The 143030-nt window shown below is 44.8% G+C and overlaps 3 protein-coding genes across 4 annotated transcripts; 2 read left to right on the top strand and 1 right to left on the bottom strand.

The window, feature by feature from the left end:
* The first annotated feature begins 30290 nt into the window (after positions 1–30290).
* IRF2BP2 (interferon regulatory factor 2 binding protein 2) lies at positions 30291–32446 on the top strand. Its single transcript, XM_065631784.1, has 2 exons — positions 30291–31390; positions 31632–32446. The coding sequence occupies exons 1-2, from the start codon at positions 30376–30378 to the stop codon at positions 32345–32347; spliced, it is 1731 nt and encodes a 576-aa protein (XP_065487856.1). The 5' UTR covers positions 30291–30375; the 3' UTR covers positions 32348–32446.
* Positions 32447–97907: 65461 nt separating this feature from the next.
* Positions 97908–137367, top strand: TARBP1 (TAR (HIV-1) RNA binding protein 1). 2 transcript variants are annotated; one of them, XM_065632256.1, is made up of 30 exons: positions 97908–98757; positions 98838–98935; positions 99819–99888; positions 100805–100953; positions 102062–102114; positions 103953–104050; positions 105275–105410; positions 106436–106532; positions 107388–107477; positions 109248–109386; positions 111097–111193; positions 111489–111664; positions 114905–115002; positions 115813–115974; positions 117518–117711; positions 118421–118676; positions 118763–118951; positions 122267–122466; positions 122602–122673; positions 123756–123876; positions 125277–125387; positions 127332–127481; positions 129087–129173; positions 130055–130251; positions 131481–131562; positions 132906–133077; positions 133326–133517; positions 134335–134459; positions 135601–135737; positions 137010–137367. In XM_065632256.1, the coding sequence occupies exons 1-30, from the start codon at positions 97908–97910 to the stop codon at positions 137173–137175; spliced, it is 4764 nt and encodes a 1587-aa protein (XP_065488328.1). In that variant the 3' UTR covers positions 137176–137367. The 2 variants fall into 2 exon arrangements, with proteins under 2 accessions (XP_065488328.1, XP_065488329.1); XM_065632257.1 differs by lacking the exons at positions 134335–134459; positions 137010–137367 and having other exon boundaries at positions 135601–135710.
* A 682-nt stretch (positions 137368–138049) lies between these two features.
* Positions 138050–140067, bottom strand: LOC135987258 (cytochrome c oxidase assembly factor 6 homolog). The gene is made up of 3 exons (XM_065632039.1): positions 139997–140067; positions 139662–139820; positions 138050–138472 (listed from the first exon to the last, which is right to left on the bottom strand). The coding sequence occupies exons 2-3, from the start codon at positions 139803–139805 to the stop codon at positions 138377–138379; spliced, it is 240 nt and encodes a 79-aa protein (XP_065488111.1). The 5' UTR covers positions 139806–139820; positions 139997–140067; the 3' UTR covers positions 138050–138376.
* Between the last annotated feature and the right edge of the window lie 2963 nt (positions 140068–143030).

The raw sequence follows: 143030 nt of genomic DNA, 5'->3' as shown, positions 1-143030 counted from the left end.
CTATCTCCCCAGTATCCTCTAAACTCATCTCTTATCTACTGGCTTCTGCCTCAGGCATTTGCACAACGTCACTGGCTCTGCTGGCATCTTGGTGCCCCAGCAGCAAGCAGAAAAGAGGGAAAAGCTTAGTGGTCCCTTCTCCTTAAGTTTCATGGCAGAGAGAGGTAAGGTACATTTTCCTTTTCTCCCCAGAGGCAGAGGTAAAAAAGCCCACTGGGGCCTCCTGCCTCTCTGAACTGGAGTAGATGCCTGCAGGAATTGCTCCAAACTTGCATTGCAGGCTGGTAAGCAAAATGTCAAGATTTCCTCCATCCCAGGAGTGTGGACTAAGGAGCTGGGAGGAGCAGCATCACCGAAACATTTGTTTTTATCCCCATCTGCTCCTCTGTTAGCAGACAGAAAGGAATACAAAAGCCTGCCCTGGAAACATTTTGGTGGAGCAGTCAGTGAGTTGAAGGACTGGCTGGTCTTGCTCTTCAATGGGAGACAGAGATGCCCAAGCCAGGCTGCAACGCAACAAGTGACCCATATGGGGGGCATTACATTTCTCACAGCCCAAGACCTCCTCCACCGAATCTGGGCCAGTTGTGCACCCTGCAAGGTCAGTGTGGGGAGCAGGCATCCATGCAGCTTTGTGGTGGCCCTGCTTTGCTCGGCAGGGTTAGCTACCTTGAATGCCAAGTTAGTGGGCACAGAGCCAGCATTCAGCCTTAGAAGTTCTTCCAGTGCTGGGCCAGCATCCATGGATTTTGCCTTAATCAACACATGTCTTTGAGGGTTGCCCTTGGTAAAGAATACTTCAGCAAAATGATTATTTTCCTTACAGTTTTCCAAACACTCGATACTGTTCGGGTTTATGCTTCAGACCACAACACTTACAAGTCAAATGTTGTGCTCCTCAGTATAACTTCCTTTAGCTATGATTTTATTTCTTTGGAGGCTTCTGCTAATCCTCTCTAACATTTTCCACTGCAGCATTGCAATGCCTGTGCTGGCACTGAGGGCTTTTGTATTTGCTGGCTGGAATTAGGGCTGACATGCACACACAGACAGGGTCGGAGCTTTTGGGGTGGTTTTTCTGAGGGTTTTCAGGCAGGTTATGCAGCTTTTATCATTTAGGACATTGGTTGCGTGTAGACGCCTTCAGATTTTGGAGACCAGAGATCTGCGAGACTACTCCTGATTAAAAGGCAAGCTAATGGGTCCAAGCATATAGCCGTGGCCTTGACAGGTCACATTTCTGTTTGCCTTGTCACTTCCTATCATGCTTGCAACAGAGGTAACTGTTTGCAATGTCATAACATTTCTTCTGCTGGAGCTTCCTGGCTGGGGACGCTGCAGCAGTCACTGCAGGACACATCACCCTGCTCCAAGGCGCTTGCTAGAGCCTGACCCATGGACGGTCCCCTGCTGCTCACCAGGCCCCAGCAGGACATCCAGAACGGAGGCTGCCAACCTGCTGTGCTCTCAGAGGTGGCTCCCTGCTGCCTGCCCTGGCTTTCCTGCCCAAGCTCTCCCGCACGCACGGCGTGGTGCCCAAGGGTCTGCCAGCTATGGAGGTGGCCATCACCACAGGCCCTCCTGCCGTCGCCTGGAATGGGCAGATGAACGGGTCACACAGAATCACAGAATGGCTGGGTTTGGAAGGGACCTCTGGACATCATCTAGTCCAACTCAAGTGGACCTAGAAATAAGATTATTCCCTTACTGGTTTATATATTAGATGGCCACTAACATGCCTTTCTCACCCCCACACTTTGGTACAGATGATCTTATCAATATGTTTTTTTCAGTTTTAGATTATTCAACCGTTCCCACTCGACCCCTTTTCTGGACCATTGCATTGCTCTCCTTTGCACTTTCTGCAACCAGCTCAGTCTCCCTGAAGTGCAGTGGCCAAAACTGCACAGATGACACTTCAAATGAAGTCCTGACAGCATAGACAACCGAGTAAGAACAGTTTCCTGTCTGTCACAGGCTGCATTTCTGTTTGTACACCTCATTAGAGCACTTTCATTTTTTACTGCAGCACAACCATGCTCATTCACATTGAGCTGTCATCCCTAGATCTTCTGCAGAACTGCTGCTGTGCTGGTTGTTCCCTAGTTGGTCTTGTAGTCCTTGATGACACCAACACAAACGCAGAGCTCCGCTTTGTCCTTACTGAATGGCGCTTCTGTTCCCATCCCTCTCCCCCATTTGTCAAGATTGTTTTGCATTCTCCTCCTGTTCTCCAAAGTGCTTGTTCTTCATGGTGTCCTGTGCTAATTTAATAAGTGTTCCCTACTCTTCTTTTTTTCTTTTTTTCAAAGATATTAATGAAAATACTGTACGCTGCCAGACATAAAACAGATGGCTTCAGACTTCATTTGATGCGTACTGCCAGTTTGACAGTGAAGCATTTATAACTGCTCTTAGTCTGGTTTTCCAACCAGCTGTACACTCCTCTAATAGCAGTTTCTTCTAAGCTGTGTTTCTTTACTTGGTTTATGAAAGTGTCAGATGAGACAATGGCAAAAGCCCTATTAAAATCAAGATCTAAGACCTACTGTAGAAGGAAATTAGATTGATTTGATGTGATTTGTTCTTGTCAAATCAGTGCTTGCTGTTCCTCATCTGCTTGTTGTCTTCTAGGAGCTGGAAAATAGTTTAACAAATTACCACTTAGTGTATTTTTCCAGGAGTCAAAAAGAATCTGCCTGGTCTCTGATTCCTGGCTCCTCCTGTCCATCCCTCCTTCATGGTAGATGGGAGGTTCGCCTTTCCCAGTGTGCGGAAACACATCCCCCCACCGTGACTTATGTGCTGGTGCTGCCAAGCAGGCTTAAGCTGCTTTCCCCAGTATGGTTTTTAGGTCTTGTCGCTTGGAATATATCTGACTTATTTAGACACTGTCTGACCTCTTCGTTATTTTTCGCAGCCAGTATTCTTACCCTTGGATGGTTTATGGTGGTTGTGTTAAATGGGGCACCTTTGAGCAAAGACCGAAGGAAAAAAGTATCACTTTTCCGTGTTTGGCATCATCACTCAGTATCTCCTCCTCCTGGTGAAACCCAGCTCTTTCGTTGGCCCTCCTGTTGCTACTAGTGCATCCACTTCACGCCCACTGCTTGTTGCATCACTTACATCTTCTCCTGTTGTTCCCCCATGCTTATGCTGTTCTTTTATACTTAGTAACATGACCTAGTTCCACTTTCTGTGTGCTTCCTATGCACTTCTGAAACTAATGAAGAGCTCGTGATTTAGCCATTTGATATCTTACCAGCTTCCCTTAGTACTTGTGCTAAGTTGCCCAGTATGAGGAGCTCACAGTTAGTTCTGTCGTACCGTATCTTTTCTGACTGCACTTTTCATACAACTTCCCGAGAGCAATGCCAACTCTACAAATGTCCCTTCTGCCTTGGATTTGTTCCTCTGGCCTTGTGTGTACTAACACCGTGAGTTAGCTAAAGTCTGTCTCCTCGAAGTCCACTGTTTTGTCTTTGTGGGTTGCTTTTTTTTTAGTTTGTTTGTTTATTGGTTTTCTGTGGTTTTTGTTTGTTTGTTTCCTGCCTCCTTTTCTAAAAATCATGACTGCTACCACTTCAGGGTCACTCTCACCCCAGCTGCTTTTCACCTTCACCTGCAAAACCAGTTCCTCCGTGTTAGTTCAAATAAAATTTTGCAGTGTAACTACCCAGGAAGAAGCTAGAGAGATGGCAGCTGCAGTCAGTTCAGGGAAGGGCACAGACAGAGTACCGGAATAGAGCTAGACAGAGAAGCCCCTGCATATTTAGCACCTAGTTGTGTCAGGAAAGATTAGTATTACCTTTCACAATTAATCTGCCCCTGCCTATGAACTTGTCATTAGTTTCTAGGGGATGTGGGTAATAGTGGTGGAAACACTTGTGTTATTTGTGTAAAACATGAACAGTACAAGGATATTACTATAATACTTGTCAGCTCTGTCCATGTGTCTTAGGACTTTTTTATGGTCTTCTTACAATGAGAGGGCTTAGACCTTACAAATATTTCAAAATTCCATGTGTATTAAGCATGTAGTTAGTGTCTTCTTTATTCAGTTACGCATTGACATTAAAGTGTGTTTTTAAAGATGGAGACTCGGGGTGAGTAGAGCTGTTTTGTCATCATTGCACCACCAAGGAGTCTTTGTGATGAGCCAGAGCCTCCAAATTCTCAACAACCAACAAAGACACATCTGGCCTTCAAGACCAGATTAATCTTTTCCAGACAGCTTTTTCCAGTGCACAGTGTTGCACTGTTTCCTGGTAACATCTCACTCCAGCTGCATTAGCACTGGAAGAGCTTTCTTCTGCAAAACTCCAAGCCAGAAACTTCCTTTGGGAGCTGCTTGTCCACTCTTTGCTGCTGTCCCACCTGACCTGGCCTTCATGTAGCTTGGGGCTGTCCCTGGGCACCTGCCCCTGTGCTGTTCTGGAAAAGGCACACCTGAGTGGGGTGAAGGCAAGTTGGCTTTTGGCTGTCATCTGTGGCTCTGGCATGTTCCTGCAGACGTCCCTGTAGGTACTGAGATATTTTCTTACGTGTGCTGTTGGCAGGGTGGCTGGTAAATCCACTGTGAGTTATTCTAATAACATCACTGGTTTCATTACTTCACTGTAGTCTTGCCTCACTACATGAAGTCTTGGTGTTAGGGTGAAGTGGCAGCTAATTAATTCATTATAAACGATATTTCTTTATGGGGCACCCAGAACCAAAGAGAGCTCCTGAGGCTCCACAGATGTCTGGGGTGGTTTCTAAAGGAGCTTTATTTCAACACTCCAAACGACCATATGAGTACAACTTTATAACTGACTCCTCTCTTGATATTATTGTATAAATAGAAAACATTTCTGCTGTTATAGAAGAGCTACGATGATGCATTGATAGCTGGTATCCTTGCAGGCAGTTTGATTTCTGTTCTTTATCTAGCAATTGTTGACCTGATGCATCCTCTGACAGTTGCTCTTTGAGTCATAGGAAGTTCCTCAGGAAAGTGCAGAGACCTTCAGACCTCAAGGAGGATAAACTCATCACAGTTGGTTGACTGGGTGAACCATGGTGCTAGGCACTGTATATTCTCCTACTCAGATGGGTCTCAGAAAGCCAACTTCTCATTAAAAAGAAAAAAAACAAATTTACAAATTGCTGTCACGGTGCATCCTTCTTTTATAGTCTAATTCAGAAGCGATTTTCATCAGTTGGAGAACACTCCTGGTCATGATCTCGGACTTTGGATCAGACTTTACAATGCTTAAAAAAAGCTGTGAAAAACAGGTGGGAAGATTTGAAAGGCTTCCCCATAGAGACATGGATGGGTAATGTATTTATTTTCTAAACGCACACCTGGAGGCTTAGGCAACTGGCATATTTACATTAACCAAATGGTATTCTGGTCAAAAGGAATCACACTGCTGGCAAGCAGAAAACCCCTGAACCTATAGCTCATCTTCCCTGAAGTAACATCAAAAGTAGCAGTGCCAGCTCATCGTTTTGAGCTTCCTCAAACAAAACATCTATTAAAAGTAACTCACCTCAGGCAAAAACATGTTGTAACAGATCAGCTTTCCACTGCTCCTCTGAGAACACCTTGTTGCCCCAAACCCTACACCTAGCCCCCACTGCCCAGACCTCCCACTGACTTTGCTGGGAGAGAACTGAAAGTCGCACCTCAGTCCCAGGACTCAGCATGCTATTAGCACTTTTGCAGAAGTAGCTGGAAGGACAAATTACCCTAACTCTTCCCTACTGATTTCTTTACTCCAATAATTCAATTCTTGTCCATGCTGAAGAATCAGTTCACCAAAGAGCTGACCTTGTAAGAAACTGAAGCATGCTGGAGAGAAAATAATTCCTACTTAATAAATATATATAAAAAACCCCCAAATGATTACTGCTCCTCAGTAATGTGTGAAACGAGTTCCAAATTTACATTTAAAAGCTTTCAAAACTAAATCATGAAAGGAAGGCCTGACTTTGCTAACACTGTTTAGAGTAAAAAGCCAGCATGGAAAAACCTAACTGAAGATGCATTTGAAACTACTTTCTCAAAAATAAGAACCATAAAAAGCAAACTGGAATATAAACCCGATTTTGCAATAGTACTTTGCAAATTGTCTCAATTTTGGAAGGACGCAGAGCGCATGCTAAGATCGGCTGCCAGCATAGACTATTTTATAATAAATGGCATCACATTTTTCATCCCCAGCACAATCTCCATCCATACAGTACTTTATATTTATTACCAGAATGATCAGCAGCAATGAAAGCTGAAGGAGGAAGGAAACAGTTTCAAGAACATGGCAAGAATCCCATAAAGTTAAGGGGGTGGAGTGGGGAAAGGTACTTTAAAAGTACAGGTGCTTGGTGTAAATTATTGAAATGTTTTCCCTTGGTAATTTTAATCACATCGTGAAATCAGCCACTCACGCTTTTGTGAAGCACTTGATTTATCGGAAGCTCTACGCCCTTAGCTGCAGCCCAGGAGCCAGCCCTGCACTCAGCGCTGCGGGCAGGCGCGCCGGGCACGGCAGCACGCTCAGGCTGGCTCAGAGCCACCGCTGCCGAACACCCGCCGCTGTAAAATTAGCAGCGATCGTCCAAACTGGGGCGCTGATGCCAAGAAGCACTGAAGTTGACCCACGAATCCTGTGTGGACACCCCGGAGCACCCTCCAAGCCACCTCTGCCTCTGAGGGGGGTGCGCTCACCTGCGGAGTCGTGCTGGGCTGAAGGCTGTGGGGCTGGCGGTTGGGTTTCATTTGCTTCGTGCAGGAAATGAGCAGAACATGTCTCAGTGGGAAGCATCTCTGACTCTTTTCAGAGATGCCTGCTGGGGGCTGGCCACCTCCTGGGTGCGCTGCTGCAGGGCCAGGGCCATGGAGGTGCTGCCTCAGCCTCCAAGGGCATGTGGACAGCAGGGAAATGGCCCTGGGAATGAAGCTGATTTTGAAGTATCCCAGGGAAACTGTGCTCATGGAGAGCTCATGGAGGGCATCTTGGGGTGCTTTATGCATGAGAGGTGCTGTCAAACACATAATAGTGCTTCACAGATTTGGGCACATTTCCCTCCACACTGATTCCACCTCTTGCTGTTCCTCAAGCACTGACTTATTTTTCCAGTGTATTTGAGATTTCTGTTGCCTTCATTATCTAAGAATAATTCATTTATTTTGCCTGATGTCTTTTTTTACCAAAAGAAGAGTTGTTGGCTCAACTCTTATATGGTTAGCAAATGCCACCAAATCTCACCCATAGGCTATCACAGTGAATGCGAAGGTGATTTAGACAAACAAGGGTTAGGATAAGCAGGTGACATTTCAGTGTGTTTAATGCATGAACAAATCTAATGCCCATCTGGACCTCATTTTGGATAAGCAAGCTTTAAGTTTTGGCTGCAAAGATGTTGTGTAAAGGTCTTTGTAAGGACTTCGGGCAGACCGATATCGTCTCTATGGCTGTACAGCGCTTTCCACAACAGAGTGTTGGATGTGATCGCAAAGGATGACAAGGTTTCATGTCTGCCTAAAAGCAAGAGTGTGCTGGATCTCTCTTCTACCTGGGCGACTTTGCTGCTGCCAGCTGCCCTGGCTGATGGCAAAATTTTCCTCATCCACTTCTTTACTTTTTTTTTTTTTTTTCCTTCTTAATTGACTTAGTTGGACTTCCAGAAACTAAGGGCCAGAACTTTTGCTGGCAGCTTTGTCTTTGGCATTAATGAAGTAGTATCTGGCCTTCAGCGTTCAGTATTTGAACAACTCATGCTGCCTGAATCCTAATTCAGATATTAACATGGGTTTGCAGCAGGCATAAGCACCGGGGGCTTGTTGGGGCAGCTTTTTGCCTTTTTCCTGGAACAGATTGGGCAGATCCATAGGCCGAAGGATTTCCCCTTTTTCCTGTCATCATCCTCTCTACAGGGAAATCCTTCCCTTCCCTTGGACTGCCCAGCAAGGTCCCAGCTCTCCTTTCAAGTCCCCAGGGGACGGGGATGACAGCAAGGTGATGAAAAAGGCAGCATGACTGGACACACCTCTCGCCCAGTCCGCCTCCTCCCCACACACCAAACTCCCCTTGTTGTCTGTTAGTGCAATTTACCATTACACAAAGACTGTCCTGAATGCCATCAAAAATGCAAACGCTGCCCAGCGCTGTGCAGCCCACCTCCTCCTGCCCCAGCACGAGTTGCACAGCACAGCACACGAGTTGCACAGCACAAATGTGCTGCAGCACATTTGTGAGCTCTCAAAGTTGCATCTATTTTTTCTTTTAATCTTAGCAATGTAGCTGCAGACTTAAAACATAACAGACTTTTAGAAACCATATGACTTTCCCTAACTGTCTGTAACAGTTTCAAGATAAGTCATTTTAAAAACAATTACTTTAAAGGGAGACTGCTTTAAAACAGACCTTTGTACTTCTTGTTTTTGCTTCTATCTTGGCACAGATGCTCACCGTCTCTCTAGTTCCTTTGTAGAGTTCATTATGCAAAGGCAAAGAAGCTACAGTAACGTTGTAATTTCGTCTGGCAAGGTGAGCCGCAAAACATATGCTGTGTCATGCCTTTTTATTACTGTGCAAGAATTGCCAAAGCAGCCTAAAGGAGGAATCAAGGACATGATCGTTGTGAGGAAAAGAGGAAACGGTCCAGTTTTACAACACTCAGGCTTGTAACCACTTGCGGTAGGTAGTTTCAGTACTGGTTTAATTTTAAATTATTTTCTTACCAACCGACAGTGGCTTCGAACTGACTTGTGTTTAATACCAGTGCTTCCTGATCCACATTGAGCCACTTCCCAGTGCCATGGCTATCAAAGCCCTGCCTGTGCAGTGAGCACAGAGCGGGCATGGGCTGTCCCATCCTCTCCCTGTGTGGGGTGATGGCAGAGGTAACGCCAGTCCCAGCCAAAAGAGAAAGCCTCCCTGGGCAGGCACTGACGGCCCTTTTCCACCACGCGGAGGGCGGTGTGTCACACCTGATTCCGCTCATGCTCCAAGAACAAAACCTGTACTCCTCAGTCTAGACAACCTGTAATCAGGCGAGCGAAGAGTAGGCGAAGGGAACAATTACGGGGTGTGATCTCGGCTTCCCGCAGCCTGCTCTAAAAACCTCCGAGGACCGGCTTTGTGCGTGGGCGTCCGTGGGCGCAGAGACGAGCCCTGTCGGACCCACGCCTCCCCTGGGGCCGCCCGTGCCGTGGCTGCCCCACTCACGCTCCCTCCCCACGCTGCACTTTCAGCTGAAGGGGACCAAGGAAATTATTCGGCTTAAAAATAACCCAAAAGACACATTATTTTTAACTCAGTCCCAGATGTGAGCTGCCACACAGCCCCACAACATGGGGCGGGTGCAAGCGAGAGGCTCGAGAGGGACGGAAGAAAGGCGGTTTTTGCTATATAACAAAACGCCCCGTTGCAACACCTCCCGGGTGCTTCGGCTGCAATGCCTCCAAGCCTGCCTGAAACTTCAGAAACCTCTCGAGAGAAGCGGCTGTGTGGAGGGAGGCCCGGTGTCCCCAGGGGAAGCAAAGCCGGTGGCTGCCCGCCCCACAGCTGTGGCCTGCAGCTGGCCGAGGGCCGGCAGGGGCGGCGGGGGCCGCGTGGCAGTGGTGGCGGCGAAGGGCACAACTGCCTTCGCCACTTGTTCCCAGGTTCGGCGATCTTTTGGAAGGGGGAAGGGAGGAGAAGAGGAAGGGATGTTCATCTGAAAGGGTGAAAAAGAGGTAACGAAAGCGTGGCGATGCCTGTTGCTCACTGTGTGCCATGGAAACACAGGAGGAGCGTCACTCTCCAGATTAAAGCCGGAGTGTTGGCTGTGTTATTCGGAGCCGTGACCACCCCAGCACACCCACACACCCCCCACCACCTCCAGTGACCACTGGTGGCAGGGACGGGGGGGATTGCCAGAGGGAGATGCGATGGGGGACGTCTCTGGGGGTCATTATCTGTCATCACAGGCTGTCTCAGGCACAAAGAGACACTTCTGAGAGCTGGGAAAACACCCAAAAAGGAGAACTGGAAATGTTTCCCTCTCCAGTTTGCCTGCCATTAGCATTTTCATACCTTCCTTCTTCTAAATAAACACCCGTTCTGTACGTCAGACTTCAAAGAAGCAATAACCAGCTTGGGGTGAATGCCTGGAGGAAAGGGACAAGGCAAGAACACCTTGAGAAATGCCCCAGCCCCAGGCTTGCTCCCGCACAGGCACAGCCTGGGAAGGCAGAGGCTGGTCGAAGATCACGATCGTTGTAAAGTGCAGAGATGCGGGGAGCGATGGAGAGATTTGCAACTCAGGGCTCCGAGAAGGAGAGCATGGCACCATCAGTGCGCGGGGAATGAAAGGCAGGTTTCCTCAAGGACACAAACTAAACTTTGCTGTCACACTCAGCGCTGCTTTCAGCCCCACGTATGACAGGTATCCGAAGCAAGACAGTGACACTGAACATGTCCTTTCAAAGGATGAAACACAGAAAAAACTTTCCTACTACCATCTTTTCATAACACAGGCCAGAGAGGCCGCTTCAGATGGCTGCCCTTCTCCTTCCAGGGCGAGGGTGCAGAGTGGACCCCAGCCCAGCGGGCAGCACTGCAGGCAGGGGATGGGGCGCAAAGAGCACCCGCTCTCAGCCCCTTCCCTCCGGCAGCCACCATCGTCTCGGTGGATTTCGGAAAAAAAGCGACAGCTGCGGAAATCTGTCACTTAAATTTAATATCCTGTTGTCTCTGACGATGTAGTCCTTTTGGGAAACTCAGTCCCGGTGGTTAAAAATAAAGCACCAGGCTGGAAACGGTGAGGCAAAGAGCTCTGCCCTCAGGCACCCAAGCTGCACACCCAGAGACCTTGACGCCCAGTCACACTCAGCCCAGATCAACTTAGTTCCTCACGGGAAAGCTGTGCTGAAACCACTTGTTACTGTGTCCCAGCAGCACCTGTGGTTATGTGGAGTTACAGTGACATGAGACTTTCCTACGGCCTCACCAGGCCATTTTAAATTTGAGGCAGGCGTGAGACATGAGACAGTACATGTTGTTCGTGTAGGGAAACTCCTTTATTAATATTAAAGCCTTGGGATTGGCCTAAGGTAAAGAGATTTTTGGAGCAGTGTGCTGCGCACAACGCATTTAAAATGCAGACTTGCCTTTAATGCATGAAATGTTCAGGTACCTAAAATCATTGGTGCACCTAAAATCCAGCCTTCACAGGAACCCCATTTCCTCTGAGTGCCTTGTAACCATCAAACTTGCTGTGTATAGGTGGAAATATTCTTGATCTCCAGTGATCAAAGGCTGATGTCTCTCAGAGAGAAAGAAAAAGCAAAACCTCAAGAAGCTGCAGGATGTGCAGAGCTTAATTTTTACTGTCTAAATACTTACTTGAACCAACCTCGTGGCATAAACCAGCAGGTTTCCATCCACCTTTTGCCCTTGAAACACAGTTCAGAGAATATAGAGGATACATGGGTCTCTAGGCCACACTGTAACTCATACAGCGTTGGATGCTGAAGCGACACATTGCCCCCGCCAGCCTGCATTGCTCCTGGAGCCCCTGTCCGAGGCTGGAGGGCTGCGGTGCCCCGGGCCGCTGCAGCTTGCTCTTATGTGAACGCAGCTGTCTGCTGGTTCTTCTTGCAGGGCTGGTGCTGGAGCAGCATGATGCAGGAGCATTGCACCGGCTGTACAGCTTGTGTCCAGGCAGGGCAGGCAGCTGGGGCAGGAGCCGCATCCCCCTCACGCCAAGTCGTCTCTGCCTGTGAGTCACAGCCCTGACTCATGAGCTGGTGTGGATTAAGCTGTAATTTGAAGATGTTGCCGCCTACATCTGTCTGGGCTGCTCCTCTCCTGGAGGTGGCAGAAGCGAACGCATACTCTTGCCATCTGAAATATTTGGCCAGCCGTGCCAGTTCAAACCCCAGGTGGGGGTAGGTTAGGGTGAGTGCGCAGGCAAGCACGCACCTTGCAGTAATAAACCTGGGGAAGGAGGTTTCCACGCCGACTCAGCGGCTGGAAGGTGCCTGTGCCTCCCATCTGCCAGCCCCTGCGATGGCTCTCACCTGCCCCAGCCCAAACCCCTTGCCTGGCCCAGCACCCCAGGGAAGGTCTCTGCTCACCCCACACACCACGCAGGCCCTCCAGCACCTAAAATCAGGGCAGGTGTTTGCCAAATGAATGTGTCATCGCCCTAAGGCTCACGAGCACCATTTCTCTTGGCATTTGCATTGCCCTGGAAAATTAGTTATATTGGGGCTGAAGAGCTAGAAACATTTGTACTGACATATATTTAACTGAAATAGCCAATTAAACTAAAATAGCTTTGATTTAAGTGAAAATTAGACAAGTGGCAGTACCCAGGATAAGATTGATCAGGACTATTTGTGAACTCCCAGTCACATTTCTGTTGGAAGAGCCAAAATTATGTACCATGTGCTTATTCTGGCTCTTGATTTTTTTTTTTTTTTTTTTTTGCTGGCATTAAACCACCTGCTGGAAGACAGACTGTGTCTTATCCAGCATAAATGCAGCCAGTACAGCGTTAACTCATCAACAATTTCTGAACAAACAGAAGCATGCATTTCTACAGGATCAGCACTTTGCACCAGGAAGGTATTGTGTTTATAATACTTCATTGGAAGTCATAAAGCCAGGTTGTTTTTTTTTCTTCTATCAGCAGCCCATGTGTGCAATACTTTAACTAAAATGGTTTAACCTCGGCCCTTTGATTACAGCAGCACAACCCCTTCCATCAGCCAGTTCTTAGCTTTAGTTTAGTCATTGCTTTTAGTTTACACTTAGGAATTTTATTTGATGCGGGAGCAGATAAGAGAGGCATCTGCTCCGTCATATTTCCCCAGCGCCTCTCCCTTTGTTCTTTTTGCCTTTTATCTGCTGGCTCCTCTCTGCAGAGATTCCTGCCCTCATCCTGCCACTCTCCCCTTCTTTTCTAAACCTGCCTCTGCCCACCGCTGCTTCTGCAGGGGAGGCAGACCACTTGCTAGTATTTAACAATGCCTTTACTATTTACTGATGTTAATTCCCTCATTCAGAATTAATTTCCCCTTTGTTTGCCTGCGCTAGGAAGGTCTGCGAAATTTGCAACGGTTTCACCTGAAATGAGAAAAGGGAAGGAAGAAACCCTGCAGCCATGCATGTGTCACCCTGCTCCCCTCCCCGCATCCAAGGTAGGGGTGTGCTCGCTGAGTCACTGCCTGGGGTTGACACGCTCCAGCCTTGCAACAGCAAACACCCATTAGTGGAACAAAAGCCATGTTGACAGTCAGCAGTGCATAGCTAACTCTGATTAAAGGCCAGCTCGTGTCTTTAGGGAAGAGCGATGGATTTGGGGAGCAGGGGCTGTGCCCAGGGGAGCCTCAGCGCATTCTGGCTGACTCAGACAGAATTGTGCCTGCAGGTGCCCTGCCCCACAAGGGCTGGAACCAGTCCCTCCTGTGGGTGCAGGGCAGCTCCCCAGCCTCCGCAGCAGCCCTACGGCACGTAGGTCTGGTGCCTCCAGGAGCAGCCCCGGGATGGGTCTGAGCTGCGCAGGACAGGCTGGGTAAGAGATGCTCCTGCCCATACGCACACAAGACTCACAGCTGGGACAGGAGCTCTTGCAAAAGAAGCAGCTATAGGCACGAGTATTTACATTTCCTTCCAATGGATATCAAACCAAATTCCATGTCCTGGTTCCAGGGAGAATCAGAACAGTCAAATACATTGGTTCAGAGAACAGAAATATAGAGGTAAGGCCAAACACCACCACCTTCCTCCAGAGGGGATGGAGTGCCTGGCTGCTGTGCAGCTGTGCTGCCTTTCTAGCAATTAATTCAGCTGAAAGGGAGGGAGGAATTGCAGGCCTGCGGGCTACTGGGGTTTTTTTTCAGTCTTTGCTTGGAGGGCTCACCTGGCAAAACTGTTCCCTGAGGTCAGCAAGTATAGAGAACAGTGTCTGGTAAACAGGTACTCTGTGACACTTTGCAAAGCTTCTCTGCTGAGGGAGCATGACTTGTCTCTGTGAAATACTGCTGTTCCCCTGGGAATATGTACTCTGAGCATGGAGCAGGAAGGGAAGAACCAGCCAGACCTTCCCCCCTTATGGCATCTGTTTAAAAAAGGGCAGGGAGATGTGTTTAAATTCCCTTTTATTTTTCTCTTGGTTGGCTAGACTTGTCCTGGGTCCTAGCTGGATGGCACCAGCTAGACTGTATGTCTGAGTAGCGCATGCTGGGATAAGGGACACTATATCCCGCTGTGGTCCTCCAGCATTGCCCAGCAACTCCATCCCGACTACTGGACTGCTGCAGCTGGCCTCTTAAAGCACATTAGCACCAGTGCTGGCTTTCCAGAGCAACCTGTCCCACACTGCAGTTTGCTCTGGTTTTGTCTGAGCTGGGCAACCTCTGGAGCAGGCAGCAGAAACACAAAGTACGGCCAGGCCACAACAAGCCATCCCTAACACTGGATCTGATGCTTGGAGAAGTGTCCTAAGCCTGCCAAGTTTGCTCCTTACTGGCACCTGTGTGAGCTAATCCTTCCCGGTGCATACCCAACCCACCCTTTTCCTTCCCTGGGAAAGCCATGAACCTTCTTACCCAGCAGCGTTGTCACTGGGTGGCTGAGCTGGTGCCCATGGGGACACTAGGATGGCCACCACCACCATGAACTGGGCTTTCGGACTGCACAGGCAGGGCCAGCATCGGGGGCTGCCCCGGCTCGCACCTCGGCGGCTTCCTCTGCAAACCTAGTAGATGCCTGCAGCAAAGAAACAGAAACCAAACCAGAAAAATGAGGCGGCTGCAGGAAAGCTCGTCGGTGGCCTGCTGCTGGGTACTGCCAACTCTGCTGGGGCTCCCATTTGTGTTTACTGCTGTTCGTAGCCTCCTCAGGCTGCCTCTCCAGCAAGGAAAAAAAGGTAGTGATTGCTGTGGATATTGCGGCATGATAGGAAAAGTAGCTAAAATAGCGGCTGGGCGTGAAGCTGAAGAAGTTGTCTTCCTACAGTGTCCTTAACACAAATACTCTTACAGAAAATGAATCAGCCCTCCTTGGGCTTTTTTCCAGAGGCCCCTCTGACTAATTCTGCCCAAAACAGCCAGGCTGACCCTGCACAACGGCGTGACGGTGGCAGACAGGACTTGCTCACGTTTGGGTGGAGGCAGGGAAAAACTGTTTTGCAGGCCTGCCCAAAAAAATCCTCAGGCTGACTCTGCCAAAAACCACACCAAACATATGGTAAATGAAATTGCTGGCAGGGAGCTGGCTTGGACGGCAGGAGTGTTTCAGCACTGTGGACTGCTCGTTAGCTGGCCTGAATTGTATTTATGCTTCTTTAAGCATCTCCATATTTAAGGAAGAGAAGGCAAAGAAGAGGGCAATGCCACTCTTTTTGGGGCGTGCTTCTGATGCTTCTCCATGCACGTTATTTTTATGATGGTGTTAGCACAGTCTCAACGCCTGTCCCATCCCATGGTTAAGAGCAGCAACAGCGTCGCAGAAGGTTGCACTTCCTCGTTTGGCAACAGACTCCCGTGGAAAAGCAGACAGAAGGGTTTTCTCTCTCGGAACAGGAGCTCTGCCTATTTCACCATATGAATGTCCTGTACATTTTGTGGAGCTGATGAAATCATGTACAGATGGAACTCATCTTAACAAAGGCTTTTATTTGCAGGGCAGGTTTCTCTGCCATCTATCTTGGGCCACATTCCAGTTTGCATACCCGTATCAACCAAATGCATCCACAGAGCCAAATTTCCAAGGAGATACCAGACATGGAGATGTTCTGCCCCTGCTGCTGTGAGCAGCATGACTTCCTCGTGCAGCACTGTGCCCCCCCTGGAAATCTGAGACTTCGAGTCATGGCAATAAACACATCTTTCCTCATATGGCACCCTTCACAAGGATTCAAGTACCTGATACCATTTCCAGGGCGCTGACGGGTGCTGTGGAGAAAGCATGGCAGAGCACCAAGATCCTAAGAAAGAACATCCAGAGGTACCTGGTGTCTTCAGTGATTTGGGAAGCAGCTGTAGGAATAGCTCTGGTGGCTACAGCTACAGAAGGGGCATGAAAATAGAGCAGCCAAACAGCAGAGCCTTTTCTTGAATTTGAGGTGTCATTTTTCCTCCTGGAGCAATAGTGGTGCAGTGCCAGGGGGAGAGCTCACCTTCACATCCACAGGCAGCCTTCCACCACCCTTTGTGTGCTGCAGCTCGGAGCTCGACCCTTCTCCAGCCCCACACCATCTCCTAGCTTCATCCGTTCGTCTGTAGGCTGTGGCATCCTCACCCTGTATTGCACTGGCAAGAGGTTTTTGCAGGAGAAGGCTTGGGGGCCCATACCTCAGAGCTGTTGTCCTGGTCTTGCCACAGCCTCTGACTCCATGTGCACACCTTCCCAGGGCTGAGCGATCACCTAAACCGACAGGATGACCAAACCCCAGATAATCTGTTTGTTCAACAGCCTGATCTGGAGAAGGAAAATGGAAGACTGATCAAAGTTGCAGAGCAAACTTTTGGGCACAATCCAGCAACACGCATCAATAAACTCTTCCCCCTGCTTTTCTTTTTCGCTGTACGTTCAGTGCTCTGTCAGTAGTGCCTTAGAAACACCTCGCTGCCCACACTCAAAATGAGAGCAGCAACAACAACAAAAGGAAATACATAGAGGGATGACTTAAGTGAGTTTGGAAATCGCTTCTCATATGAAACACTCCTTTAGTCACAGGCACAAAAAAGCATAAAATTCCCTGCCTGTGATGTAAACAGCAGAAAGAAAAAGTCATCTGGAAGGACAGGATGATTCATGCTGAGGACCTGACTCGAAATATTCATCAGTGTTGAAATTGCCTCTGCAAGATGACTACATGTGAAAACAGCACCAGCAAGATCCTGGCTTCTGCCATGAGAAGTATCATTAACAGGAAAGCAGTGCGGTGAGAATCCAGTGCCACAACCCTTGCTCATGTGAGTAATCATTAAGTCATCTGACCAGTCCCAGCTCAAACAGCAGCGTCACTCAGGTAAGGCTGCTTTACCTAAGGGCAGCAGCAGCAGACTGGAGCACGCTCAGGCTTTGCAGCCCTCTTCAATAGCAAAATAGAAGGGTTTTTTCTGAGTCTTGCAAAAACCCCTTCCAAGAGGTTCCTTACAAAGATGCGGCTAGTGTTGAGCACTTGAAGAAGACTGGAAAATTTGGCCAGTCTTTTCTTTTATGTTAATCGCCCTGCCCCAAGTGGTAACAAGGCACAAAAGGCCATGCTGACTTTATGCATTGTTAAGAGATACTTTCCCCTGCGTATTTGAATCTGTTTACTTAATCTTCCAGGCCTTTACCCATGAATATTAAATTCCTTGATCACTATGCATTAGGAGTCATCTTTGCACCATCTGTTTGTATTTGTCATCTAACCCTTGTAAATAATAAAATGTACTTTGTTCTCAAGTTCATGGATCCTAGCGGGAGAGCAATTACCATGGAGGAAAAGTATTGTGTGAAACTATTGGCAGCAGCAGGACGCTGCTTCAATTTCCCGTCTTGCCACTATACAGTAATTAAACGAAAGCCAGGACCTGCCCCAAAGAGCAATGCTTATCTTCCATGGCTTCCTTGAAGGCCCAGAAGAGATGATGGAGGGGTTTACATCCCTGGAAGCGATGCAGGCGGCCTTGCCTACGTTTCTAAAAGAAGGCAAGAGCAGAAAAGAAGGCAGGCCGCCCATCAGGGGAGCAGCCTTTCTGAACGTCAGCATGCCAGTGGGAGCCAGCTGACCTGCTCAGGCAAAAGTACAATATAACCTGGCTTGGCTGGAACAGCCGCGGCTGTTTAATAGGGTGGTCTGGGCAGCTGGCCTGGGCAAACTCTCCCGGAGGTACCAGCTGGGGAGAAAAAAATGAAGAAAAAATGGGTAACTGAGCAGATACACGAAGTTGCTTTCACACCTGAGAGTACCATTAAAGAAGTGAAATAGTCACCCATCAGCTGAGAGGTAAAGTTCAGGGAAGGCTAGGCAACTATCAAGGGAAACACTGATAAAGTGTTGTTATGATATAAAATTAATCCTTAGAGGGAGCTCTGCCTGAAAATGTTATTAGATGATGCAACGAGGACAGCCCTGCCACATATTGCTGAGGTCCAATTTCAACTTTATCAACACAGATAAATGCGTGTTTTCCTGAGGAGAGCAGTCCCGTGAGCAAGAAGAAACACGCTCCATAGCTGCAGACCTCTGTGGACGGCAAAAGCCAGTCAGCAAGCACACCTCACACGCACGGTACCTTGCTGGAGCCGGTCAGAGACATACCTTGCGGCAGACTCACAATTATTTACATCGCCTGAGGATTTGCCTCTCTGTGCTCTTATAAATTAACCTATATGCCAGGCAACCATCAATAAGTGCTCAAATTGTTGCCATCTAGTTAAAACCTAACGTAGTTGGTTAAAGAAGCGATCGCTTAGGAGATTAAACGGAATCATATTATTTTTATCCAGCATGTTGGTAGCAACAAATTTAGGCAAGAAAACAGTTGCCAAATATTTGTTTAACTGGAAGTGTTATCTGGACTTGGACAAGATACCACTTGCCACTCTGCTTGGCCTTGCAAACATCCCACATGAGGAGGTTACCTATTAAGTGATAGACAATATATCTTGTTAATTGTTAGAGCATGATGACCTTAGACTTTGCCCAGGCATTTAATAACACCATCTGCTGTCTAGGTCTGCAATACTATTATTTTTACATGAGGATTACTCCTCTTGCTTCACAAAGAAGGCTATAATAACAGTGCTAAAGGAGAGCAGAGCACCGTGGTATTTAAACTCGACAGTCCAAGTAAAACATACAGGCAGTGCAGCTCACCCAAAAAATCCCAGACGCATTGTCTTGAATCTAGAAATCCTGATGTGCTGAAGGCAGAGCGGCTGTGATCCAGCCTTGCAGACCACACTCAGGAAAAACTCCTGTGTCTCGCCTCAGAAAGGGCTGGGAGTGAAATCCACCCTCGTGAGTGCTGCCAGCCCTTTGCTCTTTCTGTCGCCGTTGCTGTTTCCTTCTCAAAAGCAAGAGCAATGGTCCAAAGGACACCGTTTAGGAAATCACCGTGCCTTCAGATCTTTTTCCCATTGATAATATGTTTTTAAATCACATACATTTAGCACCAAATAATCACATTTATCTGGCTTTAGGTCTGTACCTATAAACAGTCCAAGCCTGTTCTTGCTGACAGTGATGTGATTTTTGGCTTTGGCTTCCTAGAGGATTTAGGAGACGGAAGAAAACAGTGAATTTTTCTGTGCAGCTGGTGTCTTATGATCAGTGTTTCCACCACCCTGTGCAGCCCTGGGTTTCGTGTAAAGCCATTCCCAGTGCGCTGGGAACCTGAGCCTACTGGGTTCAGTGACAAAAGTACTAACAACTGAGATGAGTCAGTTTCTCACTCTGGAATGATGTAATTTTTGTGCAAATAGTGTTTTCTTCCCAATAAAGAGAAGTTGAAACCTAGTAGCTGGTGCGCTGCCAGATTACGGAGGAAGCATTAGAGGTGTGAACACCAAAGAGCTCCAAAAACAAGGCAAAGAGAAATAGTCCAGACTGTGCTTTAAATTAAAAAGTACACGTTTGCACTGTGGATTTTTAAAATGTTTTTATTTTGTTATACTGCTTATTGGTGCATGTCACTCTAGTGTGTGTATAAGGGATACAACGATTATGAATCCCCCACTCTCTGCAGCCTAACTCCTGTATCGGGCCTAAGAGGAGGACTGCTTTACTTGGCACTCTGTTGCAACAGAGAGGTCAAATATGAAACCACACATATGAATGTAATTAGGAGGGTATGTAAAATATGGGGGCTGGATGTCTTAACAATGTCCGAAGCAGGCATGTCTTGACATGCCATTGGTTAAAGATGATTTTAAATATTCCAGTCTGTCGGAGGGTGTATCCAGTTACATCTGAAAAAAGCTTCTTAGTCTTTTGCTCATATGATTTTTCTCATATTTCAGGTGTAGAAGTTTGATCCTGAAAGCCCAGCATACAGAAACATTCACCTCTTTTTGAAGTACATGAAACAATACCTTTTTGTTACCAATACTAGTTTTGGAAAAAGATGTGAAAAAGTCCAGATTCTTCCCATACTTGCCCTGTACTCATTCTGAGGCAAAGACAGTTTTATGGATATTTATATATGCTATCTGGAGGTGCATGTAGCAAGTTGCTTTTTTTTTTTTACCATTTGTAAACAAAGAAATTGGTATTTTCATATCATACACAGTTGAGTGGGGGCTCTTTCTGTTGTTTCACAAATGACAAGGGAATGGCTAAAATCTGTGCCAAAAGTATTTACAAAAACCTATCTCTGCCCTTTGCCTACAATTTGCATTTTCTTTTAAACCTTTCCAAGTGAAGCAGTAGGCAAAACCCACGGCAACTAGAAGCATGTGCAAGGATGCAGAAAGCTTTAGAATACATTTCCACACCCTGCTGACCTATTCATCAAAAAGTCTGCCAAAACACATAACTCGCAGTATAAAACAAAATTCAGAAGAAAGAACCTCAGTTGCATTAACCTACTTCTTTCCAGGTTGCGTGCCACCGCAGCCTCTCCCAGCGGAAGAGAAGCTGAGCCCATTATGTGACTTTTCTGTCATCCCTAGGAGTTTTCCCTGCTTTTCGGTGAAGGGGGACACTGGCAGGAGCAACCCTTCTTCGGCGCTGGCAGTGGGTCAGGCTGGGACTCTGAGCTGAGCAGACACTGTGGCCCTCTGGATGAGGCGGTGCTGACCTGTCAGTCTCCTGACCTCACATTAACCAGTGCTGCACATGATCACCTTGGGCCAAATGCCATCTTGGTGCAAATCCAGTGAGTTAGCAGAGCTGCCCCCAGTGGGAATGGTGCCCACTGTGTTCATCGGTTTCCTGAGGCTGTGGGTGGTGAGCAATATGACGTTTAGATGTGCCCAGCTCCTTCTTTTCCCAGACCTCTCTCCATTTGAAACACCACCCTGGTTCAGGAGCATCATGCAAACTCAGACTGAGGTTCCCACGATCCCAGAGAGCATTTATGGAGCCACAAATTTGACAGCAATGGCTTCAAATGAAATGTAGTCCCCCAAAACTGAAGTAGACATGGGAATATCTTCCTCACCTCGTACCTTCATCCCATGTGCCAGTTTTCCAGATTTTAATACAAACCCCCATTTATATTCTGTGGGCACACACATAAATGTGCACACACACACACAGAGCATGTTTTGTACCAGTTAGAAGTTAGGTCCAACAAGAACAACAAAGAAAAGACTATGCTGGTAGTTAAATACTTTTATAGCACTAGTGAGCCATAGGGACATCCCTCTGCAGTGAAGAGGAGGAGCCCTGCACAGAGGTTTCCCCACATAATTGTTATTGGTGATGGAGGCAGGATTCCCATCCCCCTCTGCAGCAGATGGAGCCCAGCTCTCAAGCTCCTCAGTCCCTAGTAGGAAATCAGGCCCATTTTCAGAGCAGCCCCATGTCCTAGGAAGCCCTGATGGTCCATGTGTCGCTTCTTCCTTACCGGCATGCCCTCCAGCAGCTTGAGGAGGAGCGGTGGGCAATGGGATGGGTACGGGTGCAGCATGAGGGACTGCTGCAGCAGCTGCAAACCGATGCTGCTGCTGAGTTCCCTCCCTGGCCGCCCATTCCGACCTGCTCCCTTTTGCAGGATAGGGGCACTGGGGCAGGTTTAGCTGCACTGTGGCTGTCGGCGCTGACAGGTTTGCTCCAGCAGCCATGCCAGCATGACACAGAGGGCAGCGCTGGGCAGAGACGAGCAACCGCAGTGTGAGAGAGCAGGACCACTTCTGGTGGCAGCACCAGTTCCATGCGTCTACCAAGGCAGAGACGCAGGTTTACTACACGCTCTCCTCTGGTAGCTCACCCACGTCCAAGGCCATCTGGACCAAAGACAGGATGAGATGGTGCCCAGAAGACCAAGGCCAAGCTCATCTCTTCAGTGTGGTGCTCTGGGATGATGATTTGGCCTGATATTATGTAAGATTTAACAAAAGCCGTATAACAAAACTTTTTGAAGTAAGAATGTTAATTGAAAGTTGAGTCAGGCTGCACAAAGATGCTTTTGAGAGTCTTGTACCCTTTTTCATTTGGTCTGTATTTCTTCCACTTAATTACAATGTGTGTGAACAGCAGTTAGCAATAATAGTAACTGGCAGAGGGAAAATGCATAATGAAGGTGATTGTCCTCTTGCCTCTGGATCATTAATTCAAACCCATCCCAGATGTGCGATATCCAGAAGTTATTCACCTCTGGAGGCTGCACAGGGGTATATGGGAAGTGAAGCAGAGGACATTCATCCTGACACCATGACCAGAGGGACAACTGGAGGGGCCCTGGTCACCACTAGTTAACTAGTCCTTGCTGAAGTCTATGCTGGTGTGGTTTTCCCTTGTTGTTGCTCTCCCCAGGGGTTAAAGAAGGTGTGGACATGTGCACTCATGCCCCAGCAAGCTGCCATAGGGTGCCATGTGGTCTGACACAAAACAACAGTGGTGTCTTCTGTGCCATTGGCATTGCGTCTGAAGGACTCTCCAAGCAGACCAGCAAGCAAAGAGGCAACTGCTTGGTGCTCCTGATCATGATGGACTGCACACTGAACCAGAGTGATGAGACGTGTCAGGCAGAGGGTTGTTGAGGGACATCCATCTGGCACCTTCCAAGCACACCAGCAAGACCCCTGAATCAGCATCAAGTGGCGGCTGTGCAAGCAGCCTCTGCAGCCGCCCCAGCAAGCTCACCAGCACAGCCATTCCTTGGGCATGATGCAAGGACCTAAGCAGGTCCCATTACAAAGATGACTGGTCCTCAGTACCTCATTCACTTCCACCCGGGAAACAAAGTGATACACAAGTCTCAGCCTTTGGCAAGTTCCTTTAATGATTGAAACCCAGAGGAAGAGACTGACTTAATTGCCAGTTTCAGCACAAGTCTACCAGTTATTAATGTTGCTGGTATTCTTTTTATCAAATATGTACTCAGCTGTGCTTCCTAGCAAGCACCTCTTTCTGGAGCTCAGCGTGAGGAGAGATGTAGGTGCCTGGAAAAGGGATATGTGTGATTTTTTTGCCTGAAAGCACAAGTGGACAGGATGAGGTAATGCAATACAGCTCTGCTATTTAAGTTTACAAATGCATCACTGATGCCTAAACTTGTTAAGTATTGCCCCTCAGCATTGCTACACAGTAGTATACTACACATGACAGAATGTACAAGAAGATAAAAATACCCTCTTCTACTTCTTTTTACTTAGTGCATTACACAGCAGTGAGCAAAAAGTTAAGGCTACAGGCTGAAGCACAGCGAATCAGAGCATTTGCCCCTGCTCTGACTGCTCAGAGCGTTCCCTGACGGAGACCTTGCAGAGGAAGGGTGCTGCCTGGGCACCAAGAGGAGAGAAAGGGAGAGGAATGAGAGGCAGTGGTATGGGAGACGGGGCAGAAAGAAGTTTCTTTTGTATTTTGTGTTTTCTCAGATTTGGGAACACTTCCATTAACTCTTGTTACATTGCAAAATTGAAATACTACAACTGCAACGACTAGCAGAAGTGTGGGCTCCCCAGCCATATCTCAATGTGCCTGGAACAAACGGTGGCTGCAGCCTAACACAGCCTTCGCATGCCAATGCCCAAAATTCCTCCTGAGGGAAGAGAGGTCTGTTCAAGAGACTCTCCTGTAGCAACCGCACGTTGCTTCATATGTTGTGGTGCTTCCTCTACAGAGCAGCCCCCGTGAGGCTGGGGGATAAGGGGACAAGGGCAGGAAGGCCACCAGCATGGTGCGTCTTGCTACCCTGCAAGGTAACTGCACTCGGTTACTATAAAACCCTGGCAATTGCTAGGCAATTGAGGAGGAAATCCATCTCCCCTTTCTTCTCTCCCTTCAAGTCTCCTTGAACTAGCTGATCTGCACGGACGCCAAACTCATCAGCTCCCCAGAGCCCCCAGCCCCTCCAGGCACCCGAGCCCTGCGGGGAGCACAAGGCAACCACCAAGCGAGCAGAAAAGTGGGATTGCAAAACCCCCAGCACTGGCAGGAAACCTTGAGGTCAGCAGCAGCAAAGGCCACCTTCAGCTGGGCTGCTTCCCTCACAGCGTGGTCCTGTCCTGCCCCAAATTGTGGGGCTGGTGGCTGCCAAGGCAGGGACGCCTTTAGGGATGGCGGCTCTTCTGGAGGGCCCAGGAGGTGAGTTGCCAGCTGGAGCTGTCAGCGAGCGCCAGTTTAGTGCTTTGGGGGGACATTTTGGTAATGCAGGAACTCCCACGCTGGAAACAGCTTTTACAGCTCTGGCAAATGCTTCAAGAAGGTCTGGGCCTTGGTTTTGACTTTTATTTTGCGTGAGGATCTCGCCGCCAACTTCCCCAGACAGGGAAAAAGCGCTACCCAGCCCAAACTCTCCACCCCAACTGAGAAACCCCTTGGCGCACCCTCCCCGGGGCTCCTCTTCTTGCTTTGCTCAGGTACAGCAGCTCTTCAGCCCATGCAGAAAGGGAAGATCTGCCCCTTCTCTGCAGCTGCTCAGTGCTTTGCACGCTGCATCGGCGTGGGCTCAGGGGATGAAGCACAGACAAGGAACATGACTATCCGGGAGCTTAAATAGAAAGAGTTTTAAAGCTCTCTGTAATTTTTTCAACAGAAGATCTGTTTCTGCTCTTATTTTGTAACATTTCCTGTGAAGTCCTCGCCCCTGTCCGATTTTTTGAGGGTACTTGGAAGCCTGTCAACTCCTGCACAGAAGGCAGGGAGTAGAGCAGACGCGGTGTCACACGGGGGTCATGGCTTCCCAGGCTTCCTGTTTATTTTGGGAAGGGGTCACCCGGCCGGCTGGCCGCTCTGCCTGCGCCCTGGGAAGCCCCTGGCCACCGCATTCCTGCCCCCCTCGCCCGTGGCCGCAGACAATCGCCGACTGTGGCTCGCAATGCAGCGCGTCAAGGCAGAGTGTAAATGGGATAACCCGACATGCCTATTTACCCAGCCTGGGGATAAGGGGAGGAAGCTTTTCCACATCAATTACCCTTTCTTCTGGCATCTGGAAGTATCTCTCTGAAGTTTTTATTCCTCTTCAAAGGGTAGTAACCTTTGAATTTCTCAAGTATTTCCATGATTTTTTCCTCGCTTTTTTTCTGCTGCTATTTGAAAAGAGGGCGTAAAGTCAACTGCTCAGTTAAAAACAGAATTGTTTCCTTTTTTACAGAAAGCGTGCAATTTTTGCTCCAAACCACCTCAGGCAGAGCCCACCAATGGCGTAGATGCTGTAGCATCTAGGCAATTGCTCGCCATGTGACTCCCCGGCATAAATATGTGCCAAACTTTCTAGAGCAAAAGTCATAGCAGAATAGCAGCATATGTAGCATCTCTGTATTTCGGCAGATATCCGTGAACTAGTGGCACACCAGTGTCCTGCCGGTGCTTCCTTTTCTAGGCAGGCTCTGCTTAGCTGGTGCCTCACAGCTTTTCAGAAGCTAACACCAAACAGCAGCGTTCAGCACAGCTACCTTCGAGGAGTTAGCAAAAGGCCCCCATGTATGGCAAAAGGCAGACATCGAGTAGCTGCTGGAGTCCCTCTCAATCCTGTGGCACGTCCTGCCTCGCAGGGAGCTGGTGCAGTGACCTCTCTCTGGCCTTCGTGGAGTATTTTTCTGCCAGTGCCTCTGTCATCCCCGGGCTGCAGCAATCAGGGAAGTGTGCTCTCCTCCTGCGAGCACCTAAGCACACACGGCTTCACATTCATAGTGATGCTCCTGTTAATAAAGTTATAAGTGGCTGTAAACATCTGCAGGATCAGTGGCTTACCATGAGCCTGTCCAAAGTCTATTTATGTCAACAGACTGCTCCTGCTGATACTCTCGTTTGCATCAGTATCCTTTTTTTCCCCCCAATGGCACTAAATAAAACACTGTTGGATAGGGATTTTTCTTTTTCGCTAAGATTTTTCTCTTTTTGGTGTGCCATGAGGCTGGCTTTGGGACCAGCATCAATGTGAAAGCAGAACATCGCCTGAACTGTTGTTTGAACTGTACATCTTAAAATCCATACATGAAAGGCTGGTGGTGATGATTCATTTTCAAAATGATGGATCATTTTAAATGAAAACAAAAAGTTTCAGTGTTTCTAAAATGGCTACCAGTAGCTCACTCTTGCAGGCAAACATGAGCAGCTGTCTACAAGCAAGATCCAACAGTTGCTTTAGGGGCTTTTGAACTGTTTGGCAAAAATCACATAATCCTCACCTAGGCAAGAAGCCCACCACTGAAACGCAGGTTTATTCAGCTTTCTGGAAAATCCTGTGGAGCGACCTGCCATCTCCAGTAGGAATGAAAACAGCAGAGATTCCATAAAATCAGGAGCTGCTTCAGAGTGGAGGCAAAGCCCCTGTAATGACCGAACTCCCGGCTGTGCGCTGGCAAGGGCTGTAATCTGCCGTCAGGTTTCTACAGGTTGAGCTGGCAGGTCTTGCTTTCAGCCATGATGGCACTGCTTTGGTGAGCTACTTGACCCCAAATCATGTGCATCTGATCAAATCGAAAACTTCAAGAACTATTCCCAGCCTCTCCCCTCTCAGCTCTGAGAGAGGACCTCCCACAAATCATTATGGATCGAAGAAAGAGAGGTGGTAGCACCATCCAATGTAATCACGTTTCCCACCTTGGCTCTGGCCATTTTGCTACTGCCCTGCAGGACCTCTGTCCCAACAGAAGGATAGCAATAAGACCCATGAAGGAAGCAGCGCACATCTGCAGCAGGGGAAGGATGTGGGGCAGCCCTCTATCAGGAGGGAAAGGGGAATGCCGAGGGCACAGGAGAGCAAGTGGGGAGCACTGGTTCGGGCACAGAAGGAAAAGCTGGCCCCACAGAGGATGGGTGCATGGATGAAGTGCAGGCTGGGGGTCACAGCTCTGTGGCAAGGAACCATGCGCGATCACTGCCACCAGCGCAGAAGAAAGGCAGGAAGGAAAATGGGACCCTGCGGGGAGGGAAGAGCAAAGAAACACAGCAAGACCTCAGCGTGGCCCAGTGAAAATTGCCAAAAAACATGGGGTGGGAAGGGGCTTGCCATGGCACTGATGTGGGGGTGGCAGAGTTCACCTTGAAGACCTGCCCCCCTCTTACCTCTCCTCTCCCTTCCCTCAACCATAGCATTGGGCACACTCGGGACAAGGCGAAGGCCTCCCACACCGTGCTGGACCCCCATCCATGCCACCATGGTGCTCCTCAGCTGGGCACTGCATGGTCTCCATGTCCCATAAGGTGTCCTCCAGAACTCGCTGCTCCTATCTTTAGCATTGGCATGTCACAGCAAGGGGCGTTTTTCAGAGATCAGGCAGAAAACGATGGTTTCTGTTAAAAAAAAAAAAAAAAAGGAACAAGAAACAAATGTCTTATCTGTTCTATTCCTGCGCAGTAACTGCTGTAACAGTCAGCAGCTTTGAGAACTTTTTTTTTTGGTGATTTGATACATAAACCACATTTCCTATGTAGTACTGCCACTATGTTTTTATCAGCTTTTTGACATAGAGCTTGGTAACATTTTGCTTTAGCCTTTTCCACCAGAATGAATTCAAAGGCAGCAAATGTGGCAAAACCAGAATACTGCTCATCTCGACTTTTCCAAGCAGCTAGTTTTCATTAGAAATAAAGGAAAATAAATACAGATCACATTTTCTGTCCTGCAGTTAAAAGCCTGCCACAGCTGAAAGCTTTGCTTTCTTCTTCCCCTGAAGCCTCACTCAGCTAGCACTCCAGCTCTGCTCATGATGTGAAATGTGCAAACACACTGTTTCTTGGCTTTCCACCAGTATATATAAATATATGTAATTTTTTCCTTCGGAGAACCTGGAGGCTAAAGCAAGAGGGCAAAGGAGTACGTGACTAAAACATCCAAACTTCCTCTTTCATAAGCCATCACATGATGAAGTGCAATTACAATTCCTGCCTTGTCCCTGCCAATTGCAGGCGCATTGCCTCACCCGAGAAACTCGGCTTCTTCTCCCCGTATGTGTGTGAGTGTGTGTGTGCGCAGGCAGCGATCGCTGCAGCCGGCTTGGCGAGGCTCCAGCTTCGGGCTGGAGAAAGAGGGCAGTGGGTGGAAGACGAAAACAAAGATCTGTTTACTTAGCATGCATGGATAAAGCGTCTTTCGAGCCGGGGAGGGGAGGAGGGAAGAGAAACGGCTTTAAAGGACTTTGATGCAATGCGAAAGGAAGGCTGCTCGGGAAAAACGAGCCCGTGTTAACCCTTGGCTCTCCGGGGGCACGTCTGGGCCGCACCGCGGCCGATGCTATCCCGTTCCCCTTCCTCCTGCCCCCCTGCCCCAGGTGGCGGCTTCGGGGCGGGTACGAGCCGTGAGGGGCTCGGGGATAGCTCCAGCAGACCCGAACTCTCGCAGCAGCAGGCGTTGCCACCGCCCCGACGCGCCGGGCTGGGTCGGGGGCCAGGGCAGGTTTTTGTTTTGCTTGTTAACACCTCGGCGCCTCCAGGACGCCCAGCCGGGCGTGCAGTTTGCAAAGTCACCCAACCTGGCACGGGAACCAGCGCTAGGAGCCAGCATCAGGAGGAGAAGGAAGGCAGGGCTGGGCGAGGCAAGGGCCCCCCCATCCCCCGGGACGCACGGGCGGCCGCACCACTCAGCCCCCTCCCCGGCTGGAGGGAGCGCGGGGGAGCGGCTGCTGCTGCCCCGCTGTCCCCTAAGCCCGCAGTGGGCCGAGGAGTAGCCAGAAGGAGGCGGCGCTGCACCCGGGGCGGGGCCGGGCCGGCAGCAGCGCCCCCGGCCCCGCAGCACCCCGAGCCCGCCGTCGGGCAGCTGCCAGCCGCGGGGAGGCACCTCCCGCCGGCGGCTGCGGACGTCAGAGCTTCCCCGGCCTCGGTCGGCCCCCGCCTCCCGCTGCTCTTCCCTCCCTCCCTCCCCCGTAACCTACATAACGCCGTGGGAAGGGCGGCCCGAGCACGGGCGTTGGGGGGAGCAGTTTCTGCCGTGTTTACCCCGCGTGTGCACACGCGTGCAGCCGACGGTACGTGCCGGGAAGCGCCCGGTGAGGGTTTGCTTCACCTCCCGTGGCAAACGGGAAGAGCGAATACCCCTTTTCCTCCCTCGCCACCGCCCTGTGTTTTGGTGTGGATGCAGGCGGCGGATGAGGGATTCGGAGCGGGGAAGCTGGACGGGGAAAGATGTCTGCAGGTTTTCCTTTTTTGGGGAGGAGATGGCGTTTGCTTAGTGTGTATAAATTTTGCTAATCTGCATTAAAGAACCGCTGGTTTGTGGTTGAAAATGACAGGAAATCTAGAACGTCCTATTTCCTGTGCACAATGACAACAGTTAAAAAAAAAAAAAAAGTAATCGTTGTATTTATTTATAATGGTGCCTCCTGCCCCGGCGGAGAGAACAAAGCCGCGCAGCGGAGCGGGAGGCCGCCTGCCCGGAGGTGGCACTGACCTGCCCCGCGGGGGTAAGCCCGCAGTCGGGGGGCGCGCCCCGGGCGCCGCGCCGTGCCCAAAGGTCACCGGCCAAGGAGGGCGAGAGGACAATGAGCCCCGCACTGCGGGAAGCCCCCCCCCGCGCATCTCTGCGCCCACGGGTGGCAGGTTTCGGCAAAGCCCCTCGGCGGCGCAGGAAAACAGTAATAACAACAACAATAATAAAAATAATAACAGAAAAGAAGGAGGGAGCTGCAGCGCACCCCCGCCCTTCTCCTTGTCCCTCTCCGCTCCCACCGCCCTCCCCGAGGGCGAGACGGGCAGAGGCGCGGCGGCTCCCCGGCAGCGGGAGGAATCTCCGGTGCCGGTGGCGGGGGCACGGGCAGGGGCCGGGACCGCGACGGCGGCGGCGGGGCGGGGGCGCCCATCGCGCAGGCGCGGCCGCCACTGTCGAAGAATCGAGGCGGCGGCGCGCAGAGGTGGCGGTGGCGGCTGGAGCCCGGCACGGCGCCGCCGCCAGCCCCGGCCCCGGCCCCCGCGGCAGTCCCCGCCCCGCCGCGCCGGCCCCCGCCGCCCCGCGCCGCCCCGTAGTAGCCAGCGAGCGGGGGAGCCGAGCGGGCGGCAGCGGCCGCAGCCCTGCGCCAGCCGCGCCGCGGAGATGCGCGTCCCCGCCGCCCTGTGAGCGCCGCCGGCGGAGACGGCGAGGAGAGCGGCGTCCCCCACAGCGGCTCTGCCTGCCGGGGCGCCCGCCGCGCCCCGCTCCAGCGCTCGGAAGAGGAAGGCGAGGGGGAGGGGGCCCAGCGGACGGTCCCGCTGCGGCCGCGGCGCCCGAGCCTCCCCGTCGGGACTCCGGTGGCGAGGGGCGGAGGAGGCGGCGGCCGGAGCCGGAGCGGGGGACGCTCGCCGCTGCCCCGGGGCCGGGACATGTCGTCGGCGGCGGTGGCGGCTGCTTCCCGCAGGCAGTCGTGCTACCTGTGCGACCTGCCCCGCATGCCCTGGGCCATGATCTGGGACTTCACCGAGCCCGTCTGCCGGGGCTGCGTCAACTACGAGGGCGCCGACCGCGTGGAGTTCGTCATCGACACGGCGCGGCAGCTGAAGCGGGCGCACGGCTGCTTCCCCGAGGGCCGGGCCCCGCCGCCGCCCCACGCCAAGCAGCCGCCGCTCTCCGCCAAGGAACTCCTGGCGCAGCAGCAGCAGCTCGGCCACCCCGCGGAGGCGGCGGCGCGGCCCCCGCCGCAGCCGCTGGAGCGCTACTCGCTGGCGGCCGAGCGGCCGCCGCCCCGCCTGGGCGCCGAGTACGGCGGCGGCCGGCAGGTCAACGGCATCCTGGTGCCCAATGGCTTCCCCAAGCCCGAGGAGCCGCCCGAGCTGAACCGGCAGAGCCCGAACCCACGGCGGACGCACGCCGTGCCCCCCACCCTGGTGCCGCTGGTGAACGGCGCCGGGCTCCCCGCCGCCATCGGCGGCCTGGGCAGCCGCGCCGCCGCCGCCGCCGCCTCGCTCGCCGCCATCTCCGCCGCGCCCGCACCGATGGCCGTGCCTGTCCCCCAGCAGCCGGCGGCGGCGGCGCAGGCGGCGGGGCAGGCGGCGGGGCAGCCCGGCGAGCTGGGGCACAAGCGCCCCGGCTCCGTCTCGTCCTCCTCCTCGGGCGGCGGCGCGCCGGGGGAGCACGACGGCGGCGCCAAGGAGAAGCGGGGCTCGGCCGAGAGCCTGCCGGCGGCGGCGGCGGCGGAGCTGGCCGCAGAGGGCAAGGGCCGGGCGGGCAGCGAGCAGGAGTGGCTGGCCAAGCCCAAGACGGTGCGGGACACGTTGCTGGCCCTGCACCAGCACGGCAGCCACGCCGTGCCGCCCTTCGACAGCAAGTTCAAGAAGGAGCCGGGCATGGCGGGCGGCAGACTGCTGGGATACGAGACCAACGGCGCCGTGGCGAAGCCAGGTGAGACAGCGGGGACCGGGGAGGGCGGGCAGGGCGCGGGGGGGCACTCCTGGCGTACGGGGCGGAGGATGCCGGGCGGCCTCGGGCGCCCGAAGCGGCGGCGTGACAGCCTGGGTGGCCGAGGTTCGAGGGGTGGCCGCGGCCACCCGTTTCTGCGGTTGCACGACGATGCCCCCCGTGCTCGGTGGAGCGTTGCGACTGTGCTTTCTCACCCTCCTCCTCCTCCTCTCTGCCTCTGCAGGGGCCCGGGCCGCCCGGAAGAGGAAACCTTCCCCCGAGCCGGAGGGCGAGGCGGGACCCCCGAAGATCAACGGGGAGGCGCAGCCCTGGCTGCCCACCTCGTCGGAAGGGATGAAGCTGCCGCTGACGGCCACCCCCTTCATGTCGCCCCCGCCGCCCACCGCCTCGCCCCACTCCAACCGGACCACGCCGCCCGAGGCGGCCCAGAACGGCCAGTCCCCCATGGCCGCCCTCATTTTGGTGGCGGACAATGCCGGGGGCAACCACGCCTCCAAAGACGCCAACCAGGTCCACTCCACCACGCGGAGGAACAGCAGCAGCCCCCCCTCGCCCTCCGCCATGAACCAAAGAAGGCTGGGCCCCGGCAGGGAGGTGCCGGGCCAGGGGGCCAACGCGGCGGGCGGGCTGGAGCCCGTCCACCCCGCCAGCCTGCCGGACTCGTCCCTGGCCGCCAGCGTCCCGTTGTGTTGTACCCTCTGCCACGAGCGCCTGGAAGACACCCACTTCGTGCAGTGCCCCTCCGTCCCCTCCCACAAGTTCTGCTTCCCCTGCTCCCGGCAGAGCATCAAGCAGCAGGGAGCCAGCGGGGAGGTGTATTGTCCCAGCGGGGAGAAGTGTCCCCTGGTCGGCTCCAATGTCCCCTGGGCCTTCATGCAGGGGGAGATCGCCACCATCCTGGCCGGAGATGTGAAAGTGAAAAAGGAGAGGGACTCGTGACTTGCCCGCTCTCGCCGCCCGACGTCACCTTGAACTCCGACTGCTCGAATTCTGTATATATCTATAAATATATATATATAAATATATATATATCTCCAAGACAAGGGAAATGTAGACTTCATAAACATGGCTGTATAATTTTGATTTTTTTGAATACATTGTGTTTCTATATTTTTTGAAGACAAAAGGTATGTACTTATTATAAAGGCATTTCTTCTAATTCTTCTCTTTTTTTGTTTTGTTTTTGTTTTGTGTTGTTTTTCTTTTTTCCTTTTGTTATAGCAACTATTTGTTGTGCTTCCCTGGTGACAGTTACTGTTCAATGTAGGCTGTGACTTGCGCTGCTTTTTTTAGAGCACTTGGCAAACCAGAAATGCTTCTAGCTGTATTTGTATGCACTTGTTTCTCTTTTTTTTTTTTTTTTTTTTTTTTTTTTTTTTAGATGCCAAATACACTTTATGACATTGTAAAGATTGCCTTACTGTCTGTGATTCCTTTTTCCTGGCCCCTGTCCTGTAGAGCTGGTCGCATGCAGGCTTGGTCTTGAGGCGGTTGGGGAGAAGAGTGGCTAGCCAAGGTGGGGATGCCCTTTGCCATCCCGCCGGCCAGACGAGCTTAGGGAACAGGAGGGATTTCTCCCAGAAATGCGTGACTTGGGTTGCAATGGCAGATGCGCCACATCCAGTCCTGAATTCCTCTGTGTTTCTCAAAGGAAGTTGCCTCCCGAGTAGGATATGAAGAGGTGTCCGAGAGGCGCTGTTGAGTTAGGGACTTCTGGGTTTGTTTGTTTTTGGTTTGGTGGTTGTTGGTGTTTTTTTTTTTTTAAGGCAAAGTTGACCGCAGTTCACGTGATCAGTTGTAAGATTACAAAACTGCATTTATTCACCAATTACGTACCACAACGTGGTATTTTGATAACGAGCTTAATTATACGATTGGCGAAGGTGCCAACGTAGCACTGCCATCTCTGAAGCTCTTCAGCGTCACTCGTGGGGCTTTTGTGTCTTTGGACAAAGCTGGGGAGGTGGAGGAGAGACTTTTTAAAAAAGTTTTTACTTTAATTTTCAGATAGTCCAGGTGGACTTCGAGTTTGCTTATCAGTCACCTCTAGTGCTGTTGCTATTGTTACTATCGCTGACCCCATATTTCCAAGTAGTGGCAGGTACGGTGTGGTACAGTGACAGTGGTGACTGAGGCTCTGCCAGATTGCCCGCGGGCACATCAGTGACAGCCCAAATGTGGGTGGAGGAAACCTGTAATTTCCCTATTACATGTGCTTGAAACAAACCCACTGCTATTCTTTGAAAATGAAAATATAAACTGGTTGAAATGAAAGCAATTAGGGCTGCACATAATGGCCCTGGCCCTGCCTTTTAAGCTACTTTGGAGAACTCTTTTGTAAAGCCACTTCTTTTGATCACGCTTCTGCATCACCAAGCAGACTTCTAAAATCAATAAATCATTGGTTACTAGAAATAGTTCGAGTCTTATAGTGATGTTTTTGTGCTGTTTATAGTTTGTTGGCAATGCTGCAGCTGTACGAGCCCTTCTGTTGAGGTGTTTATAACTCGGTTATAAGCGGTTGTTTCTGAGCAAAAGAGTGGCGAGGTCATCCCTTGCCGGAGATGGGCTAATAAACACTTTCAGTATCGGAAGAGGAGGAGGAAAAATCTGTTTAGCCAATTATAATTTGAAGAGTTTTGGGTGCTTTTTAGTCAACTGTTCTTATTGTGATAATGTTCAGACTGCAACTTGATGCAGAGTAGGTCTTTTTTGGAAGACTGCTTTTTTCTTTTTTTTTTTTTTAAGAAAAGAAATGGTTGTTATTAGTATTTGAAGATCAGAACTGCACATGCACAGTAATTTTTTATGAAGTGTTTAATGAGCACACCCACTACATTGTGTTCCATATTACAGGTCAATGTAATATTAGATAAGACTTGCATGATAAACAAATTCATTGAGTCAATATTACGCTTTAAAACTTATACCTATAGTCAAGATTGGTGTCTTATGTAAACACATTTAGCCAATTTGAAGAAAACGCACATTATATATATATACTTATACATATACCTATATATAAAAAAACCAACTGTAAAGGATTCTTTGGAACCACTATGATCTGTGTAAATGTGTATTTAGGCACTTTATTAAAAAAAATGGATTTTGAGCTGATAGATGGTAACAAGTTCTTCAAAGTTGCTTGGCATAATACCTCATATGGGATGAAGCTCATGTTTTTGATTAAGGTGGTATCCCTACTCTTTTAAAAAAGAAGGAAAACCAAAACCCCAAAGCCTCCCTAAAAAGGTGCCCACTTTTGTGTTATCAGGTGGCCCAGCTCTGAGCCTGCCGAGGGCGAGACCTGCTCCTGACAAACCCTTGTTTTGGGGCCGAGGGACGCTGATGTGCAGGGGCGAGAGGCCCGTAAGGAAGCACACCTTCCTCTTCCTCTCCGCCGGCCGCCTGGCTCCGCAGCTCCGTGACTCCTGGAGAGGATGGAAACTCGCCGGCCGGGGATGCCAGGTGGTGGCCCGGGAGCAACGTAGCTGGAAAAGAAATGGCTCACGGTGGCTACTCTCCTCGGCTGACGTTCAGACCCCAGCCAGCTCTAATCTGCACCGTAAAACTTCAGAACTGCAAAAGGAAACCAGAAAAAAAAAAAAAAAGGAAAAAATTCAAAATCTGAGGGTGTTCACACATAGCTACTTTCTCTCACATTCAGTGTTGCTTTTTTCCTTTTGGTTGCTTTACTGTGTTACAATAATGCTCAAGTGGATTCTCCCTTTATACCAGTTTACTGCTTCCTGGGCTACAAGCTTTTTTTTTTTTTTTTTTTTTTAAATTGAAGTGCTTTAGCTGCAATAGTGCTACTGTAATTTTCCTTTTTAAACTTTTTAAAAGATGATACTGTAATTTGTGTAGTATTAAAATTGTTTTAATGAAGAATGTGTGATTATTATTTTTTTTTCAAACCCAATCCCATTTTTTTTTTTTTCTCCAAATATTTTTTTCCTGGCAGATCACCTGCATGGTGCTTTCATTGACAGCTGCTGAACTAACTTGGTTGCTATTTTTACTTTTTTTTTTTTTTTTAATTCTGGCACTAAGCGTAAGGAAACTAAGAGCTTTAAATACTCCTTGCACTTTTTTGTCTATTAAAAAAGAGAACTTGAAAAAGCTATAGTTGCCCAAGTGCAATTTTTTTTAAAAAAAAAAAATTTTTAATACTGTTTATAACACTTATTTATAAACAGGCAGCAGTCCAGGGCAGAAGGGAGTGCATGGAGCTGGCGGGTTCTGCCCTGTGCCCAGGTCCCAGGGGGTGGGAAAGGCATCGCACAAGGGCAGCTGTGACCGCCTTTGCCATGGCCTCAGAAAACCTGGTATGTTTGGGAGCTCTCTTTTTAGATGTGCTGTAAACCAGGCCATGGCAACTGCGTGTTTTTATGAAGTAGCACTTAGGCAAAGGGTATAAATACTTTTGAGAGTGCTCTCTAGTGGCTTGTTATGTCAACAGAGCCGCTGGATCCTTTCCTTCTGCACCTGGGCCAAGCCCTGCTTGTCTGTCCTGCTCGTGGGGCAGCCGCTCTTGGTGGGGTGGGATGGGATGGGATGGGATGGGACGGGATGGGACACTGCTCCAGGGACACCCAGCCACCCTTTTGCCTTCTCAGGGTGAGGGCTCCCCTGCCACCTGGCACCTGCCCTGCCACTTGCACCCGCTCCCCACGTCTAATTTGCCCCCAAAGTGGGGTGGGACACCCCCTGTGGTGGGCAGGGTGTTATGGCACAGCTGTGGTCCCTGCGCAAATTCAGCCTCTCCTCACGCGAGAGGAGAAAAACATGGGACCACGCGGAAATTAATGGCAGCAAGAGTAGCTGAGCTTGTCATAAATCGAGATGTTGGTAGCCTTGGCTCCTACAGCTTCAGCACATGCTTCACAACAACAGGGCTACAGGCAGGAGGTGTCCAATAATTAGGCTTGAAAAGGCTCAGCCCTCAGCATTTCATGTTTCTCCTCCTCGAGCACTTGCGCCTAGGCAGCTCCAGTTGCGACTTTTGAAAAATAATTTAAAAACCACCTTTCCCCAAGTGGAGTATTGTTTTGCTCATTTGCCACAGTCCAGCCCAGTATAAACTACACCTTCAACTCTGTGCTCCCAGAGATAATGAGGCAAGTAAGAAAAAAAAAAAAAAGAAAAAGAAAAAAACCCACACTCTTTCCCCTGTGAAAACAGAAGATGGGCCTGGGCAATGTATGGATTCACCTTCTGCAGCAGACGTGTTGCAGCTGGCGGCCCTCACCATACAGGGCCATGGGAAGGCTCCCATGAAGGCCCACGGAGGCCAGCAGGACTCCTGAGTCACCTCCTTCCCTTGCCCTGTGTTCCCAGGAGCAGGGATGCCTTTCCCGAGGCCAGGCAATTGTCCCAGCTGATGAATGGAGTGCCTGCTAATCCATTTCATCACCAGGGCCGCCATGCTGGAGGTAACTCTTTCGCTGCCTTGGGGCAGCCTCCTGAGCAAGCCGTGGGCTTTGACCACTAAGTGCAGGGTTCAAATTGGAATCACTGAGCTCCCTGAAAGGCTGAACCCTCCTGAAGCCTCCCTTCAGGGAAAGAAGGAACACTGATGTCTCCCAAAGAAATCTAACTGCATTTTAGTGTCCATATGGCTGTCTTGCTTGGTTGGCATAGGTGCACTGAAGACGGGGTGATAACTCTGCAGTTATTTTTATACACAGGTCACCCAGTTTTGCTTCCCTTTCTGCCACTCGAACCAGTTTTGTGAAGAGTGGTATAGCAGAGCACATGTTAAAACCCAAAATGTTGCATCACATGAAAGCCCCCTGTAAAAGAAAATCACAGAGAAGCCAGGAAGAGTTTGTGGATGCTTCCTGCTGCAGTAGATGTTTCTTTCGTCACCTTTGACTCAGCAAACAGGGATGCAAGAAGCATCCCTGCTCATTAGCTCCCACCTCCAGCAGTGCTGGGGCAGGGGTGAGAACCCACCCTGTCCTGCACAGTGCCTGGTCGTCCCCCCATCTCGGGGTCCCCTTCTCTGCTCCCCTAACCTGCCACGACTTCCCCGGTGCTCCCCAGCCCTGGGGTGCCCCTGTCTCATGCCAGGGAACCTTGCCCGGCGGCACCAGCATAGTGCTCTCCTCTGCAGAGAGCTGTGGCTTCCCTCGGAAACCCTGGGGAGCCTCCGATTTTCAGGGAGACCTCAGCCACTGCTGCTGGGAAGGAGTGCGTTCACTGTTCCCTGCAAAAATGCCAGGTATGCATTTTCTTTTACCCTTTTCCAATACAAAACACTTGTTCCTCCCTCTCTCCCCCACCCCGCCTCAGAGATGCCTCATGCCTTTTCTTTTTTCAGTTTTTCTTTTTTTTTTGGCAACCATTTAAAAACAAACAGAAGATGAGTAAACAGAGACAAAAGGGGTTATTGGTTCACCAGGTCGCTTCCTTGCATTGGGAAACAACTCCAATTCCCGGAGCAGCTGGCTGGTGGCTGGGAAGTGGGCAGAGGGTGGGCTGTGGGACTGAGCCTCACCCGCCACCCACTCGGCCAGGGGCACAAGAAAGCAAGTTGGACTCTCCCCTTCTCCCTTCTGTGATTTTTTGTTTTGTTTTTGTGTTTCTTCTTCTTTTTACATCTTTATGAGCTGAAGGAGACCAATATATTTTTTTTCCACCAGAAACCCAGGTTTTCTCCAACTCTTGTCTATAGGAGTCTAATATTCTCCATCTGTCCAGTAGTAAAAGGACTTACAGATATCAGGCAACAACTGCATAGCAGGAAAAGGCATTTAATTTTGTCCAGACTATTTACAAATTTATTTTTTTTTGTCTTACCTAATTCAGCTGCTGCTAAGCACTAGGAACATACAATTTTCTCTTTTAAGATGCATCATCCCTCAGCTGATAGTTAGGAAGCTCAGAAATGAGGCTACTAAAAGACTTCAATGGGTGTAGGGGAAGGTGATGCTGAACATCGCCCTTCTTTCACTTCACAAAAATCAGGAAATAAATCAGCTCCCGCACACTGACTCATGCTTTTACAGATCCTACTTTATATATTGCAATGAAGCCAAACCAGCATAAGTACCACTTTTTCCAAGTCACTTTCAGACCTGTTTATACAGTAAGAATTTAAAATAACCAAACCAAACCAAACCAAAAAACAACACTAACTTCCCTGTGATTTTGTGGTGGCGATTGAATAGGCATTAATCCATTTTCCTGATGAGGATACAGTTAGGGCAACCCACCGTGCAGAAATTATAGAAGGAGGGTGTTTTTCATTACTTTGCAGAAAACTGTGCTGTTTGTATCAACTGTGGGCAACAAAGCACTTCCTGCAGTAGCGGTACTGGGTATTGGCTTCCCTGCACCTGGGAAGAAGGGGGCTGGATGGGCCCTGCTGGGACTTCAATATGTCATTCCAGGAACTCTAATTAGTTCAAAATTTCTGCTTAGACACCTAAGCTGCACCTTCTGGCCTTCCAAGAGGTAAAAAAGATGACAAACAGCATGAAGCAAGGATTTTTAGCTGTGCTTTTTAATGGCTACTTTGGTCATTACTTTCATATTGTGAGATCCCTTCTATTTGTGCAAACCCTCTGCTTTTCTTTGGAGAGACAAACTGTGCCCGTAACTGAACAGACTGCTTTATACCCCCATTAATATTCTTATAACCCAGGCAGTTGTTTCATCTCGCCAGTTCTGCTTCTTTGAGTTACTGTGGCCCAGACCTTTTTGTTTGACCGCGTTAAAGTGAAATTGCAAATGTGAAGGTCTGACTTCTGCTCCTCTTCTCCTCCCCATAATTCAGTTATTTCCTGAAATCTGCCTCTTAATGGCAAGGCTTTCCAGGTAGCAAGACTTTCTGGGAACGGCAGTGCATGCTGGGAGGTTATTCATTTGGCCTCTGGCCACCCCTCAGGGAGGACTTGCAGCAAGGGCTCCACAGGGTTTGTGTGGTCCCGGCGGTGGTGGAAGGTGTGGATCATCAGCCCAGCCCAGCCACGCTGCCTCTTAGTTATCTTCTGAGCAGGAACAGTTTGAACTGCAGCAGCAGCAGCATGTGTTTCTTCATCTTGTGTCACAAAAGTTTCCTGACATTGAGTGTTTTGGGGTGGATCCCTTCCTTTCCTATGAAGAGTGCCAATTTCAGTGCTGCTTTTGATGGATAACAGTCCGTGAAGCACTGAAGTGATACCAATAAATCTGGTTTGTGTAGGCGAGCTTCCGGGCTCCCTTTTTAGCTGCTCCCTGGCTGCAGAGGGACTGGGTTACCTGCCCTGCCAGCCTTCCCTTGTCCTTCCCCCTGTACCCCTGCTGCCGGCAGCAGCGCTTTCCTTGGCAGAGCACCTTCAGGGGTGCCTGCAGGGGAAGGGGCTGTCTGAGAGGGTTGGGTTTCGGCCGTGTTCACCCTTCGCACTGGATGCGACCTCAGGGCTCATTTAAGCCCTTCCTTGTCAGCTGCAAAGAATCATAGAACACCAGGTTGGAAGGGACCACGAGGATTGTCTGGTCCAGCCTTTAAGAGGTGGCATGCCACTGCCTGTTTCATCCTGGTGATGACCATGGAGGTCAGCTAGTGGCTCATGGGCTACATTTGGCATATCAGACCTTATGCATGTGGCTACTTCTGTTGGCAGAGGGCTTTCTCTTCCTTTAATGAGCCTAATTCTATTACAGGTTTTTAGCTCTGGCGTGAGAACTTCACACAAGCCCCTCTGAAAGATGAAGCCATGTTTAATCCATAGAAAGAGGTACCGGTGCCTCTTTTGGATGAGAAAGGCAAAAGGGAAAGGGAGTACCTCTTTATGAGGTTGTTGCCAGTGGAGCCAGGCTGAGCCTCTCAGTGAAATGTGTGTTTTCCAGCTTGCCTTGAGTTCCTCTCCTGAGCAAAACCCTGACATAGGTCAGTGAAAACAGCACTGCAAGACCTATTACTATTTCATTTCGTCCCTTTTCAAGAAGGTGACAGTAATGAAGCATGCTTTCTGTTTACTGCTTACAGCCGCAACCCAGTATTGCTTCTGTGAAGCACTTTATACCTCACCAGAGTTAAAAAACCAGTCTGATTTCAAAGCAGAGATAAAGGACTGCAGTGAGACTGGCTACTTTAAAAAAAAAAAGGGCTAAATTAGGTGCCATCCATCCCTGCTTCTGCCTGTTGACTGTGGGAGCTGGAAACTAGCTGGTCTAACTTGTTCATCACTTCTGTGACCTAAGGCCTAGGCTGGAACCAGAGACAAGCTGATGATGTCAGTCTGAGTTTAATCCCTCTTGTTCAGATGAGCACACTCCTTCAGGTACCATTCCTCCCATCACTTCTCAGTAACCAGACTTTGGGTCTTGCAGTGGTACCCGCAGTGCATCAGTTAGGGTCCACATTGCCAGGAGACACTGTACAGAGTCAGGCAGGAGTGCTTTAGGTTCAGTGCAGTGCAAATAGTAAGCAATACATGTGAAACAGGGTCAGTGTCATCTGTGTTTCATTTGCTTTTAAAATGGCCTTAAGGAAGGCAAAATAAGGTGAATTTACTCTCCAGGTGAAAAGTAGAGCTCATCTTTCACGGAGTGAATTTCTGACTCTTAGATGCCTTAAAAAACAAAACAGAAAAAGCGACCTTTTTCTTTTGCAATCCATTCTTCTAATCCTAAACTGGATCCCAACCTGCCAAGAGCTCTGTCATTGACTTCACCGCCTCCACAGGAGCATTCCTGTGGGTAAAGTTACAACAGTAGTGCAGGAAGAATCAGGCCCTAAATGTAAATGATGAGTTACAACACACAGTTTTGCTCTAATTATTTATAAGAGATAATTTCATTATAAATAGGTTTTTTGGTTAAATGTATTGCTAGAATTACCTTATTACATATTCATAATTAATTAAATCATAGCAGATTTCTATGTTATTATCATTTCCATATACTATAAATAATTCAGAAGAAATATTGGTTCTTTCAGGATACATTGTATGTGCAGATAAGGTGAAGGAACAATCTGGGCCTGAGTAGAGCAAAGTTGCTCCTTCTGAACTTTTTCACAGATTATCTTCAGAAAAGCTGGGAAGGAAAGGGGCAGGGGCTGGCCAACGAGTGAAATAAAATGCTTGTCAGCATTGCAGGTCTTCTGGCTCCACATGGGGCATCTCCTGGCTGCTTTTCAGAATAACCAGGAGGAATTCAGAGCTTTAGGGGTGAAATACTGGAAGTCGTTACTGATTCACCAATCTGCCTTTTCTCCACAACATTTGCTTGGGCCTTGAAGTAAAGGCAAGGGTGTTTTGTTGTTGTTGTTGTTGTTGTCACTGCAAGCTTGATTGGCCTTTTGAAAAATGAACAAGAAATGTTGGAAAATTCACATCTAAACTAACTTTAGAAACATACCTATAAGGGATCATAATTATTTGTTTCAAGTGAATTTACTTGGGAAATAAAATCCTTATTCATGAATAACAACAGCAAACCATCATGTTCCCAAGCAGAATGTCGCATATATTTTAAGACCAGGGTCATTGGTACTGGCATCTCACCGGTTTATAATAAACAGGAAGGACTGGAAGAGTTTCTTGAAGCCATTTATTACTGTTGCTGTCTCCTTAGCAGTGTCCTAACGGGAAAGAGCCTTGTGAGCTCTGGGACGCAAACCGTGCCAGCATGGTGGGTGAATGCCTAGACTCTGGAGGTGGGGTGTGCTCTACCACCCCCGAGCCCACTGGGGAGCTGGCAGAGGCAGGAATAGGGGTGAACATAACTAGATCAGGGGCATGAAGGGTGCGATAAAGTCAGGAACTGCTTCAAAGTTGAGGAAATTAAAAGAATAAGCCTGAGAACTGAGCTGAAGCAGTCAGATTCATTTGAATCACTTGATTTGCTCCACAAGTGATTTTCTGGCTGCTGACATGTCTGTGCTGCACATGTGCGTTTGCACCTCAGGAAACGCTAGCGTACCATGACTGTGAGGAAATCCCTCAGGAAGAAGGCTGGCCGCCAAGACAGGGCTGGATGGACTCGCGCTGTGCTGAGTGGAGCCTTTGGCTGGTCTTCTTCATCTCATTTCCCCACCAGGTAGAGGTGGGGAAGTGCTTGATGGCTGCAGAGGGCCGAGGCGGAGCGTTTCAGCGGATGCCAGAAAGGGAAGAATGGCAAAGGGGGTGGCGTCGCTTCCATCAGTACATCAGTAGAAGGCACCTCGTCAGCCCTGGAAAAGGCCTCATCAGAGAGAGGAGGGCTGAGCAGGGAGGGTGAGTGGCACCACTGCACCCGGGGAAGAAAAGGCTTCTGCCTGTGCTCCCTTCCCCATTCACTTGGTCCAAGTTAATGGGGGAAAAGAAGACAGAGGTGATGCCAACAGAGAAAAGATCATGTGGATCGGAGCCCTTCATGCAGCCCATTTTGTAGAAAACAGTTGCAGTGCCTCTGCATTGGTTTGGCCACAGAATATATGCAGTTGTATGCAGCATATTTGGCACACAGCTGTCTGCCTTTTCTTTGGCTATAGTCACCCAACAGTGTCTAGGTTTCTTATAGGTACGTATTGAACAGAGCTATCCTGGGTTACTGCCAACAGAGGGAGGTTTGATGGACACAATCCTCTGCAGCAGGCTGTGAGATGCTGGAGACAGCTCCTCTCCTGTCCCCCTCCTAACACTCAGCCAGAGCTGGGTTCGCTCCCCATCCCTGGGGCACAGCTGCCATTTCTGCTGAGCGTAGCTGGTCCCCATCACCCCTGCATGGTGAGCAGCACCTCGCCAGGCCTGATCCCGGCGTTCATTCCCTCATGGAAGCCCCAGCTGTGGATTTATGGTAGTGCAGCAGAGATGAGAATCTGGCCTCTGAAAACTGGGAAGAGCTCTGCTCAGGAGCACAGGAGGAAGCAGGGGGCCTCCTGACAAAAAAGCATGGTTGGGTTTCTCAGTCTGGCAGACAGCACTGAAATTGTGTTGTTCTTGTTCTGGAGAGTTCTTCAGTCATGCTGGAGAGCGGCACAGGGGAAGGAGCTGCAATATGATGCCTCTCAAAATGAGTGCAGCCCGGGAAAGTAAAGCTTATAGTAACAGCTGGGGCCATTAACTCTCTAATCTCCCCCTTTTCATTACATCTGGGTCTCTGAGCTTTGTGTTACACCAGTCGCCTGTGGCAGTTTCCCAAAGGGATGAGCCTCTGCTGAGATTTAAAAAAAAGGAAATTATTTGTTTGTAAATCAGCGGTTCAGACGTGCAGCTTTTTGTGTGGAGGCATGTCACCACCCACTGCGGTGGGCACGGGAGACCTGCTGTAAACCCAGCGCTGCCACAGACATGCGGTGCTGGAGCTGCCTGCCCTCTCGCTGCCTTCGCACAGCTCCAGCTCACCCTGGGCAAAGCCAGCTCTGCCTCGGGCTTTCCAGTATGGCCATGACCTGATGAGGGTTGGGCCTGTTTTGGCTGCTGGGTGCTATCAAGTTGTCCAGGTAGCTGCTTGCTGTGAGGGGCCTGCCCTGTGGTGGGGCAGCCTCCCCCACGGAGTCCTCTGCCTCCCACAGGGGCAGGGGCTGCAGACCCATGGGCAGGGGTCTGGCCTGCTGCAGTGCCCCAGCTCAGGGGCAGCTGGCGGGCAAACAGAGATACGATCAGCTCTGGTCCTTCACTCTTTTGTGTTGTTATTAAAAGAAAGGATGCTCTTCATCTAGCAGGTGAGGTCTCTGCTGGTATGTGAGGCCCCTTCTCCCACACTTCCCCACTTCAGCTCAAAAGGGTTTGGTCGCAGCCTTGCAGTGCACATAGTGAATCCTGTGCACAGCCCGTGAGCTGACCACAGCCACCCCAGGCTGAGCAAACCCCTCAAAGTGGGTACCTGCCCGCCATCCTAGTTGTGCTCACACTGCTGCTTACGCAGCCAGCAGGGCAGAAGCAACTGGGTCTGGTGGAAAAGTGTATGTGTGCATGAGTGGTGGCATAAGACAAGCGGTGGGCAAGTGAGACCAAGGGAGGGAAATACTGCCTCTCTAAGTAGCGGTGTGATGAAGGGCTGGCTTCAGCTCACTGCAAAAATTCCCTGTGCTTCTTCTCCCACCACTGTCCCCTCATTACCACCTGGTGCAGAGGTCTGGACTCAAGGTGTCTTTCATCTGCCAGAGCTCAGAGGGGCTCCCCAGCAGAGCTGGCTTGCCTTTGCCTCCCCTTCACTATCCTCCTGTGTGAAATTCCCCCTCATATTTTTTGCCTTTTAAAACAGATGGGAAAAACTGGGCCTAAAGGTTAATAACCCATCTGTGTCCATAGAGAGGCTGGTCAGTGAGGGGGGTGGAAGTGGTATCTCCCCCCAGCTCCAGGGAGCCCTGGCTCCCCTACGGGCACAGCATCGCAGGCAGGAGTAAGCAAACGAGAAGAAATTGCCCTGACTTAGCAAGAGGTCATGCAGAAAGATCTATGCTGGCAGACGAGACAGTGTGCTAAAGATAACTGTTTGACAAACTATATTTACTCTCGCTTTCTGGGAGGACTTACAGGGGATTTGGAGCATTGTGCTAATATAAGCCATCCAGTGCCTGTGGTGGAGGAAGCGCCTACCTAGGGCTTCTTTGCACTTGTGCCTTTACAAGCCATGAGCGGGGACACTGCTGAAAATAGCCCTGTCTCCTAATTGTATTCTTGGGAATGCTAATCAGCAGGCTTGCTCTTCCCACCAGCCGCAACCGTGCAGCGATACTGTTTGATCAAATGCAGCTGCTTTCCCTCACCATCACCATTTTTCTCACCAGCAGCACTAGGTGTCCCTGCCCACATCCCTCCCTAACCTACAGGGGAGGTGATCCATTTTGGGGACTCTCAGAGCCAAGGGAAAGCCCATTGTTTGTGTTTTTTGGGTGTTCTGGGAAACCTCTGTGCTGGAGCTGGCTTTCTGCCTCCGAGAGCTCCCTGCCTGAACAAAGGCAATAAGGGTTAATGCTCAACAAAGGGGCGGGAGGCAAAAGAGAGAATTCTCCTAAACAGTCGTGATTTTTCAGCTGATGCTTGTAAGCTTTCCGCCATACAGGAAAAGAGGCACTTGAGATTTTGAGTATGCAGTAACCATGACAAATACAGAAGTACAAAAACAGCTCTAGGCAGCTAGAAAGAACAATACCGAACAAACAAATTAGCCATCTGTACCATCTCTAGCTCCTAAAAGTAAACATAAACACAGATCCACACTGAAAAGGGCTGTATTCATAATAAATCAATTAGCACTGCCAGCCCTTGGAGGCAGCAGGGGGAGAGGTGCAGGGACCAGGGGAACAGACCTCTCCCTGCCTCCCTTCAGGTTGACTCTCTGGACTCCCAAAAAGCTCTCCTGTGGGCTGGGGAGTGATGATCGGCTCACCAGAGCACTCCCTCCCGCGCGTGATGGGGGGAGTGACACCATGGAAAATCTTGACCCCGGGGGGATGTCCAGCGTTCACATTTCAGAGACTTCCTTTCCCAAGCCCCAGCCAGTGAGGGTCTTGTGATTCTTCCTCTCTCCTCTCTTTTGGGCGCAGCAGCGTGTTGAGAAGATTATAAATACAGGCAACTGTTTACTCTAATCCATCTTTGTCCACGGGGATCAGCAGCACATCAGGCTCCTCTTTCCTCGCTCCCAGTTTATCTCTGATTGACTTGCCCATCCCATGGCCACCATTCATAACCCTCAGCTTGCTCCTTTTCTTACAGACGTCTCCTTATATGCCAAACACCCACAGAGAACCACCTTAAATAATCATCCTTTTGAGACACAGAGGCACCAGAGTGGTGGTAGTGGGTAGCAGGGCAAACCTATGGGAGTTTTGTTGCCCACTGTTCTGCATGGTGGGTGTCCTACTCCAGAGAAGAGCAAGGGAGAATGGCCAGATTTGGTAATAAATTACCTCTGTGTTGTGGGAGCCTGAACCCCTCCACAGAGTGTGAAGACCAGGACATTTGTGCTGTAAAGGACCTTTGCTGTATACCTAAGGAAGGGAGACAGACCCTTAGTGCTGCGAACCAGCACTGTGCTTGCCACAGCCGCCTCAGAGGTCAGTGCCTGGTGCTGCGTCCCACCAGCTGGGAAAGGACGGTGATGGGACCTGTCTTCACGGATGCATCTCGCGGAGTTGCTGACCAGCTTCCACTTTTGAGTCCCCTGCAGTGTCCCCAGCCTCCTGTGATGGGTGCAAGGACTGTGTGTGAACTGCTCCACAAACCGTAGGGGATACCAAGACCAGAAGCTAAGCATGGCACTCTTGCAAAGTTTCGTTGCCATCTCATTGCTGGTCGACTCTGCGGGCAGGAAGGAGTTTGCTGTTACTGTAAAGCTCTGTACTAGCTGTGCCTCACTGCATCCCTCCAGGGAGGGCACAAGTGGGTGAAACTTGAGTTGGGGGCAAGGATTAGGAGAGCAATGCAGTCTGGAGGAGAAAACAAACACAGCCATGAAAGGTTGGCATGCTAAGCCTAAAATCTGTCACTGTCAGAGAAAGAGCAACAGCAGCATCTGTCTAACAGCACATACCGATGGGGTAGGAACTCTTTGTTGGTGCGCGACCTTCAAGTCATTTCCAGGAATAGATTTTGGCTCCAATTTCAACTCTAAGTAAAGCACCTTCTCCTGTCATGATTTGGGAGCTGAGGTATTTCTGTTTCCAGAAACAAACAGAGCTGGCAGGAGGCAGCCGACGGCCTTGGCTGCCGCACAGCCCCGCATGGCAGCGGCTCCGGAAATGGCCAGCTCTGGGAATGACACGGGGGCAAAGGGGCTCCGTGGGCTTCATCCCCCTGCCCCTTGCCATCGTGAGTGGCTCCCGTGCACTGCCTAGCCCTAGCTGATAAGGTGGCTGCATCTTTTCTCCTCAACTGTAAGAAGCTATTACATTTTTTGGTTAATTTTTAACATTATAACTCAGTTTGACACCTGCCTTTTTTGCAAAGGTGGCTGAGAAACATGGAGTGCCCTGCCCTTAATGGAAAGAGGCAGCCCAGTGAGCAGAGGGTGGCACAGGGGACCAGGGGGCACAAACCACTTTCCAAGTGCTGCTGCCCTGCCCTGCCAGTCCCCCGTGGAGGGGCTGGGAGCTGCTCTAGTCCTGCTTTCCAAAATGGAGGTGTTGGAAGGAAACAAAGCACGGACTGTTGTGACAATAGAGAGGCCCCCACCTTTGGCAGAGGTTTCAACAGCTCTTAGCAGTGGGGTCCTGGGTCCCCTGCCTCTGCAAAATGAGGTCTGGATTCGCTTCTTCAGACTGAGCAGCTCAGGATGGCCTACAATGAAAAGGTCATGGCCATGCACAGCCTGTGCTTCTTCAGTGGTCTTCACGGGCAGAGGCAGCATGTGTGTGCATGTGTTCAAAAGAGGCAAGGGGTGAACGCAGCGCATGTGAGCCCGTGCACACCCTGCCTGTCTTCTCACAGCCCAGAAGTTCCTGAACCACACTCAGGAAGAAAATATTTTGCTAAACATCACCCGAAACAAGAGGGAGGTTTCAGTCCAGTGGAAAGCCGTGTCTGATACACCTCTGGAGCCTGGGGAACCCAAGTCAGAATCAGGATAAGCTCTTGAGAGCAAGCGCTCACAGTGCAGGGATGAAGCAGCTGCTTTTACCTGTGGTACTTAAATCTCTATACCTTCAGGAACATTTTCTCTACTTGTTTGAAATGTCACTTCAGCAGCCACGGAGGAGAATACAAACCTTTTGTTGCTGGCTTTGTCTGCCTGCTCTGCCTAGCAAGCTCTGAATGGCAGGGGACATTAGCTGCCACAGCAGTAGGACAGCTGACTGGCAGCATTTCAGGAACAGAGGAACAGGCTTGGACTGGAGAAATATTTACAAGTACTATTTAACTTCCTGAAGTGCAGCACCATTAGTTGGCTTCACGCATGTGAGGACCATACTGCTGCCTTACGGACCAGCCATTGCAGCCATTCGCCTTGGCTAGTCAGGCGTAGCAAGGCAAGGCGGATAGGAAACCATCAGGACAGAGAGGTTTGTGCCACTTTAAATGAGCACAAGGTGTGTGGCAGAAGTCCACCATGTCTCATAAAAGCCCAGCAAAGCTAGAAGTAGGCATGCTTCTTTCCAGTCACTAAGAGGAAACTAGGCAAGGAAAGCCCAGCTGCACACTGTCGTCCAGAGGGATTTCCAGCAGTGGAAATTGTCATGGGGACGGGTGCTGTCCTCTGCAGCCCTGTGTCTTCTGCTGTTGTTAGGATGTTTAGCAAGTCCTGGGAGCTGATTTTCTTTCTATAGGCGGCATGCTAGCCTGCCAGTGAAATCCACCATAACTAGAATTGGGAAAAAGATGCTCTGTGCCCTCAGCCAGTAGGAGGTATGGTGACATTTAGAGTCTGATAGGACATTGTCAAAGCTGACAGAGCACCAAGCCGGTGTAGCAAAAGGAAAGTAAGGCTTTTGCAGGTACCTGTTTTTGGACTAACATCCTGCATGTGCACAGTAACGACTGTGGCAGTTTTTATCCATCCAAAAACATTTCATGGGATAGCTTGATTCACAGTGGTTTGGCAGAGAGCAGAGGGAGTGCTCAGGAGGGTTGGGTTTTTTTTGTATTGCACTTCTCTGCAATACTGAAAAAAAACAAAAACAAAAACACCACAAAAAAAACCAAACTCAAAAAACCAAAAAACAAGCCAAAACCAAACAAAAACCCAAACCTGATGCTGCTCCCAGTGCCGCAGGTGAGCTTGCTCCTCCTGGCCACCGTCAGAGCCCGACACCCACAGCAGCAGGGTGCTGGCTACAGCCACCCACTGCAGCGGCCACAAGGAGATTTTCTGTACGGAGTAATTGTCAAACATACAGGGTTCGGTTTATTACTGCATCCAACAGGCATGAAAGATGGCTTACAGATCTGTGAGACAATTCCTGGTAGTTACCCCTTTCCCCAGCTCCTGCCCAGCCATGGTCCAGATCCTCATGTCTGGGTGGACAGGAGCTGTGTTGTCAGGATTTTCAAAGCTTGTAGCTCGTATGTTCATGCCCTTTACGAGATCTGCTCTTCCAGGCACACAGACAGGATAGGTCTGTCCCTCCCTCAGGTCTGCCTTCTTCAGGATAAAAGAGGTGGGAGCAGGAGGGTGGAGAGGGCTCGTGTGGCACAGCAAGGAAAACTCTCTATTTTATGGATTGTTACAAAGCTCCTGAAAATTAAACTATTTTTCATATGTAATAAACTGTGCATGTCCTGTACAGCAATAAAAATATCAAAAGTAGTGCAAAGAACTAATGTGGGCCATAAATACCAACTCATATTCATAATATTTTCGTAGGGCCATTATAACTAAAATATAAATGGAGTTTTTATTTTAAAAATTTAATGTTAATCAAATGGTTATGAAAGTATATAACAAACAACTGTGACATACTCATGGCCTAAATAATAAAAATGAAATGGGTGATGAATTCCTGTGGAAATTTAATTTGCAAAAGAAAGAGCATTGCATTAATAAGGCATAATTACATCATCAAATATTTACCATTATTTGCTGGAATCCATTTTATTTTTATTTTACATAATGAAACAGTGGGGACATAAAGCAGCAGGCTAGGCCCCATCTGAACTCTTCTTGTGCTCCCAGGTCACGCAGGCAATACACTTATAACTCAAGTTTTGCTGGTTTGCTTCATTGTTTTCCTCTAAAGGCTCCAATGCTACATATAAAATATTACTCTTCAATTCCTACAGCTCGTCTTTTTCGTTACTCAGTATACACCAGTACCATTATTTCAATCCACATCTCTAGAGAGAATAAATGAAGTGACCCAAGGTCCTCTACAGATCCAGGTCAGTGGCTGAATAACCACTTAACACGGGCCGTCTGCTGGGTGCTATCATGCAGCAGCCACCTTCACTTCTCCAAGGAGCACTGGTGTTTCCCACCACGGAAGCAATGAGAAGACAAAACCACGTCAAAGCTGTCAAGCTGATGTCCCTCTCCATCCAACAGCCAGACCGAGGCTGCTGGCAGGGATGCATTTAGCAGAAGGTGGCACCAGTTGACGGCCGTACCTCCACCCTCTGTGTTTCATTCTTAGCCATGTGCTGAGGTTTATTTTCTTCCTACGGGTCTGCTGGCTGAAGGGATTGGCACCTTTCCTGCTGAGGTGTAGGATCCTGACAGGATTCCCATGCAAACAAGTGCTCGGAGGCACGTTCCAAGCATCTGGGCAAGGTTATTTGGGAAAGGCCAGCCTAGGGGGCCATCGTTACCTTGAATCAAAGACCTCCCTTCCAGGATGGAGGTTTTTCTGCTCTTTTTCACAAGGCATGGTTGCTGCTGCCCAGTTTTGTGTTGCACTTGCTCAGCTCAGCCAATGCTGAGAGACTCAGTGGGTTCTTGGGATTTTTTTAGGTTAATTTGGAAAACTTCCCTGATTATACATCTGCCAGCATAATTTACACCTCTGAGGACTGAGTTGATTAGAGAATCAGTGAGAATGATTAATTTTATTCATTGAAGGCAGGGCTACAAGTGTGCTGCAACCTGCAACTGAACTGATATTGCCTTTAGTTGTTCAGCTGGGTCCCTGGCAAGCCTGAGTTGAAGCTGCACAAACTCGCTCAGTACAAGTTTCTGGTAGCCCGGGCTTCAGTGATCCTGCCAAGCCAAACCAAGCACAGCTCGTCTTCCAGCTACAGGTTCGAGGTTCTGCAGCCCCATGCACACACACACAGGAGCAGCTTTTTAGCTTTGGATGGAGGTGTGCGTAGGTCAGACACAAGGCTTTAATGCCTGATGCTGGCAGTAGCAAGCTGCTGAGTGTGGGACGATTTACTTTACCCCCTGCTGTCACTGTTGTCCTTCCTGCATTTCACAGGTGAGGGGCTCACTGCCTCACTACCAGGAGAGGTCAGAGGGAGGGAAGAGAGAGCAGCACGCACCCAGATGACACTGAATCATGCTGCTATTACTTGCATAATTAATGAAGAGGGTAACAGGAGAGAAAGTGCACTTCAAAATCTGTGGGTACCTTGGGGTGGGGAAGCACACTTTCCAAGCACCTTGGAGGGCTAGAAATCAAAGTGGTCTTGACAAATGGGAGAAATGGTCTGAGATCAATAAAATGAAATTCAATACGTGGGAGTGCACAGCACACACTTAGAAGGGGGACTCAAGTGGATAACAGCGCTGTGGGGAAGGGCCAGGCTGGCAGCAGGAGAGCAGGGGATGTCCAGGTGAGCAACAAGGCAGCAGCTTGTTGTCTGGATGGGGAAGGGGCTGACCAGGAGATGCCAGTGGTCATGCCAAATGTGGAACTGAGAAAACCACCATTCCTCCCTCCTCAGGGCTGAGCTGGGCAGAGGATGGTGTCCTGCTGCCCCAGGGGTGATATAGGTGAGCGTGGAGGAGAGCAGGGCATGGTGGTAGCCTTGAATACGTGGGTTACACAGAAAGGTTGAAAGAACTGGTTTGTCTAGGCTGGAGGAGTGGAGGATGAGGGCAGATGTGGCAACATGTCAAATATGTAAGAATTGCCATTAGACCAACTAGTCTTCAGGTGGGCAGAGAAGAAGGTGAGCTACAGTGAGAGTGAGCTGGCTTAGAGCTAAAGGAAAAACATGCTGTAACCAGCAGGAGAGGAGAGCCCTGGCAGAAGGCTCTCCCTGAAGATATTTTAAAAAGGTTAAACAAATATCAGTCAGGGATATCAGACTGGAAGAGAGGGAAGGGGAGGAGAACAGAGGCTGGATGATCTCTGGAGGTCCCTTGAGCCCTACATGTCCATGACTGCTGTGATTCAGGCTGGGGCAGTGCCTAAAATGTGTCTGGTGAATTCCACACGTGTCCAGAGTGACTCCTCATCCCAGGTTGTATGCTGTCCTTAAAAGGTCCTTGATTTTTGCGGAGAGGTCATGCCTCTTTAAAAGGGGATATTTAGGGCATCAACAGCACCTGTATTCCCCAAAAGCATAGGCCAGATTTTTAATATTTGAAATTATTTTCTGCAACCCTACTTCAAGCCTGGCTGAGTTTTACAGTCATTCAGATTAAAGTTTCTCTACTGGCATGACTACAATGCCTGCACTGCCAAAGCTAACATATAATACAAATTAAATGATAAGTTGTATGAAATATTGTTTCGTCTATATCCAACACTAATATTGTAAGATGTAGGACCCTAACCTTCTTCCTCAAAAATAAAATAAAATGAGAAGGGCCAAAAAAGAGCTGCCAGGAAGAAAGCAAAAGTTATTCAGCATTGGGCTGGGCATTAGCTCTACTAGGAAAGGGGAGTAAGATTAAGCTGAATGAAGCGGATGTGCCGAATAGGTCAAGTTAGCCAATGACATAACAAAAAAGGCTGCTGTTTCAGCCCCTGTCTAGCTAAGTCAGGAAATTTATGTACAACAGACTCAGGGATTTTGGAGCTAGAAGACTGCATTTAGCCTAGGAAGGAAAATGTCTTCAGGTGTTGTTATTTCAAGCTCATGTAAATTCACTCACCTTTTCCAGTCATGCTTTATAAACATGCCCTATGGGACCCTTTGGCAGTCTGAGCTACACTGTGTTGGGTAATGTTCATTTTCTCCCCCTGAAGATGGATCAGAAGTAGCACACAAACATCAGCATGTTTCACTATTTATAATATATTTAAACAGTCAGATCTTCTGTAAGGAAGGACAGCTTAAGCAGAGAGCAGACTGCACGGCGAAAAAAAAATAATCAGGTTTTGCTACTCGTTGTCTTTGCTTTAAGCAACCCTTGCCTGCAGCCAGGTGGCAACTCCCTGGCTCGCTCGCATTTCTGCTCATCAGCCATCATCTCTGTGCTATTTCTTGCTCTGTTTCCCCAGTTGGCCGGGCTGCACACCAGTGCCTTGTATGGCCGGGCAGGGGATGCCGGCGCGGCGGCCGCGCGTCCCCATCCCCCGCCGCTGCCCCCGGCCCAGCCGCCCGCTCGCACCCTGAGGCCGGGCGGCACCGCGGCGGGGAGCAGGGAAGGGGGGCAAGCGAGGCAGGGTATATTTAGCCCTCCTAGGGGCAGCGCTACGCCATGACGTCCGGCCGGCTCCTTCCCCCGGGCGGGCTGCGCTCCGCTGCCCGCCCCTGCCCGCTCCCCTGGCAGCGGGTCCCGGCGCCGCTGCGCTGCCCCGCCGCCTGTCCTCGCCCGCTGACGCAGGGCTTAGTCCGAAGTGCGAAAACAAATGGCTGGGGGACCCACGTGCTTTGCTCCGCACAGGGCAAAAGCGAGGGCAAGCCCTGTCACTCACCCGGCGGTATTTTGGCAGCGCCGGTGGGTATCAGCATGGGTTGGGAATTTCAGTCCCTGCCCATCTCCAGTGACAGGCTCTGATGGCCCTGGACACGCTCGGTCTGAGCGCGGCATTTATCGATGGTTATTCCAGGGCAGAGAGCGGGCTCAGAGTTTTGCAGTCACAAGAAACACATTCCTCTGGGTTTACCCTTCCGACTTTGCCGCCAGCAGCGTGACGGGAATAGTGATTCCAGCCTCTCCAGTGAGGTGGGCTCTGGCCACCCATGTCTTGGTGCAAGGCAGGTGAGCCCTGGCTCGTCTCACCTCTCCAGGCTGGAGGCTTTTCCCTCTGTCAGCTGGGAGCAGTGTCTGAGGGTCAGAATTCCATCCCCCTGGCCCCCCAGTCAGGGCTATATTCAGCAGTTGCCACGGGTATGTAATAGGTCTGTACTTCAGTGTAAAAGGGATCCAGTCCTACCTAAGGAGCTGAATGCAGGCAGTGAAACGTACACTTTGTATTTTCGAGATTATTGAGGCTTCTTTCACGTGTGACACGGATGGCTGGATTTTTGGCAGTTCTGAGCACCTACAAATACCACCACATTGACTCAGAGCGTGTTGGCACGCAGCGCTCTGGAAAATTAGGCCATGTTTCTCCAGTGCAAAAGGCTTGTTGATGTGTGGGATATCAAATGTGTAAAATTATTTGCACTCTGCTTCTTAATAACAATAAAAGGATGACTCATAATTACTTTCTGAGAATATTAAAATCCTAGACACAATGCTTCTTGCACCGTACAGTGAATCTGTACAGCACAGTGTATTAAATGCTCTCCTTTATTACGGAATAGTGATGTCTAATAACTCCCAAGCTCAGGTTTCACTGCAGTATTTGTAATTCACATCCATAATAACATTTTCTGATTTAACAGCCTGGGGCAGACGCCACAATGCGTTATACAGCACGGGCGCAAATAATGAGATAGGATGATGTCATTGTGTAGCATTCTTCCTAAGCAATCTAAAAATACTGTCTCTCGCTTTCCCACCTTTCATCATTGCCTGCTCACTCCCGCCTGATGCTTTTGTGCATGTTCCCATGGTAACAGCTTCTATTGTAGACCAGACCCTCACGCAGATGTTGTCATTGATCCAACACCTTGCGGCAGCTTTGATGGCGCATTGTCTTCTTGTTTCCCGCTCTCCTGTCTCTGTTCTCCCCCAGTAAGGATGGGTTGGGACGCTTCCTCCTGCCCAGTGCCTTTGATCTGAAGTAGGAGAAGGGGGAAAGTATTGATTGGGTTTTATTATTAAGCTTAATACTTCTTGAGGTGCTTCCTCAGGGCTAAAATAATGTGCCTTGGAGCCAGCTACAGGTTCTCATGTGCGATTGTTAAAATGGGTGCCTTAAATAAAACAACTAGAGGAATCAAGAGCAATTAGCATTGGGAGACCCTAATTAAAACCTCTCTCTGACAGAGCATGGAAAACTCCTGTTTCATAGGGGTATGCTGCTGCTTTACTGCTTGCACAGTGTGATTAGAGCCTTTTTTTTTTTTTTTCCCCCCCACTAAGCGCCTAGGGAAGTTTCCACATTTTGGCCATGTTCATTGTTCAGGCTCTCCCCACCCAGGCTCGTCACTCCAGCTTGGCTCAAAGGGAAAGGGAGGGAAGTGGCAGAGCTGTGCTGGAAAAGCTGCACCATGGATTACTGCTGAAATGAAATGTAGCTGTGAGAAAAAAGCAAAGAACAAGGAAATTCTGCTTAATCACCTATTATCTGCAGTTGTTTCGCATTCTTCATCTGTCACTCCTTGCTGGAGTCGGACGTTGTTCTCCTGATTATGAGAACCTGACAGACGGATGGTAATGAATGTGTAACTGAAGACCTGGGCTTTTGCATTTGCATTATTTATTCACCTAAAGCAGGAGCTGCTCTATATTTAGTGTATGATGTCAGTGGCTTGTTTGCATCCTTAGAAACTGGCAGGGAGCCACATCTCACATGATAGATGAAATCACTGATAAATGCTTCTTTTCACTGAAAGAAAAACAGCTTAATAAATGCAGCTCTTTTCTGCTTTCATCTCTTCCCTCCCCACCACGCTCCCTTCCCCTTCTGGGATTTGTCTCTCGGTGGCAGAGCTCAGCAGCATCTGTGAAGTGGAAATGAGCAGGCAGTATGGCAGATCAAAATGAGGCCGTGGGTATGCTCGGGAAGTCACTGCCCTCCCAAGCCCCCCTTCACTCCCCTCTCCAAAATCCTGGGGCTCTGCCAAAGACCTAGCCAAGCAGGGCAGAAGGGAAAAAAGGGAGTGAGGGAGGGCCAGCGTCCTTGCAAAGCCTGTGCTGCTCCTGAGCGCAGCAGAGGCTTTGCGGGAACGCTGGCATTCCTGGTATGTAATGAGCTGCAGTTGGGTTTTAGCAGGCCGGGAGCACGAGGGGACAGGGAGGGCTCCCACACACTTTGCTCAATGCAAAAATGGCACCACAACAGATATGAGCGGTTATCTCTCTTGAGCATGTCTTTGGCGCAAACATCCAGCAACAAAATCTTACATTCATGCTTTCATACGGGAAATGCAGCCTGGGCACTTTTCTGGCACTACTGAGAAACCAAAAGTCACGCAAAAATAGCAAGTTTTATGTATAAAAAATAGATTCTGGTAGCAGATCTTCAGCTGCCATTACCTGGCAGGGCTCCATCAAATTTCCATGCACCAGGTCACACCAGCTGAGGGTCTGATCCTTAGTTCAAATGTGGGGTGAGTCAGGGGGGGTAAAGAAGCTCAACGCAATTCCTAGCTCACTGGGGCATGCCCATCCTGACAGCTTAGGGCTAGTTTTCCAAACCCAGCAGGTGCCATGGTTTCACAGCGTATCTCTGCTCTCCATGGCAGCGATGATAAGGCCTGTAGGGAGCTGCAAATTTATCATCAACAGATCCCAAGGCTACAGCTTGGGGCCCGAGTGGGCTGTTGCTTTGGCCATGACTTGCTCAGATAAAGAACACAGCCTGCCGTGGGGCTAGTGTCCCCAGCAGTGCCAAGCAAGATGTGAGAAATAAATTTAAAATAGGCAATTGACCCACGGAAACAATCAGACCATTTGTTTCCACAAGGATTTCTTGCAGTGGGCAAAAGCAATTAGTGCAAAGCTGAAGATTTACCTTCCCTAGCATTTCCCTACCTGGGTTTAACACAACTGCAGACCCAGTAAGAAGCATGAGGGGGAAGACATAGCCTTGCTGCAGAGCTGCTGTGCTGCAGATGAATGACTTGGCCTGTTTATTAAACAAGCCCATTCAAGCTTCCGCTCCACAGCCATTTGCTTGATGGGTTTGAACAATAATGAACTAGGATTAAAAAAACCCTGCCCCTGAGAAATTCAGGCTGCTCCAGCAAATGGGATCATATAAAGCTTGTAGTATCACGTGGCCTGCTAATGTTCAGAAATGACATCCACGTACCCTGAGTTTATTCAAAACAGCGGTTTGCTTTGTTTTTGGTGAATGGGGTGACCTGCAGGTTAAGCATCAGAGAGACATTTGGGAGGAATTAAACAGAGAAAGGTGGGGACAGAGCACAAAAGGAAATTCTTTCAAAAGCTTTAGCATAAAACATCCTTCTATAAAGGAATATGTGAGACAAGGCTTTAGATGAGACCGTTGTCCTCCCAGGAAAAACATCGTGAAGTTGTTACACAGAAACTTGTTAAAGAAAAAAGTCAGCTGATGCCACAAGATGATATCTCAGTAGTCCCAGATGTTCGCTGCTCTGGGAAAAAGGAGGAAACTTTACTCTCAGAAACTCACCCTGTGTCAGCAGGGTACTCAAAGAAACTTGGAGCAAGTTTGTAAAATAAAGAAAGATGCTGCTCCTTGGAGTAATATAGGCAGCAGCCATAAATAGGTAGCTGCCATTTCAAAAGGCTGAATGAATCCTGATGGCACGTACTGGGGAGGAACCAGCACGATGGCTGCCGTGGGACTGGGAATTGGAAAACCTGGTTTCATTCCTGATCATGTAATGCATTTTCTGTTGCCTCCATTCCTCTGAGTAACACCAGAAAATCACTTCTTCCTTTCCCCAAGGTCATGATCCTTTGCATGTTAAACACTGAGTGCTGGGGTGGTCTCTCTCCGTGCATCCACCAGCTTGCTCGGTGGCAGGTCCTCTGCCCTCTGTTCAGGTTTCAGCTGCAGCCATGTGGCTACTAAGGATGACTGCTTACGCTTGGGCCAAATCTTGCAGAATTGCTCCTTGCTGTTACTACTCTGGCGAGCTGCAAGGAGCTCGTCTTGCTGCTGTCTGGCCACCATTTTTTTCAGCAGTGTTATGACTGAGAGACCATGGCACAGATGTGGGGAAGGGAGGGGGACCCCCACTGATGGGATAGAAGGATGAGGCTCCTGAGCCCTCCCAGCAGGATGCTGAAAGGATATGGCCAAGGGAGGACTTGTGCCTGTTGTCCACCCTGGCACCAGCAGCCACCCTGGGGAGTCGCAGCCAGCAGAGCCCCTGCTGCAGGCAGGCCAGGGGGCAGGGGGAGCACAGCCAGCCACGGCAAACCCCGGCTGGGTCTGTGAAGCAGCTTTTTAATGTGTCACCCCCAAAATCCCCACCACGATCAGCCCTCAGCTGCTGTGAGTGTAGGGTGGCATGTGTGGCTGAGCCACAGGCACAGGGGGTGAGAGCAATGGCTGTGGGCTCTCCCACTTTGCTCCTAGTCACCTTAAATGTTGTGCATGCAATGGAGGGAAAAGACAAGAGAGTGCCTGGCATGCCAGCAAGGGTGCAATGCTTTAAACAGCACCTGGAGTGGTGGGAAATGTCATGAGGGGGTCTGGACCTGATCTAGCCTAGCTTGCACTGGCAAATTTCCTGTCACCAGCTGTAGGCCAATGTCACAGCTCTGTGACATGCAGATGCAGCGCTCAAACACCTAAGTGAGTTTTATTTCACACTTTTCATTATTTCAGGAGACGTTTCCATGGAGGTTCTTGTTTCAGTGCAGCAGTCCCCTGTTTCACTGTGGCTAAAGTCCTGACTGTGACTTCAGGATCATTTAACAGCCAGGGAAATGAGGTGAGAGAAGGCCGAATTGACAGTGGGCTGAGCTAGCTTGGGCGCCAGCAAGTGGCCCTAGGCAGCGGAAGGTCCACCAAGGAGAGACTGAATTAGGAAAGCTGTATTACTGTGTTGGGTTGTTTTTTTTTTTTTCCCTCCAGTGGAACCTAGGAGGTAATCTGCAAAGCTTTGCTTGTGAGCAGAAGTGATAGAAGGTGTCCAGCGGTTGCATCTTCTCAGAAGTTCCCTGGAACACAGAACTATTCTCTCTGAGCTGAAGCCAGCAGGAGGGACATCTTACACTTGCCATTTTTGACCAGAGGATTTAATGGCCATCCAGCACAGTATCTAACTCTAAAATCACAAACAATCAATTAGTTTTGGTGTTCTCAAATTGCTTCACTAAAGCAAAAGAGGTAGGTAAAATGATAGGTTGTCAATGACAGAGCCAGGAGGTCAAGCCAAGTCTCTTTCCAGGGCATAACCACAGCACATACCTTCCTCTTTGGCCCAGAGCAGCTGCATCTTAAGGCCTGTTGACCTGGATCAGTGATAGAGTTGTTCTCTTCTAGAGGGTCAAAAGCACTTTTCATGTATTTTCACATATTTACTTAACACAGCAATAACCTGAGTCTTTACTACTCAAGCAAAAGGCAAGTTGATCTCATTATTTATCTTCACCTAGTATTTTGCTTCATGGGAATCCACAAATGAGAAAAATACCTATGTATCCTCAAAGTCCCTAAACCCAAAGCATTTAATAAGAAATAAGCCATTAGTGACCCAACGTGCTCTCACATCCAGAACGATTTCCAGCTGAAACCCTGATGAAAATGGAGTGATTGAAAGCTTGCAGATGTTTCATGAAGCCTTTTCTCAGAACATCTAGTCAGATAGATTTCACAAGCAGTCTCTGCCATCAGACAAATATGATATATACTAGATTCACCTTTACCCATAAACTGCTTGGTTGAATGAGGCTTCATCAAAGAAAGTATGCTTTTCATCATGCTTTTTACTGGCAACAGAGCTATGCCCAGAAGCACTTTGTGCTAAGCGTTTTCTTGTAAATACTTACAGACTTATTGCCCATCCTCCCTCATTCAGGACATGGTGGGGACTCATGAAGGAAATGGCACTTCCACACGGTTGCTGGTGTGGCCACTGGGGAGCCTTTGTCTGAAACAGCTTACTTCCCCCATACTTTTGGAGCTCAGCCTGTTGCAAATGTGATGCCCTTCAGTGTAATCAGTTATTTCCTTGCTCTGAGCTCTCCTAAGTGTCTGATTGACCTTCACTGTCCCTCTAGTTCTTTGTCCCTCCTGGCAACAGATAAGATAAAACCTGTCAATGTGTTGGAGAGCTCTAGCAGATCTTTCCTGTGTGCATTAGGTTGTAGTTGTTCCCTGACATTGTGTTGCCCACTTGTCCAACTTTGGCTCTGATTGATGGAAGGTAGCAAAAGTTGTTTGAACAGATACAGCAGCCCCATGACATGGAAAAAGACAGGGTCAGCTTAGGCTTACTGGTGTAAGAACTGCAGTGATGAAGCAAAGTCACCCCCTGCATCTTTATTGCACAGGTAAAAAAAAACGTTTTGTGCCCCTCTCTCTCGGCTGCTGGGGAGCAGAAGAAAGTATAGCGGGACCTGTCAGGGTTGTCTTCCCTTTCTGCTTCCCCTTCCTCTCAGCCTCATCTCATCTGCCCTCTTTGCTCTTTCCTGCCCTTGTCCTTCTCATGCCTCTTCCTTAGATCTCTCCTAATAAAGACCTAAAACCCCATCTCTTTTCACAATGATCATGGCAATACAGTGGTATTTGTAAACTCATTTTATGTCTCCTCTCCTTCCTTGTTCAAGCCCTTTTATAGCCATATCTCTCTCGAGATAGCTCTTCAGATCAAGGACAGCCCCATGATTCAGACCTGTATGATGCCTTGCCAAGTGCAGATCCAGTTCTGCTTGGCCCCTGCATACTGCCACAGCAGAACAGGGAAGCCACACGTGCATCCCGATCCACCATAAAGCTCAAGAGCAGCAAGCCCTGTATTGAATTCACCTTTCTGCAAAGGGGGCTGGCCTTGTCCCATGGGCCAGTCCCGTTGGGTTCATGGGATCCCATGTCTCTAGAGTGGCATGACTAGGCATGAAGCTTAGCAAAGAAGAGGTTACAGTGATGGTCAACACATCAAGAATAAGTTAGAAAGACTTGCATTTCAGAAAAGAGAGGCTCTAAATGCATGAAGTAAGGCCTTCATCAAAATCAGAGCATCAGGGCTTGGTCATTTATGAGTCTGACCTATGGGAACTGGAGCCAGGGGAAACATCTTCTCTTTGCAGATTAAGTCTCCTAATGGCGATGGACTTTGTTTCCTGGCGGGGACGTGAAGCAAGCTGTTTGCGACATGCCTCGTGGCTGCTTGGCAGGAGCCTCTCCTTGCTGCTGCCAACTGGGGATGGGGTTAGGTGTTCATTTTCAGGACAAGCTGATAGGTTCCCTCTCACAACACAACAAACAAACCAAACTCCAAAGAGCGGTACAGCTGCTGGACTCCTGGAAGTGGCTGTAGGAAAACATCTTTTTGTTGGTTCACCTATAAACCAAAGGGAATGGCCTGCGCAGGGCAATGAGGGATGAGCAGATCTGGTGGGCTGTGTCTAGGCACCTGGGTCCTTGCAGTCAACAGACCTTGCTCAAACATCCCCTCAGCATCCCAGGAGGGGGCCAAGAGGGAGGCACCTGACCGGAGGTGTCTGGCAGGGTGGGGTGGGCAGGGGGCCAGGAGTCCTGGGCAGCAGTGTGGGGAAGGAAGGAGTGCCTTTATACAGCTGATTAGCTGTATGATCTGCTGTTTCCTGATGCTTTTAGAAGATCCTCAAGGCCTGAAGTGGAAACGGTGATGCAGCGTTGGGCAGCCGCTACCTAATTTTCTCCTGGCTCCCTTGCACACCACTCACAGCTGGTGGGGTGAGGCTTCTCCAAACCAGCAGCTCCACTGATGCCAAATCTTCTGGCTGACAGGGAGTGGGCATGCCGAGGGAGTGAGCTGCTGGCTACTTCGCTGCTGTCCCAGGTTTTTAAGTTTGGGAAAGGCGGTCACTCTGTGCTTGTGCTGTGAGTGGAGGAGGCTTCTTGTCTCCTGCTCTGGCTGCCAGGTCACACACAGCACCCTCAGCCCTCAAGGAGCGCCCAGGACATTATGGTGGCAACAAGACTGGCACACCAGAGGATGTTTCGACCCTCAGCAGTACAGACAAAACTGAGTTTTGCCAGCTGAAGGCTGAGCAGCCAGGGCCACTCCAGACATGGGATAAGGGGAAGGATGGAGCTGGAAGGGGGAGACATGGGGCAGAACCCAAGTGACCTAGAGTTCCCAACAGGCTAGCTATGTCCTCCTCAGCCTCATCCCTAAGTGGTGGCAGCAGGAAGCCTAGCTCTCCAGGACCGTGGTGCAGGCAGAATAGGTGGCAGGGACATGGCTGTTTTGGTGCCCTGAGCCATCTGCTGCCCTAAGCCTGTGGCTGGGGGCCAGCCCAGCAATACTTACATCAGGCAAAAGCCTGGTCCCAAGCAGGACCAGCTGCTCCATCGCTCCTGCTGTGCAGCTGGCTCCTATGCCAGGAGTGCAGGATTGTACCAGCTGTTTGGCCTGGGGGCAACATAGGCAGCAGTGTTGCTCGCTGACACGTTGCACAGCCTTTGAGACTGGTGCTACTGAATTTGTGGGCTGAAATGGAGTCTGGGTCTGACCTTGCACAGTGGGTGCAATGAATGGGGCTGAGCAGGGAGGGCAGAAGCAGAGGGCTTGTGCCATCAAGAATGCAGCATTACTCTGGTCTGCTGGCTTTTCTCTACTTGCAGCCAGCCTTTGGAAAATACTGGGGTTCAGTCACATTGGGAGCCATGTGAGCACTGGGGGGTGGCCACCTTCTTCTGCCTGGGCTGTAACAGGCTGACACCCGCTGTGACCTCCTCACCCTGTGCTCTTGGCACGGCTCCTGGTATCAGATATCGCAGCTTTGCACAGCTGTGACTCCCATTGACGTGGGTCAGAGCTTTGCTCAAGGGACTAGAGCAATGGTACCGCTCCGGGCTGTTGCGTGATGAGGGTGACTCACTGCTCCCCACCTTCATGTACACAACAAGCAAAGCCTGGACTTGTCCCTGATCCCATTGCCTTGGTTTCTACCAAGCCAGAGCAAACAGACCTGTGAGGGATGGCCATCCTTGGGAGGACCCAGTCGGCATGTGTTTGCCAGTCTTCTCTTCCATCTGAGTAGCAGTGGACGCTAAAATAGAGACAGAACCTCTTTTTCTAGTCATTTAACTCCATTCTGCTGTGTCAACCACAGAAGCAGATGTGGGAGAAACCAACTTTTTCACCCATGTCTCATTTTGGGGAGGCTTGCTCCCCTTGCACTAAGTGGCTCTGGGCTGAGCCGCTCCTGCCTCTGCTGGGAGGGGCATGCTGGGGTTTCAAATGTCACAGTGCGTCTACCTCCCTCCTTTTTTTAACAGCCTGCCACAGCAGAATTCACTCACTGTTGCTGTGCCTTAGCTATTTCCCTCAAGGGTCTGGTCAGCATCAGACATGCACATGTGCAACATCCATTTAAATCCATAATAAATGTGCGCACACATTTTGTGCAGTGACTGGCCCCCTGACTCACACAAAAAAGTGTTTTAAATGGGCTTGGAGGATTTGGGCTGTCATTAAATTTCAAGGAACAAGGCCCGCTCCCTCATTCTCGTGCACCGGAGACTTGGGGACACGCATGTCACGAAGGACCAAACTCACGCTGCTGCTGCATCCCCCCTCCCCAGCCACCTCCCCGGGATGAAGAAACACGACTCCAGCACTTTCTCGGTGGCGTAGACTTCCTGCTGCAATCCTCCCCTCCCTCTCCAGCGCAGGGGAAATCTGCTTAGCCTTTACTTTCTCACACATGTTTCAGATGTGCAGGGGTGTGATTGTAAACAATGTCATCGGCCGTGCCAGAGCTGTCTGCTCCTGCCGCGCTCCCTTCCCAGCACCCCAGGGGTTCCCGTAACAGGGCGTAAAGCAAACAAAGCAAAACAGTAATCTGCTGTTCCAATGGCATTTTTTTTTGTTTTTAGAAAATGTTAATGATAGGTTATGTGATTACCCTAGGTTTGGCTCCACTTACTCTTTATTAAGCACATCTGGTATTTAGTAACAGTGTAAGTAGCAGGAGTTTTTCTGGCGCGCAAATGAGATTATCCAATGTTGCCATGCAGTATGGAAACTCCTCAGGGAAGCCAGTGAACTGCGTGGAGATACAAGACTTTCTTGTCGGCCGGGCATCCAGCCAGAATAGCTAAAAAATGTGGATTGGCACAGAGCTGTTGCCACGCAAACACTTCTGGAAATTTCTGCGTTTAGGCCTGCCAAAGCCTTTATATGTAACATGAGTTTCTGTCTTCCTCAGCAGCCTGTCTGAAGCCTGAGCTCTCCTGTACACTTATAAAGGAAAAATTAAAAAAAAAAAAAAAATCCAAGGCAATCTTTCAGTGCTGTTTCCAGCGCGTCTCTGCCAAGCTAACCATTTCACCGAATTAGGGGGAATTTCCTAAAACATTTGTTTGAGCTACATTCAGTGCAACATGTGGGAGACAACTGTGTTTCCTGGAGAAGAAAGGCGAGCTGTCTCCCTCAGTGGAGACTGCCTAATGTCTAGCGAGAGAAAAACAACCAGCCATGACAAGAAAATGTTTTTTAAAACTTGGCGTGAGAAGCAGGTTTTATTTATTTTGAATGCCTTTCCCAGTCTAGTCAATGTAGTGTATGAAGAGAGGGATGGTGGAGGGAAGTCGGTGTTTTTGTTAGGGCCCAGGGCTTGGAGTCAGGAGGTCTGGGCTCTATTTCTGGCTCCGCTGGAGCCTTCCTGTGGGACTTGGGTGAAGCTCTTGGAGGTAAGCTGTTCCAGTCTCTGAGCTTCTCCGTGCATTTAATGGGGGTATTGTTTGCCGGTTTCATATGCGTTTGTGCGAACTCAGGCTCTGCGTCCAAAATTATTAATCCTCTGCATTTCTTAAGGAAAGGACTGGGAAGGATATGAAGCAGAAAAGCAAATGTTCATATGTTGCTTGACCGTGCTTGGCTCCTGCTATTGCAAGGCCTTTGGAGCTTTAAACTTGGCTGCTCTGCGTCTAGGGATCTTTGTGGGTGTTCCTGACAAAGCCCTGCCAGTTTTGGCTCTCCCACCCCTAACAATGGGACACATGCATTTATACTGCAACTTTGTTGACTTAGTGATGGTGCCCTAGGGAAGGAGTTAGTCCGGGTAGTTTCTAGACTTTTTCACTGTGAAGAGAGCATTCTGTGTGAAGGCTGGCCATGAGCAGAGGGGATTCATCACAGCAACTTAAAAGCACGCTGCGCGCAACTTCTGTATGGCCAGTGCCCAGCCCCAGCACTCGGGTGGTGCGTGGTTGTCCTTTCTGTGGAGCAGCTCACAGCACGGCGGGGAGCAACCTGGGTAAAGCCCATGACAGGAGTGCAGAAGCACCCTGCCAGGCGCTGGCTGAGCTGCTGCCGGGTGGCTCAGCTGTCCTCTGCGGTCAACTTCTGATGCAACTTCCAGCCACAGGAAAGAGCATCTCATCCAAAGAGCTGAGTTGGCTCCAAGCTGCATACCAGTGTAAGTGGAAGAGGGGATCTGGCTCTGCTGCTGCATGCCTTCAACCACAGCAACCATCTCCACCTCCAACGGGGGCAAGGAAAGGGGCAACCAGCAGCCTTTCATTTGCGAAGCACCACAACGCTCTTTGGGAAAGCGGGAGAGGATTAGTAACAGTGACAAAACAGGCATAGCTGTCCAAAGGAGAAACAGATAAGCTTGGGATTTTCCTGTCTTCTGACCCACCCTTTGATAAGCCCAACTAATAGCATCCCCATGAGTTAACTTGGGCACAAGCACAGCTGCTTTTCAGCCCAGTCTTGTCTCTGCAAACATCACTCCCATGACTGCGGCTTCTGTGGCTGCAGTGACATCCATAGTTTGTGAAAGACATTTTGCCAGGTAGCTAATGGATGAGGATACAAAAGGGTTTGCAGGGCAGTGAGGTGTGAGGGAATGAGAATAATCTACAGTGTAAGGAAGGAAAGGACTGCAAGAATGGGGAATAAGAAGGTGTAAGACTCGAGGTGAGAGAACTTGATTTCCTCAGGGAGGCAAAGATTAAAGAAGAGAAAACATTGGATAGGGAGAACTGGAGTGAAGAGCAAGGGAGAACTGACCAGCTAGAACAAAGAAACTGAGGAGGATGGTGGCCAGGAATGAATGGGAATGACCAGGAAAAAAAGGAGGGAAGTAGGTAAAAGCATTGTGAAAAGAAAAGGAGTAACATAATGAGCAAGAGAAGAAAATTATTTTTAGAACAGGGAATGCAAACCAAGACAGGAGAGAATGACATGGAGAAGACAGAAAAAATCAGGGATGGAAGGAGGAAAAATACGACAGGGACATGGAAGGTAGCAGGTGAAACAAAGAGACTCACACTGTTCTTAAGTTAATGAAGTTTCTTTTTACTGGTTCACTATTGTGTTGCAGTGTTCCAAGAGGCATTTTGTTTCTGTGGCTCTTTTGACCACTTATAGCTGATTATTCTGGGTTCCATGACTAAGGTAATTAGAAGAAAAGGAAGAGAAAATAGCCTAAAAATCACCTGGATGTGTCACAAGGCTTTGTCTGAAGGACTGCTCCCTTCAGAGGGAATTGTTTCTAGAAAATAGCTGAGATGCTGACATCTCCAGTTTACATGTGGCTGGCCTCCGTGTTGCCCAGGCTAGCTGTTTGGGCTCAAAGATTTCTGAACCCTCCCCACCCACTTCGCTGCAAATGACTCCGTTCTGCCTGGGAGGGATGATGAAGAAGGGAGGATCCCAGCAGAATCCTCTTGCCAGCACATCTCAAAATCCCAAAGCTGGCTCTTATCCTGCAGGATTTGACCAATATTTGTTGAAAGTGGAGCAACTCGGAGTGCAGAGTGGCTTGGTTCTACACCCCGCTCAATGGGAAGTCAGAAAAGCAGGAGTGGACAGTAGATTTCTCTTCTTATCTGACACTCCTTTTCTTTCCATGCTTTGCTCTTATTAACTTAGTGCCTTTTATTTATGTAATGAAGTGAAATGCAGACATTTTGCATTCAGGAAGCAGATGGACCTGGCAATCACTGCATCACTAAGAAACCTGAAGCCTTGGAGTAAACATCAAAGGAGAGCCTTTTCTCTGGAATTATATAATCCCTGTTATGCATTTGGGAATTAAACAACACCTTACAGTAGAGGGGTAGGGCAGATTAGTTAATATAAGCAAAGCATGTAGCTGCACTGTACGTCTTAAGCCACAGTTCCATGGGATAGAAAATCTGGCATAAAAAGCACCCTGTGCTGGACAGGACATCACAGCCAAGCGCTGCCAAGCACTGAACAAGCACAAACTTACTATGCTGGTTCACTTATGTTTGACAAATTCTGGCAGACACCATACTGAATCAGGTAATGTCTGCTCTCCAGTCAGCATAAAACTGGTATAAACACCACATCGTGTGCTCTGACTAATTCAACAGAAACATAATTGTGTGCTTAGGCCAGACCCGGGTCCAGTACACAGAACGAGGTACTCCTGCAGTGCCAAAATCTCATATTAATGAAGTTGGAAGCAGAGCCATGTGCATTAGCTGCATGCTCTGAATTCTTAGGAGTGGCAGCAGTTCTTGGCAGGGGGCTTTTTCAGAACAATCATAAAAGGCCTTTTCCTTTTTTTGTTTGTTTTTGTTTTGTTGGTTTTTTTTTCAAATAATGTTAGCATTTGCAAAGACTGAATTAATCCTTTTGTGTGCTGCACTCATTTATTGCATATTGTAGTCTCAGCGCAGCTCATGTCAGGATGACCAGTTCCCCTGCTCTCCATCACTGTCGTATTGTCAAATGCAGTTATGCTGGTCTGTTTAAAGATGCTGACCAAGCATAATGTTGACCGCGTTGCCATGAAAGTACTTTGCCATACCAGAACTGTCACTTAAAGTCAAACATTTAACTCATTTGAGATCGAAGGAAATACTTTGGTCAATCAAAACACTCCCTTTGTTTTGTCTTAATGTACATATCCCAGCAATGTGCCAGAACGGCCCTTGGTATTTTCTTGTTAAAGTTTCATGACGAAATTGAAGAAAAGCTTGGAATGATTTCTCTACCTCTGGGGAAAATCACAGACTCTCAACATTATGCTTAACCATCCCTGCTAGAGATGATTTATTCCTGGGGCTCATAAAACATTCTTGAAATAATAAAATTTTTGCCTTGTGGCTGCAGCATATTGCACCAAGCGTCGGGCACTCTCAAAACAAGTTTCTGAGAGGATGTAAAAGGTAGATTGAGATCCAAGAGGACAGGTTTTTATCTTTTTTTTCTCATACTCCCAAGGCTCTTTCTCACTTCTGTAGGAAATGCAGTGCAGAACACGTAACTTGGCTGACTAAAAGGAATACTTTTCCTCATTTCAAAGAGGAAAGCAAGTCTCAAAAATTGAAGCTAAACCTGGGTAACTGTAATAGCACTTGACACTTACATGCAGGTTTTCGTCTTCTAGCCACTTTACATTAAGTAGTGAATCCTCAGGGCTCCCCTGTGGAGTAGGTGGCTGAGTATTATTAGCCCCCTTCTGCAAATGGGAAAACCAAGTCAGAGATGTTAAGTACCTTGCCTAGAGTCACCAAGGAATTCTGTTGTACAGGCAGGATCAGAGGTCAGGAGTTTTTGTACTTTCAATTCCCATATCTATTGTGTCACTTAAGTACAGAGCCATAACTGAATATTGTAATGACCCAAGGGTGGAGTGATTCCAGCTACACAGATCCAAGCACGGCTCCTCTGATGGTCAAGACTCAGCGATGCAGTCACACACTGCCGGACGGAGCACAAATGCCTAATGGGTGGGATAAGGAAGTGTCGTTCGGCTTCCTCAAACACACTGCTGGATGATGTTCACCAGGCCAGGTCTCAGCTCAGCTCTCCGGCAAGCTGTGTCTTCATTTTAAGGCATAAGGCTCAACACTTGCCTTCATGGGTGATTTCGCAGTAAGAAATACACCTTCAGAGGCAGACACTGCTGTTAAGGCCAAGGTTATTGTTCCTCTACTTTTATGTGAAGCTTGTAACACAACAGGTGAGTCTCTCTCCAGCTAATTCACGCTTGTGCAGGAGTGTGAAAAGAAACCCAGCTGCCAGTGCTCTGGGCTAATGCAGATTTCTTCACTAGTTTTAGGACTAGGACTTTTGTATTCTATCATCCTCACATTATACATTTGGAGGAGCCTCGTTGTCCATTCAGTGGAACATGTGGGGATGGAGGCAGCCCTACAATGAAAAACATGAGCTAAAGGAGTGGGCAGCCTGCACGCACCGTGATCACATCACCTGGCTGGGAGCACAGGTCCTACTTTTCACAGGGCCGTTGGAAAGATTCACATATCTCAGCCTTGCGCCCTGATCAGTGTGTGTCTGGGACAGGGAACCACATAACAAAAAAGAGAGTATAACATGAAAACCATGAGGAAACTATCATCAATTACCATGCAATTGCTATCATGAATAAAAAGAAATGCATTCCCACAAATTCAGGAAAGAATGCTCCCATTTCAGCATTCCTCAGGCAAAGAAATGCTTGTTTTTCTTTGCTAAATGCCTATTTCCATCATCAGTATTTCCTGCATGTTGTTGTCACATCAAGATGCCATCAGACATTGAAGCATAAGAACTGGCTTGTATCTCTCACAAGCTGCCCATGTATATTTATGTGGCATAAGGCAATAAATCATAAAGGGAAATTCTGTAAAATGCTCTTGGTAATAAATGTTTTCTTTCTGACCCTTCTATTAATACGGAACTGGCATGAATCCATACATCTACCCACTTACTCCAGCTCTGCACGTAGTGCACATATTATTCCGATTGGGAACTGGAGTCTATTTTGCACCTGATGGGATCTTCATTTTGGAAAGGAATCAGAGGGTTTGGAAACAGAGACTGATTCACACCCCAGGTTTATTTTGTTTATGCGCAGGAAAAATGTGGAAATCCCCAGATGCTGCATGAAGTGACCTGGGTAAGGATGATTCCTGCACTGAAAACACAGGACCACGTTTGCTCTGAGAATGAAAAGCTGGCATCTTCTCATTCTTGTAAATTTTGTCTAAGGAGTTTGCCCTGAAAACCATCTAGTTTTACTAATTGGTCACTAGAGATTATGAACATCAGCCTTGCATGAACATTTTGAAACAAAATACTGCAATGATCTTTTTGGAGTTCTCTGACTAATTCTAGGAGTACCGAAATGAAGAAGGGTGATTAGAGTAAGAAAGATTGTGTGATAACACCTGAGTCACATTAACTGGATGGTCAGAGATTACTTGCACCACACTGTAAGTGTGAGAGAGACTGGGAAGGCAATGAAGCTTACCGGGCACTGACGTTAACTGATATGTATCTTGTATTTTAAAACACAAGAACACAAACTCCACCTAGACCAGAGTATTAACTTGTCTGGAGTCTTCTCACTCGATTTTTGTGTCCTCTGGAGAGGAGAGCCCTCCATTCAGCAGTGCTGGGCCCTGAGGAGCCCAGCTGAGCTGCATGCAGACGCAGAATAGGTCCCTTTGGCCAGGCCCTTCATAGATGACCCCTGGTGATCACCTCCCATTATCAGAGTGCAGATCATTTGCTGCGAAGGAGGTTCTCCACATTGCATTTGATGGCAGTAGGATTTTTGCTAAACATGAATGTTTCCAACTGTGCAAAGTACTTATAAAGCACACAGCACATGTCTGGGTAGAATATGTTTTTAATATAATGTAGTAAGAGCATGTGGAAAAAATAATGGAGATTCTTCTCCATTCAGAATTCAAGCACAACAAACTGTAACTACATCAACATTTTTAGAACATGTTTTTCTTAAGCATTTCATTAAATATTAAGGAAATATAAACACATATGTTAAAAATTGTGCAAATGTCTTATGGATTGCATAGGAAGGACCTGGATTTTCCTTTCACGTTGGGATTGCATCGTAATTCCATGAGGTCATCTTTGACTGCTGGCGAGGAGGACTGGGCTTACAGCTCCCTCCCTGTTATGTGTGTATGTGCTGCAAAGGGAGGGCATGTCTGGAGCACTGACATGTATATGGTGTGCTAAAATGTATCTTTGCTTAAGCTATTTGCCTCTTCTGTGCTTATTTTGAAAGGCAAAAGTACTCACTCCTCCACTACTTTCATATGGACAAACCCAGTTAAATCCTCTGTTGGAAAAGGGAGACTCTTTGGTCATCAAACATTTTACCTTTTCACAAATCAGAGAGAGGGTAGTATGATTGTATTAACACTCTCAACTGGTCTGTTTTATGAGGCTGTTGTTAACAAGACCATCCATTCACTTAACATGTATTCTTTTTGAAAACCAAAGGCAGAGGAGCCAATGTCAGGCCAGGCATCGGCGCACACCTGAGCGGGGTGGGTGGATGCGAGACAGCCACAGTTTCTGGGGACCAAAGGTGTAGAAATCAAGGAAGACTGTGAGGCCAAATGCTGTTCTCTCCCTGCCTTCATCTTCCCACACCCACCCTGCCCTTTCTGGTACCTCCTGCCCTGCTTTTGCCTTACCTCTTTTGTTCCCGGAGCCCTCCTGCCCGCTGGAGGGACGCCGCAAACCCCCCTGCGGACCACAGCCCCCCATGGCTCCAACAGGCGGCCCTGCCTGCAGCTACTGCTGCTCTGGCCAGGACCCAGCTGGCAGGGAACAAAGAGCAGAGGCGGGAGGAGCAGCCAGAAGCATCATCGTGCCATGGCAGCTCCCGGCAAAAGGGAGGCAGAAATGCAAGGAAACGCCGGACGGATGTGTGAGGTTGCAGCTGGGGGCTGGTGAGCACCTCGGGGGAGCTTTATGCCACGTGGCTGCTTGAGCGGTTATGGTCTAACATGGACAGACAGTGATTTATTTAATTTTTAGTGCCAGTGAAAGGCAGGGGTGGTTATTCTGTCAAATCGACAATGGCTGCTGTGGAAAGGTTGCCCTGAGCATGGCCTGCGAAAGGATGGGTCTGAGAGTGTTGCCTTTATGGTCTCCACTGGCCACGTATCTGGATTTTCCCAAAATACCAACCCAGATCTCAGACTGTTCTGTGAAGCTGACCCTCTGAAAACCCTGAATGATGTAGTTAATATTCTTCTTACATCTGCCAGGAGTTGAATCAAGGACTAATATTACTGGAATATCAGATTATTTTTTTAAAGTACTGTTTTCCTGAAATTCCCTTTAAACTTTATCTGATAAAAGAGGAATAGAAGGAAACAAAGCATTGGCATGCAAAGATCCTCATCACACTAAGTGTTGGATAAAGGCTGGAATTCATCTACTTTGTTACCCACAGAGTTTATCTCAAGGTTTTATCTGGTGCAAGAACACACACAGAAATTTTCACAGTTATGACACCAATATCCTGTGAAATAAACAGGTGTGGGGTTATCACTTACAGGAGGTAGGGTGATGATCCACTTACTAGAAAACCTCTGCTCTAGACTGGTTTTAGGGTGCAGTTAAGCTCTAGAAAGGTTTTCCACGGTAGAAGGTGTAAAGCCAGGACTACATTCACTGAAGGTTACTCAGGTTTTCAAAATTCTCCTCTTATGAGCAACCCAAATTACTACACAGATAATTACATGGCAATTCAGGATCCCTGAATTCCTCTCTGGCTCGTGTCTTGTCTTAAGGTACTGGTGTTGGTGTCCGCTATGGACAGTTTGTGAGGGCTGACAGGTTTGACTGCTACTGACTCGCTGTGAGTCCTTCTCTGTACTTGGTGCTATCTACCCTGTAGAGCTGCTGTGAGGCTTCGTGAATCCCCACAGACACCTCTGATACTCACAGAAGTAAAAAATGTTGTCATAGCCCATTTTATTTTCCAGTCCCATTCTGCTTGTTTTCTTCTGCTGGTACATCACTTAATAATGGAATTGGACGGCTTTTCTTGTACGTGATGAACAGCCAGCCCTTTCTCAATGTGTGGCCCTTGCCTGGACTTGCCATTATTTAAGGTGTAGATGGGTTTGTGTACAAGCCTGCGCACACATACGCACGCTTGCAAAAGCACAGGCTGGGGGAGCTCCAGGCCAGCCATTAGATTTCCCCTGCTATTACTCTACTGTACATATTCCTAGTAGATTAGAGCAGAATTTTTTTTACACACTCTTCTATAAAAAGTGTGCTATATTGATTGCAGCAGAGTGAGCTGCTGTGGTTGATATCTGAGTGCTAACCCAGATAGGGATTAGCATTACGTCAGCCATCAGGCGAGGGAACCTGGCGAGCTGCCAGCCTGTAAAAATGGAAGACATTTGCGTCACTGTTCCCTTGGTAATGCTTCTTGGAGCCGTGTCAGCTGTCCCCCGAGGTTGTTTCCTTAATATGTCAACAGACATTCCTGAATCTTTAATGCTGAATAGCTCTTTTTCCTCTTCCAAAAAACACTTAGGTGACAGAGTAGCTGGTGTCTCCCACTGCCCTAGGCATTAAAAAATTATATACCTATGTAGATCAGGCTTCCTACCTTTTGGGGGAGGGTCACAGCAGTTACAGTCAGATCTGGGTGAAGCAAAAGCCCATCGGCAGTGTGACTGCTGTTTGTACAGACTGAGGAAGCAGCAGCCCTGTGTGAAACCACTCCTTTCCCCCTGCAGCATCCCACTGGAGGGAATGAAAGCTTCTGTGTTAGATTAGTTGTTGGAATTTGCTAACATTTGAGATAAACCATCTGACCTTGCTTTAGGAATTCCAGTTACATACAATAATTTCAGGTTAATGCCTGAAAGCTGTAGGACTGTGCGTGCAGTGACCTCTAGCTTCCGGAAACCATTTGTTAGTGCCAGTTCTGAGAAACAGTCAGAGGTTTTACCCAATGACATTTTCACCTTTCTGCTTCTCCATGCAGCCAGCTGCTATTTTCAACTTGAAGAATTAAAATGCAAAGAAGGTACACTTGACCAAATTTGAATGCATGCCCTTTCAGCTGAAAGTAAACATCCCCTATCTAAAAGACCTTTTGTTCTTAGGTGACAGTTTTAAGTTCACTGTGCAGTTGCTGTAGTAATTAATCACAGACTTGTAATTTAATAGTTCGGGAAGAGCAAGCGAAGAAGTCATTCCAAGAAATCACTTTGTGAGTAACTTCATTTTGGTCAAGGAGTTACTAAGCGCTCATGATAATTTATCACTGTCGGACGCGTTTCACACAATCCCACTGACCAAGAGCACCAGATCAGAAAGCAGCTCCGCTGGTTGAAACCCAGTTCTGCCAAGGCGGCTGCAAGCTCTGTTATTTTGCTGTCTTTATCCAGTATTGAAGGACTTCCAGATTCCTCGCTTGAGGAATTTGACCCCAGCAGTGGAATTTGCCTCCTGCGTAGCACCCCAGCGGGAGCTGTTTCCTTTGGCTGCAGAAGGTAGCTGTCTGCTTGAGACGGGGCAGGCAGGCAGCGCTGGGGATGGAGGTCCTCACGGAGGTCCATGCGCAGGCAGGAGGTCCCTGCCCGCAGCTAGGCCAGCTCTGCGGGGCCGGAGAGGGCTTCCTGAGCACCCTGATTTGGCAGCCTTGTGTTAGCAACGAGGAAACTACCAAGCCCTTCAGGTTGGGCTTGTGCATACGCCCATGTACGTACATTTACAGGGGGAACCGGCGTTCTTGCCTGAGCCCTGTGTTTGTTTGTCCTTAGGGTTGACACCTGGCTGGTCTCCAACTGGCATGGCCAGCTCTACCCTCGAAAGACAGGCAACCAGTGACTCAGTTCAGTGGGAGAACGTGGAGCACTCACTGCAGGGCTGAGGCCAGAGGCAGGCAGCCCTAGGGAGGAGTAACCTGGCCCTACGCTGTCTCAAGGTGCTGGGAGAACTGGCTTTCCTTTGAGCCCCATGACACCTGAATCCTACAGAGACACAGCAATTGCTGAGCTGCTTGGTCCACACCCCATCTTCCCCAGAGCCTGCTGCTCGATGGGGTCAGAGCCAGATAGTGATGGGTGTTTGTTCTACCCTTGTCCTTGTGCTGCCACTCTGCTGGGGAGGCTGGAAGAGGGAGGTGGAAAAAACGTGACTCATGGGAGTAATCTAAAACTGGGACACGGTCATATGCTGGAGGCAGGTGGAGATTACTGACTTCCAGACCAAGGAGTGCTTGGCTGAAGGTTACCAGCCCCAGCTGAGCAGCTGGGCTTGACGCTGTGAACACAGATGCCAGAGGCAGGACTGACCCCAGCTGTAGCTGCTGTTGCCTTTTGGCTGGCGCAGAGGCCAGCACAGGCCTTCTTGAGGGACATTGCCTCTGTGCTGTAGGCCTCCCTGAAGGAGAAGAAGCCCCCACAGCAGGGTCAGCAGTGTGGGGAGGGCGAGGAGAAGTGAAAAGGTTCCTTCTCTGAGTCAGAGCTTGTATAATAACTCATCCCTCCCAGGATCATTTTCTTCCCTCCTTTCACCTGCTATAGACCCCAGATTTCTCACCAAGTGAGAAGAGCATCAAATCTTCCTTCAAAGGCCTGACCCTTCCCTATCGTCAGCCCTATGGCTCCTCTCTGTCTATTGCTATCATGCACTTCTATATATAACACAAGACTCCTGTCTGCTGTAAAGGGTTTTTCTGAGGTAAAGTTAAATACATGGCAAAACTTTCAGAAATAGAGCCTTGAAAACACAGTCGCTCTATCCTGACTGCTTGTTTCATTATTCAAATAGATAGTCAAATGAAGGTCAGCTCTTGAATAGGTTTGAATTTTTATGGTGCTGTGAATGAACTGTCTCCTAGTCCCAGAAAGCTGCAAGTTGAGGTCTTTTGTACCGCTGCGAGCTAGGCTTTGAAAATCCCAGTGATATCCGAATCCATGAAACTTCTGTCACACAAGAGTACTGCTTACAGCCACTGGGTAGCTGCAGCTGTAGGAGGTGGGTGCCAGCTTGCCCTTGAGCTCTGCACATTCTACCAGCTTTCCAAGTGTGCTTCCTCCTCATTTCTGGGTGCAGTTCAATTCTCCCTGCCTGTGTGCCCAGAGAAAGCAGTGGAAACCTCTCTACCAACCTCAGTGGACGTAAAAGTACCCTCACAACACTGACAGCCTTCTACAAAGTCCCATATAAGTTGCACTTTTTATGTCCTCTTTCCATGCATGATGCCAAGATGAAAGGCTTTGGGGACTATGCTGACCAGCTTTTAAATGACTGTCTGAAGGAAGCAGTCCTCAGAGGCTGGCACAGATTTGTCACATCATGTTTTTTCACCTGATCTAAGCATGCCAACTTAACTGGAGTAGTTTTAATCCACAATGGTCTGAAACAGCACACTGAAACTGGTCACTGGAGGACTAGGCAATATCCCTTCTTCTGTTTGTGCTGCAATAATACTCCATCAAATTAGCCCTGGTTGCTAGTCTGGCAAGCTACTGTACATCCATACCAATTTGCTAGGCTGCATGCAAGTACTCCCCTGGGGACTGGATTCCATGGTGACTGTGTGCTTTTTAAGCCAAATGCTCAATATTCTGGGCAGGTGTCATACAGTGCAACTTCCTGCTGCTGTGAGCAGAGAAAGTCAGGGGCAGCTCAAGGAAATACTGAGTTAGGAAGGTGTGGCTTTCTGATGGTTAGCACAGGTCCTCAGGTTGAAGTCTGAAGGACACAATTGCCTCAGCTTCACCTGTCTCCCTCTCTCATGGAAGAGAAAGTGATAGCACTGGCAGTAACTAGCATATCTAGAGACCCTGCACAGAGCATATGGCCTTCTGTTTTCAGTGTATAGTTTGAAATGAGTCATCTACAGGTGAGTCAACTCATAAGTTGCAGGGAGAGGGTGACAGGCACTATGGTAGTACAGGAGAGCTGTGCCAGGCCCATGAAGAAGGTTGTCACATGTCCTTTTGTGATGCCAGAGGATTTAAAGGCTTGTTTTCAGGGAAGACTGTTCAGCCAAATGTTCCCATTAAAAATGGCTCGTCAGCTAACTGTGTTTGTCCAAGCAAAGCAGAAGTTCTGTGTCCAGCTGTTTCTCCTAATGCAGGAAAGAAGCCTGGTTCACCTCAGCCAGTCAGCTCTGCTCAGGGTGAAGTGCAGGGGAAATTCCATGAATATCAGGGAAGTGGGTTAAACAGTGCGTACAGAGACTTATTTGAGATTCCAGATGTTTTGAATTGTCTTTGTAAAAGTAAACCAATCTTTTAATACTTCATCAATGTTACAAAAATCTTTTTTGTTTTTAACCAAAACTCATGTTTGTCCTGGACGTTTTATGGATCTGTGCTAACTGATATTAACAGTGCTATGACTCCTGTCAGCTGCAGAAATTCAGCTTGTCCTCCTGTGCCCTGACTTAGGAAATCTTTTGTTGGAGACTTGGTTCAGGAAAAGGAGCAGATGAATGTTCCCTCGCGTAGCTGCAGAATGTGGGTATAGTGAATACTTGGAAGACCAAAGGGTAGATAGACAAGCTGAATGGAAACACTAGTTATTTCTGGCTAGTATGTGCCTCACGTGAGAAGTGTATGCTGTATTTTCGGACACCTCTGATGGCAAATGCATGCTCTTGAGGGCATAGATGGGAACAGGAGGCAGGGAAATTTCTGAACCTTAAGGACATCTACAACGGATGTCTATGAAAACACCCTGACAGATCAAGGAAACAGCTTTGTGAATAATGAATGTATCCCAAGTAAGGTAATGTTTCTAATTGTTTTCACTGAAATAACACAGCATGTGCTGGGTGTCACATTCATGAGATGAGCTGGTCCTCAGTGAAGTCTTTCAACCTTTTCGCCCACGATAAACAGAAGCAGCACACGGCTGATGATACGAGCAAAAGCGGGTAAATAAGAACACCATACAAAGGTAGGGCAGATATAGCTGAACCAGGGCTAGACTCCGTCAGAATTCCCAGGCTGCTGAGCACTATGGACTGAAATGGGTATCTGCTGTAGGGACACAGGCTGTTGATGGTTGGTTGACATGGCTGTCCAGGTGTAGGTGGAAGGCTGTAGCGGAGCACTGTGCCAACAGGTATCTGCCACTTCCCTGTGCTCCCTGCACGTCAGGTCTCTGGCGCTGGGAATGCCCTGGGAATCAGCCTTACCAACACCCGCCCTCACAGAGCCCTGTGGGAATGCATTCAGGAGTTCTCCAAATGGATACTTCCTCTTCCTTTTTTCTCGGGTTTTATGAAAAATTCAAAAGCTGCTAATAGTTGATAACTCTTATTTTGTGGGCTCTGGTATTACAGTTGCCAATGGAAATGTGGATTTCCCCCAGCCCCCAACCTGAACTGAGTGTTTTTAACGGGATCCTATCTTCTATGCTGATAATGATTAATCTTTCCATGCATGTTATTCCAATTCTACCTTTCCAACCTAAGGTTTCCTTCAATATAGCAATACATTTCCCAATTATTCTCCCCCCTAACTTCCTGTAGATTCTTCTAGCAAAGGCTGGTGTTCAGATGCCTGTGCTGGCTTTGGGCATGTAGTAGATACTGGAGTGGGAGCATGAGAGAACAACTGTCCTGGTTTTAGGCTATGGCACAGGTGAGTGACAGACAGAGGCAGGGTAGTGACTGCCCGTGCAGAGGATGCTACCTGAAGCTGTTTCCCAGAAGGTGCAGGTTAAGAGTCATCTGACCAAATGTAGATGTCTGTATCTGAGTATTCATCTTGATTCCATTCATAGTCAATAGAGAAAAATACGCACTTCAGGGTGTGATTCATCTTAGTCTAAAGGAGACATATAAAGTAAATCAGATGACTCACACCCCAGACATGCCTATTTCTCTTCATTGAATATGCAAGGTGACTGCCTCAGATGTAGATATCTAAAGCAGGGTGAGACAAATCCCACTCAAAGCATCATGTTTGAAATGGCAAGCCAGGAAAATATGCAGAAATAATGTTCCCCCAGATAGGCAGTACACAGAGAGCACCTCATCCACCTTTTCTAAAGCTTTTCTTCACACCTGCCATTATGAGAAGTGTGTGTATTGTGGAAGACATGCCACAAGTTTTTTTATTTGTTGACTTCTTGAGCAGGGAGATTAGGAAATTGCTATGGGTCTGTCATATGGAGGGGAGCAGAGAAGGTCTGTGGGTTCAATCCACTCAGGAAGTGTGGTGCAAAAGTGGGAAGCATGCTGCATAGTTCAAAATTCAATACTGTGGGAAAACAGTGTGCTGAAGCTTGATAGTGCCATGGTGTATATCTCTTGCATCTCACAGGGTAGGCCAGGGAGTATTAAACACCAGCCAGGCTGAAACAGTCTCCAGTCTTCGTCCAGAATGATGGAGGGGCTGTAGCTGGGAAAAGGACTTGAAACTTGCCTGATGCTATATTGTGTTTTATAGAAGAGCTTCCCCCTGCAGCCATTTCAGGCTGAATGCTGGTGATGTTCTCCTCCATGCCAACTTCTGTCCATCCATCCTTGTGGAGTTCTTAAGCTCCAACCATGCTGAGTCAGTCAGTGCTTGGCCACTCTGATAAATCCTTCTGTTACCAGTGGTAAGATATTGCAGTGGGAACAACAGGAATAATGAGGCTTGAAGTCAAATTAGTGCAGAGACAGGCTTTAGAGACAAAAGCAGACTTCTCTTATTGTTTTTGTTTAGTAATGTCCTATGGATACGTGTGTTTTGGAGAGTTTCCTCCAAGTGGGAATTTCCATCTGGACGCAGCATTTTCAAGAGGGCAATCAAGCCAGGACCCTGCTGGTGTTGGATGGGGAAACATGATGGCTCATCAGTTTCCTCCGTTGGACAGGTGCCACCATGGCTGCTCACCAGCTGCTGGATGGAGGGCGATGTCCTCTCAAGGTGATCCCAAAGCAGGAAAGGGCATGCAGAGGGCAGACATGACCAGACCAGATGTGCTGTGGCACAGTTTGTGACAGAAGTGGGACATCGGTGTTGTAACCACATGAACTTTAAAGGGACCATGATCTCTGTGACACAGTTGCTGTTGTTTCAAGGGCAGGGGGGTGTTTCCTGCAGTTAAAAACATCAAATAATTAAAGGAGAAAAGAAGTGGTGCATGGAAGCAAGACACTCTGAGATGTATTTTTATAGGTCTTTGTAATATTATACTTTCAAGACTGCCAGGCATCAGTGGCGGGCCCTCATTTGCTTCCAGATATGCTGACTGTCAGAGTGTGATGCCAGGCTCTCTGTTGGCTCAGGGTCGAAAGAATGATTTTGGAGGTCTTGTACAATTTAACCCTACAGTGAGTCTTTTTAACTGTCTGCAGGCCTTTGCTGGTGTATTTTATTGGTTATTATATGATGACGGGAATGTTGTGATTGGACCTTTATAAACATCTAAAAAGAAAATGGTTGCATTTCATGTTGAGGTCTGATGCCTAACAGTTGAGGACCAGACTGGAGAGCTGCAGGCTGTGGGGCTCCAGAGGTTGACAGAGCATCGGGGTGCGAGGCGACCAGCCTGGTTGCACAAAGGATCAAGCAGTGGCTCTTGCCTCAGAACCAACTCTGCAAGAGGCCAAAACCTGGAATACTGGAAAAACTGGACTGTTCTCTTCTCTTTCCCAATCAATCCTGTGTAGCAATCAGTGTGAAAGATTGGCACGTGACTCAACTGCTGGCCTAAGCTCCTGCACTAGTGTCCTGGGAAGGGGATTCCAGTGGTGTTGCAAGGCCTGTACCTCTCTTTCAGAAAGCAAACAACCCTGTTCATTTGCACTGCCTATGAGACATGCAAGAAAAAGCCAAAATTTTGGTGCTCATCTTCCATTCTGTGTGTGCCAGTTGTCTGACCTGCACTCAGATAATTATTCAGGAAAATGGTCCCAAGCCCTTTCAGACCTTCTGCTTCGTTGAGCAGGTTCAGTATTATTTTTTCCCCCATTGATGAAGTATGACAGATTAGGCTGAGAATAATGTCGTAGTGACTGGAGTTATGCAACTAGTGAAGTGCATGGGATTAACAGGATGTGGTGTGAGGGGAACCCTCAAAGGTTTCCATTAGTCTGTCTCAGGAAGCTCTTCCTCATCCCCTCTCTCAGAACAAAATACGAAAAAACCTCCCACATGCAACCCGAAGTATAAAAAGCAAATCAGGTTCACAAAATTCAGTTCAACCCTTGAAAATAAAACAAAACAAAACAACAAAAAGAACAGAAATAATATAGTTTTATATGGTAAGCATATTTTTAGTACGGTTGTTTTGGTTTTCACAAAAAGAACAACAACAAAACCAGAAAATAGTACAATTGAAGTAATCTGGGATGTAGATCGATGCCAGAGGATTTCAACACTTTAAACACACGCTTTTTTAACCTTTCCTTCTGTCTCCGGTGTTTTCTTGAGCCTTTTTTTCATAGCAGAACCATTGCACTTCCATTCCCCATGGTATGGGTATAGGGATCTGAGAGCAATCAGCAGGCAGTGAAAGTAATGCGGGTAAATGAAATTGCTCTCAACGCCTGGGAGGAGCATGTCGGGGAGAGTATTTCATTACACAAAATCCATGCTGCTGGAATGTGGCTTTTTTCCCCAGAAATGATTACTTCATGTGATCAAGGCTTGTGCAAATGGGGGTTGACTGTGTATTTACTCAACAAAATGAACACTGAGATTACATTTTGGAACATCTTTCTAACCCCTTGAGTAATGTTGACTTGTTCCCATTCCCTACCCTTTGGCTATTATCTGCTGTTTAGTGTCTCTTGTTTAATCTAACTGGCTGATGGGTCACCTTTTAGTGTTACCTGACTCAGTAACATGGTTAAAAGCCTGCAGAATACGTCAACACAAGCAGGACGCAAATGAGTAGCCAGCAGGATTGAACAGGATGGACTGGTTACAGAGACAGTCAAGTTCATCAGGTGGCAAAATGCCCAGTTGCCTTCTAGCTCTCCTATAAGGGGTGTTTTATTTGTTTATTTTTATTAATTTTTAAGCTGCACCCATAAAATCCCATTGGTTTGGTCAGAAGGTATTTGGTTAAAACTGCTGCTGGATCAGATACACATTATTCATATGACCTTGGGTGCATGACTAAGTATTTTCAGAAGTACGGACTGATTGGAGGTGCCCCTATTTTTGAATGTTGTTGCTTGCCACTTGGAAGACATTTCAGAAAATTGTCCCAAAACTGGTTCCTATACAATTCAGTAAGATGAGCAGTCACTTCGTTGTCTGTGATTGCACTGTGGCCTGGCAAAACTAGGCCCTTCATTTCACTATCTTCTGGACTTCTTCCATCTGTAATGGTATATTTGCTCCCTTCTGATGGAAATCAAGAAGGTTTATTTGGTAATGTTTAGAGTACCAGTGAGCCCAAACAAAAAAGTAGCATTAAACTGAGAACCGTTGGCTGTCTTCAAATATTTTTTTTTCTTTTTTTCCTTTTTTTTTTTTTTTTTTTGCCAGTGAACAGCTTTGGAAAAGCCTCTCTGATTTTCAACTGGAATTAAAATTCCATATGCCCTATATTAAGTGGCTAATTATGTCATTCATTTTACAGCCTTCCTCTGAATGACTGATTGAAATGAATGAATTTTAAGCTCAAGGCAGGGCGGGGGGAGACGGAAGAAATAAATACTTAAAGGTTTGTTCTGTTTTGGCACTTGCATTTTGGAACATAAGTTAGATGTTTAAAACAAATATGGAATGTCTTTCCTGGAATTAAAAACTGGCCGCTTTTGCAGTTTGATAATCCCTGCTGGGATGTGGTAATTGTATGCGTGATTGACATGTAGTTTAAAGGGGCAATTCTCTGGTTCAAGGAAGCAAAGGAAGGCAGCAGGACTATAAGAGGAGAGGAAAGTGTGAAGGAAAGTGTTTTAACTTACAATTTTATAAGTTTGGCCATTAAAATGTATTCAGCCATTCATTAAAGCTTATTCATAAAATTCATTATTCATTAAAGCACTTTGGGGAGTGGGGGGGAAGAGTTGAACAGCAACAGTCATTATTTACACTAGCAATTTCATCATGGAATTAGATCATGGGGCCAGATTCGCCTCTGCATTTCGGCAGTTCAGTTTCACTGACATCATGGAATAACTACCGATTTAGACTAATCTGTGGCAGAACAGAACCCAGCCCATACTGCTTTTTTAAGAGGATGCCTTGGGCAATTTCTTTGCTGTTTTATTGCTGGCTAGGTTTTGGGATGCTTTACAAATGGATAAAAAATTAAAGAAGTATGACAAATGGATCTTCTCACTGTGCAAAGTTCAACTGAATCATTCCATTGAGATAGTAGGAGATGGATGTGAAAAGCATTCACATTAATAATTAGTGGCTCATTTTTAAGAGTTTTTCCCCCTGCTGTCCTGACAATTTTAAAACAAACAGTTTAGATAATCAGTTCTCACATAAAAGGTTCAGGGTGACAGAATGGGACAGGAAGGGATCACACCAAAGCTCTTATATTGTTAATATGATTTACAACGCATAAGATCACAGTAGTCAGCAATGGGAAAGAACTAGTAAATCATTGAAGCCATGCCTTTGCAAGGAGAGGTGTGTTTGGTAATGACCATTCTTCTTCATAGTAGCACTGAAATTCTTCCTCCTAACTGTGATTTTTAGCTGAATCTCAAGGATGGAGCAGCCCACATGAGGCCGAGTGGGTGACTTAACACCTATTAATTGATGCACAGAACTGTCTGCAGGCTCTCTGCCTAGGGGCACATGTCAGGCTTCGGGAATTTCAGACAGAATTTCTAAAACTCATTTCCATTGGCTTTGCTCATCCTAGAAATCCTACATGTTATTTTATGATTTGGGTTCTCACTGTGAAACTGAGATACAAGATATTCCTTTCTATATTAATCAACAACCGGTCAGGAGACAGCAGTAATGCTTTTAAGGTGTTCTTTAGCTGTACCCTGATCCTGCAAGTATTGCATCATAGATGGGGAGGGACTGGCTAGAATCAAAGCCATAGCACAGCTGGTCTGTGAGTCCTTGAATTCCCCCCTTTCTGGTGTGAGCTGAAGGACTCAAGACTGAGATCTGGCACCAGTCACGTGTCACCTGAGGATCTGGGAAGATATTGACTCACAAGTCTACTAAACCAGGTGGTATTATAGAGGCACAACACGAACTTGAGCTTTTTTTGGGTCTCTTGCTCTGCTTCCTTAAAAATCCTTCTACGACAGGACCTTGGACTCTCCTTGTTGTGCAGGCGATGATGCAAGTTCCAAGGAAACAGCCATGTGGAAAAACTGCAGCTCACCGTCATGGAGCCAGGTTCTCTGATGACAGAGAGTGGAGTAGTTGCCCTGGAGTCAGTAGACTTATTCTAGCTGACAATCTGAGCTATTGAATTTCCAGTTCCTTTTGTGGGAACATGATTTGATCTGAATTTCTGGGGCAGGGCAAGCCAGGAAGATTTCAGACTTCTAATGGGCATTAGAATGTCTTTAGAAATGCAGCCTTTGCCATGATATCTTCTGATCATCTTTCAGGCTGCACAGCTGTCTCTTGCTTTGACTCCTGTACAAAATCCACAGTCTCCTCTACAGCAGTCCTTCCCTGATCAACTGTTTAGAGCCTGTTCTACCACCACAAAGGAAGAGCTGGCAATGTTCTTTTGGCATGGGTTGTGTGAGCTCCAGAAGAGGAGGCAGTTCTGCTTGAAAGCAGGGGAGCCCCTTACCACTGGAGCACTCGCAGAGGAGCAGAGAAAGGGGAGAAGATAGGGACCAGCAACCAGCATTGGCTCCCTGCTTATCTGTGTCAGGTTCATACCTAGTGCCAGTATGAACATTGGATATGGTGGCAAAAGAGATTAGGCAGGCATGTGTCATAGGCAGCTGTGCAGACTGGAAAAAATAAAAAAGAGACAACTCGACACTTCCTCAAAACATAGAAGTACAGAGACAACATCATGGGTTTGTACCAGGTTCCTCTCCCAAAGCTGCAGAAACAGGAAATACCGGCAGTAGCTCTGCTCGCCATTCCTTAGAGTCACATGGAAATGTAACCCATTGCTGTGGGGCTGGGCAAACAGGAACCCAAAACAAGCCCATTCATGCTGCTGGCTGTACTGGGCAATGCCTCCCACATGTCTCCGCAGCATCTGGATGTATACCAGCTGCAGACTGGAAGAACCCCATGCAAAAACCTAGAAATGTCTCAGAAGCATTTCCAGTCCTGAGAAAAATGACACAGAGGAAGGTATCTGCCCCACAGTTGTGTAATGCAGAAGCTGGAGAAACAATAGCTTGGTATGCTGCCAAACTGTGCAGAAAATGGCTGACTCATGCAAGTATGCAATCTTAAAACCTGGAGTAATTAGTGGTAGATTCATAAGTGGGGGAAAAGTGCAATGAGACTGCTGAAAGAAAAGTTGTCCTCACTGCTGGTAAACTACAGGAGCGTCTAAAGCCGATGCAAAAGCAGCCAGCCAAAAGCAGAGCATAGGTGGGGCGGACACGGTTAGCTCAGAAGGTAGAACTGAGAAGCATAAAATAACATTAAAAGCAAATGCATAAATATGAAGCAGTGAATATCAGGGAAGACTTTTAGCTCTGTGAGAAAAAAGTGCACGGGATAGGAAAGTTTGCACAGTGATGACGTTAATATGGTGCAAAAGGGCAAAAAAAAACCTCTGAGCTATGTGCCAAGAGACAGCAGCAGCACTTAGAAGAATGAACGCTAGGGAGACAGTAGGACGTTGCTAAATGTGTTAGATTGCAAAGGCTTCCTTAGAGCTATGCCAAGGAGAGAAAGGAATTATAATCATGCAAAGCTGAATTAAAGCAATGCAATGACCCCATGCCATTAGGCAGAGTAAATTGCAAGTCAGATAAGTGTTGCTGGCAACAACAAATCTTCTGCTTTCAGCTGCACCCAGCAAATTCATCACCATGCAGGGTCCCTAAGTTTGAAGCAAACAATTCATGCAGGCAATGCAAGCAGAACAAATTTTAAAATATTAAATGTGCTGAGCCGGCAATATTCGCTAGCATCCCTGCAACGAAGCTGTTAGGAGGCATATCAAGAAGTGTTTGAATGGGAGGATATCTTCCAGGCATACAATTGCCCTCATCTATTTCCATCTTTACAACTTGTGCCTCCAGGAGTGACTACAGCATAAAAGGAAAAAATAATTGGAGCAGTAGAGGGAACAGAAAAGGAAGACATCTTTAACTAATGTCAGGGGCTAGCACAAGTCACATAAGCAGTATGGGTGCTGAGAAGTCAGACAACCTACCCCTTTCTGAAAATTGAAGAAACTTCAACACACACTAAAAGAGCGTTCAACTGAATGGCTACAAGTGAGGAAATATCCAGCAGTGAGAGCAAACACGTTCATTGCACATGGAGTATTGACAAGAACAGTTGGATAAGGAAAGAAACTACCTCACCACATCCAGGAAAAGAGCAGATGCAAATGGTTGAGAGCACCACTGGGATCAGATGTGAGGTGGGAGGGCATCAGCGCTGTCAGCAAGATGTATTAAAAGGACTCTGAGGGATCAGTGCAATGGCTGCTGATGTTCTGGGGATGGAGGCAGAGACTGTGTGGCAGAAACTGTGATACATCATGATCCCATCTTCATCTGTCAGTTAGAAAGAGTCAGGGAATAGATCTAGAGCTGAAAAAAACCATAATGGTGTTAGGATTGTTTGCAGTACCCTGTATGAGACATCTGTTGATCTCCCAAGGGCCGGGACCAACCTCAGCAATCTGGAGCAATACTACAGCTTCCCACTGCCAAACGCACAGACTCCATCCAGAGTCTGCTGGGATTTGTAACCTACCTGACAACTTCTCTTCCACAGCTTTTACATTGTGCAAGTCATTGATATAGCTCCCGAATAAAGATGCAATATGGACAACTAGTATCATCACAGGCTGTAACGTGTGAAAGAGCAGACACTTAATTACCCCACTGTTAATAAAGAGGTAGATATATAACATATTGCTAATGAGGAGTGCTATTCCTTAGAAAAAGACAGGTTCCACTTGATAAGCTATAGATAGATTTTACTGCCTCCAGCAGAACAGAAAGGAACAGACAAACAGCAAAGCTACATCTTTCAATAATATCTACAAGTGGAAGATGTAACCATGAATAGGAAACCACTTGAGAAGAGAGTGATCATAAACTATTGGCAAGCATTTTAGATTGCTGCTGGCAGACCCACCTCACCTTCAGCACATGCTTCTGAAGTGTCCATACTAAGTTTTAGGTATCCAAAATGAAGAAAAAGCCTCACATGGTTATAGCTGTACATAGCTGTACAGCAGCTGAACGTCAATCTGAAAGAAACAATGTAAAGACATAGAAAGCCTCCATCAAGCCGAGTTCACCACTTTAAGGATTGAAAGAAATCCAAAATGAAAACGTGGTGACTTCAATTTTTGCTATTGGAAAGGCCAGAAAACAGGACAAAATGTCCCCATTTTCAAAAGCAGTTGAATGTACAGGAAATCACAATACCCAGATTGCAGGAATGGATACTTTCCTTGGGAATTGCCCAGCTCTTCTCTGGAGCTGCAATCTGTGCAGAGGAAGCCAGTAATACTCTGTCTTGGCCAAATATGACAGAGGCTAGCCAATATCAGATGCTCTGTTTTGGCATGTATAGGGCAACCAGCAAAGAAGTAGAAACACACTGATCTTCCCACCATCCACAGGGAGAACAGGAATGTGCCTCCCCACCCCAAATCTGGCTATTTGGGCTGCTACTCAGACTTCTGGTCAGTGGATGAGTTTAAAGCAACGAAGTACTTCAGTGGGCAGAATTTCCCATGCAGTGGGAACACAGATGCTTGCTTGCAATCCATCCTCAAATTTCTCACTTCAGTCATCACCACAGCATTGCCACCAAATGGCAAAGCCAAATTAGCACTTAAATGCCTGAAAATTTACTAATGCTGAAGAATACAAAGAAAATACATAGCATCTCTGTTCTTGAATGGAGAAACGATCTCACAGAAAGCCCAGCTCAATCTGCTTCCATCTTCTGATGCCTTGAGCAGTGGCATCATGAATGTGACTAGCAGCGATGAAAGGAATCACAGACAAACAGAAGAAACATGTGAAATCCAAAGCCTCCCATGAGTGATGAAATAAAGACCTCCCAGAACTACCAGCAGGAGAAGGTATTACTGCCAGACTATTTCCTCTGGACATATCGTGTTCTGGGATGCAAACTATTTTCTTGAGCAGATAAGTTCTTGCTCATGTAATACAGCATTTGTAAACACATATTTCCATGAAACCTCAAATACATTAACCTGCTGCGCACAGAAGACACAGAGATAGCAGTGAATTACGCACTCTGCAGAGCTGATTGACAGGGTGCAGATCAAAGCAGAAGAAAAAGATCAGTGACTGTGGGAAAATGCATTGCTGAAGAACTCAAGCAGAATGCAGTCATCTGTGATTATGAGTGAATGATACCCCGACTCCAACGTTAAGCCCACTTCCAGGAGTACCCATGAGGCAGTACAGTACTCTGGTGTGAAAGAACAGCCCCTTCAGGCACAGCAGAAAATAGCCTTGCTCCTGAAAGAAGTGGAGAGGGAAAAAAAAGAAAAAAGCAGTGCATTACCTATAAAATGAGACAAATGTTAAGCATGTACAATAGTACATTAAAGGTTCATACAGGTTATGCTGTTCCTGTTTAACGCTGTGGTCTCAAATGTGGCCCAAGCTACAAAACTGAAGTGCCCAGTTGGGACTTGTCATGGACTTGGATACCAAGCCAGCTGGCAGCCCGGGCCGGGGGGGCAGAGAGGAGGCAGGAGTGGCAGGACACCCCCAAACATCAGGGGCTGCAGCCTTGGCTGGGCTGGCAAGAGGAGACACGTACCTGGGAGGCCTCAGAAGTGCACCTCTTAAATGCATCATTTCAGGGAACCGCACTGAGGGCAGGAATAAGCAGACGCTGCTCATCTCTGGAGACTGTAAAAGGCATTTAAGCTTGAGCAATGTGTGTCCACCGGCTACGGCCACTAAGTCTGCACAAAGTACCAACCAAAATAAACCCACTTTGAGCCACTCAGGAGGAGATACATGCTCCGAACAGAAAAATGATAGGGTGTCCACTAATCAAAAAAGGGCCTAAGCTCCCGTCAGTTTTATTTTCAGCCTGCTGTAATAAAATAAGCCTAGTTGTTTTAATACTATTTGAAGACTGTATTTTTACAGACCTTCTGCTAAAGCCAAGGAGTGCTTGGGGTGCTGGTGGGACAGCAGATTTAGGTGCCAAAACAATGAGTAGGAAGCGGTGTGTCATACTGACACTTCAGACCTACCTCCTGTCATCCGGTTCTTCTGCAGAGCACGGCAAAGAGGGGCTCCCCATTGCAGGCATTTCTGTCCTGGTATTTCTGAAGCCCATTCTCATTACTGAAACTGCCACCAAAATTGCAGTAACACTGATACTGGTTTTTATATAATAGTTGGTCCTTTACAGAGAAAAATCAGGGTGCCTTTGATCTGTACCATCTCTGAGGTGTTTAATGTCTATCTTGATATGGTGTAGGACAGACATAGGAGTTAGAAAGAGAGATAATATTTAAAGAATGAACCAGGTAAAGTAAGATGTCAGCCCCCAATTGTACATGTCTTAGGATTACAGCAGACATATTGCTGGATTCCAGGTCTTCGCTGGCACCTGTGACAGGGACCTGCTGCAGAGAGGGAGCTCTGCAGGGTCTTGTCACTCAGAGAGTAAATATGGCCTGCAAAGTGTAATGGATTTTTCTTCTTGTTACATCTTTGCATAATGCAGATATGATTTTAGCCACCAGCTGAACAATAAGTCAAAATGCCTCCAAGACAAAAACACTTTCCCCTCCCAAAAAAAGAAAGACAAATAAAACACACTATCTCCCCAACAACTATTAGACCCAAAATAAAAGCAGCCACCAGCATTTTTATTAGTTAAGTAATTTTTTACTGTCATTGATGTCAACTGGCTTTAATCGATGTCAGTTGGCTCCACAGTGAAAAAAAATACATTTGTTGTCTTAGTCAAAACCAGTCTTACACGATTTCACCTACATTTTTGGACACAAAATGCATAGTCAAAACAATTCTGGTCATATTTTTGTTTTAAACACTTACACTGCATTATGAATAATGAGGCAGTAACTTCCTTTAAGGGCTAATGTCCATAGCTGGAACAAAATGACAAGCACACTCCTTTAGCACTATGGTCTCTTTCTACCATCTGCTGGGTTTCCTTTGTCATTGCAGGAGTTAAAAGTCAGGTTCTTTTTTAAGAACATGATTACTTATTTTAATCTTCTCCCTTTCCCTCATCTCTCAGGTGTATTTTGTCACTTATGAAGTCCTGAATGAAGAAGTATTGCTAATCTTTACTGAAATTCATCTCTTACCAAATTTATTGCCAGATATGAAGGCATTTTTTAAGGAAAGGTTTAATTTGGTTTTGTGAGTATAAAAAAAAATCATTTTTGGTCATTTTTCTTTCTGAAGTGAAAGAACATTTTACTGACAAAAGTAGGTTGTTTCCCATCTCTAACTGACTCCTTCTAAATTCTGTATTACTCCACACCTGCATGAACAGGATTTTGTCTTGGACGTCATATCATAAGCCATGACTAACCAAGTGTTTCTTGCAACATTTTATTAACAGTGATCCAGAAATTAGATGCTAAACAAATGTTTTGTTTCTTAAGAGTCCAGATGAATCTGCCTCAATGCTGCTCAGGTGGGAAAAGAAGTTGTGTAATATAAACGGAGTATATTTACATAGGATGATCAAGAGATGAGAAATGCTGAATTCCCCTTCCACACACAACGTCAAACATGCACACACCACAATACTATTTTTAGACTTGTTTTTCTTCATAGCAGCACATTTTAGAACGGCTTAAAGAACAGAATATGGAACTAGTTAGCATTTAGTGTCAAAAAGGATGTATCAACATCGACATTTAGGATGTTTTTGGTATGTGAGAGGATCTCCTCAGAAAGGTGAAGAAGTAACACACATTTTGGCCTGATAACGATGCTGAATGTAGAACAAGCTTTTACGATAGCTTGCCTGAGAACCTCCTTGCAGAGCTAACCAAAAGTTGGGAGTTTTCTCTCTGGTCTTTGTTTTCCAAATGTTTCCATGAGGAAAAATCTGCACCATTTTTTTTAAAGCACAGAGGGTAAGAGATCTCTAGAGTGAGCTAACGAATATAGCTCCTATGTGAGCACGCATTATAAAACCAGTTTCCCATGAAAAAGATTGCAAGATCTGCAAAGAAACAGCTTTTCTCAGCATTCATATATACAATAATTTCAATGGAAACCAGAAGGGGTCTAGGCTAAGGTCAAATGCTCCTGGAAAATGCCATCTCTTTTTTTTCTTGATGACAGCTATTTTTTTACCATATAGTGTTATGCCTCCACAGTGGGAAGTTTCAAGAATTATGCAACGCTGAATAAAATAAAGAGAACTAATCAGATGCAGTGATAGAAGGCAGAGGTCAAAGAAAACATCTTAATGTCAAGATTCTCAAAGAGTTATTTTGGATGCCTCCATTTTTAGGCAGTTACTAGAGGAGAGCCATACTTTCAGAAAATGATTCAGCTTCTGAATGCTGGGTTCCCTTAAAGTGTTTCTGTTGCCCAAAACCTGATGACTAGCTATTGTGGTCTTCAAATTGTGTGATTATTTTGGTACATTTTCCTGAGTGTCAAGATGTGGTAATAAATACCTCAGCAGTGTGCTTTGAGGTTTCATATGTTATTGTCTATAAAATGCTTTGAACAGACTTTAATGGAAGACCTCATAAATGTGCAAATGACTGCTATTATAATTTTTACAAGATTGAGATTTAAGGGGTGAAGCAAAAAAGAAATGTTGTGGCAGTATGATAAATGCCTCTCTTTTACTGTTCCTGTATGGACAGCAGGAAGAGAAGCCAAGGTAGACCTGCAAGGCCAAGGTAAATTAATTAATTAATAATTGATTTTTTTAAAAAACCACCCATTTTCTTTATAATGATATTCTGAAAGTGAGATATTTCTGAAAATTAGTTGATCTGGGAGTTTGTCCTTCGATCCCACTATCTTTAAAGTACACTACAAAAACTGAAGAGATTGTAACCTCTTGGAAAACCTTTTACAGCAGCAAACAAGAGCCGTCCTCTGACTTTGAAGATATCCTGCAATCAATTAAGAGGCCTTAAATGATGTTGGAATGAGTCAGGAATTTTACAGAATAACTGGCAGGCTTCCACTTAGAGAGAATCACCGGGAACATGAGAAAACAGGGAAGATTAGCCATCCCCATTAAAGACAACAGCATTAGGAGTTGTTTTCAAAACACAAGAGCTTCTTCTTGCCTAATGCTTTCAGAGCTGCTGTTCGCAGCTAAACCGATGAGTTGTTCTGTGTCTTTATTTTTAGTATGGGAAACTCAAAATAAACTTGGAAGAAGTTCTTTGAAGACAAATGCACATGTCAAAATGTGAAAAATACATCTTGACACAACTGATTCCTATTTTTTTTCTTGTAAGGTTAGTTAAACCAGCGCAACCTGAAGTACTGTGGAAGATAAAGGAGAATATTTTAAACCTGTTTTCCCTTGGTTTTACATTGATGTAAAAGACTGTGAGAGATGGAAGGCAGCAGTGGTCTGTGCCTTGCACGTCCTGACTTCACACTGAGGAAATAACCTTGCTCTCAACCTGACTAATTCCTCCACTGATCCGAAAACCAAAGACAATTTCTCTGTACCTAGTGGGCTATCTCTGTGCTCCCAGAAGGGACAGCAGATCAACTTTAGCTCATCCCTGAAAAGCTACTCACCTATGCTGTATTTTCTTTATACACTACATTCTAAAAAGACACTGAGTTGCAAACCTTCACATTTGTGAAGAAAAATACCTCGGAGTTGGAAATAAAGTGAAAGCTTCCTCCCTGCCTCCGGCCCCCTTGCCCTTCCTTCTTTCCTTCTTTCCTTCTTCCCCAAAATAAAGCAGCATTTTGCTTTATTCCCATGCAAGTAAGTGAGAAACAGATTGATCCTTGTGGTTTGCTTGGGTCATATATACTTTTTTTGTTTTTTTTTTTTTTAATCTGCCTTCCAGTAGTAATACTCCCAGTAATAACTGGGAGTAATAAAACTGGGAGTAATAAAAGGGGCTTTAAAAAGACTAAAGGCTTCCAGGGTTGCAGCTGGTAAATTTTCATGCAGAAGCTACAAAGTATTTTCCCCACTACAGTAGATCCTCTTAATCTGGTTCATCATCAGTAGAATCCCCTGTACACTAAAATCCAGAGGCAGCAAAATACTCAGGAATGTGCTTAGAGATAAGCTTCTGTTTACATGATTTCCCACATGAAAATGTATAGACAAAAGCTGTTATGGAGAAACTGTGACACCATATGGACATTCTCTCAATTGTCACATTTCTTCCTATATATGCTTTTCAGGCTAAAAGCTGGAGAAGCATAGATTACGTACATCTTAACAGCCCTTTTTCTTTCCTGTAGAGCCAATGGTAAAATCCATTTAAGCTTTACCACCCTGCTCTGAATCCTAGCAAGTGGGAGAGGTCAAAAATGAATGGTGCAGCCTATGGCTGAATGGAAAGTCCTAATTTTTTTAAAAAAAGGAAAGCAAATGGGGTCAACAAATGGGAAAACCAACTGTTGCTGGGAAGCATTTTAATTCCAGTCTGTACAGCAAATGCTCTTCAGCTACATGAAGCAGATAAAAAATGACTGCAGATTTCAGTAGTGTCCTGTCAAGTAGGTTAGTAAAATAAAGACAGATGGCAATGGATTATATTTAATTCTTTTTCCTAATTCATCTTTTCCTGACCATTCCACTGCACTCAGTCTAACTATAGATTTACCAGCTTAACTTCCCCTATACAGCTCACAGCGACAAACCGCATAGTATAGATTTGTAACTTCCCATCATTAGGAATGTTTAATTGGACACAACTGCTTTTCATCAGCTGCCTTGAAATGCTGCTTTGGAATGAAGGATGTTTACACTGTTACAACAGTAGAACTCTAGCTTCATTTTTAAAGCAAACATCCTAAAAAGCCCAGGAATATCAGAGTGTTTCTGGTGAATGTAGCTGTCCTGCTCAGTCAAAGCAGAATTTCAGGCTGGAATCTTTTACCTAGACATGGGTAATCTCACAGCACAATATTAACAGAACTGTCCTAAAGATACCTTACTGTTTCTTTCCTGTGCTCTTTTTTCCTGTGCAGATAAAGGAAGGAAGCTATGTAGTGCAGCCCTGATAATGCCAAAAGTGTGCAGCCCATGATTTGGTGCCAGAGGGTCCATTCTGCACTCACAGCTTCTCACTGCGTGCCTGATACTGTTCTCCCCCCTTCCCCACTTAATTATTTAAAGCTATTTTTTGAAAATTCCCACTGGTTTTGATGCCTCTGTTTTCAAATGCCTGACTTGAAACACACTGAGCCTGATCTTCCCAGGTGTGGATGATCAGTAGTAGCTCCTTACGGAGTCGATGGGAAACTGACAGTATTCAGCACCTTCCTAAGCCTAGTTTATAGTATCTTCAGGGAAATGGGGAAGCGTGCATCCCGCATATGGTCTGTGCAGCCCCTCGGCTTCTACTTGCTTTTGCCCCTCCCTCTGTACTAACACCTCCTGAAAATTCCAGATCTGGGCTCTCTTTTAGATAGTCCTTTTGGTTTTCTGTGCATTTATCATTCTTGTCTTTGAGTTTCTAAATTTCTCCAGTAAGAAATCCGGGAAATGGCCGTTACCTTTCTTCCTATACCTTTCCTTTCACTTTCCTCTCCTCTTTTTTTATCCAGTATCCCTTGCTTTCTTTTCACCAGAAAAAAATGCAAGGCACATGTCAGTGACAACAGCACCATCTTCTGTTCTGCACAGATAATAAAGACTTCACTCTTCACGAGTTTCAGTGTCTGAACAAGTCTGAATGTATGCAGGGAAGTATGGGTGTATGAAAGACTACAAAAGCTTCTGCTCTCTAGCACTTATCTCTGTGAGCCACCTTTACATTTGTCTTTTATCCTTCTCCTCATAAAAGCTCGGTTGCAAAACTTATGCTATTTTTGCTTTCCTTCCCTGTGGCTTAACACATTGCCAGTTCCTGATTTTATTCATTTATTTGTTTATTTGTCACAATTAGTGTTATACTTATTCTCTATTGATAGTACTGCACTGATTGTCACTAGGGGAAATATGCAGCCCAAATAGATGACAAGATACGCACAAACAGGGGATCAACTTATCAGTCCACATAGAAGGCCATAGACCACAGAAGGTCATAGACCATGTGCTGCCTAAAATTTGTGTCAGTGTGACAACAAAGGAATATTTGGGGGTATAAAAGAAGAAAACGAGGTGGGAGTTAGCACAAGAAAAAGCATGAAGCGTTAAGTCTTACTTTGAAGTCTAATATATATGGACAATTAAGGCTGGCAGCATGGGTAGGTCAGGGTGGAAGTCAGTGTCTTGGTATTAGATAAGAGGATGGAGAATGATAGACGAATGAGTTGGGAAAGGGAAAAGAAGCAGCATGTGTTTGATGTAGCACAGAGGAGGGAACCAGCAGAGAGACATAAAGGGAGAGGTGGCAAGGTTGAAACAGCAGGCTAAGAAACAGATCTTCACGACGACAAGAGCTAATTAGGGTAAGAATGCTTTTGTTAAGCCAGGGAAGGGGATATGGACGTGGTATGATGACAGCCCAGACAATAATTTCAAGTATGTGGGTAGATAGGAACTGGTCTGTTTTGGAGAAATTCTGCAGATAGAATTTTCAAGATACCGGGTTTGTTCATATTTCACAATGGAGTTTCTCATCTCTGTCCTGCTTCCCCTAGGCTCAATAATAGTATTAAATGGCACAGAGAGACTCTGGTTAGGGGCGAGGAGTGTGTAGTAAGCCCTACATCTGTTCCAGGGACTTGAGAAGTATTTCCTGGCCTATAGATAATAGCAGCCTGTAAAGAGGACATGTGCAGACTGGCCATCTATTTCAGGGCTGTCTGCTATTGCGGTGGACTGGTTTTGATGTTTCACGTGATTCCTCTTAGCCTCAGGTTTCTAAAACAGATTAATCTGACTGAGGGACAATATCTCATACGGCAGAAATAAAGCAAGCAGCTGCAGGCTGTCCTCTCTAAAAAAAAACCCCAAGCTATTTCAACCTTTGATCTAATTCATATGATGAGGTTGGAGGGGATCTGGATAGGTCAGGGAATAGAGAATATCTTCTAAACAGGAGCGCAGAGCATACGAGAGATGGGCAGGTGTGGGATGTTCTCAGTGGTGGTGCAAGAAGCCGGGGCTGAAGGGGCTGTGGGATCCTAGAGGTGGCTGCAGCTGGAGGCAGGGGGCTGCGAGCAGGGCTGGCTCAGGAAGGAGGCTGGAGAGGGATAAGATGGGGAAGTGGAGAGAGCAGAATGGGACATTGTCTTTGGTGATGCAGGGGTATGTGTTGGAAGTGTGGAGCTGCAAAGCACAAATTTAGGGTCCCAGTAGGAGGACAGTTAATGAGCGTGGTGCGAGGGCGTGAATGCTGTGGCTCCTGCCACTTGAAAATTACAAAATGCTGCTCCTTCCTCCTTTTCTCTCTCTTAACTCCACATCCACCCTTCTGCTGTTTTTTTCTTTTTTGTTTATCTTTCCACATCACGTTCCACTCAGAAGCTCCCCAGTCTAATCTCCCACGGTCTTAATTTCTCACCCACTTCTTTTTGTCTGATAAGACAATCTGCAGTGAAAGAGTTCAAATCTAAATGCTGATGTTTAACTCGATGTAATAAGACTTCAGATTTGGCGCCCCACTGTGATAAAGATAAAGGCAAGGCAGAATTCAGACAATAATGGAGAAACAGCACCTAGTATTTTATTCCATTTTGATTGCTACTTCTTGTGCAGACCTCTAACGCTTCATTTAGTTAAGCCTTACAGGTGCCCAGAAGGGAAGAGCAAGCTCATAATAAAAAAGTGATACCCTGCTTGGCACTTTTTCAAGCCTGATGAAAGAAACAGCCACAATTCATCAGACTGCATGCTATAAGTAAGAAATGGAAGAATTACTAAAGACATCAGAGCAAATGGAAAAGCAAACAAAATGTATTATGGCATGAAAGAGATTTCAACTGTAAGTATCCTATTTACTAACATAGATTGTACTAATTCATCCTCCATAAAATGTTTTTGTGCGTGTGAAACAAGGAGCTAGGTTTTACTTTACATTTAAGTAAATGTATCAGTCTCGACTGGTTTCTTGAGCTATTTCTAGATTCTGTATTTTATATGTAACTGAACACAAGCAGAGCAGTAAGGCATACAGAAACTGTGCTAGTTAGCAGCTTTAAAATAATTCCTTTCCACTTTCTTTTTCTAGAATGTATCAGATATACAGTCACACTACAGGTCCGCTTCTAATAAGAAGCTACAGCCATATTGCAATTGGTAGACTCTCAAAGATAACAAATTTCTAATAAAGTCTGGGGAAAATGGATAGCCAGGAAAAGGAGAGACTGTGCCCATGTGATCTGGGGAGAGTGATCAAGTGGGAGCTCACACTGAAAACTTTCAATAAATCTTTCTTCTTCAGTAGGTGCCAAAGCAGCTGTGGCTTAGCCAAGGTAACTCCCACACCCATTGGAAACCACGTTGTACCCGTGCTGCTGTGCAGGGAATTTGCTGTCCATGGCTTTCGCAGGAACAGAAGTTTCCAGGTTTGCCCTGTCCTATGACCATGTCTTCTAGGAGAGTTGTTTGCCACCGTTTTTCACGTGCCCATCTCTAATTTTTTTTCAAGGGAATTGTAATCTTGTATAGTGAACTTACTGGAAATTAGGCCGCTTTTCTTAGTCACGCTTTGGTTGCACTAGTACGCCAAACTGCCTGGGAGCCGCTCTCCAGTGCCAGTGGCCTGGACTCTTGAAACAAGCCGGCGCCCAGGGACGCCTCCCGGCTCTTCCTGAGGCAGACGCAGGGTGCCCAGGCGGACTCCCGCTGTGCTGTGACGGCCCGCGAGCACACACGGGGATCAGCTGCTGCGCAGCGGCCAGGCCAACCGGTAACACCATGCGGACACACACCGCTGCGCGCCTGCCGGCTTCCGCACGACCGACCCACGGGACCCGCCCGCCGCTCAGCGCCGCCGCTGGCCGGGCCCCAGCGCCGCCGCTGGCCGGGCCCCGCCCGCCGCCGCCTGCGCAGGCGCGGCGCCGCCGCTCCGTGCTGTCCCCCCGCAGCATGGAGGTGGTGCTGGCCGACGCGCTGCTGGCCCGCGGCGGGGACCCCTGCGCGCTGCTGCGGGCCGTGTGCGCGCCGCTCTCCGCCGAGCGCGCGGAGGCGCTGCGCCTCCTGCTCCAGCGCCTGGTGGCGCGCGGGCCGCCGCCGCCGGGCGAGGCCGAAGCCGAGGCGCTGCGGCGGGCGGCCTGGGAGGTGGCGCTGGAGCGGTGCCGGCCGCTGCTGCGCGGCGCGGAGGGGGCGGCGGCGGCGGGGGGGTGCGGGGAGCGGCTGCGGCTGGCGCGGGCGGCGCGGGGGGCGCTGCGGCACTGCGTGCAGCTGTGCGGGGCGCCGCTGGCGGCGCGGCTGGCCCGGGACGCGCTGGCGGAGCTGGCGGCGGGCGGCGGGGCGGGCGCGGAGGCGGCGGTGGAGGCGCTGGTGGCGGCGGCGCCGCGGCTGGAGGAGCCGGCGCTGCTGGCGCGGTGCGTGGCGGCTGCGCTGGCGCTGCTGCGGGAGGACGGCGAGGGAGAGGCGGCCGCGGCGCTGGTGGCCGGGCGGCTGCTGCCGGCGCTGGGCGGCAACGGGGCGGCGCTGCGGCTGGTGTGGGAGGGGTTGCTGGGCGCCGGCGGGCCGCCGCGGGCCGGACGGGCGCTGCTGGCGCTCAGCTCGCTGGCCGACGCGCTGCTGCCGCGGGGCCCGGCGGGGCCGGGGCTGGACGCGCGGCTGTGCCCGCGGTTCTGGCGGGTGGTGCGGGACGGCCTGACCGAGCGGGACGGGCTGTGCCGCAAGCGGGCCCGGTACCTGCTGAAGCGAGCGCTGGACCTGAGCGGCGGGCAGCGCGCCGAGCTGCGCTGCCCCGCGGAGCCCGGAGACGGTACGGCGGGGCGCGGGCACGGGTGCGGGCCGCCCGGGCCGAACGGCCGGTAGAAGCTTGCTCTTTCCTGGTGTTGTTAGGGTTAAGTCTGTTTTGGTGGTCTGCCGAGAAGAATGAGAAGCTGATGCACTTTTGGGAAACCTACATTTTGGTAATGGAAACTCTGGAAGGAAACCAGGTAGGGGCACCCTAGAACCCCGCTTGTCACAGCTTGTGTGTGATGCGTTACTTGTGGCACCGGTACTGTAAGTATTTTTATTGAGTAAAATATTGCCAGTTTTAGTGGTTGAGGTTATCTACGTAAGCATTAGCTGGAATTTTTTTTTCTCGAATTTTAAATATTTAAAATACAGCGTGTGTAGTTAATTTGGAATAAATCCAGAACTCTCATCTATCCCTAAAATAATTCAGCTTGAAGCAGCGGGTCGAACTTTGAAAGAAAAACCTGAATTGCAGCTTATTGAAAGGCCACGAGTAACCTGTCTCTTAGGGAATATCAGGCTATTGCAACTTAATAACCTCTTCTCAGTGGAGGGTGAATACATCTGTGTGATAAAGCACTCGTGGCCTTGGATGAAAATTACTGAGTTTGACTCAGCGTCCAGTGTTCTTGGCAGAAAGATTCCTGTTGACTTGAGGCTTCCGTAATGGCATGATGTTATGGTGTTAACAATTAGTTGTGAGTACCTCTTTGCAGTTATTTTATCTGCACGTAATTATCCTGTAACTGAAAGAAACAGTATTTATCAAAATGTTTAATTTTAGAGATTTGTGCTGGTTTATTATACTTTGGATTAATAAAATGGTTATTAGAAAGTATTGTTCTTATGCTATAGCAGCGTAGAAGTATCAGTTTTTCTTTAGTGCTAACCTACAATTGAGTGTTATATACCAAGTGCTGGGATCGGTTGCACAGGTGTTGCAGGTTTATTTAAATGCAGTTATATTGTCAATCACTATATTAGTGCTGTTGACAGTAAATTCTTATCCATGACTAAGTGCTAGTTGTTCAGTTTGAGATATAAACTGACTACTTATATTGTATCTGATTTGCATTTCAGATCCATGTCATAAAGCCAGTATTACCCAAACTAAACAGCTTATATGAGCATGCTATATCAGGAGAGAAAGGTAAGATGTAACTTTTCTGAAACATCTCCTGAACATTAGGCAGCTAAGTCACACTTTTTTCTTTACTGTTTTAGTAGCAGCTTTATGTTTTGTTTCTCAGATTAGCTGTTTTCTGGGTGGCTATTCCAGTTCTCGTGGATGTGCTACATGCATAGGTTGCTTGGCAAACATGACAGGCAATGCTGCTCTGTCCTGAGGTACAACAAGAAAAAATCTTACTGTATGCTTATTGCTTACTAAGTTATCACGAAATATTTTTTTCTGTTGGCAGAGCCAATTAAATGGTATTTTTCCACTATGTTTTGTTTTACTTAAGCCAATGTGAAAATAAAACAAAGCCAAAGATTCTTAGAGTAGGTCTTATGAGCTAAGTCACCGGCACAACTGTAAAAGGGGGGAAAAAAACCCCAAACCTTGTTGTAATTTGGGAAAGAAGTAGTAAACTGAGTGCTGAGACAGCATCATGAAGGATGTGATACAATGTTTTGTAGGGCAGAATGGAGCACGTCTAATTAGATAGTGCACAATGTTAGAACTTTAGTTCAAAGATTTTCTAGAGTGGGAAGACTATTAATGTGAAAGTAGGGCAGGTGAATACAGTGTTGGCATGAGGAGAGTTGCAGGAAGAGGGAATGTGTTTTTTGTATTTGTTGGTCATTTTAATTTATAACTACTTAAATTCAGATAGTATGTTTTGAAACATTAATTTTTTAACTGAAATTTAGCAGGCTAATTTTATAAATCTTATCATCCTCTTTTAAAAATACCTTGTGTATTGGCTGTGATGTTATCTAGAATGTCAATATGTTGTCTGCTAGTTTGGTAAATTTCCTTAAAACATAGTGTTGCATAAAGCTTATGTTAATGTATCATTGTTATTTCTGTATCAGTTTAGAAGAATTTATTTTTGTAACAGGTTGTTGGTTGTTTCACCCATCATGGCACATGTGCATCTATAAACGAATGTTTGAGAGTGAGAATAAAACATTGACAAAGGAAGGCATTCTTCATTTTCTGGAGCTTTATGAAACGAAGCATCTGCCAAATTCACTTGGTTTTTCAGAGGTGAGGGTGTTATTATTACTTGCCCGAACATACAGATACTCTAATTTGTCATATATCTTCACACAATTGCGTCAGTACTGCTGGAGTTAGACACATTCTGTAAAAGTACCCTTTTATTTAGCTGTGCAAGTGGTAGCAGTGTTTGTCAGTGATGTCAAATATATAATTGAAAAATAGCGAGGCTAGAGGGAATGTGTTTTTGAGTGCAGTCATTCATTCCCATATTTCAAACTAATGCTCTCTAATTAGTGTTAGCTCCCAACTTATTGAAATTTGTTACCAGAAGTGAAGTTCTCAGGAGCATGATTGGCTCAGATTTTCAGAGTACCTCAGCCTCTCCAAAATTATTAATATTACTTGATCAGAGTCTTCGATTAAACCTAGTCAACAGACTTCAAGTCTGTGAATAGTGTCTCCTACTCAAGGATGGATTTTGAAGATCCATTGCTAGATAACCCTGTGAGGATGTGAATGTCTTTGTAGTATAATCAGTATATTGCTGTATCCCATTACAGATCACACTTTAACATATTCCATGTGTGGGAATAAATATTGTAAGTTTAAAAGTTCTTTTATTTATTAGTATGGTATGCAAGTTGACTCCCCAACCAGCCTACACCTTAGTAAGGAATGATCTATTTTATACTATTATTTCTTTCTTCTCTCTTTCGTAGAATGAGCTTTGCCTTCAGAGGTTAACATTTCTTATTTATACAAATGAAGTCAACCTCTTGATGATGAATTCGAAATCCAGTCAACCTTAAAACACACCCTAGATCTTTCTGCTTCTGTTGGCCCCTAGTCTTTCTTTTATTTAATGTTTAAATATCTTTTCTCTAGCCATCTCCTGAAAGGATTTATTAGCCTGCAGCATTCACAACGCTCTGTGAAATGTACCTCGTGAAAAAATGGCTTTGCTTGTTTATTCTTCTCCTTCCCCTTCTCTTTACTTTCTGCGTCCTTTTGCTTCTACGAGTTACTACTAGCCAAGGGTGTTCTCTAATTTCTGACTGTCCTTTAACATCTGGTGAAATAATGCTAGCCAGCCTTTATGTAACAGTGTGTTGCAAGTGTGCGTTTAACCATTGTTCTTGTTTCCTTTTATCAGTTTGTTATTGGACCATTAATGGATGCCCTCTCAGAAAGTTCCCTCTATAGCAGGTGAGCCACTGATTTTATTTTATTATTTTTTTTTTTAATTATTCATTATGGGAAATGTATTCTAATAATACTGGTTAGAGTATGTGGGTAAAATCTTGGATAAAGGAAAACACATTAACAAATGGTTTTGCTAAACTGTCTGGCAGGTAAAGAGTTTTTCACGAAAGGTGAGTGGCTGCGAGGAAGATGAAGTGGGTTCAATTTTGTCTTAGTAATAGCAAGCAACATAGGGATGCCTCAAGGTCCTATTTTACACCTGGTGTTGAAATATTAATTTGGAAGTGAAGTGAGATATGATAAACGAATAACTTATTCAAGTGTTGGGGTTTTTTTTTCTTGCCATACGGAAAGAAGAGGCTGCTCTAATTGTTGCCATGTTATAACTGATAGAAGTGGTTTTTTTACAGTGCCTGATTATCTTTTAGGAAATTAATACTTTTTCTCAGGAGACTATTTGAGGTGGACAGATGACAGTAGCCTCCCTTGGTGTAAATACATAAAAAACAGTTAAAAGTTTCAGGAGTTGCCGGTTGCTATACATTTGGTGTACTGATGGCATTCAGTCCTTTGTGCTAGTTGCATGGAGAGTATGAATGCTCTTTATCCACTCAGCATCATGCCAGATGAAATGGCTCGGATGCTTCATCTAGCACTCTGAAACTCTGTTCAGGATGAAACGCGAGTAGCCTTGACTGGCTGGCTGTGTTAGGCAGCTAGAAAAGTTGACATTACCTATTTATGGCACTTTTGGGGAGGGGATTGTGACTGTCACTCATCAAACTGCTGATAGGTTTGGATTTGGTGGTTCTGGATATCTGGATAAAGCATAGTCAGAATTGATGGTGTCACCTAAACACATCAGGAGAAATGTGACCCCTCTGGGCTCTGGCAGCAGTTGTGCATTTCTCATCTGGGGCAGCTGGCTGCAGTGTGATTTGCGTGGGCATGCACCGATGGGAAGTCAGAGCTTGAAGCAGGTGCCAAGTGTTATGGTGTGTATGTTAGAGCTGTGTTGGATTGATGCTTAGTCATCATCTCTCTGGGCTTCTGTATTTCTGGTGAAACATGTTGGCATATGTAGAGGAGGGTGCATATTTGAGTATACCAAGAACATACAAAGTTGTTACGGTTACTATTAAGCCTTATGAAAGAAAACTAAAATTTCATGACTGTCTGATGCTAATCCCTGATAGCCAGGGTCCTGAGATTTCTCATAGGACACGGGTCGTCTGTGTTGGTCTCATAGAAGGTTTCTTGCATCTTTACATAAAAGGTTCTGTGCTGGTCAGTGGTTTTGTTTATACTGACTTTATAACCTGTTCCAAGGAGAAGTCCTTGCTCCCTAGCACACTTGTGCAGGTAATTTGTCTTTGCCGTTCTCCACATCAGGCTGTTTGTGTCCCCGCTGTGTACCACTGATGTTGTCTTGTGGGCCTCGGTAACCTGCTCCCGGAGGCCCGTGTTGTTCTATGGGTGTGGGCATGGGGTTGAGCTGACACTGCTGTTCCTTACTGTGGGCTCAACGTGAGATGCTCTCAGGCCTAAGTAACTTGACTTGAAGCTGTGTTTGAATGCTGGAGTGTGCTGCCACTGTGGCCTTGTAGGTGGCCAGAGAGAGTTGTGCTGTTTTGACCATCCCCATCTTTGTGTTTGCTGGGTGCTGTTGGAATGCTGGGCTAAGTGGAGGATGCAATCTTATGCACTTGATTTCTGTGGCCTGTTGGAGCAGTCTCTGCAGTGATTTAACCACTGAACCACACTTCGGTTTTGTCTAGGGGCAGCCCTACTTATAGCCGTTAACATGCCAGTTGTGTATTTGATGTTTTAAAACCCAACAGGACACCAGATCAGTTAATGGGATCCTGTCCTCCTTTGGGAATAAGGCTGCAGAAGTTTTTGGCTACTTATCTCATGCTTCTTCCAGAGGAAGAAAAAGGTATGTTTCAATTTCATCATTAATCCTTTTTTAAATAAACCAAATAAAAAGTATAGATTCATTTTCCATATCTCACGTAAATATTTACTACTATTTTTCTACATTACTTGAGAGAGAGAAAAGGAGTAGTTCTCCCTGTGGCAGTGGAGCTTCCAAAGAACAGAGAGGTCTTCAGAGACTTTGAGGGATGTTGCAGTATTAAGCTACAGAATTGTAAAAGGGCAAACTGAAGCAGACTTTTTTTATTAAAAAAACAAACTCCTAAGTTCTGAAGTTGAACAGTATTTGCAGATTCTTTTTTCTTTATTTGTCAGCATAGATAATACTGTGCTGAGCAAAATCTGTAGAACTGTTCTTTGTTTTGGAGGGTCTTGGTATGGTGTTTTGGTGTTGGTTTTTTTGTTTGGTTGGTTTTTTTACCTATCTGTCTGACTTTTTTGGTCACAACCTATGTAGTTAGGCATTCAAAAGAGTCAGTCCAAGTGCTGAAGCAGAAGCTGAAAAGAGATTCTTTTATTTTGAGGGTGGACGGAGGAAGATTTCTGAGATTGTTCCACATTTTGATGTTAGTGTGGGCTGAAAAGAAGGAGCAATCTTTGACAGACCAGAATTTAATAGCTGATCTAACTGGATTAAATAAGGTTAGGACCAACTCTGTTCAGTACCCTCTATCTACAGGTACGTATTTTGGTAGGAAGCACCTTACATCTTTGTAATGCCATAGATGGCCTGTTTCTCTGCCCTGTCCCAAGGTGTATATTTTATCACAAAATGGAGGGTTTATGATTAGCAACCCTGAGACTGAATGAGCCGCTTCTGCAAATTGTAGCTGTGGTGTCCTGCTTTGGCCATGCCAGCATCCATTAAACTGGTTGAATCGCTGTGTACTTTTGTTTGCCATCAGCGGACTGAATAGCAGCTTAAAAAGGCATTGTCTAGTACTCAAAACAGTCAGAGTTAAAATTCCATTACTGAATATGGTGACTAGTGCAGATCACCAAAGCCAAAATTAGGTTTATTTCTGGTTATCTCCGTATCATATTACCTTACCGACCTTTGGAATGTACTTTTTACACTGAAATAATTCAGAAATTATTCTGTTGTCTTTCATTTAATTTTCAGAAATGATAATAACACTCTTCTTCTGGGGTCTGTGTCATTTAAATGCACTGGAGAACAAGAAATCACTCTGGATTGTTTGTCTTGTTTACTTTTATTTTTAAGGTAGTTTCCTGCTAAAATTTATTCAGAAGATGACCAGTAGACATTGGTGTGCTGTTCCCATTTTGTTTCTTTCTATGGCTCTGGCATATATCCCTGTGTGTAAAGTCCTGGGCACGGAAGGACTTCATGCTTTAAGGTAAAATGTACACTGCATTTTGTTCTTACAGAATTCTTGCAAAGAAATGTGCTGAACATCTGGAGAGCCAGGATTTAATTCATGTTGGTTACTTTGGGGAGGATGGGGTGGAAGGTTCTCTCTCCTTCATGCCAAATTCACAGAGGAAAGCAATTTAAGAACCAATGTATTTATATCTCTGTGTGACTTAAAAAATGAGTGTTTCGCCTTTCAGTCCTTTGTCATCACTTCATTTTTGGCATCATTTTTCCCTGGTCTTCCATACTTAATAACTGTTATATACCAAACTCCTTCTTTTTCTTCTAATTACATTACAGCCTTATTTAATGGCAGTTGAGGCTATATCAGGGAACAGCCCTCAAAACTGAAAACCGAAAGACTCATAAATAAAAGGCTAGGCAAAAGGTATTGGCATGTGTATTGTCCTCAATCACACTGTTTCCCAAGTGTCTGCTTTCATTTCTTACAGCCACTAAAAATCAATAATTATTCCAGTTTAATCAAATTTGAGCTTTGAAATAAAATCTTACTGGTAGTTGAAGGAATATTGGCTGAAAGTCATTTACCAAAAAAAAACCCAAGAAAAAAAACCCAAACATACCTCTGCTGATAAAAGAGCATTGAAGGTTTCTTTCAGTTTTGTGCTAGAGTGAGAATTTGTCAAATATTTCTCTGCTTGTTACAGATAGAAATGCAAGTATTAAATTATCAGTTTGAACTGATGTGATCATGGGGATTGTTCCTCTAGTTTTGTCTTTGTTCTGCTTTCCCCCCCTCCATGCTTATTATCTTGTCAGGTATATGCTTATCCAAGTTTTATTATCAGTTTTTGCAAGTATGTGTACATGTAGTCTTGGTTCTGGATTGTATGCTATCTGATCAGGCAATGATTGCGTTATAGTTAGTAGAATGTTTCTTAAATACAATCTAATGTATTGAAAATGGTTAATAATTAGCAAATACATGAAAATGTTTAAACTCCCTAAGTGTATCTTTTCTACAGTGCGTGTTTTTCCTCTTTGCAGAGATGTCCTCCAGTGTACTATGATTACACATCAGATTTTGTTGCGTGGAGCTGCTCAATGCTATCTTCTTCAAACAGCTATGCATTTGACAGATGTGGTGAGGTTTTTTGTGTTATTTTTGGTTGGTTGGTTTTTTTTTTTGTTCTTGGTGTAATAGAAATACACTAACACTTTTACAGGATAAATGGTATTAAAAAATTGCTAAATACAACATGGAACAACTGATGATGTTGGATTTGCAATTTTTTTAGTGACTACTTAAAAATTGTGCTATATAAGTATGGGTATACTTCTGTTAACTTCTGGTTTTCATAAGATGTATTTTTTTTATTACCTTTTATTAGTTGACGTTTTCTTGTAGGGTTTTCATGCAGTAATTATGGAATAGTATCCTCTTATGTTATCAACTGTATAAACTCAGCTTTTAACAGAGAGAAACTAAATGGACTTTTCTGAAATACCTAAGAGAATGAGTATTCATAATACTAGAATGCTGAAACTACCATTAATGTTGAAATAGCAAGACCTTAATTATTCAGTAAAGTATTCATGCTTCGGTTGTCTTATTGCGTGTTTGCTTTCTAGATGAGTCGCCATCTTCCATGTGGTGTGTTACAGCTATAAACTTGTCTGAGCAGAATTTCCTTTTGGAAATAGAGAAGTAGTACTTATCGGTGACTCTTAGTCATTTATGTATATTCATTTAAAAGGTGTCATCAGTGAATAGTATTATTCTTCTAGTCATTCATTAACTTGCGTATAGATTTGAATGCTTGGGAAAACCAAATTGTGTTCCTTGGTAAAAATAAGTTGGTCCAAAAGACACAAAAATGAGTCTGTCATGGAAAGGAAAAAGTCAGTTTCTTTTTCTGAAACTTGCCAGATGACAGCAGACTTCTTGAGTCCTTGTATATTCTGTTGGCAACTGTTGTAATTTCATGAATTTCTTCAGGATAAAGTGTCCATCCCAGAAGTTTCAAGCTTTCTTCTATCCCTTAGACCAGAGGAGTCCCTAAGGAGAGATACTATGTTGTGGATGGAGGTGAGAACTGAAGTTGGTTTTATGTTCATCAAACATTTTTTCATACCGATGCAAATATATTATTGCTAATTTAATATTTAAATAGCTAGCTGCTTTTACATTGATACATTCTAGAATTTCTGGGTGTGGAATCTGGATGGATTTGTGTTTCACTTGAGAGCTGTGAATTTTTGGTTTTTTTAGTTCTATAGAGGGGTTAATGTTAATCCTAAACAAATTATTCAGCAGATCCAAAGTGGAAGAATTCTAAGCGGGGAGAAAAATATGACTTTTTCTTTCCTCATGCAGAAATTCTGCAGAAGGAAAAGCTCTTTCTTGAGGCAGAGGGTTTGGGTTTTTTTGACCTACAGAGCTTGTATGTCTCAGTTCATTGTGTTTCCTAGAGTTCATCTCAATATTGCAGCTGTTGGGTGTAACCATGTTGAAATGCAAATCAGAATCAGGTCTTACTCAGGCTTTTTGTCCTTGAATACTGGCCCTTTAAGAGACTTCCGTGTGTTCATCACAATCCTAGTCTTCTGCATCCTTTGCCAAGATTACAGGAACTAAAATCACTATTGGTAAGTCTGTGCTAGTACCTGAAATCTCTTCCATCAGGGATCCGTGCTCACTCCTCTTGATGGTTGGTGACTTCATGGAGCACAAAGCAGGGTGCCTTGTGGAATCCACAGAGCCATGACTTGGGCTTCTCTCTCTGCTTTTATTAAGGATACCAGGTGGATCTAACGCCCTCAGCTGAAGCTGCTCTTGCTCATTGGGTTCTACAGCCAGTTGTTTCTGTATATTATCTACATTGTCTTTGTGGCTACTTCCCTCTAATTTCCCCTCAACTACCTGTTGTAAAATTTCATTTAATGGAAAGGAACACTATTCTGTAAGTTTGCTCTGTCTTTAGAGGTATAGTCTGCTAGTGTGGTGCATGTTATCCCTTTTAGTTCTGAAATTACTGTCCTGCGGATCCTGAGACTCTCAGAATGGGTCAGTATATGGGCCAAAAAAATTGTTTAAGAGCTGCTTCTGGTTTGCATGGTTTTTTTGATAAACCCAGCACTGGTAGGAATAACAGGGTGATATTGAAGGGAAAAATGTGCCTACCATGTAGAGTGAGATTGTACATTTTAAATTTCCAGAGGATGTGTGTGTTATGTCTTTGCAAGATGCAAAATTCTATGAAAAAGCCTCAAAGAAGAAATTATTTTATATAGAGAATACACTGGAGCCAACCAAACATGTAGCCATGACTTTGGTTTGTTCTACGGCAATATAATGATATATGATTTTTTTTTTGCATAATGTCCTCTTTTAATGTATGCTGCACTTTGCATCCTACTCAATTGATTTTTGGCATAAAAGTTGGTGTGGTTTGGTTTTTTGGTGTTTTTTTTTTTTCTTTTTTTTGGTTGTTGTTGTTTTGGGGGGGTTTTTTGTTTGGTTGGTTTTTTGTTTGTTTTTTAAGCAGCTCTCAGTAGATAGCACTTGGCCATTGGGAAGCCATTTTGAGACAAGGGAATTTTTACTACTCTTGCCTATTTTTAAGAGCTGGATTTTTTTCTCATGTTAGTACCAATCTTTTTTGGGGATGTTCTGAATTACTCTCTGGAAGAACCTTTTTTGATGTTAGTTAGAGGAGAGCGTGTTAAGCCTCAAGGGAGACACAGTTAATGTGTCTCACAGTATGGATTTGATGTCAGAGCTCATACTGTTACGTTGGTAATGTCAGTACAGAGTTGGCATGTATGGTTAAATAGTAACATACTGGATTTAATTTAGCTTTGCAGTTGGTTGCAAGTGAATGACGGATGCTTCAGAAAGTCTGTAACTTCTGATTTTGAACATCAAGAAACATCGTCATTATATCAATATGTATGCAGCCTTGTGAGAGAGTACCTTAAGACACCAGTATCTGAAAGTAAGTTAAATTAATATTAAAACGATTTCGAAGATAATTTAAGCAAAAAAATGACAAAAATCCTTTGGATTATAGAAGAGCTGTTTGTTTATATATATTTTACCTGTTAGAATTCTATTTAATTTGTGGTATTCATGATTATTAAATTTGAAATTTATTCCCTAATTCCAGTTCTCCTTCATAAAGTACAGTCCAGCAGTATTAGTTGAAAGTTAAGCCTTAATATCGAATTTTAAGGATGTGCTGGTGCTTGTCCGTTAGATTTATTTTGTTATTTTTGGTGATGTGTAAAAATGCTGGAATACGGGAGAAGAGGAGAGCACAAGGGAATGTGAACAGAGACAAGCTCTGTAGACTTTCTCAGCAGTGCTTTGCAAAATGACAGAGTGTATTTATGGAGAGAAATGCTGTACAGTTCTGCAGCTTGGCAGCTCATGACACACCTTCCTGTGTAGTGATGTTCTTCTGAGCTTGGACCACTTGCAAGCAGCTGCCACACATTATAACCAAGGAAGGTTGGTTGTATGCTGTATAAATATGCAGATAAATCCTGAAAGGACTTTTTTCTTTACTGCCACATTTTAAATTATTGTAACTTTAGTTTACAATTTTCTTTCAGATAAGTTGAAAGGAATGGCAAAATGACTTTTTGAATAGTTGATCTTTTGTGTGGTACTCACTTATTTGCTACTTAAGTACTGCAGTTGTATCAAATTTCATATAGTTTTATAATATCAGAAGTCAGCACTTCTTTTATTTATACCTATAGGAGATATAACAGCGAGGCCAGAATTTGCTAGTGATAAATAGCTTCAGAAGCTTCCTGCAGCCTGGGAAACTTCACTTGATTGTCTTATGGTTAGAAAAGTTGCAAGCAAACTTTGTCTATTGATATTCCAAGGTAAATGCTTTGCTAAAAATTTTGGCAGATCTTCTCTCCTTCCTGAAATGTTTGTTTAGTCCTTAGTCTGTATTATTTGTAGTTCCATGGCAAACATCTATGTTTCACTTCTAAAAAGTGATGTTGGCAATTTCCTGGTTCGGTATGATTCTAAGCTTACAAACAGGTCTGTGGAGGAAAAAAAAATCAACCATGTCCAGCTCCTTAAACTGGACCTCCAAAATGTGTTTTACTTCCTAAATTCCCAAAGCCAAAAACATACCAATCAAAAACCCCTAAAACTAACTTATGTACTGCTATTTAAGAAACAGTTTTATAAATATGGTGATATAGTCCTGTATAAAAGATAAAAGAGAAGCTTTGGTCAGATTTTTTATATTTCCTTTTGACAGAGTAGTTTTCATTCTTCAGATAACTTAGCTGGTCAAGATTGCAGCTGATGTTTCTGACGAAGCCTAGTGGAATTATTTTGTTGGTTAACTTCATTTGAATATGCTAATGTATTTTTAAAAGCAGTAGAAAAGTCTGTTGGGAGCTACTACATAATATAGCACTTTGCCTAAAATTGGTTTCAGCATAGAAGCCAATGAGATCAGCCTCTTCGAGGTGTAAAGGAAAAGCAGTTGTGTTTGAGTTCAGTTTATCTTGAGATAAAGGAATGCAAAAAAATAGTAGTAGTAATATTCTTGTTAGCATTGATTGTTGTTATACAACTGATTTATTTTAATAAGTTATAAACCCCAAAGTTTTAAAAGTAATGTGAAAGTATTTTTTAAATACCGTGAAAACTTTAAAATATCTTTAATTAGGAGAAAATTGCCCTATGCCTGACTGGTTTGAAGCTAAGCTTGTTGCAACAATGATTCTGTTGGCTGCAGATGTGGAGCAGATGAGGAATAAATGCAGGTAAGTATGAAATACCTTATTTTACATTTCTCTCTCTTTCAAATTCCTCACTCCTGAAGGATCTGGTGGAAGCCTGATCAAGTCAGGAATTGGTCGGTTTTTCTCTGTAGACTTTTGGTCAGCCTGATCATTCATTAGACCTTGCCCATTTGTTGCTGCAAACATACTGGGTAACATTTCTAAAGATACTTAAGTGACTTGGAAACGTGTGTCCTATTGATTTTCGTAAGTGACCTCAGCACTTAAGGCAGATACTCAGAAGAAGACTTTATTTTTGATTTTTGTTTTTGTGTAGTGGAAAAAGCAACATAGAATGGATTGAACTAGAGGCTTTCTTGAACCCTCTTCTGGATGTCTTGATGAAACTTGGCAGTAATGCTTACATACCAAGACTGAAAGCAGATAAAAGCCTACAGCTTCTCTTGAAGTTATTGCAGACCCGTTCGTTAAAATGTTCCAATACACAAGATGGTTAGTGATGTCTTCAGTATACTGTGTCTTTTTTAATTATAGTGTAACTAAAACTAAGGTACTTAATGTTTTAAGGCTATATTGTCAAATTATTACTGGCCTAGAGGTGGTAAATGTAAAAGTTGACAATCTGGCATATCTGTAACAAAATGGAGCTGTGGGTCCAGTCCTACAGGGGCTCTTCTGAAGGTGTCCCAAGGTCTGGGAACTGAGAATATGGAAGCCCTCTGAGAAAGCAATTGTTACCCATTAGTATTAGCTTAGCAGTTAGTTAAAATTTGGAGAGTGTGACCATATTACAAATATTTATAGGCCCGTTCTTTGCCAGTGCATGGATTCCATAAATCATTTAGATGATTCAAAAATAAGTTAGTATAGAAACCCAGTCTAACCTGCTTAGTTGCGTCAGGTTCAGCCAGAGCCTTCCCTGGGATCCTGCTGGCCATACTGTTTTCTGAGTTGATTGGTAGATGCTTTTGTCTCAACTAACACTATTTAAGCTGCAAAAAACAAGATGCCTCTGACTGTTTCACGGTATTGGGCACAACTTCAGTAGGCGTGCTTAACTGACTTGCTTCAATTTGGCCTTAGTTAAGAAGCAAAGCAGTTAAGAGATGCCCACTTAAGCACAAGCCTGATGATCTAACTGGGAGTTTGGGCGGGTTCAGCGTTTCAACTTGTAGACCTTTCAGGAAACTGAAAAAAGCTATGGAGTCCTTACTACTTTTATTAGAACTTGGTCAATTTGTAACCAGAATAGATCTTTTTTTTTCTTTTGTGAGAGCAAGTGAAAAATTGCATTTTTTTAAATGAATTAGGATGCTGAACTAGAAAAAGAGGGGCCTTGGCATTTGGGTTCTCTTTCTCTAGATTATGGTGGGATTTTTTTTTTCAGTATTTTTAAACCATGAAATACAAGAGTACTTTTGGAGCAGAAGCAACAGGTCTAGGCTTCTGCATGAAAAAAAAATCAGGTTCTGCATCCAGGTTTCATAAAGATGTCTAAATGCAACCCTGAAGCAAATGCGTAACCTAATTTTAAAAAGTGCTTTATACAGTCACCGCACTCTTGAATTTTAGCTGTTTGAAATAGCTGAGCACTAATTATGCAGACTGCTAAAGTTCCTATTGAGGGGTGGTCTCTGCTGGAGTGAATTCCTTCAGGTGAAACTCCAGTGGAAGATGTGCTCCAGCTGCCCGTGTGCATTCAGTCCACAGCACGAGGCCAGAGCAAGCCTGAAGCAGAACCCTCCAAAACACATGCGAGCGTGTGTTAAGTTTTTAGTGTCGAGTATTTAACTCTGTAAATCTGTTCCTTATGTGCCACTGTGTTTGCTAATATATATAATCAATAGGTCCTGCCTTGAGAACTTCGATGGCTGACTTCACATGTGAAGTTCTGCTCACAGAGCTCTTGAGGCACAGTGGGGTTGGGCATCACAGTGTCTCCCTCCTTTTGAACACCACCATAGGTGCTCCAGTCCAGGTCATCATCCGTAGAGTCTTTCAAGAGGCTTTTGGAATTGGACTTGTAATATTAAGTTAAACAAGGATTATTTTTCTTATATTACTTCCTATGATGTTTTTGTGCTGCTTCCTCCTGCTCAGGAGAGCCACGTAATAAATCTTATTTCCACAGCTGTGAACTGGCAATTTTGAGGGGCAGGGAGAGTAATGCTGTAAAACACAGATGTTTTGTTTCCGTGTTGAGTAAACAGGAGGAAAGAAGTCCTGTCTATAAAATGGAAAATTATAAAATGGGAGGGAAGAAGAAAGGAATTTAAGCTTGTAAAACAAAAATAATAACAATTGGGAAGTGTTTTATTTAAGAATACTTCAGTGGGGATAGACATGTCTGCAACATATGCTGAAAGCAGCAGCATTTTCCTACAGATTATGCTGTCTATACTGTTCTTAAACGTCACTATTTTAAATAGTAAGTTTTGGCTAGTTAGTTTTTGATAGTGTTACAGACCCACTGGTCGGGAATTGGATCTTACTGTCTTACGTGTTTATCTGAAAAATTTCGGAATTTTAGTTGCAGAAGATGTTTTAGTGATTTGAGACTTAGGATGAAACGTGGTAATAACCTGTCATAGTAAAACTGTTCTAAACAAGTTAAGCATTAGAAATGCGGTCCAATGAGCCACTTTAATAGAGAACATTGTAAGTAAGTGCAATGCAGATTTGGACCTTGTGGAAACATGTCCCTTTATATTTCTACCTTTTGAAAGCTTCCATTTCATAATAATTTTGCTACATGAAGTGTAACTTGGGGTCAACTCCACAAACCAAACAAACAACAACAAAAAACAAAACCAAACAAAAAACTTCCACAAAAAACAACCAACCAAAAAAATCCATGAGATAAAACTGCTTGGTAACTCTCCTAAATACTGAAACTGATGACCGATAGTTTTAGAACAAGATTGTCATGCAGAGTATTTTAACTCCATTTTCATATTGATATATTATTTCTTTGGCTTTCAGCTAGCCCTTACCCTTGAAGCACAGTTTGAAATGTGTTTGTTGTTAAATATGTTTTAGCAGAGTGAGCTACTTCCCTTGTGTAATAAACTTGTCTTTTTGTTTGTAGTATACTTTGTAGTCTAGCCTTTTCTTAGAGAAAGTATCACATTTCATGTTATAGCCTTGCATTTTTGTTTACAATGTTAAGCCAGGAACCTATGTGACTGGAATCTTGTAAGATTCTGTATATCCAAAGCTGAATTCTTTCTGAACAGGAAAAAAACAAACAAAAAACAAACCAACCACAACAACAAACAAAAACCCCAACTAGTTTTCACTTCTGTGTATATAAGAAATGGATAACTGCATTTTTCTCAGATACAATTAATTGCTGTATATGGAAACTTACTCTTCAATAAAGAAGAAAAGTTTATTATAAGCTGTTTGTGCAGAGGGTTGTGAATAGCACAAAAGTGTGCATAGAAAGTTGGAAAACTATGGTTTGGTCTTCTGGGTTTGTATAGGTTTTGGTCACTAACTCATTATAAATATCAGGAAAGAATACTGTCTGGTTTGACAAGCCCTATGACTTACACTGCTAAAGAGTACAGAGCTGTTTAAAGATATTCTTAGATATTTGAATACTTATTACAGTATAACTTTGTCTCTGTAACTGGATCTGCATGATATAATAAATTTCTTGAGGTAAGTGTATTTCTGTGTGTTAATACTGTTGTGTGGGGTTTGTTTTGTTTTGTTTTCTTCACGCAGATGGGGTATTGGTTTTTATCTGGAAATCTCTAATGACACCTGTGGAGAGTATTCTTGAGTTCATTCTCCGACAGCTTACTACAAATGAGTTAAGCACTGTAAGTAATTATTATGAGACGTACTTTGGTGTGGTTTTGCTTGTTAATTTGATTTACCAGTCTTCCTAGTTTTCATATCAAATCTTTGAACAGTCAATTTGCATAGAAATACTTATGTTAACTTTTTTTGAATGGGCACAGTAAGAATACAGAGGGGAAAAAAAGTAGTGTTTAGTGTCTGTAGTTAAATTCTTTGTTTCTTCTCAAATCTAAAGAAATCATATAGTAAGAATTCTTAAGTATCATATTGTACTGTATCATATCTACTATTACACTTGCGGACATAAGATGTTTGGAGCTTGGAGACTTTTAGTACTCAGCCTGGTTAACATCTTTATTCATTATCTTCTACTGTGCCCTTTGCTGTGGTCAGTGTTTAAGTTTATACCCCAAAGAAACCTGTGATTTTTGAAGCAAAATGACTTGATGGTAGTGGAGTTTGACTTCTTAAAAACACCCTGTTGAATGTATTGAAGAACTGCACTGCTTTTTAGAGAGAAGTGTACATGTTGCCTTCTTGAAAGAGCATTCAAGTCGTGTAAATAAAAAGACAAAAAGACCAAAATTCCTTGTCTCCCCCCCTGCCTAAACTAAACCAAAACCCAAAGAAACAAAACCCCAAACCAAACAAAAACCAAAACACCAACCAAAACCAAATAAAACAAACCCCTGCAAAATTAAAGAAAAGGTTATTAAACTTCAGTGACTGTTGTTGTCATTCTGCTGTCATTCATTACTATTAGTTTGTTTTCTTTCTTTTAAGTTTCCTCCTGTTGATACTTCAGTTTACCTTTGTTTCCTCATTTTTAGGTTGGCGACCTGGATCGTTGTGATCTATACTTAGCTTTAATTCCAGAGATAGTGAACTTGTGCTTGCAAGTCAGCTGGAAGAAAGTACCATCTATCAAGAATTTCATTTTGTCCCTGACAAATGCATCTATTTGTAATCTTCAGGAGAGAAATTATGAAGAGGTAATTTAACATTATTTATGACAGTAAATATTAATATAAAATAAACCAGTAAATTTTAATTAAATATTTTATTTGTAATGCTTATATAATTATTAGGTTATATGTAAATCATTCTATAGACACACTATAAATACAACTTAAAATCGAAATAAAATATTTAAACATTATTATACATATTAATGTAAATATATATAATAAAATAATTAAAAGTTTGTGTGTATATATTCCCTAATATATATGTGTGTTTAGTTGGTAGTATAATGTTAACTTAAAATACTTGTAGCTAAGATTTTCAGTACTTTGGTTTTCTCTACATTGAATTTCTTAGAAGTCTATATAGCTAAAGTAAAACTTTAGTTGTAATAATGGACTATGTGTACTCAAAAGCTTTTTCCTCAAATATGAACCAGTCTTACTGAGGGAGTTACTGCTAAATGAAGATGCCTTTTTTATTAATGATTTATTAAATTTCCAAGCTGGAACATAGAGAGAAAAATAAATTCCAGAACCCAGCCCCATAGTTGTATGTATTAGGCTAGTATATCTGGAGTAGATACATTTTCAAAAGGTAAAGATACATTAATAAGTTCTATAAAAGGAGGAGATTTAAATTAAATTTTGTTGGGCGGTATAATCTTTGGTATTTTATGGGTTGAATTATTGATCAAGAACAGTTAATAATACATGATAAAGATTGTAAGTATTTGATTTGCTAGGTTTACTTTTCTAAGGAAACAAAGAGCAAGGCTTTTTTTTTTTTTTTTTTTCCCCTTTGGTTATGTGAATTATATACTTGTTCCGGTAGTTTCAAAGTAAACATTTTATGGTTCAAGCTTAGTGTTCACTGGGGACCTCTACCAATTTATTTTGAATTCAGTGGAATTACACTGTCATGATTATTTCAATTGCATATGTAGTACATCTTCAGTTTAAGAAGGAAAAAAAAATGCTGAGTAATTACAAATGAGAAAAATCTTTTCTGTGCTTTAGACAGCTGAAAGTAACTTGAAGATATTTAAATAACATTGAGCTTTTAATACTCTTGGGTAACTATATCCTTTTGACTTTTTTTTACCGAGACGTTTTATTTTGTGCCTCTTGCAATGTATCTGTTTATCTCACAATCAGAGTAGGTGTTGTGACCTTTTAGCCTCTTGGAGCATGTAGCATGTGGTATTCTGAATTTTAGCTGTCTTGTTGTACTGAGTTTCTCACTACATGGACCGGCATCTTTTCTCTAATTGCCGTCCAGCAATATGTATAAACTGCTACCTGGCAAGACAGAAGTGTTCCACTATAGTTGAGCTACGCACCTACACTTAATGAATAAGTGGCTATAATTTGCAAGATCTATAGTTTTTTCAGGGCTTGCAACTTGTGATTGATTGTAATCTGACTGACCCAGCCAAGCAATGCTGTGTTATGCATAGGGTAAGAAAATAAGGAAGAAGGAGGATGCTGAGTTGGTACCTTATGGTGTCCGAGGTATCACTTTAGAAGAAATCGGTGTATGTTTGTTCATGTATGATTTGGTTTTAATTAGGAGCCGAAGCTTAAGGAACAAATTAAAAAAATAGCTAGCATGGCATCACTTACAGCAGTTTGTGAGATACTGGATCAGAAACCTGAAGCACACCTTGAATCTCTGCCTTCTGTGGATGCTCTGAGGAGATGTATTTCCTTTTCTCGGTTTAATGAAATATTGAAGAAGCCATCTTATATTGAAGAAAAAAGTAGGTATGTCTGTGCTATAGCTTTGATAATTCTCCAGAATAAATTTGATTAGCATGGAGCAGTGATTAAGATGCTGGGTTTTCCTGTTCTTTTCTTTGATAACTTTTTGCCAAGATAAAAATGAAGAATTCTGGACACAAACTGTTTACTCAGTTGCTCTTTTGTTTTTACATTCAGGTTTTAGAACATTAAAGCAGCCATAACTGATCAGACCAAAGGTTCTTTTGCTCAGTCCTCTAGACATATGAAGCCAGAGCTAGCTTTGAACATTGCTTATCCTTATGCCACCTTAAATATTGCAGGCAAATTAAATAAACCTTGCACAAAGCCACAGCACGTACACAAGCAAATTTAAATGGAAATTATTTATTGTTGGAGAAGGGAAGCCTAAAGCAGGCCTAGGGGTGAAAAAACAAATACTTAGTTAACAAAAAAAGATGGACAGCATATAGTGATGTTTCCATTGAATATTCTTCAAGATTTTTATGACTGAGGAATCTGCCTGAGCCCAGAACTGATTTTTCTGTGTTTAAAAAACTTTATTTGTAGATTTCTCTTCCATGATCTTGTCCAGACTCCCCTTCACCCTGTGTAAATTTTAGCGTTTCGAAGAAGTATAATGAGTTTGTACAGTTAAGCTGTTCCTGGTGCAGTAGAAAAGTGCAAGACAAATTAATACAATATATATTTCAGAATAATACTCTGATTACAGCTTATGTGAAGAAACAACATCTCAAGGATGGGGGAAAATTGTTGCACGCTATGTTCATGACCAGTGGATTTGCCTTCGTTTTGTTTTAAATTCATTTCCAACACTGGCTCAAGAGCATGAAGAAACTTCAGAAATGTCGTTATTTACAGTTGAAAGGTCAAGAAAAATTCTAGAGTCTGCATTAGAAGCCCTAACTATTCTTCCTTCAGACCAAGTTATACCTGTGTTTGACTGCATGAAAGTCCTTGTTCCCAAGGTAAAAGATAAAACAACTACACAGTATTAATAGTTTTGGCGTGGATTTTTTTGTCAAATGTAACACTTTATTCTCTTTGTTTTCAGCTTCTGGACTCAGTGGAGTCTCTCTGCATAGAAGCCTTTGATTTGGCTTGGAAAATTATATCCTCGTTGAGCAACACACAGCTAATATTTTGGTCCAATCTAAAAGCTTTTGTTCAGTTCATCTTTGATACCGAGGTTCTAGCTGTGGCTGCAAGTGCAAAGCATCAAGCATATGCCAAAATAAAAGAGGTCAGTTTATGCTCGTTTCCCAAGAAAGAATTCTTAAATTTTATCTGGATCTAAAAACGTATTTTACTGCTTATTTATCTTTCTGCTGTTGATGTGAGTTTTTCATTTCCAAAATGTACTAGTTTGAGAGTCTTAAGACAAAAGATGAGAAATAGATTAAGGATAAAATATATAGTTTATTCTCGTAACACAGAAAATGAAAAGTACTTTTTGTTTGTTTGTTTTTCCTCCCCGCCCCCCCCCCCCGACTGTTGTATATCTTCTGCAGTCAGCAAAACAAGTTTTTATTTTACTTTACATACTTTCTCTTGAATATTTTGTTCAGGATTAGCCACCCAAACTGTCACAAACTGTTAATATTCTGGAAAAATTGTGCCTTTTTCTAATAGTTTGGTCTTCATGAAAATATTTTCTTAAATGATAAGTTAGAACGGTTCAAAACTTTAGCACATACTGTTGCATAAGCCAACTTTAACTGCTGCTTTTTTTTTTTTCTTCTATGAGTCCAGGGGTAGAAAACATAAAAATCATAGTCACCTTAGAGTTCAATTTAATACTGCGTGGTAGAGCTGCCTCCGTAGTTAAGAACAGAAAAAAAAATTTTTACTTTTTTTTTTTTGGTAAAAAGTATGCAGCTACCTGTATTCTCAAAGTCCTTGCATATGTCATGGTGTTCTTTTTTTGTTTTGAGTCGCTAAAACTGTATTCAGTACTGGGATGTTGATTCATCTTGGCTCTAGACACTGTGAAGTTTACTCTTTTCTGCATAATCTTTTTTGGGTTTTTTACTTTTTTCTCCCTCTGAGCATCAATTAAATGCTTGTGCAGAACAGTCCACAGCAAGACTTTTACCAGAGCAGTGGTACATTGTATATTAGTTACCAGTATATATGTGTTCTTGACTTAGTGTGCCATGTGCTGCTTTGGCCGTAGGACAGAAATCACAATAGGAAGGGTTGCAGTTTTGCTTTGAAGTCACCATAAATAGCTCTGTCCTGGTGTTGGACTCATGACTGTAAATAACAGAAAATTTTTCAGCTTTATTTTCAGCCCAGACACTCCAAAATGGTATTTAATAAAATATAGAAAAATGGACACTTCCTAGCTATTAAAAATTGCTGTGATATCTCCATATTAGCCTTAAGTATCTTAAAATATAGTCCTGTTTATTTTCTCTTCGTTCTTCTTGAAAGTGTGCTTCAGATGAATTTTACTCTCATCTATTTTAAACAGTAGATAACACTTTTTGTAGTCTTCATGTGGACCCAAGCCAAAATCAGATATGTATGCAAAGATGGTAAAATATCTCTTCAGCTTTAGGAACCTTTCCTTTTAATGAATATCTGTAATGAATAATTGTATGGTCGGTGTTGTAGTAACTGATGACCCGTAGCTTTTTTTTTCCTTTGATCTTAAAGTTGATTTAAAGTCTCAGAATTACTGTCTTAACTTCAGTGTTAGTACGTCAAGCATTATGTAAGGTGTATTTTGCCGAGTCTTTAGTCTGTGTGACAGCTATCCCGTTGTCTGCAGTGGGACATACCATGGCAGCAGGCACCAAGGAGGTAATGAAGGTCTCCTATACTCAACAAAGGGCATCTGGTCGAGCCACCTTCTGCCCCTTCCAAAGAAAATGAAGAGAAAGTTCCCAAGCAAGTGTCTACTTACGTATATTCTTATCCCACCCTTGGCAGTCCCTGTTGCCATTGACCCCTTGTGCAATGGCTGTGTAGTTGTAGCTAAGGAGAAAGGAGAAATGGAACTGCCTGATACTGGTTTGTCACAGAAGCATAATTTTAATTTTGTCTACTGCAGTGCACTCTGTCTTTTTAATAGCAGAAGGGGTGGAACAAAGGGGGTTTGAGCCAAAAAAGGGGACTATTGCTATGGTAGAATCCAGACGGGCTTCTGCAGTGGTGCCCAGAGCACTGTGTTCTTAGGCTTCATTTCTTCTGCTGCTTTTTTCTTTTTTCTTTGACTTATTCAAGTGTTAATTGTGCTGGAACTTGAGTTTTTACGTGTTTGCTGCACTTTTACTATCTTAATGAAACAACTGAAAAACATTCCGGGATTTTTAGAAATGAATAGTAAATATCATGCTGCTTCTCAGGTGAACCACAATAGTTTGATTTTGGAATTATTAGGAAAGCTACAATGCCTGTCTTTGCACTAAAAGAAAACTTTGAATTCTTTATAAAAAGGCACAGTGTTTCGGGGGGGAGAGGAGGGTGGTGTTTAGTGTGTGGGGGGGTTTTTTGTTATTTGTTTGTTTTGTTTTTCCCCAAAAGGTGTTTCTTCAGAGTGCATTTCAGTATTTCAATTTAGGCTCTTCATGAGCTTTTTGGTGCTTTAATCCTTAGCAATTCAGAACAACTTTCTCTAATACAAACAGAATTATTGTCAGAGAATTGTCACGTTATGAAAAGTATTGTTTTGGAGCAGGGAAGAGAAGCAGCTTTGTCTTCTAAGAGCTGTCACACCTTCTGGAAAACCATTCTCATGAGCATCTTTAATTGATGTTGTCTGAAAAGGAATTTACAAAAAAACCCACCTGTTAATTCTGGATCTCCCTGTCCTTTCCCATAATGCTTGCCAGTTCATAAAAAAAGCTACTTTGTAACTGAAGTGTACTCTTGCACTTAACTTAATGAAGGGAGTAGGGAAGGAAAATTTTGGGGCTGCTTTTCTTGTTTTATTTTTCTCCTTTTTGGAGAATTTCTAGATAGCGGTTTCATATATCTTAAATATGCTCCCCTCAAAACAAAACGCCCCACAAAAAAACCAACCAAACAAAACCCAACAAAAAACAAAACCAAAAAAAGGTAAATGGTACAAAGATGTTTTTCCACATTAACTGTGAGCTTGAACTTCAACATGAATGTAATCCTTATTAAAGAAGAGAATTAGTGATATGGCTACCTACGGAAGAATTTTTTTGTGTTTTGGTGTTTTGTTTTGGTTGTTTTTCCTAAATTGATAAGGATTGATTATAAACACCACATTTGTAGTCACTGAAGTAAGCTGAGGTGCATTTCTTCCATTTATCAGGAGCAAAGCATCTGGTGTTATAGAACTGAGCCTTGCTTAAACAGATAGCTTTTGTTAACATAAACATGTACCGGGCCAAGTGTTGCCCATTTACCTGCCCTTAGAATGGGGAATGGTAAATCGATTGAAGAAAGAATTAACCTGAGCATATCGAGGATGCAGAAGGAAATCAGACCTGCTAAAATAGATATCACTGCAATATTATTCTAATAACTCTAGCACTTCTGAAAACTAAATTTTGAATCTTTTATTTCTTATTATTTTCAGATAATTTTCAAGCTCATAGATATGTCCACTACAAAGACTGGAGTCTTCAATGTAGTCCTTAGTCATTGTTGTCGATCTTGGATTTTTCCCACTGTTGATAAGGGAAGTGCCTTGACAAATTCTTTCTTAAATGCTGGAAATTATTGTGAACTTATCACTGAGGCTTGTGTCTTTGGAACTGTATTTAGGAGGGATCAAAGGTATAAAAAAAATCTTTATATTCGCTATTATTCTGTGCACTTTGCTTTCTTTTAAAATTTGAGATAACTATTGAAATATTTTTTTTGTATGCTATTCTACTAATTTTGTAACTTTGTCTTCTTTCCTATGTGAAGACTTATTCAGGATGTGCATGCCTTCATAGAAAGTCTTGGAGAAAAATGTGCAGCAAATGTTGTTACAGAAAGGTAATGATTTTGAGGATACGTCTTAGAATCTTTAGTTTGAATTGTGTCTTCAGTACGATTGGTGCTACAGTAGGAAAGATGCTCTTTTTGAAGTCAGCTTCATGTATTCTTAACTTTTAATATCAGTCAAAGGGATATACGTCACATAACATTTTTCTACATTTTGTATTTGAAATATGAATGTAAAGTATTTTCAGGAAAATTTGTTAACCTGAATGGAACTTGAAATAACTAATTCATTGTTTCACCTCGTAGAAGTAATACTTCTTGGGATGCGGATATTTTACCGACAGTTAAGAGACTCAGGATTTAATGCAGCCAGATTTGGAGCTTGACTTTTTAACATTGGTTGTTGGCCTTTTTAGCTTGCATACTGGCCATAGGTTCCGTCTCCAGTTTTTTGAAAGAGGGACATTGGCCGCTGGATTATTTGAACTTCTTTTGTAGCTTCACTCTCACCTTTACTCCGTGGAAGAAAGTCAGAGAAACAGTCTAAAATAGTGCTTTGGGAAGTGTTACTAGTTGTCAAGACCTGAGTTTCTAAAAATCTGCTACCACTTCTAGTTCAGTACTCCTGTATTTTCTCCCAAGAGTTTTTTGGTTTCCAAAACATCTGGTTGTGACAGTCTGCAGGTGTGTGATGCTTTGTTACGTATAATGTCATTAATTCTGCTCTTGACATTAATTATTCCAGATGTCCCTGAGTAACTAATATCAATTGAGTATTGTTTTGGACTAGAATAAATATTTGATCAAAACTGTAAGCATGAATTAGTTGTTTAAAGATTACAGTTTAGAAAAACTTCTTTATATTACAACTATTTCTGTAGAAGATTATCTTAAACACTTAGATGGTATTGAAGACCTGTAGATAGAAAGAGGGGCAGGTTATCTGGAGCTCACTACTTTTGTTCATCAGTAACTATGAACAGAGCTTAAAATTCTGGTTCTGGGTATTTGCATATTGTTTCAATACAGACAACTTGTTCAAGATGATGTTTGGTGCTTTTATAATTTAGGAATTATCTTGGTGTGAAGAAGTAGAGTTTGATTTTTTTTTTTTTTTAATTAATATTTTACAGTACAAATCGAGATGATCACTACATTCGGGTTTGTGCTATTAAATTTCTGTGCTTGTTGGATGGATCAAATATCTTGCATAAGACGTTCATGGAAGACATTTTCATCAAACTTCTTGATAAAGTAAACTTCATTTCTCTTGGTATATAAATGTAATGTTAGTACAATTATTAAAACAGAGTATTTACAGTTGACAGGATGTATTCACAGTTCTTTGTATAGCCTGTCTAGATTTGCCCAGTAATATTCCTTTTTTTTTTTTTTTTTTTTTTTTTTGTTATGAGACAGGAGTTAATTCAACCAACCCAAAATAGTGAAAAATGTCTTTCAGGTTTATTTTTCTTTTTAATGGATTTTCTAACTTCACAAAACATTATCCAGATTGTAACCATTAAGAATCTTCTTTTAGGCTGCATTTTGAAACACCACGTTTCACTTTAACAATTGCAGACTACCTTTTGAATTCAGAACTGTTGTCTCCTTAGAAGGCCTTTATAAATAGGATTAATGGAGAAGGTTGGGTCTGATTTTCATTTATATCATAGCTGCTTATGCATTGACACTAGTGTAAAATCAGTGGTAAATTACTACAGCTGCTATTGGAGCATCACCCGTGCATTCCGGCACTATAGAATTCTGGTTTTGTCTGAAGAACAAGAATTGGGTGGTCCTTCATTCCTGACAATTAAGTACTGGAGAAAAATGGTTAATATCTGTGTTGTAAGACTGATCAAATGGCAAAAGTGATCTTTAAAAGTTACTTCCTTACTTGCTTAAACATGTAAAAATAAAGTGTATTTGCATTTTAATATTAATATAGGACTTGGATGACCAAATAATTTTCTTCTGAAAAAGTTAAGGAAATTGTTTTGTCTGTCATGTATTTTGAAGGCCAAAACAGAGTATGTAGGGAAAGGATCTGAGCTATATGCGAACATGAATGGCAAATCTTTTTAAAGCTCTGTTTATCTCGTCTATTGTCTTTCACGTAAAACATCTTGCAGAATATCAATTCTGTCTCAAAACTAGAGCTGTAGTTACAAGCTGATCTAATTGATAGCATGACTAAACCCATTTTTAAAATGTGGACACTGAAGGAGAAATGTTTCCATTTACATAGTCATCTCTTCACCTAGGATCTTTAGTTTTTATATACCTAAATGACAGCTTGAGTCTTCATGCTCCATTTTAATAGTACTATTTTAATTATTTATATACAGTAGGTGCTGTAAATTCGTCAAGTTTCTGCTGTTTGAAGAGTCTTAATACCTAACATTTTTCTGCTCTTAAGTATAAATACTAAGTGGAATTGTATTTTTTTTTTTTCAAATTTCCAAACTTCTCATGGACCAGCTTCAAAATTTTCTTCTAAATAAATGAAATTAGTGTATTTTTCCTAACTTTAAATATAAAGTTGATACTAGCTGTGCAGTTGATGTTGCTTTCTCAGTACAATAAAGTATATTTACATATATTAGATTTTAAAGGAAGAATTGGTTATAAACCTTTCAATTTGCTTTTAGGATGAACTGGTATCCAGATCTAGAACACGCTATTATGCAAACTCTTTACAGCATAGGATTAAAAACCGGGTATGGCAGACACTCCTCGTTCTTCTTCTGAAGCTTGACAAGGTATTGCTCTTCACTGTGAATTCTTAAACAGATAAATAAATACCTACTTTCAAGAATAATTTAGTTTTCATGCAGACTGCATGTGTTAAATACAGCAGCATACAAAAGGTATGTAATCTCCGTGCTTGATGTAGAAGCTTTGTGTGGTTTCGTTCTTTCAGTCTGAAGTCTTTGCTAAGTCCTGGGAAACACGAGAGGTGCCTGAGGACTGGAGGAAAGCAAATGTCACTGCAGTCTTCAAAAAGGGCAAGAAGGAGGACCTGGGTAACTATAGACCAGTCAGCCTCCATCCCTGGAAAAGTGATGGAACAACTTATGCTTGGTGCCATCTCAAGGCATGTCAAGGATAAGAGGGTCATTAGGGGCAGTCAGCATGGCCTCACCAAGGGGAAGTCGTGCTTGACCAACCTCATAGCCTTTTATGAGGACATAACGAGGTGGAGAGATGATGGCAAAGCAGTGGATGTGGTCTATCTTGACTTCAGTAAAGCATTTGACACCATCTCCCACAGCATCTTCACAGCTAAACTGGGGAAGTGTGGTCTGCACAATTGGGTAGTGAGGTGGACTGTGAACTGGCTGAAGGAGAGAAGCCAGAGAGTCGTGGTCAATGGGGCGGAGTCTGGTTGGAGGCCTGTATCTAGTGGAGTCCCTCAAGGGTCAGTATTGGGACCAGTACTATTCAGTATGTTCATCAATGACTTGGATGAGGGAATAGAGTGCACTGTCAGCAAGTTTGCTGATGACACCAAGCTGGGAGGAGTGGCTGACACGCCAGAAGGCTGTGCTGCCATCCAGCGAGACTTGGACAGGCTGGAGAGTTGGGCAGGGAAAAATTTAATGAAATATAATAAGGGCAAGTGTAGAGTCTTGCGTCTGGGTAGGAACAACCCCAGGTTCCAGTATAGGTTGGGGAATGACCTATTAGAGAGCAGTGTAGGGGAAAGGGACCTGGGGGTCCTGGTGGACAGCAGGATGACCATGAGCCAGCACTGTGCCCTTGTGGCCAAGAAGGCCAATGGCATCCTGGGGTGTATTAGAAGGGGGGTGGTTAGTAGGTTGAGAGAGGTTCTCCTTCCCCTCTACTCTGCCCTGGTGAGACCGCATCTGGAATATTGTGTCCAGTTCTGGGCCCCTCAGTTCAAGAAGGACAGGGAACTGCTGGAGAGAGTCCAGCGCAGGGCCACAAAGATGATGAAGGGAGTGGAGCATCTCCCTTATGAGGAAACGCTGAGGGAGCTGGGGCTCTTTAGCTTGGAGAAGAGGAGACTGAGGGGTGACCTCATTAATGTTTATAAATATGTAAAGGGTGAGTGTCAGGAGGATGGAGCCAGGCTCTTCTCAGTGACAACCAATGATAGGACAAAGAGCAGTGGGTATAAACTGGAACACAGGAGGTTCCACTTAAATTTGAGAAGAAACTTCTTCACGGTGAGGGTGACAGAACACTGGAACAGGTGCCCAGGGAGGTTGTGGAGCCTCCTTCTCTGGAGACATTCAAAACCCGCCTGAATGCCTTCCTGTGTAACCTCATCTAGGTGTTTCTGCTCCGGTGAGGGGATTGGACTAGATGATCTTTCGAGGTCCCTTCCAATCCCTAACATTCTGTGAAGTCATGGATTTATGATTCATTTCTAGAGGTCACTAAAAACTGGTTCTTGGATTTGTGAATTATAGCAGACTAGATTTTTCCTGTTTAAAACTCTGTGCTACCTGATTTAAAGCTTTGCATTTAGTAAAAATGTTGCTACTTTATGAACACTCAGAAAATTCAGAAATTTTAGTTTCACCTAATGCTTTTTCACAGTAAAATTACATGGTGCTAAAATGGTTTCATTTATTATAGTATAATAAAGCTAAGAATGTTCTTTTACTTAGAGTTTTTTCCTTCATGGAAATAACTCTAACAATATACTAAATTATTATCTGATTTTGTTTTCTCAGAATTTTTTGTGTGGAATCCTTGACAAAGTTTTCCAGGCTGGATTTGATAACAATCAGGCATCTGTGAAATACTTCATAGAATGGATTGTTATCTTGAGTCTACATAAATACCCCCAATTCCTTAATAAATTCTGGGATTGCTTTGGTTACGTAAGTAAGACCTTTTGGATTCACTTGAAGAGTAATCTGAAAAAAAGACGGTACAGTTTGTCTTCCTGTACATTTGTTTTCTATCTATTCCAATTTTCCATTAGAAACAGTGGGTTGTTGAGCAGATCAAATTAACTTGGAAGTGAGCCTGGGCTGTAGTTTGAGACATTTAGAAATACGTGATAGAGAAGTGGCTGAAGGCAAGTGGGTTCTTCCAGTTGAGAGATTACCTTCTATAATGTATTCAGGGCAGAGTGGAGCTGGTCTAGTGAGTCAGAGCTCTCTTTGCAGTCCCCAATAAAGAGCGACCAAGAACACATGGGTGGCCTACATTCCAAGTTTGGGAAGATGACACAAGTCACTTGTGGTTTCCACACACAGGTTTTGTCTTCTGCATAATCATGTTTGTCAGTAGGAACATGGCTTGCATAACATGTATTCGATATGCAGCTTTTAATGTGGACTTCTCTCACAGCAGAGTTCTGCAGTGTCATTCCAAACCTGGAGGCAGGGCTTGAATTATGGTACCCAAAAGTCATGGAAGGGTTGACTGAGGAGAACTGACTTCCTAGCGTTTCATTTTTATGTCCTGGGTTCTTTTTTAAGTAATTACCTGTAAGAGTTGACCTGCATCAGTTGTCTGTATTGATACCCTTGAATATACTTTTTTTTTAAACCAAAACCGGGCAGGTGTTTAATACTGGTCTGAGACAACTGTGCTTGCTAGTGATTCTTGCTGTGTTTTTTGGGATTTTTTTGTTTGTTTTCTAGGTAGGGGAAGAAATTATTGCGGTAAACAATTCATACTTTAAGTGCATAAAGATAACTTGTTGTGCTTATTTGAACTGATGAAAAGTGCTGTAAGGGATGTAACCTTTTGCCATTTCATGATTCTTTCGAAGAGCTCAGGCATCTGGAATTGCTTTCATTTTAGTAGATGATTATTGGATGAAAGAGATCTCATGCTGATAACAAATGTACTGAACCACAGTGGACCCATTCAGACAGAGCAAGCAGAAAACACGGATTGTATTTTCAGAGGCTACCTTGGAAAACGATGACTCTGAAAAGGATTTTTAGGGTCATATTGGAAAAATAAGCTGAACTTGAGCAGCCAGTGCAATTCTGTGGCAATACGGATTAGTAGGAACTGTATTTGTAAAGAGAAGTGGTGAATAGTGTGTATGAAAACTCATTTCTTCCAGTACAGGACATGGGTGAGGCTGGTGCTGGGGTATTTGTTCTGAATCTGGTACCCAAGTTTGTAATGACGTGGAAAAGTGTGAGCACTAAAAAGAATGTCCAAGGTTTTTATTGGGTTTAGAGGGGTTTTTTTGCACAGGGTGGGGGAAAATACAGTGAATTTGGATTGAATTTTGCTCATTTACACTGATGTGTACTTCGTTCTGATTAATGTGTTAATAAAAAGGAAATAATTTGTTAGGAAACATGAAATCTTAATAATAGGATCTTTATATTTTAGTAAATTTTGCTGTGGAAACAGTTTTTTGATAGTATTGATATTGCGTCTGCAGAACATGCTGTGGAAAGTTATAGAGTGTAAAAACATACGCATATTTCATGTTACGTTCTCTTTTGCTTTAGGGTGAAGAAAAGCTTAAAACAAGCATCTGCACGTTTTTATCAGTGTTATCGCACTTTGACATCATTCTTCAGAATACCTCAGAGAAGGTAAGTTTGACTAAAAGTGCTCATTCTTTATTCAGTTGTACTGCATATGGATTTCTGAAATAAAAACCATTTTTGCAGTCTGTTTTCAAAACCTTCTTATTACCCACTTCCTACTAGGGTATCCTTTGATATGGAAAACACTAACTCTTCCTTTCACCTCTGTAACATATTGGACTTACAAAAATTAGCTAAATGGCAGATGTTCTGGCTACATAGGGCTTGATTACCTGTGAGGTTTTCTAGAATACCTACTCTACTTTTAACTAAACATGTGGATGCACCTGGGTTTGTTTTTCTTCCTGTTCTTGTTTAACCTGCATGAAATTGGGCAGACATAACCTGGAAGAAGGTGATCTTTCTGTAGAATAACACTCAAATATGTTTTTTTGGCAATAGCTAGTCTATTTTACATTTAGAATTCTGTATTTGGAATTCTGAATTTATTTACTTCAAAATGGGTGAAATACAGTCAAGTGTTACATTAGATCAACTACTTCACATCTGTTGCAATCCAGGAATTTGTTATTTTTTACAATTTGCATACATTTGCAAGATGAGCTTCCTAAGTGCTAGAAAATCAGAAGTAAATGGAGGTTTCCATGTAAACAGAATAATAATTTTCAAAGCAAATTAATACATTTTCTAAACAGAAGTGGGGCTGTAGGTCTGTGCCCTAGTGAGAAGGAAGGAAGGAAATCGGGACCGTATTCTGAAGCTTGTCTTTGCACATATATGTATGTGCTGTTCAAGTTTTGGACTTTCTGAAAGGCTGTTTTCTGAGGAAGCCACTGTTTCTTGGGCCACTCTTACTTTTCTATTTCTAAATGGTACATTAAGACTTAACATAAATGAAAGAAACTTCTTTATCTTTGCTTTTTTAGAAGCCAGCTTTGAAGAAGGCTCTCATAGTTGTCCTGCAGTGGTGTTTCAACCATAATTTCAGCGTTCGACTTTATGCATTAGTTGCCCTTAAAAAAATCTGGGGTATGTGCAGAATGTTGCATGTGGAAGAATTCAAAGCTCTGACACCTGTTATTGAATCTAGCCTTCAACAAGTGGAAAACATGCACGGCACAGGGTTAGTAACATTTTTCTGACTTACAGCTTAATATTGGTTCTTCTGAGCCATTTGCAGCAAGTCTAATTTTCTAAATTGGCATTTGATAATTTCTCTGGGGTTTTAAGTGGGAGGGGGTGGGGTGTAGTATTCTGTTTAAAAATAAACCAAGACTTGGAAATTGGAAGTAATTATCAGCAAAGAAGATGAAGTGGTAATTCAGTGTAGCATTACTGTCTGATGGCATGTTTGAACAGTAATCATAGTTTAGGGGTGGAGTAAAAAAGGACTGTTGGGAGTGTTTAATTTTCTTACCTGATGGTTTTTGAAATACAAATCATTCATCCAAACTTCCTGGTACCAGTAAATTCTCAAATATAAAATCTGAAATGTATTCTGTGTTAATATTTGAAAAAAACTCCTGTGGGGAAAAAAAATGGATAGGGAAAGTAATTGTGGGTGATGATTAAGTGAGCTTTACAGAAATGCTTTTCTGCTTACTGATTTGGAAATATTAACAATTCAGTTAAATATTATGCTTTATGTTTGTATCCTCTTTTTAGTCCTGTTTTTAGGAGTTATTTAAAATTATTTAGAATTTCTGACAGTGTTGTCAGCCAACACAAACTTAGGACTGCTGCTGGCATGCGTGGTGGTTTTTCTTTTTTGAGAACATTAATATTAATTTCTCTGATCAGAGTCACTGTTAAATCACATGTCAAGACAGAAGATAGGAAAAAGCAGCAGAGAAGGAGTCTGCCTTTGTTTTTTCATTTTGTTTTGACAACTAAAAGTTGTCACTGAACCATAGGCTAGTATGTAGTTTCCTTCAGAGGCCTAGATGGGATACCCTTTCTTGTGAAACTTGCTTCTTTTGGTAATAGTATTTGGAGGCCTTGGAAACAGAAGTAAAACTTATTTCCTGCATGCTGGTTGTGGTGGTTGGTTGGTTGGCTTGTGGGGTTTTTTTGGTTGTTGTTTTGTTTATTTGTTTTGGTGGTTGTTTATGATTTTGTTTTGGTTGGTTTGGGGTTTTTGTTGTTGTTTTGTGGTTTTGTTTTGTTGGGGATGGGGGGGTGTTTCTTGTTTGTTTTTGTTTTAATGGATCCTTACTTAATGGTTGAAGTATTTTCTTTCTCATATAGTACGTAGGAAATACAGTCAGAGTGCCTTATTCCAATTTGACAATTAAAAAAAAATCCAGTATGTTGCCTTTTTTGTGCATCTTGCTTTACTTTCTGCAATTGCAGGAATGCTAGAAGGAACTGGCAGCGAATCCAAGATCATTTCTTCTTTGCAACATTTCATCCACTTGAGGATTATAGTCTAGAGGCAAGTCCAAGACTATTGCTGATCATTGTACTTGCATAGTTTTACAACTATATATTTAACGTCCTTTGTGTGTTCTAATGTAGGATGGATAATGATCAACTGTTGTTCATTTAAAACTCTGAAAAATTACTTCACCTAAAGTGTGGTGGATTCTATACTAAGACTGCAGCTTAATTCTCTAATACTGTGTTAAAAACCTAGTTTAGTTAAGAAGTTGTGTGTGATGAATGTGCCCATCTGTGTGGGAGTTAATCAGGTTTTATATTTGTGTCTGGAAAAGTTTCATACATGTGACTGCTTAGTCACATGTAGTTTGTTAATTTTTTTGAGACATCTGCTGCTACTAGGAGCAACCTGGGGTTGCTTAACTAAATTGTTGTTTCATATGAACGGAATACAGATACCTAACTCCTAGAGCATCTTTTCCAGTTATCCTTTTTGCCATAGCCTAAATAACTGAGAGCTGAATAAACACTGAGGGAAGGCAAGCAGAATAAGGGTGCAGATAAAAACTAGAGAGGAACTAAGCTGAAAATAGAGGATAGACATGAACGTGAAGAGGGCTACATGTGATCTGGTACAAACAGTGCCATCTTTCAGAGAAGAAATTTTTTTCTTTTTTCTTTTTTTTTTTAACTGATGTTCTGTAAAATATTTTTGTGAACACTTAAATATGCTAGATATGACTTAGCAAAATTTGAAAGTCAAAATCTTGAACAAGAAAAAATTATTAAGGCTAATATTTGTTAGGTACTGAAATGTATTCAGGCTGCGTCTTCACCTTCCTCTTGAGGGTGCATTTGGCTAAACAAAATGTATGGGGTTTAAACTCTTTATTTTATTCAGCCTTTCCCGTGGTATGTGTGTTTCCTCCTCCATGATAGATTGTGGTTAGCTGTATGGGTAGAGCTGAGTTGGATTTTACCCCTAGACTTTAATGCTTTTGACTATATTCCTTTTTTATGTTAATTCACATTCTTTGCTAGCAGTTCATAAAGGCATAGTGTTACACGTAAAACATTTTCATAAGACCCCTGTGCTGAGAAGCATAGCAGTAATTCCTTGGTATTCTAGAGTTTCAGAACAGTAATTAATGCAGATCTTAAAAAATGGCTAATCAGAGAGGAGGAGAGTAGATTTATGAAAGTTTGGGATAGCACTATATGTAAAGTGATGAATATTGAGAGATATATCAGTAAGTTGTATCAAGTGCCAAGAAAAACAAGTATTAAAATCACAGAATACTAGATAAAAGATGTGTGCGATAACGTTACCAGCGGTTAATTAATTATCTATTTTGCTTGCTTTAGTGGTGCTCTGCTAACAACACTGTTACATTGCAGACAATATTTTACACTCTTCCCCGTCTTTCGGAACTTGCTGAAGACGAATGGATCTCGCTCACTAAATTTGACAGATTCACTGATGTTCCTTTGCCATCAACGTTTCAGTGGTATCATTCTCGAATGGAACTTCTTGATCTGAAACCAAGTGACTGGTCTCAGCAAGACATGGGTAAAATATAGCTAATCTATATTAAATATCATTATTTTTATGTAGTAGCTGTATACATCTGTATTCAATCTGATCTCTTATGTTATCGTGCTGGAGTAGCCTTGTATCTCTGTGAGCAGAGTATGTGCCATAAAATAATAGCAGATGACTAATGATGTGCACAGTATTACCATTTAGCTAACCATCTTTACTGAAGCAGTAGTTTATTACCATTTGCATAGTCATATGACCAATACTTGTTTTTATAGGTTCAAATTCAGTTGAAACAGATAGCCAGACAGAATGGACTGATGTTCAGAAAAAGATTATACCCTGGAAGAACAGCACTCCTAGTTTAGACCTGGAAATGGTATTTCAGGATCGTGCTACTAAACTTGGTAAATCAAACAGCAGACTGATTGTGGTGGCTTCGCTTATTGATAAACCTACCAATTTAGGAGGTAAGGTTGATTGCACATTTTTAAACTTTTTAGATCTTAGAGTACTTACACATAGCATGCATTAATTAAACAGAACTTTGCTGTAAATCATGCTTACTGTTTTTAATATTTCTTATCACGGTTGAGTTTTTCAACTGTGTATGCAATTAAAGGAAATAATTTGCTTTTACATTTTTTTTCTATAGCAGTTAAGCCAAATCTTGCGCATGTACTAGTTTCTCATGACTGTTTGACAGGAAAGTGCCCATTCCTGATTAAGTACTCCTTCACAATATCGTGCAAGCTGTGACACAATAAATCCTGCAACTACTTTATTGCATTGCGCTTAGTGTTGTCAGCTGTTTAAACAACTGCAGTGAGTCTCTTAATGAAAAATAAACTCGCAAGCTGGTGCTGTTTGCCCTGTAATGCTCTCATGGTGTCATTGTCTCAAGCCTTTCATTTAAGAGGTACTGGATTTAGAGCTTAAGTGTGTGTATGTGTGTCCATCTATCTCTGCCTAGGCTTTTACACTGACCCATTATTTTGTGTAATTAGTATTGTAGAAGCATGTTGTCAGACGTAGTGCTTTTGTAATTTTTACCTTCCTGCTAAGTTACAACACTTTTTTTTTTTTTCCGGTAAATTATATGGAACGAGGTGTGACTTGGAACAGACATAAAAAGCACCCGAAACTGATTAAAAACAGAGGACTAAAGTAACCATTTGGGGTGTTTTTTTTTTTTTTTTTGATTCCTTGTCCTTTTTCAATTGCTAAAATATTCTGGCTTGGTATTTATTTTCTAGACAAACATGATTTAATTTCTTCTGTTTGTAGGTTTATGTCGTACAAGTGAAATATTTGGGGCATCCGCACTAGTTGTCGGCAGTCTTCGTTATGTACAGGATAAGCAGTTTCAGCATCTTAGTGTTTCTGCAGAGCAGTGGCTCCCCCTTGTCGAGGTGAATGGAAATAATTTAATAGCTAAAAAGTGCACTGTACGTCTTCAGTTCATCAGATGCGTAGTTCAGAATCTTTTATCTTGCAAAAAAGAACTGTTTATTTAACAGAAGCTCCTGCTGTTATCTCTGAGACTTAATCTTGAGTATTTTGGTATAAATTTTATGGCAACCTCATAAAAAGAATTTCAAAAACACTTTTAATTTCTCATTGGGATAAACTAATTATGTGAGTTGTCATTGTTACATCTTACACCATGTTTTATAATGGTGCACTGGAATTTAATGTTTATAAAAGTTGAACAACGCTTCATTTATCTTGCTTGGTCCGTTGCTTTTGCTAACTCTTTGGTGATAATCTTTGAGTTTGCATGAAGCTAACTTGAGCTAACCTTTTAGAACATATTATCTAGCTTATAAAAATGAGGGTTTCAACATAGATGTTTAGCATTTGATAGAAAATGTTTGTGATATTTTATAATAATCAGTTTTTCAAGATCAGCTCTAAGTCATCTGAAAAATTCAGTGCAAATTTTTCATTTTTTTCCAGTGTTTATTTTCAGCTTAAGATTTTTCTTGAGAACAAGATAGCTGTAGTGTTTTGCCTAAAACAGAATGCTGATGGACACGTGTTCTTGTGCCTAATCTCTGTACAGAAGCGTACTGATGATAGAGCTTCTGTTGCATGAAAAAATTGGCATTTAATACAAATAAGCAGTTTAGAGAGTAGGATGAAGACAACTAAGAAATTCTTGACTGTAATGAAGGCATGTCAGGCAACTCAGCTTCAGTACTCGCTGTTGCATTGTTTTGGGAAGGAATTCCAGGTTAAATAACAACCATACACCTTGACCCCATGCAAGAGTGATTCTTTTACAATGAGATGGAGGGCTTGTAGCTGTCAGCAGCATAGAGAAAGCTTTGTTCATTGTATTCATGGAGTATGTTTTTGTAGCATTATGTCACCTTCTGTGCTATTGCTAAAGAGTTTTTAAAATGTTAAGGTATGTATATGGACAGTCTTTGGGGATAAAAGTCATCCATCTTAAAAACCGTCAAGTAAATTGATTTTTACAGTAACTTCAGAAGTTACAAATTGTGATACTTAAATATTTGTATATTTCTCTTTACTCTTGATGGACAGGTGAAACCATCTCAGCTTGTTGATTATTTACAACAGAAAAAAATGGAAGGCTACACTATTATTGGTGTGGAGCAGACAGCTAAAAGTTTTGATCTTACAGAATATTGCTTCCCAGAGAAGTCACTATTATTGCTGGGGTAAGAACATGCACTTTTTTGTAAATCTACCTCTTGCAGTCCATCTCTTCTACTAGCCAGAGTTTTGTAATATGGAAACCAGGTGACACTGGTAAAGGTGGATTTAGAACGCGAAGTGATCATGGAAACAGCAGAGCTTGGCTTTGTGTGCTAAGGAGTGGGAGGTTGATTACTGCTCCTCAACAATCCATCTCCTCATACTTAATAACCTATAACTCCCTTTTTTTATGGGTGGAGGTAGCAGCAGCATGGATTATAGTTTTCCAGGTGCAATAAGAGGTATCATCTGTTCACATTAATAATATGGGACCTTGTGTGTGTAGGCTGCAGTGAGCTCTGCAAGGAGGAGGGCTGCCTGTTTGCCGTGCCTAACTTGGTGAGGAAGACTGAGGAGCCTGTGGAGCTGGGAGATACTTTAAAATTAAGGATGAGGTGCAGGAGGAAGTAGCAAGTTTTTGTAATACAAGCAGAGGCTGGGAGGACTTCAGAGAAAAGGAATAGTCAGTTCTTTATAAGTAGGCAAGCCTCAGCTGTGACAAAGGGGAGGCTGCTTCAAGATACCTAGAGGAAGGTGTGTACAAGTCAGAAAGCTACTGGAATTGGAGGGTCACTGAGGGAGACCAGGAGGAAAGGCCTGTCTATCCTTTTAGGACAAAGTGGGCAGAAAGACCTGTTTTTCAAGCATTTTTTTATATGTAGCTTGTCTTCAGAATGTAGTTCTCATATTCACTTTGTTCTGTTCTAATGAAAAACATAGTTTTAATTGCTGATGACCTTTGGTATCTTCTGGTGTGCTCACTCTGAGGACATGAAATATTTCCAGTTCAAGACATTGATCAGTCTTGATGTTCCTTTATACCAAGACCTCATTGAATGTAGAGTGGACATTTGAGCTTCCCTGCTGTGCCAGCAGCTTCATGGCTTGGTCGTTTCATCTACAGCTGCTTATTTTGCTATATATTTATTTAGCTTCAAAATAAATGCAGAGAGGGAGTCCTTAGGTTGGGTGTTCAGCTATTGCTGGACCAGTGAATTAAAGTGCTATACCAGTTTTCCTACATCAAAGCTTAGTTTGGTCTCCCATGTTTTGTTATCTGTAATGTATTACTGCTTTAGAAAAAAGTAAATCACTTCTTGTCCTCATCAGTTATATTGAGGGCAGATGCACCTTTTTGTCAAATGGTGTTTTGATGCTGTTGTGACTCTTGCATCATCTGCTTTCTAGAACACCTGTCTCTTCCCAGATTTAAGTTACTGTTTCTTCTTTACTAGAAATGAACATGAAGGAATCCCAGCAAACCTGATTCACCACCTGGATGTGTGTGTGGAAATTCCTCAGCAGGGTATTATTCGATCACTTAATGTTCATGTAAGTGGAGCTCTGCTGATTTGGGAGTACACAAGGCAACAACTGATCAAGCAAAAACAACAAAAATAACTGCCAGGAGTTTCGTGCCTTATAGGACAGCTGGGTGACTTGCTGTGGTGCTACAACATGAAATTCTGAATAGATGAGATATAAACTCAGGGTGAATGAGGATTCTTAAGTTTTGCATGTTTTACTTTCTTGTAGTTCAGATGGATTTTTAAATGCCTTATTAATACTTTGCCTCCTTAAATAAAACTGTTGCATTGGAAATAAATACTGTTTATATTGCATGTGGTATGTGTGATTTTTCTATTAGAACATCAGCATAATACCAGAACAATCCCAACCTCAAAACTTGCTTGAAATTGTAGTGGTGCCTTCCTGCAACCACAATCAAAACTTACTGTAGCCCAAGTATTTAATGCCTCCAGCATCTAGATACAGTAATGTAATTTCTGCAAGGTAAATTCACTTACATTATTACATTAAATGCTGCCCCTTGTTTAAATACCTTCCATTGTTGAGTTTACTAATCCTGTTGTAAACAGTCCATATATTTAAATGAAGTTGTACCAGTAAGGTAATCAAAACCACTAAGTTGTATCAGTGATCAAAACCAGTAACTTATACCAAAGGCCATAATGTGAGAATCATAAATAACTGCCATACTTTACTAGCAATACTGCTTGAAAACTGACTATTATGGCTAATGTAAAAATTCCTATTGCTTATAAAAATAAGCATACTCAAAATATATAAATATCATATGCAGAGGACACATTAGATCTTCTAATGCCTGCTGTTTTATAAATTCATGTCTGACCTAAACTGCATTTTAAAATACTTTAAATACTTGGTAAATGACAAATACAAATTACTTTTATAGCACCACCTCCTTTTGACAAGGAGGGGAAGGTAGAATGAATTTTTAAGGAAAAGCTGGTTCACTTACTGAAAAACAATTTTATTGTTCTCTTCAGAATATGTACATCACATTATTAAATAGTTGTTTATTCCCGTGAGATAACTTGACTAATTTTATATTCAAAACCTTAGATTTGTGAACAGTCTGTATTTCTTTGATTTATGAAAAAGCTTTCCATGACCCTCTCTTTTTCAGCAGACACAATGAGACCTCGCAAGAACAGCAGCCTGCATTTCAGGGAGACAGTCAGGTTACCAGTTCTTGAGCTCAAGCAGGTTCTGTTGCTTTCTCATGCTTCTTCCTTCCGTAGTTATTCTCACTTCATTTATTTTGAAAGCAAACTACCTAAGACTTTCGAGCAGCTTCTGGAGGATTATACCCTTCTGTTTCAAGCTTTTTTTTATATTTTAAGAAGTCTCTTCTTTTGTCAAAATACTTAACCTGTTTAAAAAGAGGAAAGATGTTAATGAGAAGAAACTAGCAGAGGAAAGGGCTTTGTGCATCATGACAAGATTAAGGAATAAGCAATCTGACTTAGGGATTTTAACTCGATACACTAGTTAGGAGTTTCTTGCTCTGAAGCAGAAGACCAAAGGCTGGAGTGGGTTTATGTTTTGTGGTGGGGGGTTTTTTTGTTGTTTTTTTTTTTGTTTTACCATTCTGGAAGTGAACTTCAATTTCCTGTCACAACCACCCCATCCCTTCCATGGGCATATAATAAAAGTAGTCTATTGCTTTGCTATTTTTCACTGCTATAAGCAAAGGTTATTTCTAATATAAAGGTAAATCCAACAACTTTTCTATGGTAATACAGACTGTGACCTCTGAATTCATTGCCTAGAGCCACTGATGTGTGTAGTGCAAAAGCACTGGCAGATGAAACCACCGTCACTAGAGATGACATACGACAGAACTGCAGTGTTCAAACTATAACTGAGTACAGCATCTGTGAATGTACCTGGTTTTTAACTGAATTCAGTCTACTGGCTCCAACCGGAACTGTTCAGCCCCTCAGACACTACTGCTACTAAAAGGCAATGCCTATTAAAAAGGTTAAGAATTGTAGCTTGATCATAGGAAACTAAAAAGCACAAATGAACAAGTAACATGTAAGCAGATGGCTTACTGTGAAATCACACTGCATGAAGAATAGTATTTTTATGCACAAGATATCAGATGCCGGTCTTTAAGATGCCATGCCACTGCAGGCCCTGTGTATCACCTCCCTTCTGTATTAGCCTTTCTTCTTTAGCGACAGTAATTTCTGTGCACCTCCAAAAGTTTCTGAGTCTTTCAAACTTTTTTTTTAATTAAACGATAAGCCTGTGTGCTTGTCTAGTTGTGTATTTATCTGTAAGTCTTGAGACTGTATTTTCCCTCTATATACTACTCCCCATAGTTCCCAGGCCAGTCTGTGGTCCGCTCATCAAGTTCTCATCTCCCAGCAACATCCCGAGTGTGCCACCCGCGTTACATCGGGCAAAGGCGCGGGGTTATCGATAAGAAAGCGTAAGACTGCACGCGTTCAGCAGTTGCCATCTTTAACACCTGCCGCCGCTGCTACCAAGGTGCACAGGAAGGCCCTGCTGGTTTAGGCCGGGCTTTGGGAGGCCGCGCCGGGGCTGCTCACCCACTGCTGCGGACAGCGGCCCTCGAAGCCCCGCCGCAGCTCCGCGCACTTGGAGCCGTCCTCCGCATACCGGTCCAAGCACTGCCAGAACTCGTCGCGGGCCCCCCAGCACGCCTTCCTCTCCTCCATCGTCGGCGCCGACATCTTTCCGCGACGGACCTGAACACAAGCGCTGTTTGCCCGAGCGCGCCTCGCCCCCAGCCCGGCAGCGAGCCCTCACCGCGCCCCGGCCGCTCCCACAGCCGGGCCCGGCGCCGCCCTGCCCGCGGCGGCAAGGGCACCGGGGGAAGGGGTGCCCGAGCCGGGGGAGGCCCCGGGCCCAGCCCCGCACTCACCCGCCCGGCCCAGCGCGGCGAAGGTCAGGCTCCCGGAAGCGGTGCCGAGGAGCGGCGCGGCGCTGTTCCTAGTGCGCAGGCGCAGCCCCGGCTGCCCCGCTGGGATTGGCAGGCGGGCCGGTTGTCCCGCCCCCGCGCGCGCGACGCCGTGGTCGCCATGGGGACGGAGCTGCCGGCGGCCCCGCGGGCCGGGCCGGGCGTCCCTAAATCCTCCCGCCCGCAGCGGTTCTTCCACCCGGCCCCTCCGCGGTGCTGTTCCCTGCCGTGATTCCTCAGTCACGGTCGGGAGAGCCGTGGGCTTGTGGAAGACGTGTTTAAAACCCCGGAGATGCTTGTTTTCGCTGGCAGGTACCCAGCTGCGTGCACCGTGCGCAAACCGCCCTGGAGATGTTTCTGGTGACGGGATCTGTCGCTAAGTCAAGCTGATAATAAAAACAAGGAAGAACAACTGATTTACCCCAGTGGAAGAAAAATATACCTGTAATAAGAGTGATAAAATAATGCCAGAAATGTGGGGGCTGGCTGGGTATGCTGGTGCCTGTGGTGCTGGTAAAAATCATTTGGGGAGCAAACTCCGCTCCGCTATTTTATTTGGGATTGGGTGGCAGTCCGTCCCCGCAGCCAAGGGACTGACAGACTTCCACGCCGGCCACCTGGAAACACAGCGCTGTTTTGCCGTTTCAAAGCTATGGTGCGTGTTTCCATACGAAGACGCTGCGGTTTTGGGAGGGGGAACATATTGGCAGCTGGGAAAAGCCTGATTCTGCCAGGCCCTGAGCCCCTGCGAGGTCCCAGGCTGGCGGCTTTACCAGGAGCTTGCTGACAGCTGGGGTGCCTTGTGGGGCGTCAGGAGTGGGTGTAGCTGCCGACCCACCTGGTGCTGGGTTTGTTCCTCAGCACACAATAATGATTCTGGCTGGTGGTGGATTCTCCTTGCAGGTGGCTCGCTTCTCTCCATCCAAGGAAAGGTGTTTTAAGAGAAGACCAAGGATTTGCGCTTCTTCAGTAGAGCCTCTTGTAAGCCAGCCGGGCCTGGAGGGAAATCTGTTTGCTGAAATACCTAACCAGCCCCTTAGAAGGGATACTTTTTTTAGAGCAAAGTGAATGCGACTGCTTGCTAGACTATGATAAGTATTAGATAGAAATGCAGATATTTAATTTTTAATAGAACAAGGGGTTTAAGGTAAGTAACTACAAAAACAGAATTTCAGTTACGTTTTTCTGTTGAAAATAATATAGAAGTAAATTTATATTACAGCTTACTTATGACCCTTTTGCGCTCAAGCTTTTGCAAAGCAAGCTTTTACAAGCATTAATATTGAAAAGAAAACTAATGTTAAGTCTCAAGAGTGAAACATGATAATAGGAAATGTCAGTTGTGCTTTAAATTTCAAAATTTACGGTGCATGTAATGTTGTTTAGTTACTGTGTTCACAAAACAGAGGGAATAATGTGATTATAGATAATTAATCACAAGGCCCAAATAGCACATCTGGGATATTTGTGATAAATAGTTTATTCTTTAATGACCTGTGGCCCAAGAGTTACTCACTGGAGACAGTTGCAAATAACTGTGTAATGGACATTATGGAAATTTAGTGATCTGGTTTTTAAAAGTGCATGAATAGAAAAAGGGACAGATTTGTCTAATACATTTTTAATGGCAATATTTCCATTTGGTTAAACTGCTGTTGTAAGAAGGTGGATTTTTTTGTTGTTAGTTAGTCAATTCTAAGTATCTATCTTTAGTCTCTTTCTTTTGGGAAATGTGCCCAATAAATGGGATATTTATAATAGCCAGGCAGAGGCACGTGTTCTAGAAAGATGGGAGGCTGAAAAAATTCCAGATTTGTTGGGTGTGCTGGTTGCCACAGTTGAAACCTTTGAATTATGTTTCCATTTAGCAGTTAGCAAGACAAGATGATAAAGAAATCGATGCCTGTCTCCCACTGAAACTCTTGCCAGCAATGCATTAAAGTGAATCGTTTATACAGTGGTTCAGCTTTCGGACTCTTTTATGCCTCTCAGACTCTTTTATTGCTAATTGCGATACAGTATCATGTGTGCTTTGCCTTCTGGTTAACATCTAACAGATCTCTCCTCACCTACAGCCTTACTTACCCCATATTTAATTGAAATTTGCCCAGCAGATTCTGGATTGGCAATTATAATGATTTCTCCTTTCACTTTAGAAGCAATTGGGATGTTACAGGTGTCCGTAGGAGTAATAAAACAAGCACTCGTACTATAGCTGCGTTCAGCTTTGTGCTTATACCAGGAGCTCAATTAATTTATTTTTCTTGCATTGAAAGATTCTGATATATGATCCTTACCTGTAATAGAATTTCATTAAACTGAATTTAAAAGCAAGTTCTTTAAGCAATATTGCCCTATGTCCAACTATTTATTTTGCTGGAACTAATAACAAAAATCTTACCTGAGGTAGCCCAGGACATTCTCTTCTGTTGTTGAGCACCAAGTGTGTTTTTTTAACAAAAACTAAAAATATGTAGTGTGAGAAAACCATGTATTAAGATTTTCGCTTTCTTGCTTCTCAGATGTGTAGTAAGGATGTAACTCTGACTCCTTTGGTCTTACAGTGTTCCGTGCTATGCCTGGTGAAAGGAAATAATTAAACAAAAAAAGCAGAACAATCACAATTAATTAATTGTGCCTGGTTTCATAATTAAAGAAGGAATAAATGAAGCAAAAAAACATTAACTACAAACAGTAATCACCTCTTTCTTCTTCTCTTTGAAAACGTTTTTACAGAGAATACTTAAATGGTTGAACATCAAGCATCTCTCTTGAGATCCTGTGTGACCAAATTTCGGATTCTACTTTCATCCTTTTACTGTCTGAAGACCCTCATGGGTTACTCTTGGCACTAGCGTCCGCTTTGAAGATGCTGTCTGCAAAGGCTGGTGTAGAAACGGTCTTTGTTCTGGAGAGGAGGCATTTATTCATCTTTATTGTTTAAAGTCTTCCTTACATTGATTTCTGAGGTTAGTTTGGTGGTCTATTAGGGTTCAGT

Source organism: Caloenas nicobarica, chromosome 3, assembly GCF_036013445.1.
Source record: "Caloenas nicobarica isolate bCalNic1 chromosome 3, bCalNic1.hap1, whole genome shotgun sequence".
NCBI lineage: Eukaryota > Metazoa > Chordata > Aves > Columbiformes > Columbidae > Caloenas > Caloenas nicobarica.
Note: the sequence above shows the minus strand (reverse complement) of the source record. Positions and strands in the feature narration are given on the sequence as shown.

Excerpts from the sequence above, each read along its gene's own strand:
- LOC135987258 (XM_065632039.1), bottom strand. The coding sequence starts at position 139,805 with ATGTCGGCGCCGACGATGGAGGAGAGGAAGGCGTGCTGGGGGGCCCGC. Across the intron at positions 138,473-139,661 it reads GCCGCTGTCCGCAGCAGTGG|GTTAAGTATTTTGACAAAAG; the intron begins GTGAGCAGCCCC and ends CTTTTTAAACAG.
- TARBP1 (XM_065632256.1), top strand. The coding sequence starts at position 97,908 with ATGGAGGTGGTGCTGGCCGACGCGCTGCTGGCCCGCGGCGGGGACCCC. Across the intron at positions 100,954-102,061 it reads ATTCACTTGGTTTTTCAGAG|TTTGTTATTGGACCATTAAT; the intron begins GTGAGGGTGTTA and ends TCCTTTTATCAG. Across the intron at positions 117,712-118,420 it reads TATATTGAAGAAAAAAGTAG|CTTATGTGAAGAAACAACAT; the intron begins GTATGTCTGTGC and ends CTCTGATTACAG.
- IRF2BP2 (XM_065631784.1), top strand. The coding sequence starts at position 30,376 with ATGTCGTCGGCGGCGGTGGCGGCTGCTTCCCGCAGGCAGTCGTGCTAC. Across the intron at positions 31,391-31,631 it reads CGGCGCCGTGGCGAAGCCAG|GGGCCCGGGCCGCCCGGAAG; the intron begins GTGAGACAGCGG and ends CTGCCTCTGCAG.